Source organism: Salmo salar, chromosome 22 (genome assembly GCF_965601325.2).
Source record: "Salmo salar chromosome 22, fSalSal1, whole genome shotgun sequence".
NCBI lineage: Eukaryota > Metazoa > Chordata > Actinopteri > Salmoniformes > Salmonidae > Salmo > Salmo salar.
In genome coordinates, this window is record NC_138312.1 from 26,576,474 (window position 1) to 26,720,652 (window position 144,179).

Consider the following 144,179-nt stretch of genomic DNA (forward strand, 5'->3'; position numbering starts at 1 on the left):
CACCTTCATAGGATGCCACCTTTCCAACAAGTCAGTTTGTAAAATTTCTGCCCTGCTAGAGCTGCTCTGTTCAACTGTAAGTGGTATTATTTTTCAAGTGGAAACATATAGGAGCAACGATGGCTCAGCCACGAAGTGGTAGGCCACACAAGCTCACAGAATGGGCCCACTGAAGCGCACAGTGCAGAAAATATTCTGTCTTTGGCTGCAGCACTGACTCCCGAGTTCCAAACTGCCTCTGGAAGCAACATCAGCACAATAACTGTTCGTCAGGAGCTTCATGAAATGGGTTTCCATGGCCGAGCAGCCGCACACAAGCCTAAGATCACCATGCGCAATGCCAAGCGTCGGCTAGAGTGGTGTAAAGCTTGCTGCCATTGGACTCTGGAACAGTGGAAACGTGTTCTCTGGAGTGATGAATCACACTTCACCATCTGGCAGTCCGAGGAACAAATCTGGGTTTGGCTGATGCCAGGAGAACGCTACCTGCCCGAATGCATAGTGCCAACTATAAAGTTTGATGGAGGAGGAATATTGGTCTGCTCTGTTTTTCATGGTTTGGGCTAGGCCCCTTAGTTCCAGTGAAGGGAAATCTTAATGCTACAGCATACATTGACATTATAGACAATTCTGTGCTTCCAACTTTGTGGAAACAGTTTGGGGAAGGTCCTTTCCTGTTACAGCATGACAAAGCGTGGTCTATACAGAAATGGTTTGTCGAGATCGGTGTGGAAGAACTTGACTGGCCTGCACAGAGCCCTGACCTCAACCCCATTGAACACCTTTGGGATGAATTGAAACGCCGACTGCAAGCCAGGCCTAATTGCCCAACATCAGTGCCCGACCTCAGTATTGCTCTTGTGGCTGAATGGAAGCAAGTTCCCGCAGCAATGTTCCAACATCTAGTGGAAAGCCTTCGCAGAAGAGTGGAGGCTGTTATAGCAGCAAGGGGGGGATCAACTCCATATTAATGCCCGTGATTTTGGAATGAGATGTTTGACGTGCCGGTGTCCACATACTTTTGGTCGTGTGGTGTAGCTTTTAATGGCCAAGGTAAAAAAATAATGATATTAAGAACAACACAAAAATATTTACCCATGATTCAATTCAAATGTGTGACATAAGCTTTTAGTTAAGTGACAATTATGGTTTATTCCAATATATTGATAAAATTATGTTAAATGTAAAAGTATTGAAAAGGGGCACATACAACAGAATATTCTATACAGGTTTCTCAATTTCATTAACGTTTCATTGAATAAAACAAACACTCCAGACCTCTCGATCTACCTCTGAAATTAGACTTTATGTTTCATACAAACAGCATCTCAGTTCCACCAATAATCCTGCAAATGAAATCGATTTTCCCTCTCGCTCTTCCAATTCTGATCACAGCTGGGTTTCCCATATGTGGTATTAATGGGGCACCCAGCTCCTGATCTAAAGCCGGGGTATTCTGGGCACATCACAACATCAAATCCCACTGTAATTGCCTTCATGCAAACACAGGTCCCTCTCTAACACAATATGGGTTTGAATAAATTGAATTTGTGTCCATTCTCTTGATGGTAAAATATATTTTGACAATTGTTTGATGTAATTTCTAACATGCCTAAACAAAAGCACAGGGCACTGTGTACAAAGACATGTACTGTTGCAATGTGCAATTTTCACTTGGATTAAGGTGGACCACCAACCACGGTTTGTGCTGTAAAAGCATGCCTTGAGAAAGCTAAACAGCAAGCAGTAAAAAAGCAGTCCCATAAATTCCAATTATAAAAATGTAAATGCAATTGGGCAATCACCATTTCGTTTTTTGCTTGAAATGAAATTCATCAAATCAGAGGTGAAACTGATTTTCTCCATAAAGATGGGTTAGCAATGGGATTTTTCCAATTAGCTTTTGTTTGTTTTTTGAGCCCGATGTCGGCACAATAAATGAAATGATTTATTGTTGTTATATTGGTCAGTTAAATTAGATTAGGCTGGCTAGCATGCAGCTATTGTCTGAGTTGTCTCGGGCTCCAGGAGAGAAGAATCACTAAATAGGTAGCGCAGGCGAGACTATATCAGGTAGCCTAGTGGTTAGAGCGTCGGGCCAGTAACCGAAAGATTGCTGGATCGATCCCCGAGCTGACAAGGTAAAAATCTGTCATTCTGCCCCTGAACAAGGCAGTTAACCCACTGTTCCCCGATAGGCTGTCATTGTAAATAAGAATGTGTTCTTAACTGACTTACCTAGTTAAATTTAAAAAAACGAAATATCCTGTCTTACAGCCTTCCACATTTTATCCATAAACCCACCCCATCCATCCCCATTCCAATCCTCTCTGTCTCTCCAGCAGGTGGGGGTGGTCATGCACTATGCAACAGGACCTTTGTGGCTAATCTGCATCCTGAAATGACTTCCTGTGTCTGTCACACTAACTTACTGGAAGAGAGATGAGTTGGTTCATTTTGGGCAGTGTAATTTAAACAAACTGAATAGGCCAAATATTTAAGTCAGAATTATTCAAAAGTCTGAATTATTCAAAAGAATCCTGACCTGTTTTTCATCACTTCCATGGCCTGCGTGGAATTAACATATTTTTACTGCATGTGAGGGTAGAGGGGGGGGGGGGTGTGTGTGTGTGTGTGTGTGTGTGTGTGTGTGTGTGTGGTGTGTGTGTGTGTGTGTGTGTGTGTGTGTGTGTGTGTGTGTGTGTGTGTGTGTGTGTGTGTGTGTCTGTGTGCATCCTCTGCAGCCTTGTCCGTAGTGGAGTGTTTGGCCTGGTCGTCTGCTCCAGGGTCTCAGGTGTGTGTTATCTCTGTCTGAGCCCCTTGGAACAATCCTCAGATTTGCCTGCCAGTCAGCCCAGCCAGGTTTAAACTGTTCTTGTAAATGACACAGCCCTACCCTGGATTTTGCATTCGGAGGTAAATCTATTATTTGACCCCCCTTACATTTCACAGTCCATTTGGAACATGCAGTGCCCAATTACACCCTAGCAGAAAGACCAGTCTTTATACCATTCCCACGATGACCACCATCTAGCAGCGCCATACAGAGCACTGCTGCTATTGCTCACGTTACTAGCAGTTGTGCCAATGAGGAGCGTGCTAATGCCCTGGTTACCCACTCTTTAGCCACACCAAGGACACAGACACATCAGTGGAGAGAAGTGGACAGCACTGCCTCATGCAGCCCGCCTGTTGTAGTGTCTCGGGGCTGGGAGGTGATTTCCCCTTGTCCAGTGGTGGTGAGCAAATGGCGTTTGGCGCTTTGACAGGCCTAGTGAAAGCTGATTACCAGGAGGCATCTATTAATTTGTCCCTAATCACGACAAAGAGAGTAGCTGGCTAACAGCTGTGAAATGGCAGCCGCTGTGAGGAAATGAGGCTGGGGGAAAGGCCGGGAACGAGGGGTTAGGACCTGCACCGTCATTACCGCCTGCCATTGTGTGTGCTCGCTCAGAGCTTAGCTACAGGTAACTCAATAAGTGAACACGGAGGGGACTTTATACCAGGTCTTTGTGAAGGACTATATAGGAGGATCCTAGATGGCTGGGGAGAGAAAGAGAGGGGATTGGTTTGCATGGCCTGAGTGGGAGCTCTTATGATCCAGGTGAGAAGCTGACTGTAACAAGTTTATGCCCTCCTCCTTTATCTGCTGAGAGTAAGGGATTTGTCATGGGCTCCTTTCTCAACTAAATGTCCGGAGGAAGCCAGTCAGTGTGAGGTATAAGGCTGACCATTGGAGAAAAGGGTAGAGGGCTACTGCTACACTACCACATGCTGAGCCAAAGCTTCTTATGCACAATTCATTTATTTCAGAAGAAAATCGTTTTTTAAAACCTCTATGGGATCGGTGACCCCCCCATGGGACGGGTTTGAGCTAACGTGTGCTAATGTGATTAGCATGAGGTTGTAAGTAAGAAGAACATTTCCCAGGACATAGACATATCTAATATGGGCAGAAAGCTTAAATTCTTGTTAATCGAACTGCACTGTCCAATTTACAGTAGCTATGACAGTGAAAGAACACAATGCTATTGTTTGAGGAGAGTGCACAGTTATGTACTTGAAAATGTATCAATAAACCAATTAGGCACATTTGGGCAGACTTGACACAACATTTTGAACAGTAATCTAATGGTTCATTGGATCAGTCTAAAAGTTTGCACATACATTGCTGCCATCTAGTGGCCAACATTTTAATTGCGCCTAAACTGGAATAATACATTGTGGCCTTTCTCTTGCATTTGAAAGATGATGGAGAAAAAAAACGCATGTATTTTGCTTTGAATTATCTTTTACCAGATCTAATGTGTTACAGTTGAAGTCGGAAGCTTACATACACTTAGGTTGGAGTCATTAAATCTCGTTTTTCAACCACTCCACAAATTTCTTGTTAACAAACTATAGTTTTGGCAAGTCGGTTAGGACATCTACTTTGTGCATGACACAAGTAAGTTTTCCAACAATTGTTTACAGATAGATTATTTCACTTATAATTCACTGTATCACAATTCCAGTGGGTCAGAAGTTTACATACACTAATTTGACTGTGCCTTTAAACAGCTTGGAAAATTCCAGAAAATGATGTCATGGCTTTAGAAGCTTCTGATAGGCTAATTGACATCATTTGAGTCAATTGGAGGTGTACCTGTGGATGTATTTCAAGGCCTACCTTCAAACTCAGTACCTCTTTGCTTGACATCATGTGAAAATCAAAAGAAATCAGCCAAGACCTCAGAAAAAATTGTAGACCTCCACAAGTCTGGTTCATCCTTGGGAGCTATTTCCAAACACCTGAAGGTACCACGTTCATCTGTACAAACAATAGTACGCAAGTATAAACACCATGGGACCACGCAGCCATCATACCGCTCAGGAAAGAGACGCATTCTGTCTCCTAGAGATGAACGTACTTTGGTGCGAAAAGTACAAATCAATCCCAGAACAACAGCAAAGGACCTTGTGAACATGCTGGAGGAAACAGGCACAAAAGTATCTATAGCCACAGTAAAACGAGTCCTATATCGACATAACCTGAAAGGCCGCTCAGCAAGGAAGAAGCCACTGCTCCAAAACCGCAATAAAAATGCCAAACTACGGTTTGCAACTGCACATGGGGACAAAGATCGTACTTTTTCGAGAAATGTCCTCTGGTCTGATGAAACAAAAATAGAACTGTTTGGCCATAATGACCATCGTTATGTTTGGAGGAAAAAGGGGAAGGCTTGCAAGCCGAAGAACACCATCAGAACCGTGAAGCACGGGGGTGGCAGCATCATGTTGTGGGGTTGCTTTGCTGCAAGAGGGACTGGTGCACTTCACAAAATAGATGGCATCATGAGGCAGGACAATTACATCTCAAGACATCAGTCAGGAAGGTAAAGCTTGGTCGCAAATGGGTCTTCCAAATGGACAATGACTCCAAGCATACTTCCAAAGTTGTGGCAAAATGGCTTAAGGACAACAACAAAGTCAAGGTATTGTAGTGGCCATCACAAAGCCCTGACCTCAACCCTATAGAAAATTTGTGGGCAGAACTGAAAAAGCGTGTGTGAGCGAGGAGGCTTACAAACCTGACTCAGTTACACCAGCTCTGTCAGGAGGAATGGGCCAAAATTCACCCAACTTATTGTGGGAAGCTTGTGGAAGGCTACCCGAAATGTTTGACCCAAGTTAAACAATTTAAAGGCAATGCTACCAAATACTAATTGAGTGTATGTAAACTTCTGACCCACTAGGAACTTAATGAAAGCAATAAAAGCTGAAATAAATCATTCTCTCTACTAATATTCTGACATTTCACATTCTTAAAATAAAATGGTGATCCTTACTGACCTAAGACAGGGAAATCTTACTAGGATTAAATGTCAGGAATTGTGGAAAAACTCAGTTTAAATGCATTTGGCTAAGGTATATGTAAACTTCCGACTTCAACAAAATATTCTCCTACATTAATTTCACATTTTCACAAACAAATGGTATCAAGAATATGCATATCCTTGCTTCAGGTCCTGAGTTACAGGCAGATGGATTTGGGTATGTCATTTTAGGCGAAAATTGAAAAAAGGGTCAGAACCTTAAGAGGTTTTAAGGAGCCTCTTATATACAGAATTGAATAATGATGTGCAATAGTAACATGTTCAAAATTGTGATTCATCTATGTCTCCCTGTCTGTACTCCTCTCTCGTAGCAACCAGACCACTCATACAGAATATTTTGTCATCCCTCATTCACAGAAGGTGGAGCACAATTGGCACGGCGTCGTCCGGGTTAGGGTTTGGTCGGGGTAGGCCATCATTTTATATAAGAATTTGTTCTTAACTGAGTTGCCTAGTTAAATAAAGGTTAAATAAATAAAACGAATTAAACAGATGGACAGCAGTGTGTTCCAGGCATATCGCTGAAGAGTAACTTCGGAATTGGATGTCTATCTGTGTCCTGAGGATGTCAGGAAATGCCTTCAAAACCGGCCACTAGGGGCAACAGGGAGCACTATTACCATCAAGTAGGCTTGGGTTTTGCTAGGGCGCTGTGGACGGGGATGGCGGATGGACGCAATCCCATGACTCTGGGCGTAATCACGTGATGGGCGTAATCCTATGACACTGGAACTAATCCCATGATGCTAGAACAGAAGGTTGCGTGTTTGATCCCAGTGTGGACACAGATTGATCATTTAAAATTTTTAAGCCTATCCCAAACCTTAACATACACTACCGTTCAAAAGTTTGGTGTCACTTAGAAATGTCCTTGTTTTTGAAAGAAAATCAAATAAATTGTCCATTAAAACAACATCAAATTGATCAGAATACAGTGTAGACATTGTTAATGTTGTAAATAACTATTGTAGCTGGAAACAGCTGATTTGTTATGGAATATATACATAGGTGTGCAGAGGGCCATTATCAGCAACCATCACTCCTGTGTTCCAATGGCATGTTGTGTTAGCTAATCCAAGTTTATCATTTTAAAAGTCTAATTGATCATGAGAAAACCCTTTTGCAATTACATTAGCACAACTGAAAACTGTTGTCCTGATTACAGAAGCAATAAAACTGGTCTTCTTTAGACTAATTGATTATCTGGAGCATCCTGTCTTGGAGCTCTACGGACAATTCCTTCGGCCTCATGGCTTGGTTTTTGCTCTGACATGCACTGTCAACTGTTGGACATTATATAGACAAGTGTGAGCCTTTCCAAATCATGTTGACTTTCACATTAGCCAGTCCTGTCATGATCACCGGGTTGATACAGGCAAGCACATCAGCGGTGGAGCAGTGTATAGTTAGCAAACTAGTTGGTTGTTTTGTCTTGTTTCTACCAAAATAATTAATATGGAAATGACCCAATCTGCTTACTATAGCTAGCTAGCTAACTGTCAGGTTTACCTGTCAGGCTAGCTAGAAATGTTGTGTGACTGTAAATGTGTGCTGCACTCGTGAAACGTCAAGCTGTCACTTTCACTACCTAATGTTAGCTATACAGACAACCAGCTAACTAGCGACGACATAGAGATATTTGTTTATATAGCCAGCTAACAAGTCGTTTCTTTGTCCTGTTCTTACCGGTGCTATTCATTTGGAAACTGTCCCAGCTTCATAACTTATTAGTTATCAGTATCTAACTCTGTAGTTGTCTGTCAGGCAAGAAAATGAGAGTTGAGTGGAGGCTACAACATTGTGCTTTTCTCGCAACGCTGTCACTTGATCGTCTCATTTCCCCCCTACAAAGACAACCAGCTAACTAAGTCATCTGACCATGGGTCTTGAAGTGTGTTTCCTGAAGTCCACAATCAGCTATCTTTTTGCTAATGGTGAGGGAGAGGATATTTTTCTGACACCACTACACCAGGGTCCTCATCTCCTCCCTGTAGGCTGTCTCGTCGTTGTTAGTAATCAGGTCTACCGCTTTGCGTCATCTGCAAACCTGATGATTGAGTTGGAGACGTGCGTGGCCACGCAGTCATGTGTGAACAAGGAGTACAGGAGGGGGCTGAGCATGCACCCTTGTGGTGCTCTTGTGTTGAAGGTCAGCATAGTGGAGGTGTAGTTGCCTACCTTCACCACCTGGGGGCGGCTGTCAGAAAGTCCAGAAACCAAGTTGCACAGAGCAGGGTTCAGATCCATGGCCCCGAGCTTAATGATGAGCTTGGAGGATACTATGGTGTTGAAAGCTTGGCTGTAGTTGATGAACAGCATTATTACATAGGTACAGTGCATTCTGAAAGTTTTCAGACCCCTTTACCTTTTCCACATTTTGCTACATTTTGCCTTGTTTCTTTTTCTCATCAATCTACACCCAATACCCCATAAAAACCTTTTACTCAGTACTTTGTTGAAGCACCTTTTTCAGCGATTACAGCCTTGAGTCTTCTTGGGTATGACACTACAAGCTTGGCACACCTGTATTTGGGGGTTTCTCCTAGTCTTCTCTGCAGATCCTCTCAAGCTCTGTCAGATTGGATGGGGAGTGTCACTGCACAACTATTTTCAGGTCTCTCCAGAGATGTTTGGTCGGATTCAAGTCCGGGCTCTGGCTGGGCCGCTCAAGGACATTCAGAGACTCGAAGCCACTCCTTCATTGTCTTGGCTGTGTGCTTAGGGTTGTTGTCCTGTTGGAAGGACAACAACTGCCCCAGTGCCCCAGTCTGAGGTCCTGAGCACTCTGGAGCAGGTTTTCATCAAGGATCTCTGTACATTGCTCTGTTCATCTTTCCCTCGATCCTGACTAGTCTCCCAGTCCCTGCCGCTGAAAAACCTCCTCACAGCATGATGCTGCCACCACCATGCTACACCATAGGGATGGTGCCAGGTTTCCTCCAGATGTGATGCTTCACATTCAGGCCAAAGAGTTCAATCTTGGTCTGAGTCCTTTAGGTGACTTTTGGCAAACTCCCAGCGGGCTATCATGTGCCTTTTACCGAGGAGTGGCTTCCGTCTGGCCACTCGACCATAAAAGACTGATTGGTGGAGTGCTGCAGAGATGGTTGTCCTTCTGGAAGGTTCTCCCATCTCCACAAAGGAACTCTGGAGCTCTGCCAGAGTGACCATCGGGTTCTTGGTCCCCTCCCTGACCAAGGACCTTCTCCCCAGATTGCTCCGTTTAGCAAAGGGTCTGAATACTTATGTAAATAAGGTACTTCTGAAACCTGTTTTTTCTTTGTCATTATGGGGTGTGTGTAGATTGATGAGCATTTTTTTATTTAATCCATTTTAGGAAAAGACTAAAGAAAGTCAAGGGGTCTGAATTCTTTCCGAATGCACAGTATTCCTCTTTTCAAGATGGGATAGGGCAGTGGGCAGTGTGCAGTGCATTGGCGATTGCGTCATCTGTGGATTTATTCTGACGGTATGCAAATTGCAGTGGGTCTTGGGTGTCAGGTAAGGTGGAGGTGATATGATAACTACTGAAGCCTCTCAAATCACTTCATGATGACAGAAGTGAGTGCTATGGGGTGATTACCATTTGTGACCGATGCCTTGATCCGGTCTTATCTAGCAAAATTTGAAATTGAGTTTTTTACATTGGATAAAAGTAGAGACTCAGAGCTAGAATATGGTATATCATACACTGCAATTGAGGAACAATGGGAAAGTAACTCTACTTTGAAAGTTGATAAACTTGTAACCTCACTTTTGAGAAAATGGCCCTTTAATGTTTTGGTTCACCATTCAAGATTGTTCACACCCTCTTAAGCCAGCCCCACCCATCTCTTTAAGGATTCACATGTGACGTCATGTGCTAAACAGTGAGTGGTGTATTAAAGATTAAGACTAAAAGTGGTAAAAGTAGTAGCCTACAATAATTAAACAGAAAATATTTTATCAATATTAGATTACGCTTAGCCAGACACACTTGTCTAATGGATTATGTGAATGCCACATCTTGCTAAGTGAATGGGTCTCTACAGACTCTACAGGTTACTTGCATAGTAGCAATATCAAAAATAGATAGTGTCAATGTAAAGAAAAAAAGAACAAGTGTCAATGTCAGTAGAGAAAGAACAAAATAATATACAGTATGTACAAGAACAATATCAATAACAATATCAGTGATATTGGTGATAGATGAGGTAGTTATATGCATACATTCAGGGGTAAAGTGGCTGAGGAGCAGGATAGTTTTTTTATAGTAGCAGGAACGTATGGCCTGTGTGTTAGGAGAGAGTCATGTGAATAGAGGCACTGCAGATAGTGCTGATGACTAGTAACTCGCCCCCAGTGATGAACTGGTCCGTCCGAACCACGCATGAACAAAGAAATCTATATTTTCGGAGAGCCTGTTTCTGTCCTGCCCTTGACTTTGGTGCAGGGCATGTGATGTTCATAGCCTCTTCGTCGCGAGGAGTTAAAAAGTAGATGGGACCTGGCTGCATAGTGTCAGAAGGATAGTATGTCCGCATTTAAATTAATTGTCTCACCCCTGTCAGTCTGCTTTGAAAGGTGAAGGCATTTGACTGCTTCCCATATATACAGTACCAGTCAAAAGTTTGGACACAGCTACTCATTCAAGGGTTTTTCTTTATTTTTACTATTTTCTACATTGTAGAATAATAGTGAAGACATCAAAACTATGAAATGTCAAAAATGTTATAAATTGATTTGCATTTTAATGAGGGAAATAAGTATTTGACCCCCTCTCAATCAGAAAGATTTCTGGCTCCCAGGTGTCTTTTATACAGGTAACGAGCTGAGATTAGGAGCACACTCTTAAAGGGAGTGCTCCTAAACTCAGCTTGTTACCTGTATAAAAGACACCTGTCCACAGAAGCAATCAATCAGATTCCAAACTCTCCACCATGGCCAAGACCAAAGACCTCTCCAAGGATGTCAGGGACAAGATTGTAGACCTACACAAGGCTGGAATGGGCTACAAGACCATCGCCAAGCAGCTTGGTGAGAAGGTGACAACAGACTGATTATTCGCAAATGGAAGAAACACAAAATAACTGTCAATCTCCCTCGGCCTGGGGCTCCATGCAAGATATCACCTCGTGGAGTTGCAATGATCATGAGAACGGTGAGGAATCAGCCCAGAACTACACGGGAGGATCTTGTCAATGATCTCAAGGCAGCTGGGACCATAGTCACCAAGAACACAATTGGTAACACACTACGCCGTGAAGGACTGAAATCCTGCAGCGCCCGCAAGGTCCCCCTGCTCAAGAAAGCACATATACATGCCCGTCTGAAGTTTGCCAATGAACATCTGAATGATTCAGAGGACAACTGGGTGAAAGTGTTGTGGTCAGATGAGACCAAAATGGAGCTCTTTGGCATCAACTCAACTCGCCGTGTTTGGAGGAGGAGGAATGCTGCCTATGACCCCAAGAACACCATCCCCACTGTCAAACATGGAGGTGGAAACATTATGCTTTGGGGGTGTTTTTCTGCTAAGGGGACAGGACAACTTCACCGCATCAAAGGGACGATGGACGGGGCCATGTACCGTCAAATCTTGGGTGAGAACCTCCTTCCCTCAGCCAGGGCATTGAAAATGGGTCGTGGATGGGTATTCCAGCATGACAATGACCCAAAACACGTGGCCAAGGCAACAAAGGAGTGGCTCAAGAAGAAGCACATTAAGGTCCTGGAGTGGCCTAGCCAGTCTCCAGACCTTAATCCCATAGAAAATCTGTGGAGGGAGCTGGAGGTTCGAGTTGCCAAACGTCAGCGTTGAAACCTTAATGACTTTGAGAAGATCTGCAAAGAGGAGTGGGACAAAATCCGTCCTGAGATGTGTGCAAACCTGGTGGCCAACTACAAGAAACGTCTGACCTCTGTGATTGACAACAAGGGTTTTGCCACCAAGTACTAAGTCATGTTTTGCAGAGGGGTCAAATACTTATTTCCTTCATTAAAATGCAAATCATTTTATAACATTTTTGACATGTGTTTTTCTGGATTTTTTGTTGTTATTCTGTCTCTCACTGTTCAAATAAACCTACCGTTAAAATTGTAGACTGATCGTTTCTTTGTCAGTGGGCAAACGTACTAAATCAGCAGGGGATCAAATACTTTTTTCCCTCACTGTATATTGGGGTCTAAAGGGTTAACCATTTAGAATGAGTGTCTAAACATAAAGTTTTAACCCTATCCAAAACTTTTACCTCTAATCTTCTAAATTTGATGTTTGGAGCAACTTCAACTTTGGGCTTTTGGAGAAATGGAACGATACTGAACAGACTGTCTACTGGCTGTCTACATCTCTTCACAAGCCAACACCACTTTGGCACTCAACAAACTGTATGGGGCCATAAACAAACTTCAAACCACACACCCAGAGGTGACTTCCTGCTTACGAGCTCAATACGTGCTTCTGTGAAACAGACGTGTGGCTTCAAGACTGTTTTGATAGTACACATTGAGGATTTTATCACATCAGACATGGGCTTCATCAATAAGTGCATAGACGACATAGTCCCCACAGTGACAAACATATCCAAACCAAAAATCATGGATTAAAGGCAATATCCTTAGTGCAGGGCTAAAGACTAGAGCTACCGCTTAGAAAGAATGGGACATGGACATGGATGCATACAAGAAAGCCTGCTACGACCTCCAACAAGACATCAAACGATGAAAAGGACAATATAGGAGGAAGGTGGAATCCTATTACACCGGTTCCGATGCTCGTCGGATATGGGAAGCTTGCTGGCGATATCAGATTACAAAGGGAAACCCAGCCATGAGATGCCCAGTGACGCAGAACTCCCAAACGAGCTAAATTCCTTTTATGGTCGCTTCGAGGAAAGCAACACAGAGTCCAGCATGAAAGCCCCTGTTGTTCCGGATGACTGTGTGCTCTCTCTCTCCATGGCCGATGTGTGTAAAACTTAAACAGGTTAAGACCAGCTGGCAAGTGTCTTCAATTACATTTTCAGTCTTCCTTGTCCCAGTCAGTAATCCAAACATATTTCAAGCTGACCACCATTGTCCCTGTTCCCAATAACTCCAATGTAACCTGCCTAAATGACTATCACTCTGTTGCACTCACATCTGTAATTATGAAGTGCTTTGAAAGGCTGATCATGACACATCAACAGACACCCTGGAGCCACTCCAATTCGCATACCGCCCAATAGATCCACAGATGATGCAATCTCAATTGTATTTCACACTGCCCTCTCCCACCTGGACAAGAGGGGGAATTCTCTATGTGAGAATGCTGTTCATAGAATACAGCTCAGTGTTCAACACTATAGTCCCCTCCAAGCTGATCACCAAGCTCGGGACCCTGGGACTGAACACTTCCCTCTGCAACTGGATCCTGGACTTCCTGATGGGCTGGCACCATGCGATGAGGGTAGGCAACAACATCTCTGCCATGCTGACCCTCAACATGGGTGCCCCTCAAAGGCACGTGCTTAGACCCCTCCTGTACTCCCTGTTTACCCATGACTGTGTGGCCACACATGACTCCAATACCATCCACAAGTTTGCTGATGACACAAAGGTGGTAGGCCTGATCACAGATGGCAATGAGACAACCTATAGGGAGGAGGTCAGAGAGTTGGCAGTTTGGTGCCAGTACAACAACCTCTCCATCAATGTCAGTAAGACCAAGGAGCTGATCGTGGAATACAGGAGAAAAAGGGGAAAGCACCCCCCCATCCATATCGATGGGGCAGTAGTGGAGTGGGTCGAGAGTCACTCCACTACATCCATATCGACGGGGCAGTAGTGGAGTGGGTCGAGAGTCCCTTGGCATCCACATCAATAAGGACTTAACATGGTCCACACAAACCCACACAGTCATGAAGAGAGCACGACAGCATCTCTTCCCCTTCAGGAATCTGAAAAAACTTGGCAAGGGCTTCGGATCCTTAAAAGGTTCTACAGCTGCACCATCGAGAGCATCTTGACTGGCTGTCTCACCGCTTGGTATGGCAAATGCACCACCCTCAACTGCAAAGCACTACAGAGAATAGTGTGGACAGCACAGTATATCACTGGGGCCGAGTTCCCTGCCATCCATAACCTCTATATCAGGTGGTGTCAGAGGAATGCCGGAAAAATTACCCAAAACTTCAGCCACCCAAGCCGTTGACTGTTCACTCTGCTAATGTCTGTCTGGCAAACGATACCGGTGCATCAGCTCTCGGACCAACAGGCTCCGAGACAGCTTCTACCCCCAAGCCATAAGAATTCTAAATAGCACTATACACACACCCCTCCCTCCCTCCCTCACACACACTACACTGACACACAACACCCACACACATTCACATACACTACATATGCGCACACACGCACACACATAACACATACACGCATACCAGTGGTGGTCGGTGCCGTTTAAGATGAGGGAGGATTATTCTTTTTTTATGAGCATTTAAGCTACTACACATGATACTCAAATGTTCCCTGTACCCATCATGAGTTTGCTACAACCTAGCCTATGAATGAAAGTTTATAACGTAGGTGCACAGGTTGAGAGAACATTTTTAGTAATTGAGGTAGACAGGCAATGACATATTTAATACCGCCTTGCATACTCTTGCCGGCATGTAGCTGATCTAGGGTGTAATCATTAGTCCAACAGTTGTAAACGAGAGTTTTCTATTAAAAACATTTTTCAACAGAATCGGGGGAATGAATACCCCCCTGATCACAAGCAAAAACAGGTCCCTTTCATAGCAGCCACAAACAAACAGCATGATCACTTTGCTCATTCTATTTCTTCTTGCTTCTATTTGTTCTCCTCCTCTCACTTTTTCTCTTTGCTTGTGGTCTTCAGTGCACAATATCAGCTGTCTGTGACCAGCCAAACCTTCCTATCATAACCACTAACCGCTGCACACAGCCTACATCATTGTCACCATATTAGCTAACGTCATAGTCAATATAGCTACTAGAACTAACACATTAGTAAGCCCGCTACAATCATGCAGTACAGTGTACAGTCAGCAAGCAGTTAAGCAGTTACACTGGCGTGCCCCAGTGGCCAATATATTTATAAAACCAGAAGCTTACCTTGATTTGGAAGAGTTCCAGTGTTGGATAGCCATAGCCAGCTAGCTAACGTAGCATCCCTTTCTGTTTGAGTCGGGTGTTTGAGTAGGCTAAACTAGCTAGCTGCATTTACTAGCTAAGTAGGTGAATGTTAAAAAGATTACAACGCAAAATACAGCTAGCTCTCTCTCTCTTGCTTCTCCTTCATTTTTGAAAAATGTATTTGTTAAACAGTGTGTTTTAATAAATTATTATGTGAATATATTTAGTATAGTTTTATCAAAAATGTATTGAGGAGGATGGTCCTCTCCTTCCTACTCTTAGCAGCCTCCACTGACGCATACCGACACAACACACATACACACATTTTCACACATACACACATTCACACATACCGACACAACACACATACACACATACCGACACAACACACATACACACATACCGACACAACACACATACACACATACACACATACCGACACAACACACATACACACATACATACATACCGACACAACACACATACACACATACCGACACAACACACATACACACATACCGACACAACACACATACACACATACACACCGACACAACACACATACACACATACATACATACCGACACAACACACATACACACAACACACATTTTCACACAACATATACTGCTGCTACTCTTGTTATTATCTATTCTGTCTAGTCACTTTACCCTGCCTTTATGTACGTACATATCTTCCTCAAATACCTCGTACCCCTGCACATTGATCTGATACTATCTGTATATACCTTCATTCTTGTGTATTTTATGGTAACAAAAGTCTACACCTGTTGTATCCGTCTCATGTGAAAAATAACATTTGATTTGATTTGACGAGGAGTCAACCCTGGGTGTCACAAACACTTCGAAATTTGACATTTGGCGCAACTTAGAAATGTTATTTTTGAAGAAATGTGGATAAATGTCTAATTGTGCAGTTTGACTGTGAGATCTTGTTGCCGTGTTCAGTGGCGGTCCCCACATATAAGCCTAAATGAACTGCCTGGCTAGAGTGTATAATGTGGTTTATAGGACCCTAAGGAAGCACTTGGGGAAATGTTTTCCTTGGCTGTCATTTAAGTTCTGTGATCTTACAACACAGAGATTGTTTAACCAACACAGAGAGTGTTTAACCAACACTGAGAGTGTTTAACCAACACTGGGAGTGTTTAACCAACACTGAGAGTGTTTAACCAACACTCAGCATTTCTCATTCTCCTCTTAATATTGTGCCTGTTTGCCAAGGAGAGAAGAGTTGGCCAATATATGGGCTCTGCTCTGCTCTGTCTCTCTCTCTCTCTCGCTCTCTTTCTCTGTGCTCTCTCTTTCTCTCTGTCTCGCTCACTCTCTTTCTCTCTCTCTCTCTGTCTCTCTCTCACTCTCTCTCAATCACTCTCTCTCTCACACACACACTCGCACACACACACACCGCTAAATACACCCATAGTCCTCAGCAGAGCAGACGAGTGGAGGGAGGATATCCCCCTGGCAGAGATGCTGGCGGCCACAGCACAGAACATAGTTACCTTCCATTATGGGCATAATTAGGGACCTGCGGTGAAGTTGTCACCTCTTAGTGTAGTGATGAAGGGTGGGAATCCAAAACCAGGAGGAATTCACTCCCAAGTGCTACCAAATCTGAGAGTGGTGAAAACGTCCTCCTACATTTAGGTAGGAGCTATGCATAAATATCATTTTCCCTTGAGAGTTCTCTTACTGTATGTCTCCAGGTTTACAGTAACAAAATGGCAGAATGATTTTGAGCCAGCGGGTAATAATTGTATGACCAATCGGCAATCCTTCTATTACGCTACAGTTATCTCTTTCGCTTCGGACAGTTACTACAATGTAGCAACATGCCTGTAATGGTAACACACCTACAATAAATAATATCACTTTCTGTTTTGGTTTCAGTGTATTTTGTACCTTTATACTTTATATATCATCATACCTGTATCTTTTAGGTGCTTACATTAAGAAGGTGCTTACATTAATCTAATGGCCAGGACTGCCCTACAGCATTCTATAAATGTTGGTTAAGACAAGATATAAATATATTTTTTACCTTTATTTAACTAGGTAAGTCAGTTTAAGTTAAGAACAAATTCTTATTTTCAATGACGGCCTAGGAACAGTGGCTTAACTGCCTTGTTCAGGGGCAGAATGACTGATTTTTACCATGTCAGCTCTGGGATTCGATCTTGCAACCTTTCGGCTACTAGTCCAACGCTCTAACCACTAGGCTACCCGCTGCTGTTGATAATATTGTAAGTGGGTTATGTGAAAATCACATGTTCACGTTAACAACCTCATCTTAATCTCTCCCTGGCAGTATTTCAAATAATTGCAATTAACAGCTAATCTACTCTGAGAAATTAAGTTTGCTTTAGTGGTCTTATAACAATAATTAGAGCTTTCCAGAAATGCTTAATGTAGACAGGCTCAGAGCCAATACACATTAAATTGATAGGGAGGAGGAGAGTGTAGAGCTGGGTTGTAATATGACAAACAAGGCAGAACATTTAGTTTGGCGTGGTATGAGTTAATCAGTCAAAATGGCAGACATGTTGAGGAAACAGTTATTTGAGTCTCTGCTGAGATGCTGATGGGGCCACTGATTCAATTAGAGGGCCCTTAAGACTCCGCCAACAGGTCTTCTAGGCCGGGACGCCCGGGGAGGACAGCAACGTGCAGCTGGCTAGCAGGGGAACCCAATGCAGACTGACAGGCGAGGAGCACGACGCTGTACTGTATGTTCCAGACTGCACGTCACTTATTATTTCATTGTTGACAGGAGCAGCAGCTGCATATGGTTGACCGTTTGAAGTGAAATAACAGTGGACTTAATTATTAATTAATTGTTGGTTCTTTTCATGAAAATATAAATAGAACACAAAATGATGTATTGGTGAAAAAAACATAACAAATCATTGTTATGTTGTGGAAACATTTTCATGTTTAGGATAATGTGCAATTGATTTTGAATATATTGTTCCTTAGTTAATTTCTTTTTAGTGTCATTGATTATTTCCACAGGTCATGTCCACTTTCTTAGCATTTCTGCATAGAATACAATCATTATTTCACAGTTTGAATAAGAAAGCAATCATATAAAGCAACTCTGGACAGATAATTTGATCTGGTGCAACACATCCATTTTAATATTTGTTATCAGATTCTACAATATCTGCATAAAAAAGTATTGTCTATTTTCATAAAAATATATTAATGTTGTGTTAAACATCTGTGGAGCTGGCAAGTGTCTGTCAGAAGGTAATTTACCATGGCCTTATGCACCATTTCTCTCAAGTGCATGATAAAAGACTCTTAAGCCCTGTTACCATGGCAGCAACACAACTTTCTCCATGCAGCATTGCTTGTGTAACAACAATTGGAGTAGGCATTTAACTGTCTTAATGAGATAATTACAATAGCATACACCCTGGCTGCTGCTAAACACTGGGCTAGATGGCCTATTTACATAAGTTAATGACATAGAACTCTAAGGGTATCAAGTGCACCAGATTGACACATTTTTATAACCTGTGAAGAAAATATTTTGTGATTAAAATTTCACAATACATCTCTTGAATAAATCAAAAAAGTGCCTGATGAATCGTCAGTAATAAAGTATTTTTTAATAGATACAAAATGATGAAAACAGTTGTGTACCATTTGTAGGCTGTACATTACTGTGCATTGTGACATTAGATTGCCAAATGATGGAATGCTGCGTGATGAGGTGGGTTAGGGGGAGAGGGAGTATTCATTTCTCTTCTTAGAGAGGTGAGGTTGAATATCATATGATATGGCCCCAGCACCATGCTGGGTTCCCTGGTGCTGCCCCCTCTCATCTGAGAGAAGAGGCTCTCCTCCCCTGCTAAGTTTGCAAAGTCCAATTTCCAGCTAATATGTAGGTCGTGACAGCGGGTGCACAGGGCCTGGTAGGACATAATGGCTATGGGATTGTAAATATTGGTTTTAGAGAGTCACAAATGAGGGGCAGGCGCAGCGAAATTTCCATTGAGTATGCGGCGGCATCACTGGAGGCCCTAGTGCAGCCGAATAGATTTTCCATTCTAGTGTGTCACATTAGATTTTCTGAGGTGCTCGGTGGCAGGTACATGTCATTAGTAACACTTTAGCGTGGTAATGAACCTTTTATTTATCCGGTGCTCTTCTCATGAATGAATAAGGAGCTGCTCTCCAGCTGTGCCCAGTCGGGAGCAGTGAGGAGCAGGCAGGAAAGGTAGAGAGAGAGCCAGGGCCTGGAACACAGAGGAGAGGAGGGGACAGACACAGGGCTCTGGGGACTGGTGAGGTGGGATGAACTGTCATTATACACACACACGCACACACACACACACACACACACACACACACACACACACACACACACACACACACACACACACACACACACACACACACACACACACACACACACACACACACACACACACACTCCTCACCTCTGTTCCATGGGGTACTGATCTGACACTCTATTTACACACACATTTACACACTTCCACCCAACCTTAAGTAATACATTACTCAGAAGAGCTTTATCCCCAGAATCTGTGTCACCAAACTGTCAATTCAACCGATGTTCCTTCAGAAAACTGACACATACACCATATTCATACTGAAAATGAATTATAACATGCAAAGGCTCAACCAATTATAACATACAGATTCCTACATCTTGATTTCCTATTTTTGTTTTCCTATTATTGTTTATTTTCCCAACTATTAATTAATTCATAGAGAAATGCTCTTTCTTTGACACACAGGAGCCGTGACATTGAGAGGCTAAACCAACACATCCCGTGTAATTTCCCTGATACAGTGGGTCTTTACTGTAAAAACAATATGTCAGACTCACTCTCCATTAGGTTGTGTGTTGCCTCTGCTGTGCTGAGTAGGGCTGTAGTTTACCACCTTTGCAGTCCAATTGTCAGTAGCTGTGATTGTAGGTCAGTTTCTTGTTTCTCTAGTGTTTTTTGCATGGTCAGTGAGTTGTTAGGTGTCAGTTTCCCAGGGCTGTACTGCTGTAGCTCTCTCTCTCTCTCCAGACACCCTATCTGGCCCGGTGTAGCTGAGCCCTGGCGGCTGCCACAGTGAAGCGGTCAGAGTGGCGTCCACTGGCGTGGTCAGGGCCCCATGTCACCCCCAGTGTCCTCTCTGTTCATTTCCCTTTCATCCTGAGTGTGAAATCGCTGCCGGTGTGGCGCTGATCCAGCATTAAGAGGTCAAGTATTGAAATCTGATGTGCACCTCTGTGGGAGTCTAACAGATGGAGGGGAAAACGAGAAGAAGGGAGGGAAGGGGGTATGGAGGGTTTATAAGCCCCCTCTGGACTGCACCAGACCGGCCACAGGGCCAGGGAGGGTAAAGATACAATCTATTTTCGAGTGAACATTTCTAGGGCTGGGTTCCTTTACTGTTTCCTACCAATAGGGACCAATGTCCAGGTTTGATTGACTAGCATAGAGCCATCACTTGTTCTCATCATCTAAAAGATGTACCACTACGTGAATAAAACAAATTCTGACCAAATAACGGGAAAATGACTGACAACGGTCTGCATAAATTAAACCCTAGCGTTCAATAATTTTTAAATAATAACACTGCTACTGAAAATGTGAGTTGGATGAGGTACTTTTTCCAAATTAAAGTTGTTGAAAGTTCTTAATCTAGTCTCAATTGAATGCTCAATCTCTGTGTGAATCCTGATACAAACATAACAGTCTGAGGTATCACATTTCCCATGGGCTACACTTTTATCCCTCTCTCTCTCTCTGTCTCCCTCTTTCTTTTTCATTCCCTCACCAGACCACCTCCAACACCACTGCCCAAAGAAGTTCTCTCCATGCAACACACTCCTCTTTCAAGAATCTGTTGAGTTCAGAATCTACCGAAACTTTGGATCTGAAACACAAACATATTTTATTAAAGGGTGTTCGTAATCACAAATAAATAGCATTTGTGTTGATGAGTGCAGAACAGAGCAAAGCTGGGGGAGAGAGAGAGGTGCCTATCTCAGACAGGAGCAGATAGCTAGTAGATATGATTCCCCCGATTAGGAACCATAATTTGGCTTTTAGAGATAGCTCCGGGGGCCGCTGTGCAGAGCCCCACCGCTGATTTACTGTGTGTATGCATGTGAGTGTGTTTTTTTTTTTTGTAAATATGTTTTTATCTCTGGCATTGAAGAGCTTTTCATCTCTGATGATTTTCTCTCTTTTTTTATGTATTTTCCCCAGAAGGTGAGATCACAAACTCACAGAAAGCAGAGTGGCATGTTTTAAAGCGATGGACAAAATACAAATATTTGAAAATGTATTTCATGGTAATTATGTCAAGTTTCATGGCCCTGGCACAGTACTGAGGCACAGCCTGGATGCTTTAATTTGTATAGAAATTGTAATCATTTGTTCATTTCAAGGTGAAAATTGCATTTTTTAATTTAAATTGTATCCTGCGTGGTAGGCTATTATCTAGAAAAATTGTCTCTGTGTATGGTGGTCTATGCCCAGGCGTCACGCCTGTTAGGAGCCCACTTCTCCTGAGAAAGGACTTATGTACGTATCTCCTGACTGAATCCACCGAGTTTGTTCTTTACTTAGGGGCCGCCACTGTCTGCACTCATTTCCATTTTTGTTCTTAATATTAATTAGTCTGAGAGCACAGCACAGATTTTAAATGTAAATGAAGCTAGGCTTCACAGTGATTTTTTATCTCATTCCCATCTCTTAGATTTACAACTTCACTTGGCCTTTTTTCTCCCTCATCTCCTTTTCAAACTCCTTCATGGGAGGTTTGTGTGTGTGTGTGTGTGTGTGTGTGTGTGTGTGTGTGTGTGTGTGTGTGTGTGTGTGTGTGTGTGTGTGTGTGTGTGTGTGTGTGTGTGTGTGTGTGTGTGCGTGCGTGCGTGCGTGCGTGCGTGCGTGCGTGCGTGCGTGCGTGCGTGCGTGCGTGCGTGCGTGAATGTGAGATGTGAGATGTGAGGTGTTTGTGTGTGTCTGTGGGATGGATCCTAGAGGTGACGAGCAGAAAGCTGCGGCTCAGGTACACAGCCTATGCTGGAATAATTACAGGATTTGGGGGATTATTATACTGTAAGTGCTTTCATGGTGACAGCTGGGAGCTTTTTTAGTCCCTGTGACGCATAAGCTCAAAGAATAAAACCCAGTCTTCCTAAAGCCTGTCTTAATCATTCCTCAGCATGTACCTACACAAGGCTTTGAACCCCAGTTGAGAATACTATTAGAATACTGTTTTCATATTCCAGATTAATCATCTATCATTTTGGAATTTTGATTTCTTTGAATGTCTTATGACCATATATAGATGATGTTATGATGATTATTTGTATTTTTGTTCCATAAACTTTCTGGGAACGATTACAGGCAGGTTTCCTCATGAGGGAGACCTCTCACTGGTTGTTTCCTTCCTACCTTCCCTTCTCATTCTCCACGCCTCTCAACCGCTCGTTCTTCAATTGCAGGTTTTATATTACAGCATGGCTAAGGTCCTAAATGAGATCTAAATCACTGTCTCTATGACTCACTCGGGAAGTGTGTGGCTGGCTGGGCTGTACTGTTGCAGTGACTTCTCCATCCATCCCTGACTGCCTCCTGAGTGATAGGGCCCCTTGGTCCCCTCTCTCCACTCTGAGGCTCAGGAGTTTCATTTCCATCCCTGTGATCTAAACAAACCCATTACCTTCAGCAGCCACGTAGCTCTGCACAGGGCAGGACTCAAGCCCCAAACCCTGGGCCAAGGGACTGACTGACTGACAGACACAGCCCAGAGCTAAGCCACTGTGGCACACCGCACAGCCACCTTCAATGGCCATACGTCTGTATTGGAGAGCTGTATAGTCAAGCCCTCTGCACTTTATCTAAACCATTCCAGAGAGGCGAGGGGAATCGGCTCTTGTGGGCTCTGTTCATCCCCTGCTCCTGTAGTCAATCAATTAGGGGATCAAAGGAGGAGAAGAGTGAAGTGTCACAAAGCTTCTCCCACCCACAGCTGGCTGGGGCTGCCACCTCGGCCCTCGTCCCTGTCTGAGGGACAGTAGCCCAGAGGAAAACAGAAGTCCCAGGCTGGGACTTCTGGACCACATGTCAGACCAGAGGGAACAATCAGAACACATGCATGGGTTTGATCTGGACAACCACAACACAAACTTTAGAAGGATAGGGTTAACCATGACCTACACTGAGGAAAGATCCTGATAACAATACATATTGGAACAATGTCAGGACCTATCCATCAAGATTCAGTGGTATATTTACTGTTTTTTTAACTAGTCAAGTCAAGAACAAATTCTTATTTACAATGACAGCCTACTCCAGCCAAACCCCAATTGTGCACCACCCTATGGGACTCCCAATCACAGCCAGACGTGACACAGCCTGGATTCAAACCAGGTACTATACTGACACCTCTTGCACTGAGATGCAGTGCCTTAGACCACTGCGCCACATATGACAACTAGGTCTGGTATCAGTTCTTAAAAAATGTACTATAGTACAATTTCCTGTCCTCTTCTCTAACAATTTACTGAATTTATATTTCAACAAATGAAATACATTAAATTAAAATCTTAACATAAATTACCCAAATGACCAATTCCTTAAATTCTCTCATTCTCACACAACTCTTTTTATTTCTCCTATGAGATAGATTTTCAAATTGACCATTTTTCCTCAAATTATATACTGTTATTCACATATACAGTTCCTGTTAACTGTGCGGCAATCTTTAAGCTGATACACTGTTAGCATTCTTAAGAATATTTGGCTGTGTCAAAACCACTTTTTGGTTTCTTTGTTGTTTGATTCTAGCTAAAGGCTTGAGCCTCTAATTTTCAATTCATTCTTTGTTCTTCACCTTTAGGTTTAAATAACCACTGAACAAAACATTTTAGAATTACATGTATTATATATTAATGTGTGTTAATGTGTTTTAATTGCAAATTAATTAATTAAATGCACAATATTCCTGAGAAGAATAAATATGCATAGAACGCCATTCATTGTGTTTTCATAAAATACAGCATAATGAATTATAAAGAAGTAGGAAACCGTACTGTGTGCTGTATTTATTTTTTTTAACGAACAAAATGTCGTAATTCATGTATGAGAATTGATCTAAAGTAGTCCTAACCTGCTGGTGATTTGTCCTTAATAATGCATTTTGAAAAGGTATAATGGCTAGTTCAGTTTGGTCTAGTGATACTGTAGCATTACCAAATCCAGACTATGCATTGGCCCTCAGAGATAAGGGTTAAATCCTTGAGTTCCCCATTTCACTACCTACAATATGTAACTCTCATTTATCCTCTCATTCGTTTCCCATCAGTCTCTATCAATAAAACTGCATAATACATTAAGATAACGGACTGCTGAAATATGGAAGTGTTCCTAAATTATTGTATTTCATTTTAAACATACCTAAAGCGCTATCTACATGCCATTTAAAAGTGGTAATGGTAAGAGGACCTTCACTAGACGTTAATATACAGCACAGCTGGCAGTCCCAATGCCAAACTGGATGGATTCCTCAGCGCTCCTACCACACAACCACGATTTTCTGTGACTGTGTGCAATAATTTACAGACACCATTCCAGAGCATAGCACATGAGCCCCAGACAGACAGACAACAGGGGTGGAGAGGAGATCATAGCTGGAAAGTGTACAGAATGAATGACTTCCTACAGCTGTGTCTTGCAGCAGCCCTGACCAGCTCCCCCAGCTAGCAACACTCTCTCCCCTAGGATCTGGGACTGCTCAGCTCTCTCACACACACCGCTCACTGGGATGGAAGCAGAGGTGGTCCAGAGGCCCATAGAATGTAATACACACATGTGCATGTGCCATGCATGCACACGTGTGCACTACACACAGAGCAAGTGTGCATTGTAGGGAAAAGAGAGGTGAAAAGTTCAGATGAATCCCCACCGGGCTGAATACTCAACTTCAGAGGGCATGATTTTCCTTACAGAAAAAATGACCAATTTGAAATCTTTATTTGACACCTTCATACTGTATTCAAACTGATATGAAACCTCAAAAAAGGACAAAGCAATGAATCTTTTTTAGCTCTTTAATTGATAACAGTTACGCCAGTGTTACAGTAAACACACCAACAGGCTGAAGGTAGTAAATACCACTACTCTAATACTTCATACAGCAGAATAAATTATACCAAGGTAATATACACACATGTGGAACAGAAAGGGGATAAAGCAGAACACAGATTCCATAAAGCAAGTAAACAGGTCAGGAGTCAGGTGTTAGAAATGGATTTGATACACTAGAAGCGTAAACAAAAACCAAAAAGTAATATTTGTTTTCTTATATACACAATAATGGGGCATCATTAAACAGAGCTTTCAGACCAGCCTGGTTTCAGTGCTTCAGAGTCATTACTTTTAGTGAGGTGTTCTCCACTGGAGATGTGTGGTCTGGAGCCTGGCTGTACACACACACAGCCAGAGAACACACTGGCCGGCCAACTGTTCTATTCTGACTCCTTTCCCTGACAGGAGAGGTCCCCATCCTGCATGGCATCAAAGCTGTGCTGCTGAACCCCTGGACAATGTTTCACATTGAGGGAGGTCAGAGTTCAGACAGATGTGTAATGGTCCACAGTAAGGTTTGCACGCGGATCATGAGTCCATAAGATCAAGTGCTGGAATACACCTTCCAATGGTCCTGGCTGCACTTGTAGGTGGAATAATAGCTTTCCTCTGGTCACCATCAAAATGAATTGGTCTCTCTCTCTCTCTCAACTAACAACCTCTTTTATACAATTATTCCATTCAGGAAGTTTAATGGAATTTTCTCCTAATTTAATATACAGAATTCCCTACTTAGCTTGGCTCAAAACACTGCATTTTGGTTTAAAGAAATTCATATAATATAACACAACCAAAAACAACAGAAGGAAACCAGTAAAGAAAACTATAAAATACATTGACTTCCGCAGATCCCTTGCTTAACTACCACTGAACATTGTTGTTGTTTTAGTATAAAACATACTCTTTATAAACAAACAATACACAACCTGCTACTGTACAATTTCCATTTAAAGGCGACAAAGGGCTAAATCCTGACTTGGAATATGCATACGTAACTCACTCCAACTTTTGCAAAAAAAATAGCAAAAATCATACACGGATATAAATGAGAGATTGGTGTGAAGGTTCAAGTTAGAATTCAGCCCAACATAGTTTGTGTCAAAAATCAACTATGAGTGCTACACAAATGTTTAATATTAGCTATTCTTAAAAAAAAATGTTTTTGTACATTTCTGCGAGTGTGTCGGTCAAAGCAGGAGTTGAATGTCCAGGGGATTAGAAGGGGGTGGATCCGGTCGGAGCCAGAGAGGGGGCCAGCCAGGGCTGTTACCTGTGCCCTTTCACAATTGAAAGGATTATTTGATTTGACAAAGTGCATGTGAATGGCACAGTTTGCCTACTCTTAATCTCATCATGGGCAGAGGAATGTGACTGGCATCAGTCAGCCATGGTGGAGGAATATTCCAGAGGAATGTTTCAGAGGAATGCACACCTGGTCCAAACCAACATGTTAAACAGCTACATGTGCTTTCATGTCTTAATTAAACAAAGAAAATATAAAACCTGGCTGGTAATGAGAAGGGCCATTTATAATTAGCTTTGACACTATGTTGCTGTAGTTTAATCTCCTTCAATTGTTAAAGTCACATAGAGCTTTTGGGTAGGGGGTTTAGTCCTCCTTGGCAAGGTCCATATTTCTAAACAAAATACATTAATTTCCCCAATCCTGTTTTTACAAACAATGCCCTCCTCCCCATGGAGTACAGCTAAGGATGGATGTTGGGAGGGGGGAAGCCATTGGCTGCCAAACCGCTGCTAATTCCCAGTAGAATCCGCCCAGCCAGACTTCCCACTGAGTGGCCAAGTTCTTTAGGAATGTCAAGTTGAATATGAAAGTGGGAAGGTCAAATCGCTCACGAACATTAGAGCTCAGGGTACAGGCAGAGGAACCACAGCCTGGAAAACAATCAGCTTCTCTCTCTGACTGGACCAACACACAAACACACACACACCACTGAAACCCACCACATCACCTCAGACATCAGCTAGTATTTCACACGGAGAGAGAAAATAACTATGAAGGGAATAACAAACAAAAACAGAACCACATTAATCATAATCGTAACAGCAATAATAATATTAACAATATTGATATAAAAAAACAAGAGTGATAATCATTTGAATGATATTGGCTTAGTGAACTATTATAAACAACAAGGTCAAAGTACATTTGGAAGTGGCTCTGAGTGTTGTGCTGGACTGGACTGCAGTGTGCACCCAGTGTTCTCCATGCTGGCTGGGGCCATCATCTCTGGGTTGCCTGAGAGCCAATCAGGGAGGAGGGCACAGGGGAGTGGCAGAGCCACGGTTTAGGGGTCTTGGGGTAGAGGATCGGGCTGCCTGTTGGTTATCCATGGAAAGGCAGTTCTAATGACAAGTCCTCTCATAATCAAGAGGCAAAAAGACACTCTGACATACACAGAGACATCCTGACTGCCTGCAGGGTGGGGAGGGGGAGAGAGTGGTGCAGTGGTTAGGCTGCAGGGAGGAGGGGGGGGGGGGGGGCAGCAGGGTTGTATATGTTAAAGGGGTGTTGAGTTTAGACTGGGTGGAGCCAGGCAGAGGCTGAGTGTTTCAGTAGGCCTGTCCCGTCTCCACCTGCAGCAGTCCCAGGACAGCAGAGTGGTCTCCCAGCTTCATCCTCCTCTGGGTGGACAGACTCACATTCTTAGTCAGGTAGTCCACTGCAGCTAGAGAGAACAGACACACAGATAAACGTGAACATGTGAGGGATAAACACACATAAATATACATGCACAACACGCACAAAGAAACACACATACACACTGACAGGTGGCTAACTCCTCAAACACACCCCTTTCTGTCCTTTTTGTTCAATGTCATTTTCTTTTTCTTTCTATACTCCGTTCAAAATGAGTTGTGGCAGAACCAAGTAGAGTAAAATAAAAGAAATAATTAGAAAAAAATCATTCTCTCTCCCATGCCCTGTCTGAGGTTGACACAGACTTGGCACAGGGCATGTGCCACCTCATAGAGTCTCCATGCTATCAGTCAGCATGGTCCCAGTGTGTGTCGTGTGTGCCAGTCTTCATTACACTTAGCATCTCTGATTTCATGCCCTCCACACTCCCTATCCTGGATCATTTTCATCAGTGAGACAGCAGCTTTCTTTTCTCTCCTCCGTTCATTAGCCAGCCACTGTGCTCAATCACTGTCTTAATTAAGCACACATCAGATCACATCCACACCATCATCAGTCTCTCTGCTCTGCAAGCTGGCTGATAATAACGCTACTGGCATACACACACACGCACGCACGCACGCACACGCACGCATATGCGCACACACGCGCACACACACACACACACACACACACACACACACACACACACACACACACACACACACACACACACACACACACACACACACACACACACACACACACACACACACACACACACACACACACACACACAGGTATACAACAGGACCAAAGGGAGGCTGGCTGGGGAAGTGTGGTTCAGTTTACCCCTTATGAAGGGTTGTGACAGCATCAGTCAATAATTATGTTAATCTAATCAGCCTGTTTCCTGTCCCGAGGTGTGTGCGTGTGTGTGTGTGTGTGTGGTGTGTGTGTGTGTGTGTGTGTGTGTGTGTGTGTGTGTGTGTGTGTGTGTGTGTGTGTGTGTGTGTGTGTGTGTGTGTGTGTGTGTGTGAGAGAGAGAGGGGTGGCTAAGAGGACAGGGTGCCCCTCAGGGTGTGTTAGTGTCTTTGAAGTGGCCCTCTCCTTGTTCCCAGCTAAGCAGAGCAGAGTGGGGTGTGACTAAGCCAGGCAGCACCGGAGGGTGAATCATAGGCCTTTATCAGACAGACCAGGAGTCAAAGGTCAGGGGGCAGCTCGGCCCAGGAGGTGGGCACCATTTCCTCTAATTACAGTACCACTGGTTCCATTTCATATGAGGTGGAAGACATGCAGGAGACTTGTATTGGTAAGGAGGTCAGATGGGAAAGGCATACAAACACTCACTTCCTCACATTCACACATAAATGCAGATGCAGTACTTACTCTGTCCATACTGACTGTACTGGTATCCGGCAGTGACGGGGTCCACACTGTAGCTGGTGGCACTGTAGGTGGGGGGGCAGTAGGACTGGGAGGAGGCCAGGCTGTCCACCCCCTTGATGGAGTCAGAGCGCTGGCTGCAGCTGGCTGAGATGGAGTTGGAAGACTCCAGGCTGCCGTGGAGAGGGGAGATGGAGAAGTCATGCTGGGACTGGGAGGGCACGGCGTTGGGGTTACTCAGGATGCTCATCACCTAGGGAGGGCAGAGGGGAGACAGAGAGGGGGGGGGGGTTAGAGAGGCCTAGGTCCTAAACAACACATGGATGGGATTGAGTGAGCTATCACATTAGTGAGTTGTACAGAGGCAGCTTAAAAAACAACTATTTAACTTTGAAACACGGACCAACAAAAAAGTCTTGAAGTCACTAAAAAAGGACAGGGGTGAGAGAGAGAGATGGGGTGAGAGAGGGAAAGAAAGAGGTGCCAGTGAGTTCAGTGTTTAGCGTGGGGACAGCGAGGGGGACAGCGCGGGGACAGCACGGGGGACAGCGAGGGGGACAGCACGGGGACAGCGCGGGGGACAGCACGGGGACAGCGCGGGGACAGCACGGGGACAGCGCGGGGGACAGCGTGGGGACAGCGAGGGGGACAGCGCGGGGACAGCACGGGGGACAGCGAGGGGGACAGCACGGGGGACAGCGAGGGGGACAGCACGGGGGACAGCGAGGGGGACAGCGCGGGGACAGCGCGGGGGACAGCGAGGGGACAGCGCGGGGGACAGCGAGGGGAACAGCACGGGGGACAGCGAGGGGGACAGCGCGGGGACAGCGCGGGGGACAGCGAGGGGACAGCGAGGGGGACAGCGCGGGGGACAGCGCGGGGGACAGCGCGGGGGACAGCGCGGGGGACAGCGCGGGGGACAGCGAGGGGGACAGCGAGGGGGACAGCGCGGGGACAGCACGGGGGACAGCGAGGGGGACAGCGCGGGGGACAGCGTGGGGACAGCGAGGGGGACAGCGCGGGGACAGCACGGGGGACAGCGAGGGGGACAGCGCGGGGGACAGCGCGGGGGACAGCGAGGGGGACAGCGCGGGGACAGCACGGGGGACAGCGAGGGGGACAGCGCGGGGGACAGCACGGGGGACAGCGCGGGGGACAGCGAGGGGACGGCGGGGGACGGCGGGGGACAGCGCGGGGGACAGCGAGGGGAACAGCACGGGGACAGCGCGGGGACAGTGTGGGGACAGCGAGGGGGAGAGCGCGGGGACAGCGTGGGGGACAGCGCGGGGACAGCGCGGGGGACGGCGGGGGACAGCGCGAGGGACAGCGAGGGGAACAGCACGGGGACAGCGCGGGGACAGTGTGGGGACAGCGCGGGGGACAGCGAGGGGAACAGCGCGGGGACAGCGAGGGGAACAGCACGGGGACAGCGCGGGGACAGTGTGGGGACAGCGAGGGGGAGAGCGCGGGGACAGCGCGGGGGACAGCGCGGGGACAGAAGGGTCTCAGGGTGATTATAGAACCACCAGCAGTGCCAGACAGCCCCTGTATATCCCAGAGCCTGGGGGCTGGAGGAGGCCTGAGGCCTACACACCACAACAAGCACTGAGGGAGTCCCTAATCCCCAGCTCCTAGCCATCTCATGAATAGTAATGGAGTTGGAAGCAGTAAACGATCCCCTTAGATCAGATCCCCACACAAATAGGCTCTACTAGCCTCACCGAAGGGCCTACTGCCAGTATAAGTTACATTTACGGCTAGGGTAAGTATTAGGAGTGCTATTTATACAGCATGAGTGCATTTATTTAATACTCTGCAATATCATTTCATATTCCTCTACAGATGTAGGCATAGCAGGAAATGCAAACTTGCAGTGTATTTGAGGTTTAAACAACTTTTAAAGATTGTAATTTCCATTTAGAAATTTCAGACTTGTTTGCCCTATCAAATCCTACAAAAAATGTCCATAATTATAATCCACATAATCATTTACATTTCCTGTTGCTGTAGGATAATTTTCCTACTGTAGCAAACTGGTTCAAATTAAGATCCTACATCTGTACACAATCATGAGTTAACAAATAATAATCCAGTAGTGCTGTGAATGTTATTATCTCCATTAGACTAGAGGCACAGGCATCACCACAACGCAGTGCAGATGGATGTTTCTACTGAGCTTCTGCCCTACACTTAAAATGTTGAATTAGACTTATGTTTCCCTTTTAGGAAAGCAGAGGGGGAGACTCTTAATGGGGGAATTGGTCCCACATATGCTTCCCTTCTATTGCATGGAAGCATCCTCCTCAACATCAGGTTTACGTTGTGTCTCGCTACGCTGGGCTGGCCTTTGGCGCTTTGGCTGCTAAACCAATTAGCTCATCATGGAGGTGGTTACACACACACACACACACACACACACACACACAAAAGGTTTAAACACAGTTCACAGAGCTGGTGCTGTGGTGCAAAATATCCTAGAGAAGGACAGGGCTCCAGTCAATCTCCAGAGTGGACATCTAAGAAACCTTTATACTGTAGAACTTCTTCACTGCATACGTATGCAGTCATACTGCTCAGCAATGCATAGCCAGACACACACACCGCATAGGGAAAATGGATCTTATTCCACAAATTAATCATATTCTGAAAAAAAAAAGTATCTGAGGAAATATGAAGCACTTGAGGCACATCAGAGACATAAAGGCTGGTTAGCGATTTCCTCATGTTAGTTCTATCAGCATGGAAACTCCCAGCCTCCTCCAACGCCACCACTTATTTATACAGAACATGTGACATGTATCCATGAGAGGGAGAATCATGGCTCTCTGCATGCAGGACACATGGGATGCTCCCTCCCATATGGACCGGAGCTGCAGAACAGACTCAGTGTGGAACCTCCTGTCCCCTGCTGTGTTGTGCTGGGCTGTGATGTACTTACTATGCTGTGCTGGGCTAAGATGTGCTGGTCATGTGATGTGGGTGTGGGGAAGTGCTAGTCGGGGGTCCAGGGAGACAGCTGGAGGGGTGGGCCAGATATAGTAATCAGTTAATTGAAGCTTGATTACATCACTTCCTTATTTAAACATGAAATAATGAAGCGGCCAACAATCAGGTGCTGTGCTCGAATCAGCCTTATTACTATTCATAGGTTTAACTAGCTCCTCAAAAGAGAAGGCTACTTTCATGGACAATTTTATAATAGATTTTTTTTTTCTTCAAGATTGCAAAGAAGTTTGCCGTTTTAAAAAAAGAGAGGAAGGTGTATGTAACCATGTGTCTGGAAGGTTGTATCCTAGAGATGCCTCTCGTAAAATCACTCAGATGATTTTGGTCAACTTTTGCTGGAGGGGGGAAAGGTAAGCTCCTCGATTGAGCCTGGTTCATATTAGCTATCTGTAATGTCCTACTGCTTTCACACAGCTAAACAAAAATCAATGCCATTTCACCACTTCCCCTTATTATCTGATGTGGGTGGAGATATGGATGATGCTGAGTATCAGCTGCAGGGTGTAAAACATACCCTCAACAGGCCTTTAGACCGGCTCTGCTTCAGAACAACACCACTCAATACACACTTAACTAACACCCTCACTCTCTTTCAGAACAGCCCTCCACTACACCCCTGCCTCCCTCCTCCTCCCTCTGTCTCTCCGTACAGCGTCCTCAGTGTTCGTTTGTTGTTTGACTTTGTGCTAGGGCTGTTGGAGGAGATAATGTGAGACAGGAGCAGTTTAAAGGACACTGCTCCAGGGCGTTCCCTGCCTCGCTCTCTACAGATAGATTACTTTATAAATAATAATAAAAAACTAATTAATTCTCTCAACTTCTGAGCCCTCCAGCCCCGCGGCGGAGTGAATGGAGAACTGGAAGTTGATACAATGTGCATCCTTTCAGATAAACAAATAGAGCATTTGTGACACAAAAAGAGGTTCTTTCATACCCTGCTAATTTCCTTAACAGTCAAATTATATTTTTGTGTCTGCTTAAATGTTTGACGAGCCTTTGCTCTTTGTTGAATTTCCTTCCAGAATAAAATGTAACTTGTTGTGAGGAAGTTGACTGACTGAAAAAGCGAAAGGCAATATTTCCTTAGGCTACGACAAAAGAGGAAAAAATGTCATAATTTTCTTACACTAAATTCCCCACAGTGACATATTCAAACCACAGTTTCAAAGAGATGCCTTCGTCACATTGTTATTTAATACCCTTCATTATCACTACTTATGAAGCACCCAATGTAATATCCCTAAACAATATTTACATTATATCTTTACAGTCATGTAATGTGCTATGCTCATCTTAACCCTTGACTGACCACAGAGAGTTTCAAGTTCCTTGGTGTCCACTTTGCTAAGGACCTCATGGTCCAAACACACCAACACAGTCGTGAAGAGGGCACGACAACACCGCTTCCCCCTAAGGAGGCTGAAAAGATTTGGCATGGGCCCTCAGATCTTTAAAAAGTTCTACAACTGCACCATTGAGAGCATCTTGACTGGCTACATCACAGCTTGGTATGGCAACTACTCAGCATCCGACCGCAAGGCGCTACAGAGGGTAGTGTGTACGGACCAGTACATCAATGGGGTTGAACTCCCTGCCATCCATGACCTCTATACCAGGCGGTGTCAGAGGAAGGCCCTAAAATTGTTCAAAGATTCCAGCCACCCAAGTCATAGACTGTTCTCTCTGCTACCGCACGGGAAACGGTACCGGAGTGCTAAGTCTTGGACCAAAAGGCTCCTGAACAGCTTCTACTCTAAGCCATAAGACTGCTGAACAGCTTCTACTCTAAGCCATAAGACTGCTGAACAGCTTCTACTCTAAGCCATAAGACTGCTGAACAGCTTCTACTCTAAGCCATAAGACTGCTGAACAGCTTCTACTCTAAGCCATAAGACTCCTGAACAGCTTCTACTCTAAGCCATAAGACTCCTGAACAGCTTCTACTCTAAGCCATAAGACTGCTGAACAGCTTCTACTCTAAGCCATAAGACTGCTGAACAGCTTCTACTCTAAGCCATAAGACTCCTGAACAGCTTCTATTCTAAGCCATAAGACTCCTGAACAGCTTCTACTCTAAGCCATAAGACTCCTGAACAGCTTCTACTCTAAGCCATAAGACTCCTGAACAGCTTCTACTCTAAGCCATAAGACTCCTGAACAGCTTTTACTCTAAGCCATAAGACTCCTGAACAACTTCTACTCTAAGCCATAAGACTCCTGAACAGCTTTTACTCTAAGCCATAAGACTGCTGAACAATTTCTACTCTAAGCCATAAGACTCCTGAACAGCTTCTACTCTAAGCCATAAGGCTCCTGAACAGCTTGTACTCTAAGCCATAAGACTCCTGAACAGCTTCTACTCTAAGCCATAAGACTCCTGAACAGCTTCTACTCTAAGCCATAAGACTGCTGAACAGCTTCTACTCTAAGCCATAAGACTGCTGAACAGCTTCTACTCTAAGCCATAAGACTGCTGAACAGTTAATCAAAACTACCCGGACTATCTGCACTGATCCTTTTTGCACACACACTGGACTCTCCCCACACACTGGACTCTCCCCACACACTAGACTCTCCCCACACACTGGACTCTCCCCACACACTGGACTCTCCCCACACACTCACACATACTTACACTGACACTCCAACACATACACTCACTCACTCACTCACTCACTCACTCACTCACTCACTCACTCACTCACTCACTCACTCACTCACTCACTCACTCACTCACTCACTCACTCACTCACTCACTCACTCACTCACTCACTCACTCACTCACACATAATCACCACACACACACATACACACTCATCACATATGCTGCTGCTACTGTCTATTATCTATCCTGTTGCCTAGTCACTTTACCCCTACCTACAGTGATCGGAAAGTATTCAGACCCCTTGACTTTTTATACATTTTGTTACGTTACAGCCTTATTCTAAAATTGATTGAAAATATATATTTTTTATCAATCTACACACAATACCCCATAATAACAAAGCGAAAACAGGTTTTTAGAAATGTTTGCTGATTTATAAAACATAAAAAACATAAATGCCTTATTTACTTAAGTATTCAGACCCCTTGCAACGAGATTCGAAATTGAGTTCAGTTGCATCCTGTTTCCATTGATCATCCTTGAGATGTTTCTACAACTTGATTGGAGTCCACCTGTGGTAAATTCAATTGAATGGACATGATTTGGAAAGGCACACACCTGTCTATATAAGGTCCCACAGTTGACAGTGCATGTCAGAGCAAAAAACCAAGCCATGAGGTCGAAGGAATTGTCCATAGAGATCCGAGACAGGATTGTGTTGATGCACAGATCTGGGGAAGGGTACCAAAAAATGTCTGCAGCATTGAAGGTCCCCAAGATCACAGTGGCCTCCATCATTCTTAAATGGAAGAAGTTTGGAACCACCAAGACTCTTCCTAGAGCTGGCTGCCTGGCTGAACTAAACAATTGGGGGAGAAGGGCATTGGTCAGGGAGGTGACCAAGAACCCGATGGTCACTCTGACAGAGCTCTAGAGTTCCTCTGTGGAGATAGGAGAACCTTCCAGAAGGACAACCATCTCTGCAGCACTCCACCAATCAGGCCATTATGGTAGAGTGGCCAGACGGAAGCCACTCCTCAGTAAAAGGCACATGACAGCCTGCTTGGAGTTTGCCAAAAGGCACCTAAAGGACTCTCAGACCATGAGAAACAAGATTCTCTGGTCTGATGAAACAAAGATTGAACTCTTTGGCCTGAATGCCAAGCGTCACATCTGGAGGAAACCTGGCACCATCCCTACGGTGTAGCATGATGGTGGCAGCATCATGTTGTGGGGATGTTTTTCAGTGGTAGGGACTGGGAGACTAGTCAGGATCGAGGGAAAGATGAACGGAGCAGAGAGATCCTTGATGAAAACCTGCTCCAGAGTGCTCAGGACCCCAGACTGGGGTGAAGGTTCACCTTCCAACAGGACAACAACCCTAAGACTGTAACGTAACAAAATGTGGAAAAAGTCAAGGGGTCTGAATACTTTCCGAATGCACTGTATGTACATATCTACCTCAATTACCTCATAGCCCTGCACATCGACACAGTACTGGTACCCCATGTATATAGCATGGGGTACCAGTGCTATATATTCCTTGTGATACTATATATTTTTTTTCTGTTATTATTATTATTATTATTATTATTATTGTTTTTATTTTATTTGACTGGGTTCTGAATTGTTGGGAAGGGTCTGTAAGTAAGCATTTCACTGTTACTCTACAGCATGTGACAATAAACATGTCATTGAATTTGATCAGGTCAGAATGCACCTGTTAATCCAGTGACCTGCACTACCCACAGACAGATGAAAATGTTCACTATACCTGTACATTTTTTCATTTTCACTAAAATATTTCACAGACAAAGTTTTTGCATCTGAAAGAAATAGTGATACAGTATAAGCAAAAGAGAGAAAGAGATATAAAACGAGGGGAAAGAGGAGAGGAGACAGAAAGAGAGAGTGTGAGAGAGAGGATTTGGGAAGTACAAAGACTCCTCTAGGACTAAAGTTGGCCTGAGGGCCAGCCTGCCTGGAGAGCTGATAGGACAGCCCTGTGTTCCATTCCCGGCACCGGCGCCCGCGCCAATACACCCCACTCCACAAACTCTGCTCTTAATCTGCGCAAGACTGGATTAGCTCCCCTCTCACCGATAGCTCCCGTTCTGCCCAAATCGAATGCCCGCAAGATGTACCTTTAAGTTCGGCAGAGGTCACCGGGGCAGAGAGGAGAAAATAAGCACTCCAAATGTCTGGAAGTTATCCCGAGGGGCACAGAATAACATCTCCCACCTTGGCAGATCTGCCTGGCTGATACACGCCTCAGCTGGGAATGACTTAAGATCAGGGATGATGATGACACCAGATTTGGGTCGATTTTTCAAGGCCAGTCCTGTGGGTGTGATTACAGAGATTAAATATATGGTTGAATTCACTGACCTATAAGTCAAGTAAATTGAGTATACTGTGTGGTTAGTGTTGGGTTATTGAGGAACCAAATACATGTTAATAGAAAATAATTCAAACTTGTGCAATGACTAAAATGATTAGGAATATTCCATATCAAATACGGAATATTTGAAAATTATTTCTGAGAACTGGTCGAAAAAATACTTTGAATCCCATATTACTCCAAATCTAATTGAAACCTTATTTTACTGGTCAATTCAAGAATGCAGGGTAAAATGATTTTGCGATGAACAAAATGAAGTCAAACTTACAAATCAAATAAACAGCATAAATTCCTTCATTTTGAAAACAACTAGGAAAGAGAATAAAGTACTTAAAGATCAAGGATTCTTTCTAAAGAGTCAATAGAGCAGTGCAACCCCAAGTCCAGCCCCCCCTCCCCCTCATCCCTCCTCCTCACATGAGAGGGGCAGCTCAGCAGGCAGTAAGGCCCCTCATCTAGGCAGACAAAATGATTATTTAAAAATAACAGAGATTGCATAAATTGAATGAAAGCGTTTTGGTCACGGTGGAGGTGGTGGGAGCAGTGTGGGGCCAGGACGCAGACGGCAGCGTTGGTGGCAGACAGCAGATGACGGGCCCTGGCCTGCGTGTCAGCGCGTTAATTGGCCGCGGCACGTTAATCAAAAGTGAAAAGTGTCTTCCGCCGCCAATGCTAAGGAGAGACAGAGACAGGAGGAAGAGAGGGGGAGGATGGGGAGTAGAGAGAGTGGAGGGAAAGAGAGAGAGAGAAATAGGTATTTGAAGAGTGTGGGGTGTATGGCACGGAAGGGGGGTGTTAATTGTGTTCAATTAAGTGCCTGATTGGCATTGACAGATTCTGGGCATTGACATGCCGGGCACAGATGAGGATGATTAGCGGGCATTGGAACAAGCTGTCACTTCTCACAACATTAGCCATACTACCACAGTGTCCCCCAGACTCTCTACTCCGCTCTCTAACACTTCTCCCCACAAACACTGAGCTGCACCATTTTTCAAACAGCTAAACTGGAGACTTAAACAAACAGAATATCAAACGAAATTCCACAAGATACTAAAGCTAGAATCCTTCATTGAAACCATTACAAAGCATGCTCCCCACCCCCTGTTTTGCAATGGGATGGGGCTGGAGAAACGGAACCACTCTCAAATTCATAGAAAGAGCTATAGTTGCAAGGACTGACCATCTATGATATCAAATGTATAATTGTAACCATGTTTTGGGGCTATACGGTGTTTACCTTGTTTACAAACATTGTAGTAAAACAAGCTTATATTTTGGTCAACAAATGGATGTAGCAAGCAATATTTCATCAAATGTAAATGGAGAATAATAGCTTTGTAATAGATTTGATTAAATACATTTTCTTCTCTGACCCATTCCCCGCCCCCACGCGTCTTGTCTATCCTTGTGTTCAATGGAGCACAGCTGCTTGCTACTAGCCAGAGAAAGGACTCCCTCCTAAACGGCCCACTGTGCATGCAGGGCCCCTCACTAACCAGAGGTTACGTCTATTGGGCTGCAATTGGAGAACGTGTGGGGAGCAATCCTCTATTCTCTGCTAGTGATATGCTTGAGTTACTATGGGATGGATTCAGCCACCAGGAACAAGAGCAACCCACTCCAATACAAACACACACACAGACACACACGCACGCACACACACACTGCAACTCACCTCGCACCGGCGCTTCTGCCAAATTAAACGGCAGATTTTCTGATTCCAGCAGAGAGGTTTCAGTGAGGCAGGGCTGTGTGTGTGAGGGAGCAGCTCGGAGAGGAAAGCGAGGCGGATCGGGGAGCGCGCGGGGGGGGTTGTTTGCTAAAACCAGCAGGAGCCAGGCCTAGTGAAAAATGTCAGGTCAAATTGTTCTTGACAGTGTTAATATCTGCACCTCATAGTCATAATTACATGTAAATAAATAGTGAAATAGCTCTCAGCTGGATACTGAGAGGAGCGGGCTGCTACACCAGACAACCAGCTGGGGACCAAACCACCTCACATATTCTAATTTAACTGGCCCACGAGAAGGAGGAAGAGAAATACAGAGGGAGAGAGAAATACAGAGGGAGAGAGAGCGAGAGACAAGACAGAGAGACAGAGAGACAGAGAGACAGAGAGACAGAGAGAGAGAGCGAGAGAGAGAGAGAGAGAGAGAGAGAGAGAGAGAGAGAGAGAGTGAGATATGGCCAGAGACAGAGTATTAATCACGTCCATGCACCTGTCAGAGAGGCATCTGGAACTAACAGGAAACACATGCAGCCAGACAACATCCCCAACCTCCAGACGGCTAGCAAGGCAGGTTGACTGCAGCCCGGCCCTGCTGCGACCCTGCCACCCCCTGACCCCTTCCACAGAGGTCACAACAGTGTGCATACCTCATACACCAGACTTCACTTCACCTGCCTCAGCATTAACACTTCCCGCTCCAACAAGTGGAAGGTAAGAGACTGTGAATATTAATAATAATAATAGTAACACTTGGTTATAATAATATGAAATAGAGTAGAGAAAATAATGCCACAAATCTATGGAATAAAACTTCTTCGGTATGTTCCACAGTGTACGCCGGTGTGTAATTGGTATTCAAGATAGGATCGATGTGCCTACACTTTAATAAAGGCAATACCATTCTCCATCTTATAGTCATTTTGTCTGTGTGGGACACACGTGAATCCGTCTCAGTCATGTCCTACTTCAATCATCAACTTCTAGAATTTACTGAAATGTATATTGGCTGCCTCTGCAAGATAAATGTAAATCGCATTCCTTTATATTGACTATTTATCAGGATGCAACAGCTCACTTTCTGCAGGAAATATCTCTTACCCGCACACAACACCCTTGCATTTAAATAGCATTTTTATTGTCCGCCATAGCCTTTCATCTGGGTGTGGGGAGAAGAGCTGCCTCTCCAGGGGGAGAGCGAGAGCGACGGAGAGAGAAAGAGAGAGAGAAAGAGAGAGCGAGAGAGAGAGCGAGAGAGAGAGAGAGCGAAAGAGAGAGTAGACGTACTATTGGCAAGAGTTGTCAAAAAAAGAGAAGGGGAAAGGTTGGTAGATAATAAATAAATGAAACCACATCCAAAGATATTTCTTTGAAACGAGAAGCAAAGAGCGTATTGGTTTCACTTAGCTGCTCTAGGGGGGTTAGAGGTTGAGGTATAGAGAACGCAGGCATGGAACCAACCACAGATAGAGAGCCCATTAACTGGTAAGGAGAGTACAAGCCTGTTTGGGAAAAACATTTGACCTTTGCATCACATAAAATACCCACGCTAAAAGCACCTAAAACACCATTCCATCTGATACATAGCTAAACACAGACAAAGCCCCATATCGCCAATGTTTGTGCTTGTATATTTGTGATACCAGCAATCCTTTCCTCCGAGTTCAGACGTGTTAAACAAGCAGCAAGCCCTAATAATCTATGCTAAAACATATAGCCAGTGGATATGATTTACACTCTCATGATTCTCTTGGCAGCTGCCAACAGCAGATCTCTTTCTTTTTTTTAAGCCTCTTATATCTTTTTTTATACTTGCCAAATTGAAACAGTATTTGTTTTAATGGAAGTTCTAATTAACGTCTATGTATTCCCCCTCTTGCTCTGCGAGAGGCTGAGCTATGAATGCAGGCTATGTACTCATCCCCTTTGATTTCTTGTCAGTAGAGCTTGCCAGCTGACATGGTGCCTGGTGAGAGGCTTAATGCCCAACTTTTAATAATGTGGGGGACTACATGAGTCTCCCTCTCTCATTGGTATTCAGGTGCAGGATGTCTTGTTAGAAGTCAGAGAGGGGGAGGAATGGAGTCAGAGCCTCTAGATTGTTCCCTCCATCTCTCTCTCTCTCCCTCTTTCTGGCAATGACTAATGTTGGCGTCTTAAATAGAATTCATCCCATTTTTAAAGAAGCGTCAGTGCTCGCTAATGGAAGAGAAGAGCGGCAGCGGCAGTTTGGAGTCTCCCCTGGCTTATCTCTGTTAGACAGTTGGGGAAGTCGCTAGCGTTGCGAGCGTAGCGTGGTGTCAGCAGGCGTGGTGTCAGTGTGCATGGTGTCAGCGTGCGTTGTGTCAGCTTGGCGTGGTGTCAGCGTGCGTGGTGTCAGCGTAGCGTGGTGTCAGCGTAGCCTGGTGTCAGCGTGCGTGGTGTCAGCTTGGCGTGGTGTCAGCTTGGCGTGGTGTCAGCGTGCGTTGTGTCAGCGTGAGTGGTGTCAGCTTGGCGTGGTGTCAGCTTGGCGTGGTGTCAGCGTGCGTGGGGTCAGCGTGCGTGGTGTTAGCGTGCGTGGTGTCAGCGTGCGTGGTGTCAGCGTGCGTGGTGTCAGCGTGCGTGGTGCGGTGCAAAGCAGGCAGCCAGGCAGGCCTAGGGACACAGATCAAAGGGAGGCAGGGGTGAGAGCCGCTCTGCCTCTGATCCCCTGTGTGTGTGTGTGTGTGTGTGTGTGTGTGTGTGTGTGTGTGTGTGTGTTTTGTGTGTGTGTGTGTGTGTGTGTGTGTGTGTGTGTGTGTGTGTGTGTGTGTGTGTGTGTGTGTGTGTAGGCCCAGCCCACTCCCACAGCACCACAGGCCCTCCTCACACACATGGTCCCTCTAATTCCAAAACTCACATCCCTTCAAGAACAGGGTAAAACGGAACGCTAACTAACTAGCATGGTTTAATCCTAACACACATAACCCTTTACATTTGTGGAATATCTTATAGTTATACTTTTTGCCATTTGGGAAAAATAAATAAATACATAGAAAATAATCTATGCTGAATCCATAAGGATTGGTAGCCTTACTATGTACATACTGCATCACTTCACTTTGACCTAATCAGTCCTCTTGACCTGTTTGATCCATTCCAGGTTTGATCCAAAGGGTCAAATATGTTTAAAACTCCTTTATTTCACAGTAATAACTGGCAGGTATAGACGTGTTTTTCAGCTGTAGTATGATCAACAACCCACTACACCCTGTGTGTGGTTGATCAACTGACAGTATTTTCCTGTATGTTATTTCACTCAGAGAGAGACAATGTATCGTGTCCCGCTGTATGTTATCCTCAACTTCAACATCCCTGGGATTTGTCTAAACACTTTGCAATGTTTGTACTTCATTACAGAGGGCTTCTTCCTTTAGAAGTAGGTTAGAACACAAACTCTTGGTACTGTTGAAGCCTCATGAGGAGCAGTTGTTTTCTCTCCTCTCCCAGCAGGTGTCCCTGTCATGCAATAAAGAGGAACTCAGCCCAAACGGCTGCCAAAGAACACATCTCCCAAGAACAGCTAGTGCTTCAAAGGCTTATAAGGAGTTTCCTATGACCTGATATTGTTTCTGGAGAAGATGTAGACCACCTAAGCTATGGTTACACTTCCTTTTACAGTGATGGTTCACCATGCCATAACCAGGTACAGTAGGCTTTGTAAATAAAATATAGCTACCTGTGCTTAAAATGGATAACAGATAGACTGTCGGAACTTGGAACATTTAGAACAAATTCAAGGCTACATTTCATTAGAACAAATGTGAAATTGTATTTATTTTGCTGTAAGTTATTGGCCATGTCCGAATGACAATATTTATGTTCTAAATAGTAGCCTTTAAGGTATGCCAAAATGTTAAGTTTTACAGTATGTGAAAGTTTGAAACCTGAGTATGCTTTAATTGCCAGGATGCCGTACTCATTTAGGCTTTTCATTTCGTAGAATTTTGCTGCACACTATTGAGGAAGAGAATCGTCTTTTCACGACCAAGTGTGTTTGACAACAGCTGATAATCAGAATAGGGGACAAGAACTACAATATGAACGAAAGGTGGGGAACGCACAATTGCGCATTACATGACGCCTTCTCAGCAAGGATGAGTAATATGTTGTTATTTGTTGCTTAGTGCATATGTTTTTACTAAACAGTACATTCTAAATAGTCTATAGTACTATTAGTACACAGTATGTAGTTTTAGTAAGTAGTAGGCAAGAGCGCCATTATGCCTTTAAGGACCAGGAAATGCGTAGAGCTAAGTTGTCACGTCCTGACCAGTAAAGGGGTTATTTGTTATTGTAGTTTGGTCAGGACGTGGCAAGGGGTGTTTGTTTTATGTGTTTCGGGGTTTTAGGTTTAATGTTCTATGTTAGTATATTTCTATGTTCGTTCTAGTCTTTCTTTTCTATGTTTAGTTTATTGGGTTGACCTTCAATTGGAGGCAGCTGTTCCTCGTTGCCTCTAATTGAAGGTCCTATTTAGTAGGGGTGTTTTTTCATGGGTTTTTGTGGGTAGTTGTTCCGTATGTAAGCTGTGTGCCTTACAGGACAGTTTTTTCGTCGTTGTTTTTTGTTAAGTGTTTATTTTGGTTTTCTTCATAATAAAGAAGATGAGCATACACATTGCCGCTGCGTTTTGGTCCCATCCTTACGACGAACGTGACAGAACTACCCACCACCAATGGACCAAGCAGCGGAGGAAGGAGCAGCAGAGGGATTTGGAGTCATGGACATGGGAGGACATTTTGGACGGGGCAGGACCTTGGCACCAGGCTGGGGAGTAGCAGCGACCTAAGGAGGAGCTGGAGGCAGCCAAGGCGGAGCGGCGTCATTACGAGGCATTATACGCGCAGATTGGCAAGTGTGAGAGGCAGCCCCAATAAAAAAAGTTGGGGGGGCACACGGGAAGAGTGGCCAGGTCAGGTAATAGACCTAAGCCAACTCCCCGTGCTTATTATGGGGAGCAGCGGATCATGAGAGCGCCTCTATGCGGAAGTGCACACGATCTCGCCCATATGCACGCACAGTCCGGTGAGAGCGATCCCAGCCCCTCGCAAGTGCCGTGCTAGAGTGGGCATCCAGCCAGGTAGGAGTATGCCTGCGCAGCACATCTGGCCACCAGTGCGTCTCCTAGGCCCAGGCTACCCTGCGCCTGCTCTATGCACGGCAGCCATCAGGCCTCTGCACAGCCCAGTTCGCCCTGTGCCAGCACTCCACTCGTGCAGGGCTACTGTTACCACCCAGCCAGGACGGGTTGTGCAGGCTGTGCACTCCAGACCTCCAGTGCTTGTTCATGGCCCGGTGTATCCAGTTCCTGCTCCTCGCACTAGCCTTGAGGTGCGTGTCTCCAGTCTGGTGCCTCCAAAGCCAGCACCACGCACCAGGCCTCCAGTGCGTCAGCCCAGTCCAGTACGTCCTGCTCCTGCTCCTCGCACTAGCCCTGTGGTGCGTGTAAATAGTCTGGCGCCTCCAATGCCAGCCCCACGCATCAGGCCTTCAGTGTGCAGTCCCTGTCCAGAGCTTCCGGTGACAGTTCCCCGTCTAGTGCTTCCGGCGATGTCCTACAGTCCAGAGCCTGCAGAGACGGCCCACAGTCCAGAGCCTGCAAAGATGGCCCACAGTCCGGAGCCTGCAGAGACGGCCCACAGTCCGGAGCCTGCAGAGACGGCCCACAGTCTGGAGCCTGCAGCGACGGCCCACAGTCTGGAGCCTGCAGCGACGGCCCACAGTCTGGAGCCTGTAGAGACGGCCCACAGTCCGGAGCCTGTAGAGACGGCCCACAGTCCGGAGCCTGCAGAGACGGCCCACAGTCCGGAGCCTGCAGAGACGGCCTACAGTCCGTAACCTGCAGAGACGGCCTACAGTTCGGAGCCTGCAGAGTCGCCCTACAGTCCGGAGCCTGCGCAGCCAGAGTCGCCCTACAGTCCGGAACCGGCGCAGCCAGAGTCGCCCTCCAGTCCGGAACCGGCGCAGCCAGAGTCGCCCTCCAGTCCGGAACCGGCGCAGCCAGAGTCGCCCTCCAGTCCGGAACCGGCGCAGCCAGAGTCGCCCTCCAGTCCGGAACCGGCGCAGCCAGAGTCGCCCTCCAGTCCGGAACCGGCGCAGCCAGAGTCGCCCTACAGTCCGGAACCGGCGCAGCCAGAGTCGCCCTACAGTCCGGAACAGGCGCTCCCGGAGTCGCCCTACAGTCCGGAGCTCCCAGAGTCGCTCTCCAGTCCGGAGCTCCCAGAGTCGCCCTCCAGTCCGAGGTCTCCAGCGACGCGTATCAGCCCGAGGTCTCCAGCAACGCGCATCAGCCCGAGGTCTCCAGCGACGCGCCTCAGCCCTGAGCCTTCAGCGGGGGTGGACAGGTTAGGTTGGGGACTAAGGCCGGAGCCTGAGCCACCTCCATAGTGGAGGATTGGGGGGGGGGGGTGTAGCACAAGAACCGTCGGTGACAGTGCCCCCCCTCCCTCCCTTCCCTCCCTTTAGTTTGGGATTCTTTTTGTTTTGGGGTTTATTTTTGTGTTTTTTCGTTTGAGGTGCATCCGGGGTCTGCACCTTTTTGGGGGGGGGGGGGGTACTGTCACATCCTGACCAGTAAAGGGGTTATTTGCTATTGTAGTTTGGTCAGGACGTGGCAGGGGGTGTTTGTTTTATGTGTTTCGGGGTTTTTGGTTAATGTTCTATGTTAGTATATTTCTATATTCGTTCTAGTCTTTCTATTTCTATGTTTAGTTTATTGGGTTGACCTTCAATTGGAGGCAGCTGTTCCTCGTTGCCTCCAATTAGAGGTCCTATTTAGTAGGGGTGTTTTTTCATGGGTTTGTTTTTTGTTTAAGTGTTTATTTTGGTTTTCTTCATAATAAAGAAGATGAGCATACACATTCCCGCTCCTGACCAGTAAAGGGGTTATTTGCTATTGTAGTTTGGTCAGGACGTGGCAGGGGGTGTTTGTTTTATGTGTTTCGGGGTTTTTGGTTAATGTTCTATGTTAGTATATTTCTATATTCGTTCTAGTCTTTCTATTTCTATGTTTAGTTTATTGGGTTGACCTTCAATTGGAGGCAGCTGTTCCTCGTTGCCTCCAATTAGAGGTCCTATTTAGTAGGGGTGTTTTTTCATGGGTTTGTTTTTTGTTTAAGTGTTTATTTTGGTTTTCTTCATAATAAAGAAGATGAGCATACACATTCCCGCTCCTGACCAGTAAAGGGGTTATTTGCTATTGTAGTTTGGTCAGGACGTGGCAGGGGGTGTTTGTTTTATGTGTTTCGGGGTTTTTGGTTAATGTTCTATGTTAGTATATTTCTATATTCGTTCTAGTCTTTCTATTTCTATGTTTAGTTTATTGGGTTGACCTTCAATTGGAGGCAGCTGTTCCTCGTTGCCTCCAATTAGAGGTCCTATTTAGTAGGGGTGTTTTTTCATGGGTTTGTTTTTTGTTTTAGTGTTTATTTTGGTTTTCTTCATAATAAAGAAGATGAGCATACACATTCCCGCTGCGTTTTGGTCCCATCCTTACGACGAACGTGACATAAGTTGTTGTCAATGAGTTCTTCAGTCACGCCTTCATTATTTAACCAATTACTTTCTGCTTATTAAGGTACTGTAAAAGGAATCGGAACTGAAGCTTTCGCCACAGCATGGCATACTTGTTTATATAGCTCGTAACAACTTATTGTAACGCCCAACGCAGGAAATGAGAAGCAGGTACAGGGAGTGATCCATTTAATACTGACGGACATGCAACGGAACAAGAACAGCGTCTGGACATAAACACGACACGACAAACAGTGCTACTACAGGGAACAACACAGAGGAGCAGACATATATGCAGGGGTAATCAACAAACTGAGGGTGTCCAGGTTAGTCCAAAGAACACAGCTGCGTGTAATGATGGTAACAGGTGTGTATAATGACGGGTAGCCTGGCGCCCTGGAGCGTGGGTAGTGGGAGCAGGCGTGCCACTTATAGTTTGTATGTCATTGGGAGTATGTTATGAAGACTTCCAAAATATGTTTCACAAATGAAAAGTTTGGGAAATATTTGCTGTGAATGAAATCCTCTCAGGTCTTCAAAGCAAGAGAGTTCCAGGTGATTGACACAAAATTCCCTCCATCAAAAAAGCAATACTAATGTTTTCAGTCTCCACCTCATACTCCTGGCCTCTATCCAACGCCTGCTGTGACACCAAATGAAACAGGACCAACACAACAAATCTACTCTCATAACTCTGGACCAGCCAAGCACAGCTTAACCCCCCAACCCACCCCTGACATAGCTAGTGCCTCTCTCTCAAACCAGCCAAACTTATATCTCACATGACAACAACCCCTGTGCCGGTGTGGATGGCTTTTCCAGCGGCCGTAATGGGAAAACATGCACTGTCGGGAAATGTTACGGGATTGGGATGGGTGCAAGCACCTGTCGGCAATGCTGAACGCAGCAGGATTCCATTACAGACTTGGTAGTTGGCCAACACAGACCATTTACTGGGAATCACAGAATGTTGTCAATCTTTACCAGTAACGGGTCGCCCATCAGTACCAGACACTAGAGAAAATAGCTCACACATACCAACAAACAGGCATGTCTCCTCTGGACAGATGCTGTCTGAAAACCCACAATATAAAATTATAATTTCCATCATGATGGAGAGTCTGTTTGTATTGGTTTGGTATTTCATTACATCGAAGGAGGAAGACAGGAGAGTGAAAACACAGTATATAAACTATCTAACACAAAAAATCACAGTCCCAATCAATGTGAAACTAAATCAACGTCAATAACAACATTCAAGATGAGATGCATTTGAGAGAACTGAAAGCGACATGTGTTTAACTACAGACAGATAGTTAGACAGGCGGAGTTGTGTGACTGTGTGTGTGTGTGTGTGTGTGTGTGTGTGTGTGTGTGTGTGTGTGTGTGTGTGTGTGTGTGTGTGTGTGTGTGTGTGTGTGTGTGTGTGTGTGTGTGTGTGTGTGTGTGTGTGCGCATTGAGGCAGTGTGAACTCTGAATCCTCTGTCAGAGAACATCCATGAAAGAGTGAAAGGAATGTCACATGGCTATAGTGTGAGGGGTTAAATATGAAATATTATACCTCTGTGTTGGTATTAAAGCATACCTGTCAAATACCAGTCTTATTAACAACCCAAATATGTATTACAATAAACCACCTTTTGCTTTGAATTTTTTTTTTTTTTTAAACCAACTTAATATAATTACTGAATATTGAAAATGATTTTCTACAGTTATTCAAGGTTCTAATCCCCAGTGCTAAACAGGAAGTGTGTATTATCCAAACACATAATGGAATGCTTGGGAAGAGAGGGAGAGAGAGGGAGCTGCTGTATCGTCAGCCCGTATTCAGTACTGTAGAGCCATTAATGAAAAAAGCGTTCCTGGTGTTTTCTGCAGGTTTGCAGTGAGCGCATTAGCACTTAAAGCCCCTGTGCCACGATTAACAATCAAACACCCTGTGAGCCTCCATGTTATCCTCTGACGCTCCAGCAGGAGAGAAAATCTCATTTTTTGTCACCAAAATCCTTAATTCTTTCTTCCACGAAGAAAGAGGGGTAATACCAAGAATGTTTCCAATCTGCTTGAGAAATATTTGAAGAAAGAAAAAAACTCCCAATAAAACACGTGTGAATGACGGGGAATTGCGGACAAATGCAGTAATGAAATTCATTTTCAACTCTTTACACACCATTTCAATCTTATTTTCTGCTTGTTAACCACATCTTGTTGGTGAGGGTGGGCAAGACTGGCCAGTATTGATGGGTAATTGTGTATAATTAACTCCTTACACACGAATTGCCTCAATACAAATCATTTTACAGTCTGTGCTACCTACTTAAGGCTCGATCCCTTACAAAGAGTCACATTTAAACGCTCCTTAATGAGGTGCCCAAAGAAGATAGCATGTGGAATCTCCAGCTTTTCAGAAACACATCACACACACACACACACACACATGCTAACACATACAAGTGCACACAGGGGCAAAGCAATTGTATTTTCTCCGACAGAAGAGAATTGCTCGGTGAGAAGGCAATCCAATGCCTATTAATTCAAACTCCAATTTGGACAGCAACGCATCTAATTACTCTAATGCTCCACCGTATCACTGTGTGGAGGGCCGAGCAGACAGGAGAGGAGAGGGAAGCAGCATGACTGGGGGGTTAGGAGGCCATGGAGGGCAGCAGGGTAGCCCTACACAGCCCCCCACACATTTACAGTCCCTCCTCTACAAGCCTACCGTAGCCAGCCGTTTTCTCTACAGGCAGATACTGCACACAGCCCAGACTGAGAGCTGAAGACAACTGTCGTACAAGATTAATGGAATACCATATAATACTAAGGTCTAAAAACTTTGAACAATTACTTGAAGAAGATTAAGTGCCTTCATTTCTAAGCTTTAGCTAATTATTTCATTCACATGTGTTTCTCATGTTCGAAGTAGGATTTTGATGTCCCAGGAAAGAGGAAAACGCTGTTTTGGAGCAGATGTGCCTCTATCAAGATTAATTTTAATTTGTTGATGTTAATCCAATTGTTTTACAATTGTAGCAATTTAAATGAGCCAATGAAAACCCAGAGCTTTAGAAGCTAGAATAAAAGCTGATGAATCGACACACAGAAGCCTATTACTGTGTTGCTTTTTCGAATTGAGTGGTGGTTCAGCAAATATACACAATTTTAACCTTGGGTCATTGAATCATTAAAATGGTCAGATGTCTATATCAGAAGCATTTTTTGTAAAAATGTAACTTTATGTAGCTTACGGTACACATCCATATCAAAAGAGGCGAGACAGGGAGGAAATAGCAGAGACTTGTGCCCTTGGCCTTGAACTGACCTGTGGGGAGAGGCCATTGCTGACCGGGTTCATGTGGTTGCTGGCAGCTGATTGGCTCATGAACGTGTCTGAGTAGCTGGAGAAGCTGTGGCGATTGGACGAGAGGCCGTAGGGGGAGCTGCCGTCAGAGAGCCCGCCCTGGTGCATGGAGGACGGAGGCAGGGGTTGGGGCCGATGCAACGTACTGCTGCCATCTGAACCAATAACAACAACACGGAGCATGGGTAAGGAAGTGAGACAAGAGAACCACTACTAACTATACTGTTCTCAAACCTCAGCCTTGTAAACAACTTATTGCACCTTAATGGTCTCAAACCCCCAGACTCAGATCAAACACTAAAAGTAAGGAGATAAAATTATGTTTTAGCAGTGGCTTATGCCGGCTCAGACATAATGTGACCCCTTTTCATACTGAATGTAGCTTAGAAATATCCTGCTCTTGATTTGATTTGAAACTCCGTTAAACCCTTAGGCTGTTTCCCTGTCATCGTGTAACAAAGGCTAGTTGCTGTATAGATCCTATATTTAGCACATAACCGTTTTATGATAACATTCTGTTAACATGTTCTAAACGTGTAGCAGACATACCATAGCAGTGGCGGTTCTAGACCATTTCAACTGGGGGGGGCCAAGCTGGGGCCAGTTTTACTGTTAGAGGGGCCAGTTACATTAGACATTATTGTTGTCATATCGTTTTCTTCCCTGCATTGCATTGCAGGCAAAGACCATTTTCATAATCATAAGTGTTCCGCGTTGCCACTATCTAATAACGGATTCCCCTGTACCATAGATAACCGCCCCTGTACCATAGATATTTGTAACCCAAGTGATACCGAGAGTAGATTAGAACACGCCCTTATTACACAAATATTTGAGCCCAAAACTCTGGGATAAGCAGATGTGGAGGCGTGTGTGTGAGTGTGTGCGCATGTGTGTGTGTCTTACCCTGTGACAGTGTAGTGCCGGGGTATGAGGACTCAGGTAGCTGGTAGGTAGGTAGGCTGGGCATCCCCGTGGGCGGGAAGCCTCCAGGTAACAGGTGGTTGAAGGCAGCCAGCTGATTGGCTCCTGCCTGCTTGCGCCATCTGGCCCTTCTGTTGCTGAACCACACCTGGAGAGAAAGAACTGATGAGGAGGACGAAGTGGACAAACTACAAACAGAGAGAAGAGAGAGAGAGAGAAAGAGAGAATGTCTACCTTCCACTCAGTTTAGCTACTCTATGATAAGCCATCTGTAAGAGTGAAGCGCCCTTTAACTCTCAGCAAGCACAAGGTTGTGTATACCAGAATAGCCATCATTTTCTCTTCATGTTCTGTGCAAAGGAATAGGTGAATATATTAACACAATGTATATATTATCACATGGATCTATGATTCCAGAATGCTCCAGATGAATTGAGTGTGTAGTCCTACCACCTGTGATTCATCTGCCTGTTGCTGTGAGAGATGGTGGAGCCTGCATGGAGGTCCATGCAGGCCCTGTTGTTCTTAAGTGGCTGAAGCTGTGATCTGTGTCAACAGTCTGCCCTAAGAAGTCCTTAAGGGGTCAGAGGTAGGGGCCACAAGCTGCATATCAGACATCTCAAGTATGTTTGTGAACCTATTACAAACTTGGAGGCCATAAAGAATGTCATCAAGAATGTCTCTTGTCAATAGTATGTATCCTCCCTCCCTCCCTCCCTCCCTCCCTCCCTCCCTCCCTCCCTCCCTCCCTCCCTCCCTCCCTCCCTCCCTCCCTCCCTCCCTCTCATATAATCAGATATATGTAATTGCAAATACATACATAGTGAACTATTTCAATTATATTATACAAAGTGGATGGATTTAGCAGTTTATCTGTAATAAAAAAAACATGAACACATATTATTTTTCACAGTCTAACGGCACACTGTTTACATCTTGGTAGCCAAATAAAATGTAGAATTATATCAAAATGCACACACCATTATCAACGTTCAACTACGAATGCACAATGCACAATAAAGAAAGGCTTCTGCTTCAACAAAACATGAATATAATCAGGCCTTTTGAAAAGAGCAGCCATACAGCCAGCAACCTGTTCCATTTAACCAAGACAAGGCCTGGGCCCAATGTGGGCTAAAGGTTGAAGGACATTGATCTATGCCTCGCACTGGCAATTCATCAGAGTTTAATACACTGTCAGCGCAGTTCATCTACTGTTGTGTTTCAAACGGCCTGGCCTATTGTGAAGCCAGATGAAAGGAGTGGACAAAAGGGATTCCATACGCCAGTCAGAACACTGGGAACAAAGAAGGGGCGTCCCTTTTAAACAGCTCTTAAAGAGCCTAACTTTCAAGGGACTAACACAGGGACAGACTCACTGCTATTGAGGCCTCTCCTCCTGAACACAAATAAATGCTACACATAAATTCACATACACAGAGATCTCAATCACAAAGTAAAATCTCAGTTTTGATTGTTTGCCTCATCAAGAGCATCTCGTGATAAAAAGGGACTGAGATAATAATACCCCACTGTCCAAGCACTCGTGAGAAATAAGTCACTCAACTTCTAACCCCAACCAACAGGAAGCCTCTTCTGGAAGCAGATCATTTCCTCACACTTTCCATTCAACAAACAAACTCTTCTAGACCAAATAAAGGACTGCGATGGCTGAGGGCTCCCTGCTGCCCTCACTGATGTGGCTGCTATTGGGATGTAGTGGAGCGTGGTGTTGGTTCTGAGCTGGAGCTGGACAAACAGCTGCCTGCCATGGGGACACACCCCTTCCTTCCACACACGCCCAATCACCCGGCTCTGCAGTGCCACCCTCACCTCTGACCTCTGAACCTCACCCCACACCCCGCCCCTCTTTTATGTTCCATTACACTTCCTTATTTTTTTCAGTCAAGCCACAGGCAGGAGGTGTTCTATTATGGCAAACACAAAACACACAGAAATGCCTTGGCCACTTTTTATTTTTCCTTCACTTCACTTTTCTCTTTCTCTCTTCCTCTCTCTCTCACAAAACACATTATGAAACTGTACATTTCTGGTCCTTCTTAACACTGTTATGAAATCCTCCGAAACACAATTTACAACATTTTCTGATAGAATGTCCCTCCCCTCCTCATGTCAGTCTATAATGACATAATAGGATGTTCAGAGTGGTGCATGGTGATGTCTCAACATCTGCCTCCCATGCCCTGCGGCACCCATTGTCACCCATCCACTTTAATGAGAGGGGAGTCTGTGAAGCGCATCTGTCTAAGTGAATTTACTCCGAGGCTTTGAACGAGCCCGCTGCGACGCCTAGCTACTCAAGTCAACTAAAATGCCAAAGGCTGCACCGCTATCGAGTTAACGCTGGCAAACATTGGGCCCAATGTGACCAGGTCAATACTGTATTGTTGGGCGAGAGGGGGCCCTGCGTCACTGCTGATTCAGAGGAGATGGAATGTTTTCTCCAGCAGCCATGAGCTCTACAACAGCAGACACTGAGATAAACAGGCACACAAACACACACAGGCATGCACGCACATATGCACACGCACGAGTGCACACACACAGACAAACATGCGACACACAACACAAACAGGAGGAGGATTTGAAGCTGTACTCTGGAACTCACAAAGTCACCTTGGACCACATATTCTCCACTGCTCTCCCCAATCCGGTTGAATTCCTCTACACTACAGAGAGAGAGCTTCATCCCTCCTCCATTTCACCTCAAAGTATGCTACTACAGCATCCATCTCTGACCTGTTTTGCCAGTGAAAGAGGTTTGCTGGTTGCCTGGCTTCCTCTACACTTGGACTAACATGGACTATGTTCAGGGGGAAGTTGGAGGGTGGGGGATGGTAGAAAACCTGGGGCACAACCACATCTCTTAGGACTAGAGCTTAGTGGAGCCTGGGAGACAAAAAGAGACCCGCTTTGAGCTACTGGGCTGAGCTGAGCCCAGACATGGAGGGGGTGGCATGGGACTGTAGGGGGGGGTTGGGGGAAATGAAGGCTGGAACGAACGTCAGGCAAGTTAAAGGTCCTGGAAACATGTCCCCGAGTCTAGTGAAGTGAAGGTCTGGAGAGATATGTGTTAACAACAGTTGCTTTTCTGTATCTTTGATTTGGCAGTGGCACATATACAGTGTATCCTTTAATCCCACTGGGTAAAAACTGGTTAACCAACATTGTTTCCAATTCATTTCAACACAAATAATCAATGTGATGACATTGAATCAATGTGGAAAACTAATTGGGTAAAAAAAAAGGGCATTTAGCATTTTTTTCACCCAACCTAAATCCAATGACATGGTACATTTTCTTGTTGATTTCACGTTGAATTCATGTTAGTTGACAACTCAACCAAATTTAAATGAAAATTAGAAATTGAAGTGTCTTTGCCCAGTGGGATGGAATATCTTATCTGAGAGGGTGGCCTGGGTCTGTATTCCACGATTTCTCTAGACCTCACTCACTAACACAACACAATGGACTCTACAGAGCTGAGGATCCCATTCGCTTATCACTGATCTACGATAACACTAACACAATGGACTCTACAGAGCTGAGGATCCCATTCGCTTACCACTGATCTACGATAACACTAACACAACACAATGGACTCTACAGAGCTGAGGGTCCCATTCGCTTACCACTGATCTACGATAACACTAAGACAACACAATGGACTCTACAGAGCTGAGGGTCCCATTCGCTTACCACTGATCTACGATAACACTAACACAACACAATGGACTCTACAGAGCTGAGGATCCCATTCGCTTATCACTGATCTACGATAACACTAACACAACACAATGGACTCTACAGAGCTGAGGATCCCATTCGCTTATCACTGATCTACGATAACACTAACACAATGGACTCTACAGAGCTGAGGATCCCATTCGCTTACCACTGATCTACGATAACACTAACACAACACAATGGACTCTACAGAGCTGAGGATCCCATTCGCTTATCACTGATCTACGATAACACTAACACAATGGACTCTACAGAGCTGAGGATCCCACTCGCTTACCACTGATCTACGATAACACTAACACAACACAATGGACTCTACAGAGCTGAGGATCCCATTCGCTTATCACTGATCTACGATAACACTAACACAATGGACTCTACAGAGCTGAGGATCCCACTCGCTTACCACTGATCTACGATAACACTAACACAACACTGCAATGCATGACATTACTTTGCATTCAATCCCTTTGTCTCAAACAGGATCTAATTGTCTTTATTTAAAGTTATTGTAACAATTCTACGTTTCTTAAGACAACGGTGCCACGTGTACACATTTCACAAAGTGAACTATGCGCTACAAAAACAAGGATGAACCCTTCTTCTCATGTATTCTCAACGGTGCACTCCACAAACACAATGAACACAGTAGTGCAAAGAGGCAAAACAACATAGAAATCCTCATCGGTTTTATACCATGCACTACCCACCCTCACTGGCTCTGGCTGTTTCTCTCTCTGCCTGCCTGCCTGCCAGACTGACACTATGCTAATTAGAGAGGCTGGGAGTGTGAATTTGGGAGGAGAGTGGGATTAGCTCGATAAGTATCAGGAATACAGAGGGACTGAAGGAAAGTCATTTAAATTCTAATAATAAGAAACTGTTCAAACATTCACACGGATGCATTGCAACAATTTCTCCTCCACAATCTACATAAACGCTATCCATTCCTTTATGGAACCGACATAAAACCAGACTGGTGGGAACATGGATGCCTGTTGGCTTGGGTGGGCTCTGCTATTGTTACTACTGAATCCTACTATACCATTCTCTCCTGCCATTGGTAATCACCTAGCATAGAAACAACCTGGTAAATCTCTATTTCATGATACATCTCTATGACGTCATTGTGTTTATCCTAAAGTACATAAAATGAATATATCTGTCTTTGATGAATGTGTGACAATATGTCCCTTTCAGTTTTGGGGGATTGACAAGATGGGTCAAGATGGAACTCTGCAAGATTTGGTTGATCAACATGAAAATAAGACATTCAATAGATAGTCTATAATCTATCCTGTGACACTATGAGGTAGTGCTGGGATCTCTCCTCAGCCTCTCCATAGAGGCCTCAGAGATCAGAGACAGGGCACCACAGAGACAAACAAAGCAGGATCCTCTACTCTCTGTGTCGCGGCTAGCATCAGAAGCCTAGCGCACTCTCCAGATAGAGAGAAAAACGTCTCCCCAAATTGATTTCTACGCTTCATAAAAGGCTATGCTTATACCTTATTAGATCCCTCTAACTATAATAGCTACATGCAGAATGTTTATTGGTAATGAAAGGGGATCTATGTGACAGATTCGCTAAGCGAGCCAGCCAGCGCCGCCACCGCTCAGATGAGCCTCCTCAGAAGAGGAAGAGTCGGCCTCGTAAAAACTTCAGCCTAAATAGAAGAGAATGTAATTCACTTCATGTGTGAGGAGGAGAGGAGCACTGATTTACAGCGCTAAGGCCCAGGCTCTGGCCTCCCTCCCTCTGTTCTCTACCCTCCCTCCCTCACTCAACAGCAACCCCCCTCCACCTGGCCCAAACTTCTGAAGGATAGACACAAGTGATGCTCTTTTCTCTTCTTAATAGTCTTTGGAAGGACTCCACTGCCTGATCCAGTCAGGAATGAGTGTTTTATTTCAGATGCAGAATGGCAGCACAGAGAGTGGGGTGCTCAGAGCAGGAGACTGGTAGCTAGATTTATAGGGACCGGTAACCTGGAACTAATGGCTGTGAGATATGGATCAGATCCCGCAATTTGTCAGTTGGGGTGATAAAACAGTGGTGGGGCCAGGAAAGGGCTGCTGGTAGCTGCTGGGAGCTGTGTTTTAGGGGGTGGTGGGCCTGATGAAGATGGATGAGATAGTGTGACACAAGATGGCAGGCAGCGGCAGGGAGGAGAGGGCTTTTGGGTTGGCTGAGTTTATGGGGCAGTGAGTTTGGGCTGTGGAGTCACTGGTAAACCAAACACTTGTCACTTCTCGTTAAACCAGGAGTCCTCCTCAGCACCCTTCCACACAAGAGCTCTCCGCTTGGAGTGGGCCCATATACCCTTACAGATAATAGTACTTTTACTGACTGCAGTGTATACCACACACCCTGCTTTATATATGATCACCTAGAGATCAAAAACAACTAACAGGGTAAGCCGTAACCACCACCTCAAATCCTACTCAAATCTTTAAGACCCTACAACACCACCATTCTGCAGGGTTTCTCTCTCACCGCACTGCCCTCTCAGCCTCCCCACTCGTTGACATCTGGAAGATGCGTCATTGCAGCTGTGCTGGAGCAGGTCAGCTCTCAGGCCAAAGGTTCTTCAGTCCTGCCCAGAGATGGACCATTTGGGTACCTATGTGAAAACCCAGCTGGCTGACATCTTCAAAACGCACTGACACTAAAACTGTCAAGTTCACACACCAAAATCCAGCCTTTGGCTTTTTTAAATGTATTGATTCAATTTGGAGCAGTTTTAGAGAAGAGGCTTCACCAAGTTGTTCTTATATCAACATGTTTCCCGTGGTCAGTGTGGTTGTTTATTGAGGATGTGTCTGAGGACTTTAGCAGGTTGATGAGGAGCAGGGTAAGTCTTTGGTGTTCAGATGCAATGGGGCAGTGCTCTAGCAGAGCCAATGAAAAAAACACATATGACTCCTGAAAAAGAAACAATGCTACAATGGGCTCCATAGTCCGTCCTAAATCCTCCTACCAACTACCTTGCCAAACCGCTGAGCAACATTGAAGACCGATGGTCATTATTTACTTTGGATAACCAGAGTCAGTTTCTTGGGGTGACCTTCTCAGAAATTAAATTTGATTTGATCTTTGGAGACTTTCAAAGCGTTTCAAAATTAGATGATGAGGGAAACTGCATTAACAAATGATGTCCATGACTTAAATACCTCAGGTTTTCACATGACATCATTTAGCTCTATTATCTCGCAGGAGAGAAAAAGTTTCCTTTTAGTTTTCAACCTTGTTTGTTTTTTTTTATTTCATTTTTAGACTTCAAATTACCATCAATTTCCAGAAATATTCGAAAGAGTCAAATGCCTGAAGGGATTCTCTCTAAAATGTCAATGTAATTGACCTACAAATATGGTTGTGAAGTGCCTGGAACATGGACAAGACAGAGGACTCTCTATGCTCTGTAGCCCAAGGGTTCCCAGTGGGGTAGATCTAAATTATTAGTATTTTTATGTGTATTAAACAACAGATTAACTGAATTTTGGATCAGTGAAAAAAGTTTAGAGGCTGCGATACAATACAATGTGATATTATTCATCCAAAATGTATGTTCTTAACCCTTAGATGCACATGGGCCTGGGAGGCTCACAGGGATATTGGTATCCACAGTACTCCATCAATGATAAATATTTTCCCCTAAAAAGTATTCTTGTATTCCCTCCACCCATCTTTGTTGTTGACATAATGCACTGTAATTTAAGTTTTAAAACTGCAATATTTTCTCTCTGTCACATGTCAAAATGTGTAGAATTGCAGGAAATTAGCTTTAAAACTGCAGCATTTTCACTCTTATGCAAAGAGGGGGGCTTTTAAAAAAAACTATCCCAGAGCCCGAGACTGAATTAGTGCAGCCATGCACTGCAGAAGTCATAGTAAAAAAGTATATTTTTATCGCACTTTGAAGTAGGTGTTGTGTTCTGATATTATGAGGGGGTCCATAATACATTTGCTATTGCTAAAGTGGTCCCCTAAACAAAACAATTTGGGAACCCCTGCTCTAGCCTACATGGCACTCTGCTCAACCAATCTTACACAGCTTTGCTGGATCTTTTCATCTTCGAGACCAATCACAATGCGCTTCAGAAGCTCCCCTCTACAAGGTCTAAATTCAAAAATTTGACCAAATGACATTGTAAATAGAAGCATTGTAACCCATCTGTCATAACTCAAAATATATTAGACATGCATGTCTTTTCCAGATGTATTTCATGAGACATCCTTTACACTGTAATGGAGGAGAATCTTCAGAAAAAGAGATGAATCAAATAATAACTGAAAGACCTTCCCAATCTCATGTTCAATTTAGCCTCATAAGCATATTTGAAACATTCTGAAATGTAATATAGCACAAGAAAATATGCATGAGATAAATCTCTCAGCATCCTGAGTGCTGCAGTAAGCAGTCAGACATCTTTCTGTTTGGAGGGTTTGCTAGACAGACAAAGACATGTGTGGAATCAGTTACCCCTAACCGCATGTTAGGAGTGTGAGGAACAGTTAGCACGCGGGCTGGTTCAGAGTTTGGGAGGTTCAAGGGGAGTGAGCGAGGGGTTGTGGTAAGAAGAGAGGGTTGCCCTTTTTTACTAGCATCTGATTGATTAATGTTGTTGTCAGGGCATGGGGTCCCTGGAGAGGATGAGGGACCCTCCATGATATGCACATGGTTTTACAAGCGGCGGCAGGCTTGAAAGTGAGAGATGCTGGCCAAAGGCCGAAATGAGAAATCCATCAGGAATGCATTTCCTCTCTCTCTCCCTCGCTTTGTCTCGCTCTCTTTCTCTTCTCCTCTCTCTCTCCCTCCCTCCCTTCTGAACAGCTGCTGCTATAACTCTACTGTATTTTCCTTCAGTGTTACATAAAACCACATGGTACACAAGCTGTCAGGCAGGTCCTGAGTGGAGTCTTGGGTGTAAAGAAATGGAGCCTCCCCTGTCAAGGCCTTCTTAGAACAGATGAGGACTCACAGACATAGCTCCCAGGTGAGGTGAGGAGGTAAAATATGGGTAAAAAAGACCTGCACTTGGATGAATGAATATAGTCACTAGTAACTCTACATACCCCTTGCACAATCTTCAGATTTTGCTGCCTTAAAATTACATCTAGAAAGGAATTAAATGGGATTTGTTTTGCTTCCGATCTACACAACATACTCCACAGTTCCCGAAGTGAAAGAGAGGTTAAAGAAAATGTTCCAAGTGAATACAATGAAGATGTCTTGATTGCGTACGTCTTCACACCCCAGAGTTAATACTTGAAGGAAGAACCTTGGGCAGCCACTACAGCTGTTCATCATTTTGAATAAGATGATACCAATTTTGCGCAACATACCATATCCATTGTTTTTGTCAAAATTCTTCAAGCTCAGTACATTTGGATGGGAATCATTGATTGGAAGCTATATTCAAACTTTGTCTCCGATTTTAAAGCAGATTCAACACCTCTTGGAAAGCCATTCTGGTGTCTTTGGCAATAAAAGTTGTATAATTGTCCCCCCCAATAAAACTATGTCAGTGTTAGATTTTCTCTGGGGTGTGAAGACATACACAATCAAGATCTCTTCTTTTATTATTATTAGTTGTAGTAATTTTTTAAATACAAATTCTTTCACTTTGAAAATGTGGAGTAGGTTCTGTAGATGGGTAGATTTGTATTATTTCGTAAGACTATAGCAGGATATAAAAACTAATGTTTGTCATGTACAGAAAAACAGTTCTTTAGATTAGTATGATAAACACCTGGATAATGCTCAGCAGCCATGACAGAGTGTGTGTTGCATTGACTGTTTGTGTGTCTAAGTAACCTGTACGCGGGCCTCAGTGAGCTTGGTCCTCTGGGCCAGCTCTTCCCTTGTGTAGATGTCTGGGTAGTGTGTCCTCTCAAAGGCCTTCTCCAGCTCCTCCAGCTGCTCGGCTGTGAAGGTCGTGCGGCTGCGACGCTGCTTCCTCTTCAGGGGAAGGTCCGGCTCCGACTCCACGTCTGAACCCTCGTCTGTACGATTACCTGGGCCAATGGGGAAGAGGGAGAAGAGGGGAAGAGCCAGCTCAGTTAATACTAGGAAATACAATAAAATAATACAAGGGAATTTAGTAACAATGGAAAGGAAGTCAATTTTATTGGTTAGTTATTTATCTCTTCAGTTGTCTTTATTTAAGTATTTTTTTATTGAACCTTTATTTAAACAGGTAGGCCAGTTGAGAACAAGTTCTCATTAACAACTGCGAACTGGCCAAGATAAAGCAAAGCAGTGTGACAAAAACAACAACACAGAGTTACACATGGGATAAACAAACGTACAGTCAAAAACACAAAAGAAAAGTCTATGTACAGTGTGTGCAAATGTAGTAAGGTTAGTAAGGTTAGGGAGGTAAGGCAATAAATAGGCCATAGTGGCGAAATAATTACAATTTAGCATTAACACTGGAGTGATAGATGTGCAGATCATGATGTACAGGTAGAAATACTGGGTTGCAAAAGAACAAAACATTTTATAACAATATGGGGATGAGGTAGTTGGGTGTGCTATTTACAGATGGGCTGCTGTATCTGTGTTTACCCTCAAGCCTCTGTTCTGACAGCAATGAGTCACATTTTTTGTTGATTAGCCTATATCATTGAAAAAGGCAATAAAAGTAGGGCTGTGACGATACCAGTATCACAATATTTTTTCCATGGCGAAATAAATGTGACTCTGGATGACAACATATGATTTTTGTTTACAACATTAGGGCTGTTTTCCTAAAGAAGTGAAATCCGCTTTGCGTTTTGTTTCCTTGTTATGATACTGACGAGTATTGCGGTACTGGTATCATCCCGGCCCTAATAAAAAGGATGGATGAAACCCTGAAATGGTCAATACAAGCCCTAAAAGCCACTTTTTGTAGTTTAGGGGCACAACCCACATCAGAGGCTATGTCGCTTGAGGGGGAGAGGCTGCAAAGAAGCTTCAAATGACAGCTTTCCCTCTCTCCGAGCACAACAGAGCAAATATTATCTTAATCTGTGGATATTTATACAGTATATAAGAGGCCTGATACCCAAACCTGCCTGACAGAGAGAGAGAGCGGGGGAGAGAGGCGCCAGAGGCTGGAGGCAGAGGGCCGCAGGCGGTTGGGGGCAGGAGGGGAGGGGGCGCTGGGTGGAAGGGTTAATCTACCCAGGCCACCTTGCTGTTCCTCACCACACTATTCTCTCACAATGGCCCAGGGCACACTGCTGCTAAAAAAAAACTGTACAGCCAGAATATACAGAACACTACAACAATATCACACCAGAACCATTCAGTCCCATATTCTGTCTTTCTATGATAATGCTGTCAATAAATGAATTACAATATATCTTACAGTACTTTTATGCATTCAACTAAGCTGCTGCATTTTCGCTAGAGGAATATAGATACTGCACAAAGCCATCCAATCCTGGCCAAGAGGAATGTTTCTGACAGCGAATATGTATTACCACAGCACATTACCATTATAACTGAATTTAGGAAATTGCATCATTTTCACCTCCTCTGCATGTCTATTCAAACTACATGGCCCTTTTCATTTCCTGTTATAAAATGCATATTTTCACAAATGTGCTCATTGAGACATTGACAAGCCAGTGTTGCTCTAGGCCTAGCTGGATTGCATCATACATGTACAGTCCAGAAGGAGAGAAGGGTAAAGAACAAAAAACGAGAGATAGTCTATAGAACGAAAGAGTTTGTGGAGAACTCATTGTCCCTTACAGAAACGCTTTCTCCCCAACTATAATGACAACCATAATGGTCTTCTGAAAGTTAGCCCAGGTGAATCCCCTGTATTGGCTATGGGCATAACTAAGCTCAGTTCAACAAAGCCCTCTCAAATGTTTCAACATACCACATGGACAAACTGAAGCCAAATAGCCTTCAAATAACAACTGTGAGAATAAAAGAGCAACCAAATCTGGCTGGGTCTCAAGGCCGGCTCTGGAGTTTAATTAAACAAGGAATTATGGGATTATATGGAGACTATCATTACAGGCCACTCGATGAGTCTTCTGAGAACGTCTTTTTGTCCCCCTGAGCTCACGCTCAACGATTCTCTGCGGATTACATGCAGGACATGAGGCCGCATTCATTAAATCAATTCTTTCGTCTAACCCTTTTTAATAAAGATTGATTCTCCAACACTGGCTCCCACTTTTGCAGAGAACAGCCTTGAACATACAATGTTGAATATGTACATATATGGCATATCCCTTTGTTGGTTTTCATGAGGATGCGCACAGTAATTTGCCGCTAACTCGCCATGACAACACTTGAGACCAGCACAGCGGTCTATAGATCACTTTTCAAAGTCACCTCTGTGTCCTACGGGGCAGGGGGCAAGGGGGGCCATGCGGGCAGAGCAGAGGGCTGCTCAACGGTTTAAAATCAAACAAACACCACAGAATTCTACTTGAGTTATTCTATTTTGCTCATATTTCTCTTCCTTTGTTTATCTATGTGATCGGATGAAAAGGTGCGTGAGTGGATATAGGCTAGCCAGTACTTAAAACATTTCAAAACAGAATCCTCCCCCTATACTCCAACGTTAGCATTTTGCAAAGGATTTATAAACAAACTGCATGACAAACAAGACTGCCACCTGTCATTGAGCCCTGGTTATAGTGACATGTGTCATGGCACACGCAGCCAACACGCCTGTTTGTGTGCATGAACTACAGGCAGCAAGCAGCACGCTCTCGGTGAAGGTCAACAGCCCTATTAGCAGTGAGTTTGGGAAACAGGGATGTGAGAAGCAAACCTCATCTCTATCCAGACCACATTTTTCTGAACGGAATGCCAAGATTAATCCACACCACTGGGGCCCCCACATGTACCAAAATGGGTTGTGACAGAAACAGAACTTCAGTTAAACGCACTGTATGGTTCCTCTCATTGTTGGTGCAACACAGAGTTGCATGGCTGTCTGGTTAACATATTTAACTGGCCACCCTATTCTCAGGTTATATCCTTCAGCAGACAACATAAGACTATCTACATAAACAAACAAGTTGAAATGTAATGACACTGGGTGGATTACACAGTATCCACATCGTTTCATTTAAATATGTCTAACATGTTCTACTTCATTCAAACAGCTGGAAACAAAGAGGGAGACAGGCAAGCAGGAGAGCAGTAGGAAGGGTAGACATGGGGACTGAACCCCGGTCTTGTGACTGGCCGGGAGCATTACCGCTAGATCACGGGCTCTGCACCAAATCTTTTTATTTAATGGTTGTTTCATATTTATAGATGCAGTGCCTCTCGGCCTAAATTATGGAAGAATAAACACTTACTATCTGTTTCCCAGACAACAAAGCTTATGAATTTGAATAACACATGTCTCCTTGGTTTACAAATCTGTCAATGTTGACACAGGACAAAACGGTGGATGATTAGCCTACTACCTTGGAATAAACTCAATCCCTGTGGGCGTCGAGGTCAATTCTCTAACACTTCTCGCTGCTTTAAAACAATAAGGTACATCCTGATTAGACCTGGGTATAATGCCACAGCTGTAATTCCATTGGAAGGTTCTGGGGATATTGATAAAGCACTCGTGCCTTGCCTCATCAGTTATCATAGCAATTAGGGCCTAATTATGTATACCATCCAGTGGGCATGATTAGACAGCCATGTATCCTCCTTCAGGGCCCTCAGAGGGCCTGCTCAATATTGATTTAAAAATACAGCTTTGTTTAAACAGAAATTAACCAGATATTGACGAGGTCTTCTAAATCAGAAACATTTTTTTTTATGTTTCAAGTAAAAAGGGGAAACAAGTAAACATATTATACCGGAAGAGCAAATTGTTTTACTGACATAATTTAATTGACTATCTTTACTTATGAATGGAGCCATATGTTTCCCAAAGAGATTGTTTAAGCTCTCTGTTACCTCTCTCAAAATCACAGCTTTTTCACAAAGCACTACTATTTCTATCAATATCCATAGTCAGACAGAATGTCAACTCAGGTCAGAACACAACCAACAACAGGGGTCTTGTCTCTGAGAAGCTGAGCAGTTGGTTAATAGTTTAGTGTGAGGTTTAAAGACGGTCCTCCCTCTCTCCTGATGCTCCTCACTGCTGACCCCACTGTCTGCTCAGAGCTCAGACTGCAGGCAGATGGAATACTCATCACGCAAACCTCTCCAAACCCCCTCCCGGACAGCCCGCTAACCCTATGGACTCTGTTCTTCTCTTTCTCCCATCCTCCTTCTGAGGAGCCCCTACTCTCTCTCTTCCCCCTGGGAGAGAGGCTGAGGTAATATGGCTTAGATGGACCTTAGATGGATTGCTGTCCAAGGCTGTACAGTCAATAAAGACTGCTGGCTCCAATGCTCCACAAGAACATTATGCTATAATAAACAACAAGCCCTACAATAGCAATGTCTATTAGCACTGAAGGGGACAGAGAAAACATACAATGACAGTCTAGAAAATGATCACAAAAACCAGAATCTAGGCTACACTCCAACACCCACAGCTATAACTGATCCCCACAACACTACAACACAGGAGGCTAATAGTAACGCTTCAACATGACAACACAACATTCCTCAATGCCAAGATGTCTAATATGGTCAAATATTAACCAATATAATGACATCAACATTGTGTCAGTGAATATTTAGGTAAAATATTGAAAATATAGGTCAGAAATTGATACTTGGACTATGCATGTTAAACCTGTGAGGTATTTAATGAGAACAGGTGATTAAGGAGCCTCCCTGATGACACATGGGGTGGAAGCATCCTTCTTCGTCTCTCAGATTGCCTCTGAGTCAGTATTATCTCAACACTATGGTGTGTATCCTCCTCCCTATCCCATGCAAGGTGTTTCAGATACCAAAACCAATGGCCTTAATATCAGCTATACCTTTCCAAACTCCCCAACACAGAGGGACAAAAACAGACAGGGCTCTGGCAGTGCAGCATTAGCTCATAATGGCTCATTTTGAAAAGCATATTAGTTCCAGCATAATTACAATCAGGCCTCACGCTCAGTGTTCTGCAGGCATTCACAGGACCAGCCTCAGAGCACCCAGTCACACCAGTTGACTGTGACTGACAGCACATTTTGTTTATTGGTAGTCTTTTTTTCATTCATTCCCACAGGACGAAAATAACATCCCATTTTTTCTCTCTATTTATGTTTACTTGTTTATTTTGTGCATGCCTTTTGTCGTAGTTGATGTTGCAATTATACTATTTGTCAGTCGGAGGGGAGGAATATCAAAAGGCCTAATTATGCAAACAGGCCCTGTGATAAGTAGCAAATGTCTGAGATGGGATCTGCTATCTCTGACATCCATCTGTCTCTGTGCTGTCTCTCCCGCTCCAGGCCTGAATATAAACATCTCTTCCTGTCACCAAGACTGCATGGGATTCAACCCCACATACAGGAGAGGAGGGATGTTTTCGGGGGCGGGGATCATGCAGCAACATCAAATAGCTGACGACTTCTCCATTTCAATGTTTCAGAGAATAGGGCAGTATTTCTCCTGAATGCACTACCCTGTGTGTCCCTCAGTGTTGCCAAGTTAGGAGAGCCATGGGAGATGATTCAGTTGTGCTACTGGAGGATGGATTTAACATAGAAACAGTATAGTACTCTATGAAAACAAACCTTACAGTACTCCATGAAAACAAACCTTATAGCACTCCATGAATACAAACCTTATAGTACACCATGAAAACAAACCTTATAGTACACCATGAAAAAAACCTTAGAGTACTCCATGAAAACAAACCTTATAGTACTCCATGAATACAAACCTTATAGCACTCCATGAAAACAAACCTTATAGTATTCCATGAAAACAAACCGTATAGTACACCATGAAAACAAACCTTAGGGTACTCCATGAAAACAAACCTTATAGTACTCCATGAAAACAAGTACTCCATGAAAACAAACCTTATAGTACTCCATGAAAACAAACCTTATAGTATTCCATGAAAACAAACCTTATTGTACTCCATGAAAACAAACCTTATAGTACTCCATGAAAACAAACCTTATAGTACTCCATGAAAACAAGTACTCCATGAAAACAAACCTTATAGTACTCCATGAAAACAAACCTTATAGTACTCCATGAAAACAAACCTTATAGTATTCCATGAAAACAAACCTTATAGTACTCCATGAAAACAAACCTTATAGTACTCCATGAAAACAAACCTTATAATACTCCATGAAAACAAACCTTATAGTACTCCATGAAAACAAACCTTATAGTACTCCATGAAAACAAACCTTATAGTACTCCATGAAAACAAACCTTATAGTACTCCATGAAAACAAACCTTATAGTACTCCATGAATACAAACCTTATAGCACTCCATGAAAACAAACCTTAAAGTATTCCATGAAAACAAACCGTATAGTACACCATGAAAACAAACCTTAGGGTACTCCATGAAAACAAACCTTATAGTACTCCATGAAAACAAGTACTCCATGAAAACAAACCTTATAGTACTCCATGAAAACAAACCTTATAGTACTCCATGAAAACAAACCTTATAGTATTCCATGAAAACAAACCTTATAGTACTCCATGAAAACAAACCTTATAGTACTCCATGAAAACAAACCTTATAGTATTCCATGAAAACAAACCTTATTGTACTCCATGAAAACAAACCTTATAGTACTCCATGAAAACAAACCTTATAGTACTCCATGAAAACAAGTACTCCATGAAAACAAACCTTATAGTACTCCATGAAAACAAACCTTATAGTACTCCATGAAAACAAACCTTATAGTATTCCATGAAAACAAACCTTATAGTACTCCATGAAAACAAACCTTATAGTACTCCATGAAAACAAACCTTATAATACTCCATGAAAACAAACCTTATAGTACTCCATGAAAACAAACCTTATAGTACTCCATGAAAACAAACCTTATAGTACTCCATGAAAACAAACCTTATAGTACTCCATGAAAACAAACCTTATAGTACTCCATGAAAACAAACCTTATAATACTCCATGAAAACAAACTTTATAGTACTCCATGAAAACAAACCTTATAGTACTCCATGAAAACAAACCTTATAGTACTCCATGAATACTGGCGACAAGAGGAACTACACACTCAGCAAGACAATGAGCCAGAGACCGAAATAAAAAACTCAATGGTTAATTTAGCAGAATAATTCATAAAGAATCTTCTCTGTTAGTTACCTCAGTCGCCAACCAGAAAACCCCTCCAACATGAGAATATGGCAAGGATGTACCTACCTAATGTTAATATGCTGAAATCAACTTAAATTATCATCATCTCCCTGGGTACCAGTGACCTTTTCAGAGCCTGGCTTGGCATTTATCACAAATTGAATCTGGAGTTGATGATCAACAGCCACTAGTATGGCTACTGTTATCTGCTTGCAATAAACAAAAGTAACTACTCTAAATAAAAAAAGTACAGTTACAGTATTGCACAATTTAGATTATGAGTATGGTTGAGAGTCAACAATGGACGCTCAACCAAGCACTGACTGTATAAATATACTTAAATTACATCGCATTGATCTTCCCCTCTTCTCTCAAACCGTACAATCAGTTCTGTCCACTGCTTAACAGGTGGCTCAGGACAAAGGGCAGGTGTCTCCCGAGAGACTCAACAGTAAGTGGGAAAAGATCCTTCGCATCACTGTACATCTCATACCACAAGAGTACTATGATCTAGAGGCCCATAGCTTCAAACTATAACCCCCTCCCTCCTCATTCATTTAGGACTAAAGCTGAGCCTCACATCCAACCAAAAATTCGACCTTCGACTGTTTTCTTGTGTCTCATTGTCACTGTCAAAAATGTGTCTATTTTCCCTCCGATCTACATTCCAAAGGACAATTCCGATACTTTTATTTTCTCTGCTCTGGGATAGAATCACATTCTTTAGAAAGGAGAGAGCGCTTGCAAAACAGGAGAAAAGGGCAAGGGGATGAAGAAAGACATGAGGCTCTATAATCTTTGGCTCTCACAACAAACAATTAGCCCCATTTTCTTTTTTTGAGATCGGGCAAAAAATAACGAGGAGTGGAGAAAGGAGAGGAGAGGGAGAAGCAGCGAAAAGCTATGCTCTTTTATGGCTCTTGTCATATGGATGAAGGCGCGGCGCGTCCATGAGAGCACACGCTCACCTTCAACAACAGGGCGTCCACTGGGCCTCCCGGCCCTTTCAGCCCAGAGAGACAGACTCCTCAGGGGGCCATTAGAGCATGAATAGAGGCCTGACAGCCCTGTGCAGCTCTGCGGGGCATCCATAAACGCTGACATATTGACTCCCCAGGCCTCTGCTCTGCTCTTTCTGCCTGAGTGTGAAACCGTGAAGGGCTTGAAGGGTGGATTCTTCTTTTTTATACATACATTCTACCAGTTGGACGTGGGATATTACTAACAATATGATCGTAGTCCTTTTCAGAAAGGCCTTCTTATTGTGTGGGAGAAAATGCTGTTTCTCAGAAAGCGGGTAAACTAGTATGTTCATACTTTTATCAAAACTTAAGATTTCCCTTTTGTTACATTGTTGTTATTTGCACAAAGACCAAATTAACAAACAAAAGTTTCTGTAGTTGGAGTTTTTCAAAGCAAAAGTTTATATTACAATTCTGATGGATATTTTGGAAAGTTTTCACAAACAAGTCTGTTTGACATAATAGAACTTTAACTTGGAACTAAGTAACAACTAAAAACGTTATGTGACTATGATGCCAGGAGTAAAATGCACTCTCCCCTTAAAGCGGTGTCGCTCTCTGCTACTGAGCCCAGCTTCACACCAGGTATTCTGGAGTCCAATGGGAAGTCATTCCCTGGGATCCATGCTAATTGAGGTCACAGTAAAAGTAATGAAATGGCCCCTGCTAACTGGCACTGGAACTAGAGCCCCCGTCCTCCAACAAAGGCTCCTGAACCTACCCAGGAAATCAAACAGTAACTCAGGGCTATGAGTGGAGGCATCTGGGAGGAACAACTCATTTTCTCAACAAAGCCAAGGAGAGATTACTTTACACAGAATAGGAATGCACAGCAGACAATTTTCATGCCCCAGGAATGCTTCCTAATTTTATGGACAATCTTAGACCGTAAACATTTGTCATTGTGCAGGTTTTTATGGTGCAAGGGACAGCTGGAAGAGTAGTGATGGTGTCTGTGAAGTTAAGTCTTTTTTTATCACAGTCAAGGGAATATAAAAGTACAAAATCTCCAAACATAATATCCATAATCCATAAACACAGCAATTGTGTAGAATTGCCAACAACGTCCACCATTTTAAAACATGTTGTCAGTCTTGTTTAACGGACATACCACTACACAACACATCATAAATCTGACAATAACTACCTAATGGTCCCAGGAGGTTAACCCCTATACTAATGATGCCTCTATTACTACACACCTAATGGTCCCAGGAGGTTAACCCCTATACTAATGATGCCTCTATTACTACACACCTAATGGTCCCAGGAGGTTAACCCCTATACTAATGATGCCTCTATTACTACACACCTAATGGTCCCAGGAGGTTAACCCCTATACTAATGATGCCTCTATTACTACACACATGGGACACAGCAACCATAAGGCCTAAATAGAAAACCTAATGGATCATGATGCTAGGCATGAGTCTGACACTGAATTACTGAGGTAATAACCTACGTGCACAAACACTGTAAACAAATAAATAAATCAACAAACAATTGATTGTGCCGACAGGTGAAAGACAGACTATCTCAAGATAATATAGGCAAGAATTAAAGAAGTGAAACCGATAATTCACTCTTTCATTTTGCTTCATAAACTTGAATGAGATTCAGTAAATTCTAACTGAACAAACACTAGCGTATTTCCAAATAGTTCCTGAGGATCCAGAAATAATATTTCCTGTTTAGAGGGTTGGAGGGGGACATCAGTAAGTCGTCACATGCTGGCTTGGCTCATGATCTGTAAGGCCTGCATAGACATGCTATAAAAACAGAGAGCGAAAATAATAATGACCGTTTACAGATTCACGGGCCATTCATATAACAAAATGTATGTGGTCTACTTGTATGTCACTATGCATCAGCATTGAGCAACTATTATGTGGTTTAAGAGCAAGAACAATTCAAGTACATTATACATTTTTTTAAATCAAAAACATTATTTGAAATAATTTCATAAAACGACATGGTTCAATTTTGATCAAATAATGAAACGTGTCTGTCCCTTTAAGGAAAGGTCCCTTAGTCCTGACCCTGACCTCTTCTGCTGGATAGGGCAGGGGTACTAGGCCCCACCAGGGGCTACTCCCCACTAGTTTGTGATCTCTCAATATCCTGAACGACTAGGACCAGTTTATTGCTAGCCAACACTAATGATGGGTATTTCATGACAACAAAACCCATTGTTTCAGGAGGTCATTGGGTGGGTTGATGTGTGCTTGTTTATTGCTGCAAATGGTAAGGGCTTAGCCAAGGTTGTGTTATTGGCAGCTTCCAAAGAGATATTCTTCAGGGGCTGTTTGTGTTGGTTTATCATTACCGCAGGAACAATGAGCGGCACCCAACAAACACCACAACTACTTGCTCCTCCTCATGAGAGTTGCGGAGTAGGGAAACGGAAAGGGGGATACCTAGTCAGTTGTACCCCTGAATCAGTACATGCTACACACACCAAAAAGATCAAACATAAGCCCCCCTATTTTCTTTTTCAAGAGCCCTGGAAGAGGGTGTCAAGGGGATATATCAAACCAAACAATTAAATGAGATTGTTGTCTCCTCCAAAAACAAATACTACAGGTTTCCTACTACTGAAACCTTTCCAACTAATCTCCACCACTGAGGAGAACCCTTGTCTCTTCTGGTGGCTTGGCCTAGAATCAGCAGTGAGTGAGAAATAAATGGGCTTTAAAAAACATTGCTTTTCTTGTCAAGACAGATACCCACTCAAGAGCAGCAACAGTCCAAATGTCTACTCATTCCCTTTCCAATCCCTCTAGTGTGTTTAAAGTGACACCTCTGTCTCTGTCTAATGAGAGAGAAGGGCTGTGGTCCCCAAGGGCCAGTGGTCCTGTCATCACTGAATGTTGCTTTCCTCTGGACAGCCCAGTGATTGTCCACTATCAACGTTAATACCCTCCAACCAGAATTCATTACAGCTCTAAATCTATGAATGAACTAGCCACGAGCTGGAGCAAACCAACCATTAACAAATCACTGGCCACAAAAAGAAATGGGTCTCCAAGGACTCCAGACTAAATTGGATTGCCAATACGAACCAAACCACAGACGTTTGAGAAGTACAGAAAAACAACAGAAGAAGAGAGAAATACTCCAGAGCCCATCATGACTCCACTTGGTAAACTAACACAGTATTGATCGTCTCGTTTTTTGTTTGTTTAGAAAAGGCTCATCCCTGCTAATAGCTGTCTGAGAGTGTAATCTCTCCCTTGTCCTCCCCCTCTCCTCTCCTCCCCTCCCCACTCCCTTTATGTGTTTCTTTTCACTGGGCCTCACATAGTTTGGGTTCAATGTGGCGCTGGGGCTAGGGTAAGGGGCACTGGACTGGGGTGCGATTGTGTTGCTAATGTTGACACCTGCCAGATCAGGCCGGGACTGTTTGGGGCTCTGCGCTCTACGAGCTGGATGCTCCAGGGGTCACAAATCACAGGACTCCCTCTGATTAGGGGAGGCAGAGATCCAGCGACTGACTGGGCTAAGGTGAAGGGCTGGACAGAGAAAGACAGTGAAAGAGAGGTCATGATGTCAAGGATTGTTCACATGGTGTTTGTTCTATAATGTATATTTGAACTTTTTGAACTTGCTAAACAAAGATGTGTAAAAAAAAAAAAAATCAACCTAGAGGTAGTAAGAGAGAGAGAGAGGGGGATAGAGAGTGACACACCTTTATCAAATAAAAGGAAGGGGACTAATGTGTTTTGATGTATACAACAACATTATTGTGATATTTCTCAAAATCCCGCAGTAAATCAATGCATCAGGTTATTCAAAGAAAAATAAAAAGCCACTCAGTAATCTGTTATCTCCTTGTTAAGAACATTAACAGTAATCTCAGTAATCTGTTATCTCCTTGTTAAGAACATTAACAGTGTTCCAGACAGAATATGAACTAAAGATTGCTTTCCACCAGAGCAAAAACTGAAAAGAATGATTTAAAAAGAATTCCATTATATTAAAACACAGCTAACCACAGCACATCAATTTGAAGAATATTCAACCGTCTGGCTATTATGTGTAGTATATCTAAGTATGCAGGGAGAAAATCACCCTGGCCATGACAGTCAGTGCCTGTCTAGATCCTTCTCTCCCTCCCTCTCTTCTGCAATGTATGTTAATGCAGGAAAGGCGAGATCTGAGCTGCAGCAGAAGAACCCTCTCCTTTTAAACTGCTGCTGTCCAGCCGGATCGTGTCAGTTTGAAGGCCCCATTCAAAAGTGTTCATGCATCTGCCTTTGAGACACAATAGCAGCTAGTTTATAAACTGTCTGCCTGGGTGCCTAAAGGATTTAGTTCTTATTGTTTTCAGCCCCTTAATAAACTTTTTGGAGGAGTTCATCAACTTGCCTGAATAGCCTATACAGCGAGTCTCAAGACAGAAAATAACAGAAGGTTCTTTTCTCCTCCCTCTTCTTTCTCTCCTCCTTTTCTAGTGGCCATTCGGCTGATAATGGAGAGACTAGGCTGTCAGACATCAGAAGGGGTTCAGTCCCAATACAAGAAAAAAGGTATTCAATTAGAAGATAAATGCTTTCAAAAAGGGAACGGAGACAATTGAATTTCCACTTCTTCTAAACCAGAGAGAGGATGATTCATTATGCAATGGAAAACACAAAACTATATTCAAAAGACAGACACAGACAAACTCAGATAATATATTTGTTTCATGGGGATGCCTGACCAGTCAGCAAATTATAGCCTACACTTGAGTTTTGAAATAACAATGTTGTTAACACTCTATCAAAAAACTATTGAAAAAGCCTATCAAGATGTTAATAAATATTTGGGGGGTTTAAGATGTCTAGGACATCCATTAGACAGGCAGCACAAATCATGGGGATGCAATAAAATGTAACATTGGCTGTAAGCCATTAATCCACTGTTACACCTTTTAAACTGTGTTAATTTTTGCAAACTTTAAAGACTTTAATAGATGTCTATTCTAATTAATTTCATACCTAATTAGAAAGCACCGCCACAGTCCATGCGCGGACTGCCCTGTTTAGCCCGCTTGATGGCCATAATTGACGCAGTAGCAGAAACTTTTGAAGAAAAAAAGCTCATCCATCGAGCAGTCCAATTCGAAGCGCTCTCATAATCATCCCTTTCCAGGCCTCCCCAAAAAGACTTGAAAGCCGCATTGGCTGGCCCTGACCAATCGCCTACTGTTTCCCACCGATGCACTTTTCCCACCGATGCACTTGAGCATTTAAACGCCCTAATTAGATCTGACAAGTTAAACGAGTTAGTATTAGAAAAGGAAAAGCTGGTCAAGTTATAATTTCCGAGTCAAACTCTTGATCCCTAGCTTACCCCTGTCATCCTCAGTAGGCTCAGTCTCCACATAATGGAGTGTTTCGTTGAATGCCACAGAAGGAAACATCCATCAATCTTATTGCTAATTAATAATAGATACCTTTATTAATAAGAAGAAGAAGAAGAAGAAGAAAATAAGAATCATATAATTTTAAAAGCATTATAGGCATAATGTAAACTTATGCATAGCCATGCTCAACATTAGCAGCAACAAACTAATAACCAAATCTAAAAGACCAAATAATATTATATGTGCCGAATTATATTATTTTGGGTGAAAAGGATATGGTAGGCCGACAATATAAACGCCCCAGGTGCATTGCAATGTAAGAATCGCTGGATTATGTTGATGAGAATCTCGTTATTTCGTTTTTGTTCAATAATAGGTGAATAGTAATAACAGTATCCTACATTGTGTCATTACTATCAGAATTGTATTATCATTATTCGTTGAGTCTATCTTTTCGACTGAAAACAGTGCTTTCTTGCAGTGGTGCCGTCATGCAGCATTATTTGAGACATGTTTTGGAAGAGTTGTCTGAAAGCATTAAGATAGCCTACCTTGGGTAAGCCTACATGGGGACCTCTCTATGGGATACCAAGATGAATTACAGGGGGAACTGCAACGAGCTGGAATTGTAGGCAGTAGCGTTTTATGGGTAGAATCACTGGGAAGCCAGAAAAAAAGCCATATTACAACCTATGTGTTGTAATAATTGCGTTGTTTGCTCCATAACCTGTTAGTTCATATGCCTTGTGACCATGTAATATAGACCTAAGGCCGAGACAATAAGAAGACACAGTGGCAGAATAAACCACACCTTTGTTTCATCACAAAACTGCAGCAACCTCTGTCTGGTGAATTCCACAAAGCATATTGCATGTAGAAAACAGTTACATGACCTACAGCATGGTCAAGCAAGTTAATGATTCCGACATTTTCCGACCACTAAACAACTATTGATTTAGAAACACGGAGAGTTACCGCAAGTCACAAAGAAAACAGGAGCTGCCTCCACTATTCCAGCACCATTTCAACTTCAACATCATCAAATCACCTCTGCTTAGTCTAAAAGATACCAACAACGATTCTGTCCATTCAACATATACTAAATGTGATGTGGCTGTCGGTGGTTCTGATATCTGTGTGTGTGCGTGTGGGTGTGCGTGCGCATTCGTGCAAGTAGAAAAACATGTTGACTCACCCTACTTGTAGAGAAGGGCCAATGACCTCCTCTTCTCTTTCATGTTAACAAAGTGGTCTATCACTCTGTCATGCAGTACATACTTGTTTTGTTGTTCTAGGCTACCTGGCTAAAATGATTGCTCGCTAGCCTAACTTCCTTTCATGGGCAACGTTAGCTAGTTAACATTAGCCTTCTACTAGCTACATATTTAATTTCCATCTTCTCAGGCCAGGGGAACAATGTATGAATTAATGGTTGGATCAGAATCACCATTATAATCATTGGCCAGAACAGAGAACTAAATAAAACCACAAGTCCAAATCCCCATCCCCATCTATGGCTAATATAGGAAAGGGCCAATGTTAGCTAGCTCTAGTCACCGGAGGATAACTACACAACGAGATGCAACAATTCAAGTTGTTTCTGACCAACGCTCTCAATGCGATTTGATAGGAGTGACGCCAAATCCAAACTGGCTTCCCTTGACACTTTTTTTAGTGCGCCAGGACCAGCTCACTCAGTTTAGTTCAAAGCTGATTGGCTATTATTTTATTTTTTATTAAGGGAGTCCAAATGTTTGCTGGCTTCCCTTGCATTTAATGCTACTGGCGGCAACAATGTCATACTCTTTTGGACCAGACAACATCAGATAGATGGCCTACACATACAGAGACAGAAGGGTGCTGTTTCGCTCGCTCAGATGCTCTCTCCGGTGAGATACATTCAACCTCTTGCAAATTGCAGGGCACAGAGGTGTCTATACCAGCCATGCTCAAGTTAAACAAAAAAAAATGAAACTGAAATATGTCATGCAATAGCTTTAAACTAGCGACTCGTTTGGGAAAATGTGGCATTCTATACTGACCAAAAATATAAAGTCAACACCCACTGGGGGGGAAGAGTCGTGCCCTCTTCATGACTGTGTTGGTGTATGTGGACCATGATAGTTCCTTAATGGTGGACACTGAGGAACTTGAAGCTTTCAACCCACTCCACTACAGCCCTGTCGATGTGAATGGGGGAGTCCTTGGCCCTCTGTTTCCTGTAGTCCACAATCAGCTTTTTGTCTTGCTGACATTGAGAGAGAGCTTGTTGTTCTGGCACCACACTTCTAGGTTTCTGACCTCCTCCCTGTAGGTGTCTCATCGTCATTGGTGATCAAACCTACCACCGTCGTTGATGCTGGAGCAGTGCGCGGCCACGCGATTGTGGGTGAACAGGGAGTATAGGAGGGGACTAAGCATGCAACCCTGAGGGCCCCGTGTTGAGGGACATCGTGGCGGATGTGTTGTTGCCTACTCTCACCACCTGGGGGCGGCCCATCAGGAAGTCCAGAATCCAGTTGCAGAAGGAAGTGTTTAATCCCAGGGTCCTTATTGGAGGGCACTATGGTGTTTAATGCTGAGCTGTAGTCAATGAACAGGATTCTCACAAAGGTGTTCCTTTTGTCCAGGACTTTCAGTCCAGGCCTGTGTACCTGCATCCAGCCAATGATGCCTTATATACATAATTGCATGCAGCCCACCTGTTGCAAGTAACTGAATAAATACAGGAAAGGCAATACGCACCAGAATAACATTTTGATAAAAACAACCATTTCTATTTTAATTATGACATAATTACGTTGGAACAAGGGTATTGACAAAGCATTCCACCAAATATAACTTGACTCAAGTGTCTGGAGCACCCATCACCATTATGCACGGAACATCATATATCTCTGGATACCTGCTTTTCAAGCATGATATATTCCTGAAGTACGTGTGTGGACGCACATAAGAGGCACACATAACCAAAGTGTCAAGCCAGACCATATAATTATATCATTATTGAAAAACTATACTATGATATTCTCATTAAAAGAAATGTGCGATAGGGTCAACACAAGTTCTAGTGAAAATAGGTTAAATGACAGGAACATCCTGCACACTATTGCTATAACCGGGGCCTTGAGGGCAATTCTTCATCATATGATTTTTGTCAGAAAATCTGTTCTGCAACCCCCATGCACACTAAATACCGTGGTGCTAACAAAACGGCTGCAAAAGTATCGACCACATGAAGGAAATGTGAAGTGAGTAGTCTAGTCTAGAATAAAAAGATCACCATCATCAACAACATCATCATCATCAACAACGAGGACGACGAAAACATGCACGGATTAAAATGTCCTAAAGTGATGATGTATCTTCATTTATTTTTAAAAAAAACTTATGAATCACACAGTATAGGACAATATTTGTATATTTTTCAAGCATGAAATGTTAACCTTGGAATGCTATATCGCATCCAATAGCAATGTACAGTAAATGAGCTGGGGAATGAAATCCTTTTAAGTTATTAAGCAGGAAAGGATTCTGAACTCGTCTTTATAAATGAGGTAGAAATTCCCATGTCTTATTCTACACTTCCCAATGTCCCTTAAATAGCTGTAGAGGGAAGATTGTCCATTTTGGAGAATCCCACAAGAGTTCGAAAAACCATTCTCCTAAGTAGTGTGCACATGATAGGACTTGTCCCACGTGGCAAACATTGCTTTAATTAAAACGAGCAGACCAGCCAAAAGACGTGCAGGCTTTTAAACACTGTCTTTCGGTTTGTAATAGGATGAACCACCATTGTGTTTGTGCCGCAACAATAATGTTTCTGATAAGCATAAGGATCGAGTTGTCCTCATCTACTTTCTATATATTTCCTTGGCTTGCTCTCTATTTTTATTTATTATTTTTAAAAAATTTAACAAGACTGCGGAGAACGAAAATCCTGCACATGACAAATTCGGGGTCCCCCTCAAACTCTCAGGTCACCCAAAACAGTGGGTATAATTGCGCGTTAACGCTCCTCCGGAGGAGAGAACGAATCGAGACCTAATCGTTCAAATGTTTTCTGTATCCGTTTAACGTGTCATTACCATCGGTTGACGTGTTATTTAGAAATCAGCCCCGTGACATAGGCTATAAATCACCGTGTGTTCAGATAGCAACTCGAGGTGTGAAAATATTGTTCCTTTATCACAGTGGCGGGTAACGATTAAAGGGGTCCATACTGTTAATTGTATAAAAGCTTGTAAACCATGACCCCTGCTAAATATTGTTCACTGTCGAAGAAATCGGCTTCGGTGCAAACGATTTAGCATAAATTACCAATGATTGTGTTAGTTTTGGAGAGCGTGGAGTCTTCAGCCTATGTCAATGACTGATTTATGCGTTTTGAGTCTCAAAATTCAGTGTCCTGTCAAACTCAAGACAAAGCTTTCCTAACAAACCTATTTGAAATCTAATTATGACCGGCTTGGGTAATTTGATTGGTTCCAGGATTACACCATGGTCATTATCGTGATTTTGACTGTCCGTTTCCATAAAATAACCCTGCATGCTTACAGTAGTCTCTAATTTACATTATTTGACAGAACTTTGTAGCCTATTGTCTTTGGTGGGCTATAATTGATTTAAAATGTTTACAAACGTTTTTAAATAGTTCAATGTGATTTCTTAATTACAATTAAAATATTGTTTTGAACCAGAACATATTATTATAATTAATATATAATAATATCATTATTGGGCTATTCGTATTATTCATATTATTATATTCTATTATTATTGTCAATAATATCGTAATCGATTATATAATTAGCTGTTGCGAGGGTTTTCAGCTTTTGCCCTCTGTGTGTAAGAAATCTACCAATGTACATTCCAGTGAAATGTGGCGAAAGCGGGCTGCGGGGAGGTTAATCCGAGTTTAATGCAGTGAAGCACAGCGCAGGGTCTGGGCTATGATGGGTGTGTTATCTCTGCCCAACATTTGGGTCTCCCTCAATTTCAACCCAACCAAATAGCTGCAAGAAAGTGCAGATGGAGTTACTCTCAATGCCTGAGGATTTTTTTTATTAATAGCTAAATAACTTCCCCATACTTTCATTAAATCTCTCTCACACACTATTCCAGATGGATTTGTTTGAAGTTGTCTCTTACTTCATTCCCCTGTCCTTCTCATTCAGCACGGCTTTAGACCCCGAAATATAGCTACATTATATTTCCGGAGATGTGTGTGCGTGCGCGTGTGTGTTTGTGCATGTGCGTGCATGCGTCGAACACACTCATTTCAAAGCTTTCTTTATTTTTGGTCTTTATACATTTTAAATTGTTTTGCCCGTTTCTGTCGTTTCATACAGTCTGCAACTTCTCAGTTCTCAGAGATGACGTGATTCTTTACTAACCCTTTGCATAAAACATCCTTGTTCTTAATCGACACCCATGATCATTTAATTGAATATGCACACAGAGAAAGCGAGCCTGAAGCCTCGGATTGCCTGACACCACAGTGGCTCTCCATTGCTCTCTCTCGTGATCCCTTCCCAACGCCCAGAAAGCCCGGCTGACCTCTGTTTGATTAGATTGAGAACCACAGGTAATCCGACGATTTGCTGAAGTGTCCCTTGCCTCCACCTCGCCAATTCATCCAGGGTACAGAGGACAGTTTGTTGGTTTTAATATTATAGATGGTCCCTTTAAAATGGGCGGATTCATTTTTGCCCTGGCAAACAATATACCTTCTCCAGGATTGAGAACATGCACGTGTGGCGTTTTGTCTAACCCCTTTACCCCGTTGGTCGCCTAATTCAACTTGTCAGGGTCATCGCAGCACCTCACTATCACTATCACGTTATTGAGGATGGCAGGTGGAAAGCGTATATATATGAATATTCTTATCAAAATGACATAGGCTAAGGCTGCGTTCCTTTTATAAACACGTGTGTAGGGATACCAAGACTGTGGAAGTACAGCTTTCTATAAACTCTTGTATATAATCTTATATATCATCTCCATACATCATGGTGATCTATCTCCATTAAACTACGCCAAGTGGCAGCGGTGAAAGGCACTACATCTCAGTGCTAGAGGCGTCACTACAGACCCTGGTTCGATTCCAGGCTGTATCACAACCAGCCGTGAAAGGGAGTCCCATAGGGCGGTGCACAATTTTCCCACCGTCGTCCGGGTTAGGGTTTGGCCGGGGTAGGCCGTCATCTTAAATAAGAATTTGTTCATAACTGACTTGCCTAGTTAAATAAAGGTTAAATATAAATAAAATAGCCTATTGCAACTTGCTTGAAATTATACATTGAAAATAGCCTACTTGTTTTATCATTTCGGATTACACAGAAGATAAATCTGTGATGCAACACTCAAATATAGCCTATGAAAAAAATAAATAAACACATTTAATACATCTAGAGAGCTCTGAAGCAAACCACAAATCTCGTAAATGTGTCACCAGGGCGAGCCACTGTGAGCTCCGCTCAGAGATGAAAGTGAAAAGAAATAAAAGGCTCAATTTAATCTGCTTTAAAACCCTTCAACATAACGTTTGTGCTTCCAACTCAGAGAGTGAGGGGCTGATTGGGGATAAATACATTTCTTACCATGCCTGCAAGCTATTACACCCCACTCCAACACAGACACCTATTCAACAGACACGTTTCCATTACTTACGCTAATAAGTCTCAACGTTATTAAATGCCATCCGGATGGTAAACTGTATAAGGACAAATACGAATCTTCTTAAGAATTAAAAAGCAAATTTGGTACGTTCTGAGTTCACGACCTCAGATCTACGTGAGGTTTCCAACATTCTGATGTGACACTGTTGCAAGTAAATTAATATTTCATAATGCAGGGCATGGGCCGACCAAATCTTCGATGTAAACATGGTCATGACGGACATCTGTTTCCTATTCGTGTGTTGAGCATCGAATAAGAACAATCATCATCAGAAAAAATAGCAAAGCAATTAGGAAAAATTGCAGTTAAACATTCGGCAACAACTTCACCTTGGAATGGAACAAGATAAAATCCCTTTGAAATCAGAAACCGAAATGTTACTGTCTCTACCAATGGCTAATTTTGCCTGAAGTGTTTATAGCCAAAGGCTATTTGTTTACAAACTGAAACGCCAACATTACACCATGCAGCTAAGAAACACAATGATCCGACCTCTAAATGGATAAATGGACACAAACCATTTAAAAAAAGAAAGAACCGTTTTGCACCATGAAATGCGTTGGCTATTCTCCTCCAACAGATTATTCCGTAATATTACAAAACTATCTACCAGCGGGGTATACTGAATAATTCATTTCCCTTTATATGTACCCTTGCCCTTTGTCCAAACTATTTTCTTTCTCTGGTTGCGGGTTTTTGAATGAGAATGGAACGGACAATTCCCCTTTTTGCTGCCCTGCTTTCTAAGATTTGCCTTTGTAGACCTACCTCGGAATCTTCCCTTTAGAAAAGCGTCATTGGACAGAGGTTTTGCGAGTGAAGTTCATCTTCAAGTTCGAATAAGTTTGGCTGTGTATTTTATGGGGAAAAGCTTTTTGTGAACTCGTATATAAACCCTATTCAATGATGTTTGATCTTCTTAAATGGCGACCTTTGTCTCTTTCAGGACAGGTTTGTATAAGCACTATGATTTTCTCTCTCCCTCTATATTCAATGACATAGTGCACTGACAAGTGGCACAATAACACGAACTAACTAACTGAATTACATTTTTCATATAGACTTAGGCTATACAAAAATATGAGTTATCTTAAAATACTAGCTAAATAAATAATGTCGTGTATTCCGATTAGGTATAATGTTAAAAATTGTAATATTCACAATAAGCGTTGTTATTTTTAAATATGAATCATTTGTTTCAAAAACGTTTGTTACCAACTAGTTAATGTGTGCAAGCATTAACATAATTGCCATGAGTATTACGGGGATATGGCTGCAGAGAAGGTGCCCTCCTCGTCTCAGTTTAACTGACAAGTGATGTAGTGTCTCTAAACCGACATTGATTGTCAAACCGGTCAACTGTCAGCTGTCGTTTAGGAAGATCGTTAAAGGAGCGGGAGAGGAATTTGTAAAACAAATACATTTTCTGGAGCTAAATAGGCTACCTTCCGTCAGGGCTCACATAAATAATTGAGTAATTGAGTAAAGACTGACTGGGATTTCAAAGCAGGAATGAATGAGCCAATCTGCGAGAGGATTTTCCGATTTACCATAAAAGTATAAGAATTTCCCAAGAGATATAGACCATAGAAAAATACATTTAAATCAATTGTTGACCTAATTGAAAATTCTAAGATGATTAAAAAAACAACTGTAGCTTCACCTCTAAATAATAATAAATAAAATAAGTATTAATTATATAGGCCTACTAAAATGTAATAATAACAACAATAGCGCTAATAATAAAACTAATGGTTGATGATGATGACGATGTTGATGATGTTGCTATTGGAATAAGCATGAGCCTAACACAGCATTATCGTGGAAGTGTGTGTATAGGATAAAAGTACGCCTAACATTTTATTGTTTAATAAGACAAATAAGAATGACACAATTTATTCACAATTTATAGCAAAGTAAACCATGTTTTTCTTTGCTGGCCTACCTTTATCACCGAGAATGCCATCGATGCTATGCTTTGTTTTCTTTTCCCCGTCTTCATCCTTCTTATCACTGTCGTCGTCGTCGTCTTTCTTGCCGAATCGAGCCCTCAGAACTCGGCTGATGGAGCTCACTGAGAGAAAACCAAATAGGCCTTGGATTACAACAACAAAAAGTCCGACGGTATTTTGTGTATAAATGAATGGTATATTTCCTCATATGTATATGCTCATCAGCTCATGTCAAGACAAGGTGAAAAATAATAAAGTTACAAAAATAGAAGTACAATACATAAAAACGGGCACATAACATACCAGACTGTAGAGGGGTTCATGTCTCATCCCCTTACAGTAATCACCATAAGAAGGAAAAGTTGCTTACCAGAAGCCTCACCTGAAGGAACAGTGCTTCTGTCGCACACCCCGTCCTTCAGCAGCTTGTCCCGGATCTCCCAACTGAACATCCCGGGGTTTTCTCGCTTGTACTCCTCAATCCGCTTCTCTACATCCGGAGTTGATACCTGCTGTGGGTTTTATAATGTGCAACGACCAGACACAGAGAGAGGAAAGTCGAAACAACTTTTAATTCACATGAAGAACATGATATTGTAATGTATATGGATACAAATACACATAGCCTCCCTGATGGGGAGTTTGAAATGTTGATGCATGCCTTCTTACAACATTTCAAGGCCTATAGCCCAGTCATTTCGTTAAATTAAGGTCAAAAGTAGATTTATTTTGTGCATTTTAGCTAACCCTAACCCATTTCCTAACCTTAACTCCAATTATCCTAACCTTCTGCGTCAATTATCCTAACCTGCTGCGTACATTTTCTAACCTGCTACGAAAAGCCAAATCTGACGTTTAATTCGACAAAGACTGGATACCTTCTAGCCATGAACGTATAGCCTAGGCTACTCCACTTCCTGATTGAAGGCCTAGTTTCGAGATGTATGGTTCATGTCTTCATAGGCTACCTCACAAATCAATCACACACAAAACTGCATGTATTTCACTCCATGCAATAGTAATAACTATTAATAACTCGTAATGTTTGTATGTGGAAATGGTTGCATCTTGCAGGCATGCAGGTGTGTAAAATGCACGTGACATGATAACTGACGAAGAAGAAGAAGAATTGATCGTCTTACACGGATTGCAGGTCAAGGTGTCGGCTAGCTGAAGTCGATTGTGAAATAATGTAGAAACTATAGTCCTCCACTCACCCTAGGCTTGCTGCCTCCTATTGCCCCGGGACGAATCGAACCGGTCTCCTGGTACCGACAGAGGATTTTGGAGACACAACCATGGGAAACTCGTAGCTGTCGCGAGATTACGCAGGGTCGGATGCCATGGTGGGCCATCTCTACTATCTTGTGTCTGATATGATTTGGCAGCGGCCTCCCGTTGATGAACACTCCACCGAGCTGGTTCACCCGACCTTGGCCCAGGGGGGTTGATACTGTTCCACAATAAACATATTCAGGTCCTGTATATTGTCCTGATGATATTGTAATTGTTAAAGTTTAATGCGCAAGAGATCAAGTTAGACAACAATGCAATGACAAAGAGGGCAATGTGAAATTAGGTTAAGGATAAACAATTAAATATGTTGATGTGAAACTGGTTTGGTACTATATAGGCCAACTTTAAATTAATTGATTTGTTGAGAGTTATTTCACATAGACAATAATTCAATACAAAATGAGTAGGCCTAGGCCTGTAGTTCTTGACTATCAATTTTCGGCCCAAATTCCATTATCATGCGCCTATAATAATCATCGTAATAATATGAATTTTCATTATCGTCATCACAACCGTGATAATAATACAGTAATACTAATTGTATGGATGAACGTCTAACTCTGACATTAGACTGTGAGAGCTGGTAGCAGCAAAGGTTTATTATACTAAACTATAAGATAGACACATTCCAAACATATCCCACAGCCCATCCATTCTTAGTAGAGAACCCTGCCACACTCATTCCCAGTCAGCCTGGCCGGCAGGACGCATCATTAGTGCCATAGAGCACTTGAGGATCTAATTTCGTATTCAAGAGGCACTGAAGAGTGTGGCACTTTCCACCTTGATTATTCCTAGTCATGCTGTACAAATATTGATGTGATCCTTTGAGCTATCTCTTTGCTGTGCATTTTGTTTCCATTTGCAGCAACAGGATACTTCAACAAATCCAGGAGCTTTTGGTTTTGTGCATTTTCGTTAAAAGCTCTTGAGCACGAACAGGCTGTGATTGGGACCGATTCCCATTAATAGGCCTACCTGCAAATACAAATTGGTATTTTTCCGCGCATTTGCTTACAACTTTTTTTTATTTCCTCGCATAGTTTATAATTTGACTCATGAAGTTATCTTAGCAACCATGTCACCATTGGTTTAGTACGTTTTTAATTGCATAAAAATATCACTAAACAATAAGTAGGATAGATCTATTACGCATTCAAAATTCTATGAAGTAACATTTTGATCATCCATATTGTCAGTGACATAGGTAAACATAACAAACACTAGAAAGAATCAATTTAAAGTAGGCCTATACTTCTACAATCAACATCTAGGCCTGTCAAGCAATGTTAGTCTGTCTATTCTGTAACACAACAATTTCATTTTCCCTGTATGGTAGCCTAGACCTCAATTAATAGACAAATAGAAAACACAATTGTCTAATATTTAACAAAGATGAGCTACAACAAATCAAAAACACAATTGTCTAATATTTCTTAATCTTCACGAAGATGAGCTATAACCTCCCTCTAAGATGACGAGTTAGTTTTTGTTGCAACTCTCGATAAATATTTTCCAAGTTAAAAAGATGCCGTACCTTCCAGAGGGAATCCGGTGCGGGGGTAGTTCTGGCCTGGCGCAGGGCGCATCATTCGAGGCACTGTTCCTGGTAAAGTAGCCATTCTAGCTACTGAAGCAACACCGACTGGGCACTGGTACCAAATTCTTACTCGTGCAAAGTCCAGACAAGAAAATGTAGGTCTAAGCCGACAGGATGTGACGAAATGTCTCCTCTCAAAATGATAAAAAGCAGACAATAAAATCGTAGTCCCAGTCAGAGAAACTCCTAAATACTAAAACCCCTCCAACAGAAAAAGTGATGTTCGTCACCTGGTTGGTGAGTTGGTGGGGTAAAAGAAGACCCCTTTAGTAAAGGGTTTTGTGCAGTGTTAAGGGAGGGGATGCACCTTGAACTGAAATGTGTAAATGGGCTAAGTTTATTTAATTCTTTACCTTGATATACGTTGTCAGCTAGTTTTAATAACGTCTGCTTGCTGGTTGAAAGTAGTATAAGTGGCCAACTTTGGCGCGCGTTGTAGGAGGAGACACTGGAGCGCGCCGATAGGCTCGATGGCTATTATTTTATTCATGACCGGGAGAGTGGGTATAGCCGCAGACTTGTCGACCAATCAGACAACGGCATGGGAAGCAACGCACTCATGCAGTTTTGAGTTCATTGCATCACTCCTTCCACATTACAAAACCGAGAAACAAAACCAAACAGATGTGATGGTAATCATTATACCTGAATAAAACACGTCTCCTTTGCTCTGTCCATACACGTGAATCATTCTAAACAAGATGTATTAATGTATATCTATATTTGTGTAAGTACAATATTCACAAATCCACATTGTATGTATGTATGTATGTATGTATGTATGTATGTATGTATGTATGTATGTATGTATGTATGTATGTATGTATGTATGTATGTATGTATGTATGTATGTATGTATGTATGTATGTATGTATGTATGTATGTATGTATGTATGTATGTGTGTGAATGCTTACGTGCGTGTATAAGACAGACGTTAGTAGCCTAAATTCCTTGTTAAAACTTGGAGATAATTATTTGCTATGGTCAATCTGGCTTAAACTTTTTATGATATCAGATAGTAATTTGAGGTTCAACACTATAGGAAAAAGACTACACGAAAAGTGCAAGAAAGGTTAAAGAAGTTAACTGAATATTAGGACTACTCCAAGAGCAACTCTCTTCCCCCGCTCATCGTCACCCGCATTTCCATGGGGATAGATTCGACCTTTACGTTGAGGGACTGACTGACTGACTGACCATTGAGGTGATTCAGCAAGCTATTGCCTTACCTCCCTTATCATACCTCATTTGTACACACTGTATAATATAGACTTTTTCTATTGTATTATTGACTGTATGTTTGTTTATTCCATGTGTAACTCTGTGTTGTTTGTGTCACACTGCTTTGCTTTATCTTGGCCAGGTCGCAGTTGTAAATGAGAACTTGTTCTCAACTAGCCTACCTGGCTAAATAAAGGTGAAAAAAAAAAAAAATGAAAAAGATATCTGGCATAACTTTTCAACATAAATTGTAGAAAGAGGCCCAACAAGCGCCTAACTGTGAGTTGCAGCTCATGCAATGACCAATAATCAACATTAGTAAAGCCCTTATCTGGTTTATATCTGTTTTTACGACTTTTCAATTGCAGAATGAAGTCATTGTAATAAGACTATAATGATCAAAGCAGAATTTAAACATTTAGGCCTATCTGACGGAAAATGTTCAGCTAACTAAAACAATACAAATATAAATATAATATAAATATAATATTTTAAAAAAAAGTTAGCTTGGATGTATTAGAGGTGATTGTTTTTGAAAGTATAGCTCACAGGAATGTATTAGAAAAAATCACGCGGAATACTTTTTTTAAGACATATTTTTACAGGTTGTTCACAGACTGGATTGAGCAGAGTAAGCTAATTCAGCAAATGTCTAGGGAATAAGAGGGGGTTTCCTTAACGATCTCAGCAGCGTTATTGATTTGATAACAATATAATAGACTAGTTAGCCTGTCACCCGCGTTCTCTTCTGCAGAAAACACCTGTAGGATAGGCCTGTATGAGTTTGCGGTAGCATATTTCATACAGACAAGGTTCCTATTGCTATTTCATCCGTGGAATTCAATACCACAATATAGGTGAAGACATTCTATTTTGGATATTAACATTTGAACTTCAATTAGGCCGAAAATTGCGTGTTGAGAACATCAAATCATTTCCAGTTAAACGTGCAAGCTTCTGATTATTACAGTAATTACACCAATCTATGGTGGTAGTAGGCCGATAGCCTAACAGGTAGGCGTAGAGAACGTTTACAAGAGGGACCTTTCAAATAGCAATAGATTAAGCCAATTCAAATTGAAGTAATAGGTTAAAACTATTAGCCCACATTCTTAAGTAGCCTAAGAAAGAAGACTAAGTTGAAAGTCGCGTGTCAACTCTGTGGGCCTACCGTGCATATACAATTGCTGTGGAAAACACTACTGGTGGAAGGCAATTTCACAAATAATTTTTGCAACAATTAGGGAGTGTGGAGGGGTGAAATGGCGATTTCACATGCAGATGCGCCGATGGGGAGGACCTGGTACCCTGCCGAATAGCTATGACCCTAACCCTGCCGCTTTGGTTTGCTTCACATGGAATAGAAGGCACAAAGACCCCGCCTCACCCTCCTTGGAAGACACCGAGCATTGGATTAAGTCAAGCATCAATCACGTGAAAACCAAACAAAAGCGTTTTCTAGAGAAACATTCTTTAGATGGAAACATCAGCTGTCTTTCTACTGCGAGGAGGTGTGTTGTATTTAAAACAATGTTACACATAATATAGTATTAAGCCTAACAATGTCAATATCAACCTATCAGGCAATATCTTTATAAAGGTGTGTTTAGTCTGGTCCACTTGCTTTTAGGTTTCCAATAAGGGGTATGTAAAAATAAAGGAAATAGCCATGCATTATTTACTCAATGCATTAATTTGCAATCCACAGCCATAATTAACTTTTGTGATCAAATTACAAATTCAGCGCCCCATTACCCTTTACTATTAAATTAAGTTGATATAACTCTAGATTTTATAGGTTTATTTTGTACATTTTAATTTAAGGACAAACCGATTGCAAGAAACGCATCCCAGCCCCTGTTCACTAACTGAGATTCTGAACTCTTGGCAAACCATGACACCAAAATACATTTTTTTTAGGTGAGTCAACATTAAGCATGGTGGGCTATATCATTTACACAATCATTGTGTTGCCATTTTGGCTGCATGATCAGCTTAATACTTTTAGGCGCGTTTCTCATGATGGCGCAATGATGTACGCGAATGTCCACTAGTGGGCAACGATCTTTACTTTACACGCCCTCTCTATGTCCCCTATACTCACGAGGTAAACCAGTGGCTGATGAAAGTACAGCAAACGACATGAAGGAGAATGTCAGGTGATATTGGGTATATTTGTCCAGAGAAAGCTGTCCCCCCCCCCCTCCTCCCCCAGTGACACACGTCTCTGCATCTGATTCCAATAAGGGACTGTCACTTGTTTATTTTATCAAATTCACAAGACAGAAAACACTTCCCCTTTTAACATATTGTCTCCAGTCTTATCTTGATCTGGGTTGTTCTTCAAACACTTTGCTACAAAGCCTCATTATTTGTGACATGGCAATTACCCAAGTTTCTTTTTAGCTTGTAGGTGAATACTGCTGTTTCTCTGCAAGGCATCCTATCTCCATCCTGCATCAACTCATAGTGCCTTGTACACTTTTTAGCTATTCATGTTGGAAGTACACAAAGAAAGCCTACCTTTGATAAGAGGCATTGCTTATTTAACAATCATAGTTTGAACAAAGTAAAGTATTGCGTTAATATAGTTTTAATGACATCTTGTATGTGGTGTTACCATCTTGAAGCATTACTTGAACATTTTCCTAGCATCATTTAAAGTTCCCTAACACAATACTATTTTCCCATTGCTATTCTCTTCTCTTTGATATTAAAGAGTATCTTCAGCAAAAAAATGGAATGCTTATCCTTTTGTTGATGTGTAAATGTGTACATTACAGAGGTGAAACAAATTGCACACTGTACAGAAGTACTCACTGGAAAGGAGAACAAGCTATTTACAACATACAACTAAATTGGATACAGACAACCAGTGCAAATATTTTCCACTAAGTAAAATAGCAAATCTTGGGTTCTTTATTAATGTCCAACACTTGAAAAACACAAATCATAGAGCTTCTTGTTATTTTACTTTACTATAAGATAAGACTCCTTCATAATACAAAGCACTTTTTTCCTCTGGAGTCTCTGCCTTCACACACAGCTTGTGAGTTCCACTTGGTGTGCATTGTCTTTCAATTTGAGCCATATTTGGATAAATTATTATCTTGATCAAAAACACATCAACATTTCTTCTAAAGTATTTCATGTCCATATAGAGGTGATAGAGTGGCATAATGGTCTCTATCTCTCCTCTGTGGCCTTGAATGTGTTCAGACAGGTGCAACTGCTGCAGAGCAGAGCAGACTACTGCCAGGACCATGCTACTTATGTGCCAGGTCCTCCCACTTAGAGTGTACCGTGGCTCTGCAGCTCAGACACTAACACCTTCTACTTTGCTCTGCTCTGCAAATCCAGCAGAATCGTGTTAACTTGCTGGGGCATGTTCACATCTGCTTGGAATTATCAAAATGTGTTATTGCTTCCTTATGGGAATAATTTTTATCAGGATGCAGAGAGAGATACTGTAGAAAACGGTCTTGTAAGAGGGAAGGAGAGCTGCTTTCTTTACTTAATTAGAGGGTGCTGCTCAGAGATCTCATTAATACAAACAGACATATGCTTAAGGGAGACACTGGACAGACAGACAGACACAGCTAGGGCTCTGGTAGGCTGATGTTGTGCCCACCAGATAGAGATGACCATGACAGAGTGAAGTAGAGAGGAGGGCAGGTGATCTCCCTCACAGCCAGATCAGCAGCATCAGTAAGTAACCCCTGAGAGGAAAGGAGAGGGGAGCGGGGGAGTGGAGGTGACATCAGGTTGGCAGCAGGTGTCCCCAGCTGGATGGGTGGGTGGGGGGTGAGGGGGGGTAGAGGGTGATCCATGGCAGCGTGGGTGACATCCTGTCACTGCTCATTATTGCATGAATCCTGTTGTATCCTAAAACCCCTAGCTCACTAGATTGGTATACAGTAGACATGTCATTGACAGTATGGAGGCTTGGGAGATGAAGAGCCTGTCCAACTAGTTTGTTTTTGGACATTTAAACTTTGGGTACATGAAAGTGTTGGCTGCTCATGTGTTTACGTGCAAGGTGCGGGATGCTAAAGCCCTGCCACTGAGATAGAGAGAGCAATAGCTGTCCTTCTCTCTAAACAACCCACAGAGGGACAAACAAACGGATTCTGGCATAACCGAAGGCCCTTATTGCCTTGTGGCACAGCTCACCTGTCTCCTCAGTTAACAGCCCAACACTACCCTAGTTTCCCTCTACAGTGAAATGTCACTGCACTTCAAATATAAATCTACTTCAAATACCCCTCCAGTTTGAGTCTGTCTGTTTTGTTTGTGTATGTAAGTGTTGTGGTGGTATCATGCCTGTTCCCCATAGATCTGTAAAGAAAGATATTATACTATAGCCTCTGTGTTTAATTGCATACATCCAAGTCTTTGATGATTTGCATCCCACCATCACACAAGATAATAGTGAACAGTAGATGGTGTAAAACAAGTCATGACTGTTCCTGCTGTGTTGAGTAGGAGAAACGTATGCAGAGCCACTCAGATAACAACCCTGTTGATTGTCTGTCAGGGCCCTCAGATGACGCAAACCTGACCAGAGGAGGACCATGTCGGTCAAAACGTTTTATTTGTTGTATCACTGAAAGCCTAATCGAAGATAATTTATGGGGGAATCAAACATTGAGCAGATATTACGTAGTAATGCAGTTTGTATGTGATTAAACACTCTCTATTTATGATTGCAAACACATCCCGGAATCTTGACCTAGACCGTGTGACCATATTGTATATACATTTTATTCCATTATCACCATTTAATTTTCTCTGAAGAGGCCATCAATTATTTATAATTGCTAAGTAAGAGTTAGTTTATAAAAGTTATATTACTACTAAAACGCAAAGTGAAGATCAGAGCGAGCATGATATTTCATTTCAAGAGCATGAATATTTCAAACAATATTTCTGTGACTAATTTAAGTGGAAGTATTTGATGAATGTGTCTTCGTTGATGTCTGATAAATTCTACAAAATCCCTATGAATATTAATACAAGAGATCCTGAATGTTTTTTGTATTAGCTAATTAATGTATAATCTAAAAATCAAATCAAACTCCACTTTCCCTTGCGACATTGTGTAACCTGCTGTAGTGGTGAAGTAGACAAATTGTCCACACTGTCAATACCTGAGAGGCATCAGAGCTCCAGTAAGAAACAACAGTAATAAACAAGCAACAAACTATAAACCAAAATGATGTGCTCTATGTACCACACTGTAAATTGTATGGTTTAACAAATAGACTTGAGGAGTTGTGCCCCATATTCACGTGGGTGCGTGTGCTTGTATGTGTGTGTGACCTGTGTGTACAACGTGATAGAACCCCATGCTGTGGCATCACGGTCTGATGTGCATGCCAAATCCTCTTGCCCTTTCACCCAACCAACCATCCTGGCTCTGCAGCATCACCCCGTGCAGCAGCCATCAGTGGATCCTAGGATGGTGAGCAGGTCATGACCCCTGACACCTAAGGAGAAGTCACAGTGAGTGGACTGTGTTCCCCAAACATCTTCCCTTTAACAAGCTGTGACTATCCTGACCATTTACTGCCTGCACCACTCCAGACTACAGGCACATCTCAGACTGAAGGAACAACACATCTCAGAGTAAAACTAAAGGGACCATTCAAAAACACGTGCATGTTCTTCATAGCCTTCACAAACCAATGAAGTTCCTATTCACCTCCAGGATAATTCCTGTTTCAGTTCGGCCAATGCTTTACAACATTGTCAGTCCTTTTCAAGCCATTGTAATAAAGCATGTTCATTTTCTTTTGTCTCAAGGTTGTGCTGTACGTACACCAGAAGACAACAGAAGACCATTTACGAATTGTCTAACAACGATATCTGTTTGTTTTAGAGACAGATCCATCCATTTAGCAACAAAACTCTTCAATTCTTCAACTCCTAGCAGCATGTGATAGACTAGTCGTGTTTTGCTCTTAATCAGTTAAAAGCATCTCTTTGAAAAAGCCGAAGGAAGAAAGCAAGTCCTTTGTTTAATGAAGATGAAAGTAACAGCCTCCATTTTGCATGCTGCCATAATTAGTCTCACTGAATCCATCTGAGAGATCAATCAGTGGAAAAAGACAGAATTTGATCCCCAACATGAGAGACAAAATGTCCCTCTGTCTGTCTCTGTTGGATCCATGGGTTCATAGAGGATGGATGGCACCACTATAGCTGGACAGAGACAGCAGGCAAGGGACTAAGTCAGACTCAAGACCTCACAGTGGACTGAGGAGATCAGACATTTCTTTATGTGGGTAGTTGATTAAACGTGTTCAAAACTGTACGCGTTCTCTAAGGCTGCGAAGCTTGTCGGTAATGACATGGGATTATTTCTAATGAGACTAATTTAAACTGCAGGTATGGTGCATCTAGAGACAACATGTGGATTGGCATCTGAATACATCTCAGGTGAAGTTAGTCAAATGTGAGGTTCCATATTTTCCTATGTTCCAAAGGAATAAGTATCTATTCATGTCCATTTCTATAAAACAAGATTTGCTTTACTGTTTCAGTTCAAGCTCCGGTAGTGCACACATGGAAGAAATCTGATTGAAAAATGTCTTGCAAATCACACTGAAGAAAATGTGGAGGTTTCAGTCAAGATGTGAAACACAAATGTTAGCAGAACAGATAATCTAATTGAGAATGGGTAATCATGTTGGTTATCATGTTAGGGTGGGTGTCATGGGAGAGTCTGTGAAGCTTCATCTGGCCTCCTTGGCCTCCCCTCGCCTCAATAATCTGCTTGATAAAATGAATATTTGGGACAGAAATGCTGGTTAAAATGTTTTCCCAATGAATGTGTGAAACTGGCTTACTGGTCCTACACGGAGTCAGTTCATCTCACCCACCTCTGTTTTCTGAGTGGGTATGGGCTGTTCAATCTTTCTGAGAGCTCATTGACTCATGTCTTTTCATCAAGCCCAGTGTCTGGTTCAAACGACCGGAGGGGACCTGTAAGGCTTAGCTGTATCTTAGCTTGAGTATATCACTTATGTGCATTTGTGTGTTATTTGCGGCCATTATTAGCTTTTTAAACATAATCATAATTTCTGAAGGTGGCTAACTTCTATCACAATATATTAGTTCATTTAATTTAAAGCCATGTCTTAAAGGGGTTCATTCTGCCTCTTTCCTTGTACACTATCTGGTCATCTGAGCATCTCTAACTGAACTGTCACAGACGATTACGGCAGGAACAACTCCTCTTGCTGTCCCAAAGAGCATGTGGCCCTCACGAGAGAATCAGCTACCACTGGACTCAACGTCAGTGTTCAGTTAATCATGCACTGCAGATTCACCATGTTAGATGCATTTTGCTTGCTGTCTAGCTGTGTGAAGTGTCTATTCATTTTCCGATTTTACACAGAAAAGTGGTCAGCATAATAATGACGTTGTTTCCCTGTATATCATCTCTAGTTCTTTCATGGAACTTTATATGTGTTGGATGTCTGGGCAGTCTACAACTCCACATGACTGGGCCTGTTGGATTGCAAATTAACTGGTTAACCCAATGATCTAACCTGCATCATTTTTGGGATATGTGCTCTAGAAGTAGACAGTTATTGAATAATATTCTAACCATTATGCATGTGTGGTTGTGTATCTGTAACGGCCTTCTGAAGAAGAGAGAGTAGACCAAGGTGCAGCGGAGTTAGTATTCATCATGATTTTAATTGAACAACGTGAACACTATACAAAAAACAAGAAAACTGACAGCCAAAACAGTCCTGTCAGGTGCAAAACACTAACAGAAACAATTACCCACAAAACCCAAAGGAAAAACATGCTCCTTATGTGTGACTCCCAATCAGCAACAACGAGCTTCAGCTGTGCCTGATTGGGAGCCACACACGGCCCAAAACAAAGAAATACAAAAACATAGAAAAAGGAACATAACACCCTGGCCTAACCAAAATAAAGAACAAAAACCCCTCTCTATGGCCAGGGCGTTACAGTATCACACAATAAATAACCAAAATATAACATGTCCTATCCAGTCACTAGGCGTACGATTATTATAGTCATATGATGGAAATGTACAATAAATTGGGGACATTAATAACATTATAACTAAATACAGAATAATCTCTTCCACCAAAATATAATTTACATTACAAAAGCTAATTCAATGGACGACAATGGGTGATTTTGTACTGTGTGATGATGATACATGTAGATTTAAAAATGATCATGCATGTAGACCTCTCTGTCTTTTTTTGTATAAATTGTGTATTAAGGATGAGAAAATTGTAAACTTGTTCACATAAGCAGAACAGTTTGCTGTCAAGTTCCTGCAGATAGGACTCACAGTCATAAGAGAACATGTAACAGTACAGGACTCCCTGTTCTGTGTTATAGACTTATGTGCTGTGAGAACATATGCTCTATCTGTTATCAAATATAACTATGTGTTCATTCATAGACAAAGGGCTATCAGAGTCTGACCCCTCCTCAGAGAAACCATGTGTTTGTCACACACACAGGAACAGCATCTCTCCACAACAGGAGTGTGAAATCACCATGTTCCAACAGCGAGGGAGTGGAGCTCCCAAAGGGAACAAATATCAGTGCACAGGGTTTACGTCATGCAAACCACTGAACCCTCGATTCATGGGTCACTCTCAGGAAATCAATGTTTCTACTCCGCATTTGCAGTGGCTGGAGCGAGAGCTGAACTTGTGTAATCAACTAAAGACATCTAGAGTAAGGAGAGGATCACATTGGTCTGACTTTTAACTAATGCTTTTGCGGTGGCTAATACATTCCAAATACCAAATGAATGTCTGAAAAATACCTGAACATGTCACCTCAATTAGATAGCCAATACAAATATTTCAATCAAGATTATGCATTGATTTTGATACACATTGTGGGCCATGATGATTATTTTTCATTTATTATTAGATGTGTGTGACTGTATGACGGTCTATTTAAACAATCATAAGTGTTGCTAAAGTGTATAACAACTTACATGCAAAATTGTCCTCTTTTGTTGGAGATGATCATTCCACTTAGGAGCTCTGACAGTGCAATACAGTCCACTGGCGCCATCGAGTGGACAGTTACAAAAATTAAAGGAAACGCTTCAAGGATCATCACTTCCATTGGGGTGGTGGGTTTTTGGGGATTGTTGCCTTGTTCATGTGCTTGTCTGAACTAGGAAACTCTGAAATGTACGACTTGCTAACTGGTTGAACACAGCACGTGTATAGAGCCCCACAGTGGAGTTGTCATAATACCCATAATAAAAAAACAGCTAAATGGTTCCAATCGTTTTTCCACCATTCATTTTCCCATAGAAACACAAAAAATAAGGGCTGTATTTTGTGTAGGCTTACCCTGGTGTGACGTTTTGATAACCACGATAAAGTACATTTAGCTAACATTAGATAGTTAATCCAGAGATTCTTACCTTTGCCTCGATTCGGCAGTCTCATCCAGATCATCATGGCATTTGTAGTTCTTTATGATAGCCACATTAGCAGCTAATTAGAATTTCATTTGTTGGGGGTAAATACAGATGAATATATTGATAAGGGTCCCCTTGTCTGAGAAAGATTTACACGGTTATCGAAATATCACGCAAGAGTAAGCCTACACGAAACACAGCCCTTATTTAAAGGGTTTCTAAAATCCACTATAAAAAAAATGAATGGTGGAAAAATTATTGGAACCATTTCCCTGTTTGACCGCTAGGATTTATGGGTATTATGACTTATACTGTGGTACTCTATAACTACAAACGGTTAGCAATTCATAAACTTTCCTAGTTCCAACTTGCACTTGAACGTGGCATATGTATAGCTGGGTGGGTTAGCTGAGAACGTCACGAAAGCGATGTGTGTGCTTCCATGGGACAGAAGTCAGCATGCTGTTGTGATTCTGGGTGGACCGTTTGCCATGTGATGAATCGTAAGTGGCTCGTTTCATCAAAAATGTGCAATCCGCACTCCGACCTGCGAAAGGCAGCAAGACACAGCGTCAAGTGACAATAAACTACACGAAGAAGAACATCACTTCCTGTTTAAAAATGGCTGCAACCTTACTAATGTCACATTAGACAATAGAAGTGCTATTTTCTATAATGTTGATAACGTTGTCGATCTTTTACGTATTCGTTTGACCTCTTTTGCAGGGTATACCTAAACATGGTCCATCTATGTAAGTATGATCAGGTTGCTATTTAACTAACGCTGTCAACATGGGCTAACTAGCAAGTTGGGGCACGCTTATTAGCTAGCCGGAAATGTCTGTAACGTTACCGTTGACGAGCCTAGCCATGATTATGGTGTCTAGCTAGCTAGTAGTTATACCAATGATGTTTCTGATAAGTAATGTTTATTTCATGGAATACACAACAGATACAGCTACACAATAGCTAGACATTGAGTGTTATTTGTATTATGGGATGGCTACTTTCTAATGAGTTATTGTCCAGACATGAAATACTGTTGGGTGTGTGGTGTTCCCATTTATTGCAGATTATGTTAAAAGAGAGCTCCACCATGTTAAATTACCGTTGCAGTGGATGGCGATCCAGATTCAAGTATTTTGCAGATAGCATAGTGTTTTAGAGTGGTTGTGTTGTGTAAGCTGTAAAAACAGTGTGAATCCCTAATTTACCTTGCTAAACACCTGATAACCTTTGACCTAGCTATGTACCTGACAAAACACACCACCTGAACTGTGATCACAACTAATTGCTTACTCTTTGACCGAAAACATCCTACTTCAAATGCTGTTCTTTTTTTCAGACAATTTAATTGCATATGGATTTCACTTTTTAACGAAACAATACAATGCTGATTTTGTTGTATTGTCCTTACAGCATCCTTCCTACTGAAGACGTACCATGGAGGACACATTGTCATCAGATTGGCAATGGCTGGCCACAAACAGTCTAACAGACCTTTCTACCGCATTGTGGCAGCTTACAACAAGCGAGCACGAGACAGTAAATACATAGAACAGCTAGGCTCTTATGACCCCCTGCCAAACATCTACAATGAGAAACTGGTCAGCATCAACTCTGACAGGATCAAGTACTGGATGGGCTGTGGTGCACATCCAACGAAGCCTGTGGCCAAACTTCTAGGTGTGTTCCCTCTACCCTCACCATGACAACACACACTTTACAGGTTTATTGAAATGGCCAGTGTAAGGCCTACATCATGGAAAAGACACTAAATCACAGGTTCCTAAATTAACTATACTAAACCAAAATATATAAACAATAATTTTTACGATTTCACTGAGTTACAGTATATGTAAGGAAATCAATCAATTGAAATAAATTCATTAGGCCCAAATCTATTGATTTCACGTGACTGGGAAACATGAGGTAATGGTGGCAGATGAAGGGCATGACAATTTTTTATTTTTATTATTTTACTCGGCAAGTCAGTTAAGAACACATTTTTATTTTCAATGACGGCCTAGGAACAGTGGGTTAACTGCCTTGTTCAGGGACAGAACGACAGATTTATACCTTGTCAGCTCGGGGATTCAATCTTGCGACGTTTCGGTTACTAGTCCAACGCTTTAACCACTAGGCTACCTGCCGCCCCAATTGGGCCTCAGGATCTCGTCACAGTACATTCAGTACATTCAAATTGCCATTGATAAAATGCAATTTTGTTTGTTGTCCGTAGCTTATGCCTGCCCATACCATACCACCCCACCGCCCACCATTGGTCACTCTGTTCACAATGTTGACAACAATAAAACACTCACTCACTTTTATTGCCCCCCCCCAGCACAAGGTGCACCTGTGTAATGATGATGATGCTGTTAAGCAACATTTAAGAGAGAGAAGGATTTTGTGCATATGCAACATTTCTGGGAACTTTGATTTTAGCTCATGATACATGGAACCAACACTGTTCAGTGTAGTGTACTTTTAAATGTAATCAATACTTCCAATTAAGTCTCAATGCTACCTGGGAATCTATGTGGTCTAAGATACTGTCAATCCTCCCATGTCTGTTCCTGTAGGACTGGCTGGGTTCTTCCCCCTGCATCCCATGACGGTGACAGAAACAGAGCGTCACAGGGCCCTGGCAGAACTAGCAGAGGAAGCGGCTCCGGAGGATGGAGTTAAGCAGCAGGAACTATGATAGCTGGAGCGTGGGGGACTGTCAAGCATAGCAGGATGTGGTTACTGTACACGAAGGACAGCTATAAATGCCATTCTCCTGCCAAAAGGTTAACTGTTTCCAGTGAAAGCCTTTGTTCTATGTGAACTATGAATATTCATAAGTAGTGCTTTTCCTACAAGTTCTTTTTTTATTTCACCATTATAAGCGCTACATATTCACATCTCAATAGCAAAGACATTTGTTTGAACAGTTTTTTTGTGGTCAATTAAAGTTATAAATTAGCATTGTGTTTGGGATACTTTCAATGTTTTCAAATCATACGTTTTTAACATTGGCTAAATGCCAAATTGCTCAGTTAAGGCTTTTAATACAATTTTCAGGAAGTATTTTTATATTAGCACAGTCGCTTATCAAATGCTGATAAAAGCAAGGAACAATTTGTTTAAGTTGGTTTACATTTGGGCTTAACCCTGTCAGCTGTAGTTACAGATATTCCGCTACTGACGTGCTGCCAAGATGAAACTAATATGGATGTATTTTGCATAGAGGCCCCTGTAGGACAATAATTTAACCTTTTGAGGTCCCATTTTAAATGAAAGAACAACGTATGTTGTACATAAAGTCTTCATAAGCACTACATGAAGTCTTCACATATAATCTAAGCGTATGTCATACTCTATAAATTATGTATAAAGGATGTCATAACCAGGGTGAATTGCCAAATGTCACATACCTCATTGTGTATGTTTATGCACCATTTATAGAGCATGACATATGCATGTAGAGGATTTGTGAAACATTTATGTCGTGCATATGAAATATTTATGTATGCTATATAAGTTGTACTTCATTTAAAATGTGACCCTGTTGGATGGTAGACACAATATTTAAGTCCGCCAAACAGGAGAGTAATGACATACACTGCCTTAAAGTATTCATACCCATTGACTTATTCAACATTGTGTTAGTCTGAATAAAAAATGGATCAAATAGAAGTTTCTCACCTATCTACACACAATACCCCATAATGACAAAGTGGAAACATGTTTTTAGATTATTTATTTTACAAATTACACTGAACAAAAATATAAATGCAACTATTTTAAAGATTTTAAAAGTTACAGTTTATTTAAAAGGAAATCAGTCAATTGAAATAAATGCATTAGGCCCAAGCCTATGGATTTCACATGACTTAGAATAGAGATATTAATCTGTTGGTCCTTTGTATTGAGTTGATCAGAGGCTGTTGATTGTGGCTTGTGGAATGTTGTCCCTCTCCTCTTCAATGGCTGTGCGAAATTGCTGGATATTGGTGGGAACTGGGACACGCTGTCACACGTCAATCCAGAGCATCCCAAACATGCTCAATGGGTGACATGTCAGGTGAGTATGCAGGCCATGGAGGAACTGGGACATTTTCAGCTTCCAGGAATTGTGTACAGATCCTTGTGACATGGGGCTGTGCATTATCATGCTGAAATGTGATGGCGGCGATGAAGGGCACAACAATGGGCCTCAGCTCTCAGGATCTCGTCATGGTATCTGTGCATTCAAATTTCCATCAATAAAATGTCCATAGCTTATGCCTGCCCATACCATAACCCCACCACCACCATGGGGCACTCTGTTCACAACGTTGACCGCAGCAAACTGCTCTCCCACACGACTCCATACACATTGTCTGCAATCTGCCCAGTACAGGTGAAACCGGGATTCATCCGTGAAACTGGGATTCATCCGTTCTTCTCCAGCGTTTGTGCTACATTAAGGCTTAATCATTCAGTCAATTGAACATTTCTTGCTTTTCTCATATCTCCATTGTGTCAGTTAATGCAAGATATTTAGGAAATGGAGCGAGATATTCAGGGGTATTGGGAGGGTTTTAGTGATAGACACCGCTGGGTTCAGTCACGGGTATAACATTGAGTGGAGAGGGAGGACTGTTGTGTCCTAACTTGTCAGGGAGTGGAGGGATTCTTTACATTTTGCAGGGTTATTGTGGAATGGAAATCTGAAGGGTTTTGTAATTTTATATATAATTTTATCCAGCAATGGATATGTTTACTGTTTGTTTCTGAAATATCTGGTTTACAACTATTTAGTTGGCAGCTGAATAGTCATTTTATCCCCTTTTATCCATCAAACTGGTATTCACATCACCACAGATGGATCATGGCTAATTTAGTGATAATTTCCTCTAATCTGAGGGGTTCTAATGAGCCAAATAAGTTAATTAAATGTCTTGATTTATTACATAGGAATAAAGTTGACATTGCTCTATTGCAAGAGACACATATTTTAGAGGGTGATGTCTGGAGACTTCAGAACAAATACTACAAACTGGTAGCTGCTTCCTGCTTTACATCGAAATCTAAAGGGGTGCTTATTCTTATTTCTTATTATTTTGTTTTGTATTTTTCTTAAAACTACATTGCTGGTTAAGGGTTTGTCAGTAAGCCTTTCACTGTAAGGTCTACACCTGTTGTATTTGGTGCATGTGACAAATACAATTTGATTAGATTTTTATTCTACATAAAAGCAGTCTACCCCTTACAATTGAAAAAAAGTGGAAATGATAAACAGGGCAGATTTACTTACATATGTTTCACTCTGTATGGAAAGAAAATAGCATTTGTAACTATTTAGGCTCCTAACTCATATGACAAATATTTGTATCCCTTCTGCTCAATTTATCAGATTATAAACTTATTATTTGAACTGACAAATGCCATTATTGATTCTAAGCTAGGTGGATGTGGACCTTCTCATAGTTCATCACAAGTGAATGTTTCCAATGCACTTAAACAATTTCTTAAAGATCTCCAGTTTAATGACTGTTGGAGAAGTTATAATCCCACAATTAAGGACTATACATGCTTTTCTGCTAGATTGAAACTTTCTCGAGAATTTACTACTTTTTAATATCTACTGATATTACAGGTAACATGGGACTTATAAAAACATTACCGGCCGTTCTATCTGATCATAATCCAATTCTTTGTAAATTTCAAATCTTCCCAATGAAAAAGCATGCACTGAGATAGAGGTTTAATAATAATTTCCTACACAACTCTGACTTCATCTTTCAGTTAAAATCCAATTTAAAATATTTTTTTGAAAATAATGACTACTCAGTGGAGGACTCAACTATGGTATGGTTAGCTATAAAATGTTTAATAAGAGGAAACACTACACATTTTTCTTCTAATTTACATAACTTAAGACTTCAGAAGATCAGTGAATTGTAAAATCATTGTAAAATGATGGAAGACTCTTAAAAACAACTATTCAACAAAGAGAGAAATTGAGCTTAATACGAGTAGACTGGAACTTAATGACTTGTGACGTAGAGCAGAATTCATTATGCAGAGGGTGTAACAAAAATACTGTTTTCAAGGGAGTAGGCCTAGCAACTTACTGGAGCTGCAGCTTAAACATGCTGAAACAGCATCAATACAGCTGATCAGATCCCCTACTAAAGGACAGATATCTGATCCCACAGAAATAAATACACTTTTAGAGCATATTATTCAGATTTATACAGTTCCTCACATCGCTTTGATACTTCTGCTTGTCGGCAGTTCCTGGAGAACCTTACGTTGCCCAAACTCTCTCAAGAAGAAACAGATTTATTAGAGGAACCTGCCACTTTATCTGAAATGAAAGCTGCTCTTTTAAATATGAAGAAAGACAAAGCGCCTGTTATTGATGGAATACCTCCTGAACTTATTCTCAACTTTTGGGTTGAGCTCGGAGCAGTTATTCTTGAATCGCTTAACATTGCTATTGAAAAAGGACACAGAGACATCGATACAGCTATTATATCCCTAATCTGCCTGTTTCATGTGGTTGCTGAGGCTTCCAATCTGGATACCCTGTGTACTGTGTTATCATTAGATGCAGAGAAAGCCTTTGCCTGCTTAGAGTGAGAATATTTGTGGCTTCTTCTTGAACACTTTGGTTTTGGGGCTAGATTTATACATATGATTCGCACCATGAATGTGAATCCTTCTTCTATTATATCTACAGGCACTACCCATTCTAATCCATTTACCACACAACAAGGATGTAAACAAGGTTGTCCCGCCTCCCCTATGCTATTTGCTCTCTCTCTTGAACCACTGGCACAAAGCATATGTCAAAATTAGGCTTCCTCACATATCAAAATCAAACAAACTGAACAAGCAATTTCTCTGTATGCAGATGACATTCTGCTCTATGTCGCACATGCTCAGAAATCCCTCCAGCCAATAATGTCTATGTTCACAGCATTTAGCTCATGATCTGGTTACAAGATCAACTGGTCCAAATCAGCTCTACTACCTCTGAACTCAACTAAGGGAAGTGTACAACTACCACCCATGATCCCAGTGAAGAAACAAATCACCTACTTAGGCCTTACCATATCCCCCTCTATTCACACTACCTGCAGGAAGACTACTTAGAAACCTATCAAAAGATCCAAAAATACATAAACATATGGTCAGCTATGGCCACTTCTTTGCATGCTAGAATCTCAATTATTAAAAGGAATGCCCTCCCTCCTATCAGTTTTATGACTTCCATGTTACCACGGCATTGACTCTGTCATAAGAAGTTAATATGGGGGAGAAAGAAACCACAGATTAAATATGCAACCCTACAGAGAACAAAAGCATCAAGTGGACCTGCAGTTCCAAATCTAAAATTGCATCATTCCAAATCAATCTCCTGAAGACCTGGTTAAACCCAGAGGCTTCTGTTCCTTGGCGTGCTATAGAATAGTCAATAGTTTCACCAATTAGATAACAATATGTATTCTTTTCTGTATTGACTCCTAAAAAATGTGCTATATTGTTTGGACCCATTATAGCATAGTCAGTAAATGTGTGGAAAGCTACAGAGAAGCATATGAGATCTAATCTTAAATGGCATTCATACTCTCCAATATGGCGTGATAAAGAATTCTTAGTGTGTAAGAAACCATTTATATCAGATTCTTGGTCTAAGAAGGCTATTCATACTTTCAAAGGCATATTCCATTTGAATGGACTCCTCAGTTTCTAGGAATTCTGTCAATGTTTTAATGTCCCAGGTTCATCATTTCGTCTTTACATTAAACTATGCCTATCCATGCGAGCCTATGGGGTCCCCTGGGGAGCAGAACTAGCAGTAATCCCATTGGTCAAACTTCTAATGGACAGATGCCCCTCAAAAGGAGTTGTTTCTAATATCTATAGTCAATTAATTCTAGCAGCACAAAAACCATTAACTCTATCCACTGTATGGGAAAATTATTTTACACTTGCTGACAGACAAATAAAGTGGGGGACATTATGGAAAAATATATTTTGATCGTCTAGAAAGTCACCAATTAATTATAATTAACAATTACCAATTACCGTAATTTCCGGACTATTAAGCGCACCTGAATATAAGCCGCACCCACTGAATAAAAAAAAAAATATTATTTTGAACATAAATAAGCTGCACATGTCTATAAGCCGCAGGTGCCTACCGGTACATTGAAACAAATTACCTTTACACAGGCTTTAACGAAACATGGCTTGTAACAAAAATAAATAGGCTTTAACGAAACATGGCTTGTAACAAAACAAAAAAAATTTGCAGTAAGCTTTAGTTGTCTTTTTGCACTGAGTCAATTCCTCATGCTGCTGTTTCCAACGTCTTATCGACTCATTAAGACCAAGCTCCCATGCAGCAGCTCTATTTCCTTTTCCAACAGCCAAATCAATCGCCTTCAACTTGAAAGCTGCATCATATGCATTTCTCCGTGTCTTTTCCATGATGAGGGTGACAAAATGACTACCGTAATCAGAATGATGGGAAGTTTGAGAGCGCTCGATTTAATCTAAACAGTAAACTAAAAAGTTGTTTGACCTTAACCCGTTAGGCAATTTCATTGGTCTAATGAAAGCTTCATGCCGCCAAAAAACTGAGCATGTCACAGAATGTGTTTTTTTGGAAATAAAAAATTGAAAGCGGGAAAAATCCATATATTAGCCGCGTCATTGTTTAAGCCGCGAGGTTCAAAGCGTGAGAAAAAAGTTGCGGCTTATAGTCCGGAATTTACGGTAATATATTTTTAAAATTGCCTTTGAACCCATCTAACACCTCAAAAAAGACATCACATGGTATTAGTCCATCACCATTATGTGAGTTCTGCACCACAGGGGACCTTGGTACTTTTCAGCATGTGCTGTGCAAATGCCCGTGGGTGGTTGAATTCTGGAGGGAAGTCAACGATGTCATCTCTGAACTTATTTTTTACATTTACATTTACGTCATTTAGCAGACGCTCTTATCCAGAGCGACTTACAAACTTATATTTAAAATACTGCCATTAGAGCCAATAATGATGTTGCTTTGTGGTGACTCTGATTTGCACTTGTCAGAATGCCAACGGAGAGTGTGGTTGACAGGAACCACAGCTGCTAAGAAAATGATTGTACAAAGGTGGATTCCACCTCATCAGTTACCATTGCAACGATGGCTGCTCACATTTAAGGAAATTGTTCTTACGGAGCTCTCCACCGCCAGGATCCACAGGGTCAAGGTCTCCACTCTTGACACATGGAAAAAGCAGCAATGGACATTTCTGAACCCTTAACCAACGGGCCTTTACACTCATGAATGTGTATCGATAATTTGTCATTATTTCTGAGACTGTATGATGTATTGTTCAGCAGTTTTACTATGTAATATTAATTTATTTGTTTTTATCTCATGATTTATTTGACATGCTGTCAGACTGCTGGGGGGAGGAATAAAAAAAAAAGAAATCTATAAATGTATTGTATGAATCGAAATAATTAAAACTTGATGTAAAAAAATAAAATTAAAATAAATTATATTTAGGCCTACATAGAATGAATAGAATACTCACATGCTGTACTACATGCAAGGTAATTCAATAGTCCCACCAACTTCAGTAGTCTCCCTTTTGTGTTACATAGTCATATAGCCATTGGCAACTCAAAGATTATATTTATTTAAATACTGATACGTGACTATATAGTTCCCTAACCACCTGGCACTGCAATACAGGTGCACTTTACTTGTGACATTTACTTCTGGTTTCAGGTGGAACAAGACAAATAAATTCAGATTTTCCATCAACATTCATCAACATTATTGAGCCACTATCAGAGTAGTTGTTTTGGTTGTGTAGGCCTAAATGAAGCTTTATATATTTCTTTCTCCAAAGGCACACAATTGGGACTTTTGTTGGTAATTACATGGTAATCCAGTTGGCATAATAATTTGGTGTATTATTTATACACAAATAATACAAACTTTTCAAAGGTTTTACTTCAGAACTACTCAGACTTCAAACAATTAACTGGACTGTGGATTACATTTTCTAAATATCTCTGGACTAAGAGACTATTACAATATAGGAAATATATGGGGCATCCTGAGACACATACAGAGGAAAAGACTAGCATCCATAATCCTTACCATCATGATAATTATATTTGTCACAATAGGTCAATTCATGAATTTCTTAACTGAAGTAATAACTTATTAAACAAAAGATTGACATTGAAAATGCTAACTTGGAGATAAAAAGAAGAGTAATTTAAACATTGAAAACATGAAATATTATAAATATGGAAAGAATCTTACTGAACCATGCCTGCAGATTTTCTGTGGCTACTGAGAGAGGTGGAATGTTTATCCTTTGTCAGATTAAAGTCTGTTTTATTAGATCATTTCACAAATAAAAGCATGAGCTGGCGCACACCCAGTGAAATTGTTTTGTGTAGAGGTGCTGACTAATGGCGAAAAACCTGTAAGCTATAAAAATACTATAAATATTTAAACCAGTAATTTATTGGGTAAACCACCAACGTTTCAGCATCACTGTGCCTTCTTCAGGGTGATGTCATGTATGCTTGAACTAGGTTATGTAGACAAACAGTGCAATTAGTGCAACCAATGACAATAGTGAGGGGTGTGTCATAATTATTAAGTTGATGAGAATGAATTGAGTGAAACTGTTAAAAGACAATAGTTTACAGCATGTTGAATATACACTGCTCAAAAAAATAAAGGGAACACTAAAATAACACATCCTAGATCTGAATGAATGAAATAATCTTATTAAATACTTTTTTGTTTACATGGTTGAATGTGCTGACAACAAAATCACACAAAAATAATCAATGGAAATCCAATTTATCAACCCATGGAGGTCTGGATTTGGAGTCACACTCAAAATTAAAGTGGAAAACCACACTACAGGCTGATCCAACTTTTATGTAATGTCCTTAAAACAAGTCAAAATGAGGCTCAGTAGTGTGTGTGGCCTCCACGTGCCTGTATGACCTCCCTACAACACCTGGGCATGCTCCTGATGAGGTGGCGGATGGTCTCCTGAGGGATCTCCTCCCAGAGCTGGACTAAAGCATCCGCCAACTCCCGGACAGTCTGTGGTGCAACGTGGCGTTGGTGGATGGAGCGAGACATGATGTCCCAGATGTGCTCAATTGGATTCAGGTCTGGGGAACGGGCGGGCCAGTCCATAGCATCAATGCCTTCCTCTTGCAGGAACTGCTGACACACTCCAGCCACATGAGGTCTAGCATTGTCTTGCATTAGGAGGAACCCAGGGCCAACCGCACCAGCATATGGTCTCACAAGGGGTCTGAGGATCTCATCTCGGTACCTAATGGCAGTCAGGCTTCCTCTGGCGAGCACATGGAGGGCTGTGCGGCCCCCCAAAGAAATGCAACCCCACACCATGACTGACCCACCGCCAAACCGGTCATGCTGGAGGATGTTGCAGGCAGCAGAACGTTCTCCACGGCGTCTCCAGACTGTCACATGTGCTCAGTGTGAACCTGCTTTCATCTGTGAAGAGCACAGGGCGCCAGTGGCGAATTTGCCAATCTTGGTGTTCTCTGGCAAATGCCAAACGTCCTGCACGGTGTTGGGCTATAAGCACAACCCCCACCTGTGGACGTCGGGCCCTCATACCACCCTCATGGAGTCTGTTTCTGACCGTTTGAGCAGACACATGCACATTTGTGGCCTGCTGGAGGTCATTTTGCAGGGCTCTGGCAGTGCTCCTCCTGCTCCTCCTTGCACAAAGGCGAAGGTAGCGGTCCTGCTGCTGGGTTGTTGCCCTCCTACGGCCTTCTCCACATCACCTGATGTACTGGCCTGTCTCCTGGTAGCGCCTCCATGCTCTGGACACTACGCTGACAGACACAGCAAACCTTCTTGCCACAGCTCGCATTGATGTGCCATCCTGGATGAGCTGCACTACCTGAGCCACTTGTGTGGGTTGTAGACTCCGTCTCATGCTACCACTAGAGTGAAAGCACCGCCAGCATTCAAAAGTGACCAAAACATCAGCCAGGAAGCATTGGAACTGAGAAGTGGTCTGTGGTTACCACCTGCAGAACCACTCCTTTATTGGGGGTGTCTTGCTAATTGCGTATAATTTCCACCTGTTGTCTATTCCATTTGCACAACAGCATGTGAAATGTATTGTCAATCAGTGTTGCTTCCTAAGTGGACAGTTTGATTTCACAGAAGTGTGATTGACTTGGAGTTACATTGTGTTGTTTAAGTGTTCCCTTTATTTTTTTGAGCAGTATATTAGGCTATTGTCATCATATGGCAACATAATTAGATATTGTACATAATATTAGCATCAACACACATTATTATTTAATTAATATGGACTTGGAATTTTACCAAATAGAGCAATCTTATGTTTACCACCTCTACCTTGTGACAACACAACTGATTGGCTCAAACGCATTAAGAAGGAAAGAAATTCCACAAATTAACTTTTAACAAGGCACACCTGTCCAAGTGACTACCTAATGAAGCTGGTTGACAGAATGCCAAGAGTGCAAAGCTGTCATCAAGGCAAAGGGTGGCTACTTGGAAGAATCTAAAATCAAAAATATATTTAGATTTGTTTAACACTTTTTTGGTTACTACATGATTCCATATGTGTTATTTCATAGTTTTGATGTCTTCACTATTATTCTACAATGTAGAAAATAGTAAAAATTTAAAAAAAACCTTGAATGAGTAGGTGTGTCCAAACATTTCACTGGTACTGTGTATATAATTTATAAGTCCAAAAATGGATGTAGCATCTACAGATTGCCCCTTTAAGTCCATCCAAAGAGTGCGAGTTTGAGCATGTGTTCATTAGGCCTATGGACTAGTCCCTTACATGTAATCCGTTAGTCCCCAACCCTGATATTGTGTCCTGACTTTATTTGTCTGATATTTTGTTTACTAGGCCTACTAATTGGTACCTCTGTTTTGTTCTGTTCACATTCATTTGTTCGCATTCACAGTAGTCATTATTCTAAGCCAAACTGCTATTCAGAATTTTAGTTTGCATTCATGAATAACTAGGCTACATTTAGTTTGCATTATTTTGTTAAGGCTGCATTCACATAGGGCAATTCATCTACCACAAACAGCCTATCAATCTTGTGGCCTATATTCATTACCAAAACGGCCTTGCTGAATGGGGCGGCAGGTAGCCTAGTGGTTAGAGTGTTGGACTAGTAACCGAAAGGTTGCAAGATTGAATCCCCGAGCTGATAAGGTAAAATCTGTCATTCTGCCCCTGAACAAGGCAGTTAAGTCACCGTTCCTAGGCCATCATTGAAAATAAGAATTTGTTCTTAACTGACTAGTTAAATTGAAATACAATTGTGCTGTTACATTGCTCCAGAGAGAGGCTACAAATTTCAAAATCATTGAATGATCCTGAGTTTCCTGCATTTGAACTTTATGTTTATTGTGGTATAGTGTGATAATATAAGCAGAATTCAATATAATTCCAATGCAAGTACCCCCGCAGATTTCAACTGCCCCCCTAGTCACCAAAAAATGCATCTATCTATAAAATTCGGTACAGTAACATCGCACAAACATATATTTCTCAGTGAGATACTGGTGGAGACTGATTTCAAGGAACCTGAGGCTGTGTAATGGCCGTCAAAGGGAGTAGACCAAGGCGCAGCGGGTTGAGTGCTCATTTAAACGTTTATTTTAATAAACTTGAACACGTAACAAAAACAAGAACACGAATGACAGCTAAACAGTTTTGCAGGGTAACCCTAGCAGTGCAAAAACAACTTCCCACAAAGGACAGGTGAATACAGGGCTACCTAAGTATGACTCCCAATCAGCAACAACGATGTACAGCTGTTCCTGATTGAGAGCCATACCAGGCCAACACAAAGAAATACACAACATAGATAGAGCATAGAAATACAAACATAGAACATAACCAAAAACCCCGGAATACTCTAAACAAACACCCCTCTACATAAACACATATACCAACAAACCCCGAACCACATAAAACAAACACCCCCCTGCCACGTCCTGACCAAACTACAATAACAAATAACCCCTTTACTGGTCAGGACGTGACAGGCTGTATAAGTTGTGGTAGTGCAAACCCAAACACTGAAAGACGTTAGAAAAGCTATATGTATTTTTTGTTATGCTTTGTGATTCAATAATTATTTGGTTGGTGATCGACCAAAATAGTTAGCTATGTTTGCCTGTTCCGCACATTGCCTGCCTATATACAGCATTGATTCCTACCTGGTGTGAACAAACCCACCAGAACTACTGAATGAATATCCAGTGTGGTCAGTCAAGTAAACAATGGCTCATCTGCATGACATATTTGTGGACTATGGGCCATCAAGTAAAAGGATGGTTACATTAGCATGACATGTTATACTGGTTACAGCACAACACCACATCCTATGTATGTAAAGGACACTGTTGCGACACTGACTTATTTGGTGGTAATGTCTTCACACCCTGAATTCATATGTTCACACTATAATCTACTCATATTCCATCAATATGTTATCAAATCAAAATCAATGCTTATTTGCCATATGCACAGGATACAGTAGGGTTTAAACAGTGCATTGATGGATGAATTCATAAATGGTGCGTATGTTCTCACTATAATTTACTCATATTCCATCAATATTATGTTATCTAACTCAACGTTTATTTGGCATATGGACAAGATACAGTGTACTATTGAAGAAACAATTTGTTTGTTTTCCCAAACAGTGACAACAACCCCTACAGACTGAGACTCGTCCCTCCTGTCCCACTACCAACCAAGCAAGAGTATCTCCAGGAACAACAGTTCAAAGGGCTTGCTAGGAAACCTTTGTTCATACAGAATGCAGACATTACCCTCATAACAAGTATTTTCCCTTTTCCTGATGAAACTTCAGAAATTAATATACAATTACATTGAGTTAGATTCAATACAATGAAAACATGGTTTGAAAAGGCCATTGACAGTGGCACTAATAAGTTATTTCAATACATTTCAGTGTCAACACTGCCATAGTAACAGAACCATGGATGATTTGGACTAGTTGCTGCATGATAAAAAACTGACCACATAAATCTCTGTCATGTAAAAATCCACGTTTCTATTTTAATTCACAATTAGAAACTTTACAACGTAAATGGAACAATTACAATGACAAATGAACACTTGTAGAACTTAAATAAAACACAAATACAAGGCAGGACCTATGCAGCTAGCTACCAGCTCCCAGGAAAAAAGCCTACATGGTGCCGCAGCGGATCACAGGAGGCCAGTACTTGCCACACGCAGCAGCTTGGTATGACGACCCTGTTGCCAGGCCCCACACCTCCAGGCATCAAACTGTTATGTGCTGCTCCCACATTTCACCCCCTACTAGGTGGTCGTCAGAGCCGGTATGACCGCAATGCATCCTTACAGCCCAGCTAAAGAGGAGATTTTCTCAATGGCTGACTCGCACGTTCATTCTATCTTGTCAATTGAAATAATGAGAAGTAAAGTTGTTTTGGTTGGTCTCTGGTGTAGCGGGTAGAACATCACATTGACACAATGCTAATTTCGACACATGTAGCGACACATCTCTGGCTGACTTTGTTTCCTCCATCCAACAGGTTGAAGCTATCCTGTGCATTATAGGTAGAGTTATGATTGAAGGAGTGCTACAGAGATGGTTATCCTTCTGGAAGGGTCTCCCATCTCCACAGAGGAACTCTGGAGCTCTGTCAGAGTGACCATTGGATTCTTGGTCACCTCCCTGACCAAGGCCCTTCTCCACCGATTGCTCAGTTTGGCCGGGCGGCTAGCTCTAGGAAGAGTCTTGGTAGTTCCAAACTTCTTCCATTTAAGAATGATGGAGGCCACTGTGTTCTTGGCGATCTTTAATGCTGCAGACATTATTTGGTAAAAAACTGATTCATGTCCAATACCCTTCCCCAGATCTGTGCCTCGACACAATCCTGTCTCGGAGCACAATGGACAATTCCTTCGACCTCATGGCTTGGTTTTTGCTCTGACATGCACTGTCAACTGTGCGACCTTATGTAGATAGGTGTGTGCCTTTCCATGTCCAATCAATTGAATTTACCACAGGTGGACTCCAATCAAGTTGTAAAAACATCACAAGGATGATCAATGGAAACAGGATGCACCTGAGTTCAATTTCGAGTCTCATAGCAAAGGGTCTGAATACTTATTTACATAAGGTATTTCTGTTTTTTTATTTTGAATACATCTGCAAAAATGTCTAAAAACCTGTTTTCGCTTTGTCATTATGGGGTGTTGTGTGTAGTTTGATGACAAATAAAAGTAATTGAATCAATTTTAGAATAAGGCTATAACGCAACAAAATGTGGAAAAAGTGAAGGGGTCTGAATAACGAATGCACTGTACTTCAAACATATTTCTGATTTGCTAGGTCAAGCCATGAGGTAACTCACATCATAGTTAGTATTTTTCTCAGATGGGGATGGTTGTCACTATCAACTCCATTAGAAAAATGTTTGGGGCTGGTTGTCACAATCTAACCCAGGGATTCCCAAAGTGGGGTCCGCTGACCCCTGGAGTGTGCAAAGCTGTCATCAAGGCAAAGGGTGGCTACTTTGAAGAATCTCAAATATAAAATATATTTTGAATTATTTAAAACTTTTTTGGTTACTACATGATTCCATATGTGTTATTTCATAGTTTTGATGTCTTCACTATTATTCTACAATGTAAAAAATAGTAAAAATAAAGAAAAACCCTTGAATGAGTAGCTGTGTCCAAACTTTTGACTGGTACTGTATATATATATATACACACACACAATTAAATGCTTTCATGAATATTGTTAGCAACAACAGATTAAACACAATTTATGTTCTTAGATGCACAACATGGGCCAGGGAGGCTCGCACAGTAATCCATCAATGATACATTTTTTCAACTAAATAATCTTTGTTTTCCCAAAAATTTTGTTTTGAACATAAATGCACTGTAATTTCAGCTTTAAAACTGCAAATGACACACCCTGACTCATTGCAAAATCTTTAGAATTGCAATACATTTGCTTTAAATCTGTAAAATCTTCAGAAGATTTAAAGTTCATTTCTTGCAATTCTAAACATGTGAGCCTCCCAGGCCCATGTTGTGCATCTAAGACCATAAATTGTGGATAAATAATACTACATTGTGTTGTACTGCACCTTCTAGAGATAGGATTTCCTGTGTAGATTTGCAGGAAATTAGCTTTAAAACTGCAAAATTGTCTTTCTGATGCTAAGGGCGGAGCCTTTCAAAATGTTCTTCATTAGTCCGGCCATGAACTGCAGAAGTCGTAGTAAAAGAGCTTGTTTAGTATTTTTATCACACTCTAAACTATGAGTTGTGTTCAGATATGAGGGGGTCCCTGATTAATTTGCGTTAAAAAAGGGATCCAAGATGGAATAAAGTTTGGGAAACCCTGAGCTGTGACGTGATGAGGTTGGACCCAGGTGCAGAGAAGATACCAGACGAGGAATCAGTGGTTAAGGATAAACATAATACTTTACTGAGAAGCGGTAGTCGCAGGATCACAGTACAATTGAAAAACAACAAACACTAAGTCTCGAAAACTCACTCAGGAAACGACCGCACACGGTAAACAATTCAAGCTTCTGCAAAGGACAACAGAAAACACCTATTTTAACAGGGAAATCATAACGAGTAAATAGGACACACCCGAGTGTCGTTAATGTCTCTAGGACGGTCTCTGCCTCCCTCTGATGACAGGTGGAATCATGACATGAGCTAGATGGTTCAGCTACTAAGCTAGGCTACGCTGTCAAAACAAGCTAGCTAACAAGTCTTTACTTGATTTGAATTTGTTCTGCTACTGACAAACAGTTGAACTGCAGTTGCCCCCTTCTCTGTCCCTGACCGTGAGACAACACGTGCTATTAACTCCAAAGTTGTCATGCCTGTGTGTAGGAACGGACCAAGGCGCAGCGTGAATATCGTTCCACATCTTTTATTTGAAAGTGAAACTTAGCCAAATAAACAACAAACCGTGATGACAGAGGTGCAACATGCACTAACTCAAAATAATCTCCCACAAACACATGTGGGAAAAACAACTACTTAAATATGATCCCCAATTAGAGACAACGATGACCAGCTGCCTCTAATTGGGAATCATACAAAAACCCCAACATAGAAAAAAGAAACTAGAACACAACATAGAAAAAAGAAACTAGATAAACCCCCCAGTCACACCCTGACCTACTCTACCATAGAAAATAAGAGCACTCAATGGTCAGGACGTGACAAAAGTAACCTGGTGATATTAATTTCAAACTCACTGCCTGGTACCGGTGGGAACCTAGTTTGTGCATGCGACGAGGACAAGTGCAGCAACGCACTGCCACGCTCGTGGGGGAGGGGATATTTTGTCTTTTTTAAAGATTTATGAAATGTTGTAGGTTGATAGGCAATTAGTTGCATTTAAAGTTACAAGAGAATAAAGAGACAACAAATAAAATAAAAGTAATTTGTTTTAAAAACATCACTAGTCAAAAGGGCACTTTTGTTTCATCAGAGAGCAAAAGGGCACCCCTGTGGCTCTATCTGTGCACATGCTTGCCTCTGAACATATTTGCAAACTGAGCGCAAACCAATTCTACATTTAGAATCGGGTGAAAATGTTGGCAGTCCACCAGCAGGGTGGTCCCTAAAACACACCACGCCAAACAAACGGCATATCAACGGCAGATAAACATTTTTGGAGGTGTGTGTGGTCCCTCAGGAATATTGTTTGAAAGGCTTTGCTATTTCTAAGACTTTGTATGTTATATTGTTTCATTTCTTGTTACAAAAGGAAGAAGCTACTACCCCATACTGTGTGACATCCAACCTCACAATGGGGCTGTTTGTCACAAGTGGACAGAGTGTGTTTGATGGCTAATAACTCCATGTTGGAATAAGATATGAGGATAAAAATGATCCCCATTTCAACCCAAGACTTTGGTCTTTCTATTCATGTTTAAAATAGTCTTGTACTGGTGCTGAGACATACACACGAGAGTAGAAAGTGTGGCAACCAACCCCGGTCTCAAATCAAATCAAACTTTATTTATCACCTGTGCCAAATACAACAATACCTTAACGTGAAATGCTTACTTACAAGCCGTTAACCAAAAGTGTGGTTCAAGAAAGAGTTATGAAAATATTTACCAAATAAATGTAAGTAAAAAATTATAAAAAGTAACACATAAAATAACAATAACGAGGCTACTGTATATACAGGGGGTCTCGGTACCGAGTCAATGTGCGGGGGTACAGGGTAGTCGAGGTAATTTGTACATGTACAGTAGGTAGGGGTGGAGTGACTATGCATAGATAATAAACAGCGAGTAGCAGCAGTGTAAAAAACAAACAAATGGAGGGGTGTGGGGGGTGTCAATGTAAATAATCCGGTGGCCATTTTGATGAATTGTTCAGCAGTCTTATGGCTTGGGGGTAGAAGCTGTTATGGAGCCTTTTGGTCATAGACTTGGCGCTCCGGTACCTTTTTCCATGCGGTAGCAGAGAAAACAGTCTATGAACTGGGTGACTGGAGTCTTTGACAATTTTTGGGGCTTTCCTCTGACACCGCCTAGTATATAGGTCCTGGATGGCAGGAAGCTTGGCCCCAGTGTTATACTGGGCTGTACGCACTACCCTCTGTAGCGCCTTACGGTCAGATGCCGAGCAGTTACCATACCAGGCGGTGATACAACCGGTTAGGATACTCTCGATGGTGCAGCTGTAGAACTTTCTGAGGATCTGGGGACCCATGCCAAATCTTTTCAGTCTGCTGACGGGGAAAAGGTGTTGTCGTGCCCTCTTCACGACTATCTTGGTGTGCTTGGACCATGATAGTTCGCTGGTGATGTGGACACCAAGGAACTTGAAACTCTCGGGCCCGCTCCACTACAGCCCCGTCGATGTTAATGGGGGCCTGTTCGGCCCGCCTTTTCCTGTAGTCCATGATCAGCTCCTTTGTCTTGCTCACATTGAGGAAGAGGTTGTTGTCCTGGCACCACACTGCCAGGTCTCTGACTTCCTCCCTATAGGCTGTCTCATCATTGTCGGTGATCAGGCCTACCACTGTTGTGTCATCAGCAAACGTAATGAGGATGTTGGAGTCATGTTTGGCCACGCAGTCGTGGGTGAACAGGGAGTACAGGAGGGGACTAAACACACACCTCTGAGGGGCCCCAGTGTTGAGAATCAGCATAGCAGACGTGTTGTTGCCTACCCTTACCACCTGGGGGTGACCCGTCAGGAAGTCCAGGATCCAGTTGCAGAGGGAGGTGTTTAGTCCCAGGGTCCTTAGCTTAGTGATGAGTTTTTGTGGGAACTATGGTGTTGAATGCTGAGCTGCAGTCAATGAACAGCATTCTCACATAGGTTTTCCTTTTGTCCAGGTGGGAAAGGGCAGTGTGGAGTGTGATTGAGATTGCATCATCTGTGGATCTGTTGGGGTGGTATGCAAATTGGAGTGGGTTTAGGGTGTCTGGGAGGATGCTGTTGACCAGCCATGACCAGCCTTTCAAAGCACTTCATGGCTACCGATGTAAGTGCTACAAGGCGGTAATCATTTAGGCAGGTTACCTTTGCTTCCTTGGGCACAGGGATTATGGTGGTCTGCTTGAAACATGTTGGTATTACAGAGTCGGTCAGGGAGAGGTTGAAAATGTCAGTGAAGACACTTGTCAGTTGGTCCACGCATGCTTTGAGTACACGTCCTGGTAATTCGTCTGGCCCCGCGGTTTTGTGAATGTTGTACTGTTTAAAGGTCTTGCTCACATTGGCTATCGAGAGCGTTATCGTACAGTCATCTAGAACAGCTGGTGCTCTCACGCATGTCTCAGTGTTGCTTGCCTCGAAGCAAGCATAAATGCATTTAGCTCACTGAGCAGCTCACGGCTGGGTTTTCCTTTGTAGTCCATAATAGTTTTCAAGCCCTGCCACATCCGACGAGCGCCAGAGCCGGTGTAGGTGGATTCAATCTACATCCTGTATTGACGCTTTGCTTGTTTGATGGTTCGTCTGAGGGTATAGCAGGGTTTCTTATAAGCGTCCGGATTAGTGTCCCGCTCCTTGAAAGCGGCATCTCTAGCCTTTAGCTAGATGCGGATTTTGCCTGTAATCCATGGCTTCTGGTTGAGATATGTACTGTGGGGACGACGTCGTCAATGCCCTTATTGATGAAGCCGATGACTGAGGTGGTATACTCCTCAATGCCATTTGATGAATCCCGAAACATATTCCATTAGGTGCTCGCAAAACAGTCCCCCCTTTAAGTTGTAATTGTGTTTTAAAAATCTAATACAATTATCTCTAATTGTCTTTTTTCTTTTACATATTTATTCATACAGAAAATGCTCTCAGTAATTATTTTCACATCAATAATGGGTTTTATTATTAAGGTTAGGAACAATGCAGACTTTGCATGTAAACTATGATATTACCTATTTTGTATGATATGATTTTATATATCTTCTCTCCCATTTCTTGAGTTATCCAAAATTCAAATGAACTTGTGAGTCAGTACTTCAGCATACTGTACCTGAGTCCAGTAGCGGTGTGTGGGTAAAATCACTGGGATAACCAAGCCTTGCAACCATGATATGTAGGCCTAAAGGCCAAGACAATAAGAAGACACCTTTGTTTTTTCACAAAACCGGATAGCAACCTCTGTCCGGTTTAGTCCACAAAACATATTGCATGTAACAAACAGTTACATGACCTACAGCATGGTCAAGAAAGTTAATGTTTCTGAAATTTTCAGACCAGTAAAGAACTATTGATTTAGAACTACAGAGAGTTACCGCAAGTTGCAGAGAAAACAGGAGCTGCCTCCACTATTCCAGCACCATTTCAACATCAACATTTCAAAAATCATCTAATCACCTTTGCTTAGTTTATTTAATACAGTGACAACTAAAAGATACCAAAAACAAATTAGTCGTAAGCTAAATATGATGTGGCTGTCCATGGTTCTGATGTCTGTGTGCATGCAGAAAAAGTAGAAAAACATGTTCACTCACCCTACTTGTAGAGAAACACCAATGCCATCCTCCACGCTTTCATGTTGACAAAACAGTCTCTTACTCTATCATACAGTACACACTTTTATTTCTTGTTGTTCTAGACTACCTGACTAAAATGCTTGCTCACTAGCCTAACTTCCTTTCATGGTTAACGTTAGCTAGTTAACGTTAGCTTTCTACATCTAGCTACATTTGATTTTCCATCTTCTCAGTCCAGTTGCAAAACAATGCATGAATTAATGGTTGGATCAGAATCGCCATTATAATCATTGGCCAGTACGGATAATTAAGTAATTAAATAAAAAAGTCCAAATCCCTAACTCCAGCCATGGCTAATTTAAGAAAGGGCCAATTTTAGCTAGCTGGCTAGCTAGCCACCAAAGAACAACAAAACAACAATATGCAACAATTCTAGTTTTTCTGTAAGTGACGTATACTCTCAATGGGATTTGATATGAGTGATGCCAAATCCAGGCTGGCTTCCTGTGACACTTTTTTTTTGATGCGCCAGGACTATTCACAGTTGAGCTTGGTAAGTTTAGCTCAAAACTGATTGGCTAATTTTTAATAATTTTTTTGTCAAGGGAGGCCAGATGCTAGCTGGCTTCCCTTGCCATCAATGTTACGGGCGGCAACAATGTCATACTCATTTGGACCAGACAGCATCAGGTAGATGGCCTACACGTAAAGAGACAGAGGGGCGTTGTTTCGTTTGCTCGGTTGCTTTCTCCTGTGAGATACATTCAGCCTCTTGCGAATTGAAGGACAATTATGAAACACAGAGACAGAAGACAAATTATTTTATGTTTATAAATGTTTTCTTGGTCAACTTCCCTTGGTAGCCATGAATACACGCCACTGCCTGAGTCAGTTTAACAACTTAACAATCATAAGGAAACCGGAGAAGTACACCATGACTATAATAAGGAAACTGGATATATAAACCAGCTAATTTGTTAATATGTAACCATATTTATTGTTATAGGATCATAGACACCGGGGCTGTCAAGGAAGTTTTTCATGTTGCCATGTTCAGATGCAGTATAGTTTATGACTGTAATGTCAACATAGATGCAGATACAATTCAAGGCTGTTCTTTTTCATATACCACAAGTTAGAAAATGGCTGGGTGCAACACAGACTGTGTTGAGAAGTCTATGGCTAGGGGATTTGAAATGGGCACTTGTTGGGAAAAACCCCTGGTGGCTTTTAATTCTTCCCATGTTAATCTCTGCGGGTCTTGGCGGAGGATTTTATTCCTTGCAGAGAGAGAAGCAAACGACATTGAAGAGATGTTTACTCCTATGGATGGACCTGCCAAAACTGAATGACTAGTAGTTAAAGAATACTTTTCACAGAATGATAGCGACTTCTCTCGTTTGAGACTATACGGAAGGGACCTTTGCATCTCTCATAATTACTGTAGACAATTGTCATAGGCATCGTAAGGATAGGACCAAGGCGCAGCGGGTAAAGTGCTCATACTTCATTTATTCGATGAAAACAAACACTTAAACAAAATAAACAAACGACGAACAACAGTTCCATAAGGCATCCAGGCAATACAGAAAATAACCACCCACAAAACACAAGTGAAACAACATCAACTAAATATGGCCTCCAATTAGAGAAAACTACAACCAGCTGCCTCTAATTGGAGGTCATGCCCAAAAACCAACATAGAAATAGAAAACTAGAATTTAACCATAGATATAGAAAACATAGAACAAAACTCAAAAACACCAAAACACACAAAACAAACACCCCCTGCCACGCCCTGACCATACTATAATGACAAATAACCCCTTTTACTGGTCAGGACGTGACAACAATGTCCTCATGGATTCTGCTTTTACAAAAATAGTTAAAATGGATGTTGATGTGAGGAAGATTGAAGTGGAAACATTTAATTTGACAAAACTTTGTGTTAAGAAAAGTGGTGTGTGCGTGTCAAATTCAATCTTTGATATTTTAAAACTCCTAGTGATGTTGCCAAAACAACTATTAATTACCCATATCATGACAACATTTTCATTGAATCTCAAATTGGTGGCGTGGAACTGAAAACTGGATCAACTGAAGCAATTGGAAGCGCAAAGGCAATTAGACAGTTTTACTTCATAAAAGAAGACAACCAGACCAGAAATACCATGTGGCTGCAGAAGTTTATAGACGGCTTCCAAGATGCAAAAAGAAGGCTTGAGTACACAGTTTTTTGTCATATTTTTTGTATGATGGGTGTCTTTTCACCAAGTGTACTGCCTAATTGGTCAAACTATACATTAAGCTCCATAGAAACCATGTAGTGTCAATATTTGATTATTGGAACATCTTGAGTTGTTTGGTAACACTTTACACAGTAATAACTGTTGGTAATAGGGTTTAGCGGTGTCAGTTATTACACTATTTGAACAAGGCCTGTGTAAGTTTATTCAACATGTGTGATTACTAATGTTAATACATATTTTCTTGTTCCACTATGGAACTAATGTTTTGTAATTCCATGTTTGAAAAGCGTTTTCTGCATCTCTGTGAATTACCATGTTAATAACTCAAACCAAAATGTGACCTTGCTACATGTAAGGGCCAGTATAACCAAAAACCTAGGTAGTCCCAGGCTTGATATGGCCTTGAGATGTGGATCTTAATAGACTAGGACCTGGTAACAACACGTGTAGTTAGGGGCAGCATGTAGCCTAGTGGTTAGAGCGTTGGACTAGTAACCGAAAGGTTGCAAGATTGAATCCCTGAGCTGACATGGTAAAATTCTGTCGTTCTGCTCTTGAACAAGGCAGTTAACCCATTGAAAATAAGAATTAGTTCTTAACTGACTTGCCTAGTTAAATAAAGGTAACAAGTTACTAAACATTAGTTACATAGTGGAATAACAAATATGTAATAACATCAGTAATTACACATGTGGAATAAACTTCAGCAAGTGGATGTGTAATTACTCTACGGCTAGCCATGCTTTCCTCCTGGCTCCCCAAACTCCGGCCAACAGCTCTGCACCCCCCTCAGCTACTTGCCCAAGCCTTCCCAGCTTCTCCTTCACCCAAATCCAGATAGCAGATGTTCTGAAAGAGCTGCAAAACCTGTATCCGCACAAATCAGCTGGGCTAGACAATCTGGACCCTCTCTTTCTAAAATTATCCGCCACCACTGTTGCAACCCCTACTACTAGTCTGTTCAACCTCTCTTTCGCATCGTCCGAGATTCCTGAAGATTGGAAAGCTGCCGTGGTCAACCTGCCGCGGAAAGCTGCCGCGGTGACACTCTAGACCCAAACTGTTACTGACCTATATCCATCCTGCCCTGCCTTTCTAAAGTCTTCGAAAGCCAAGTTAACAAACAGATCACTGACCATTTCGAATCCCACAGTACCTTCTCCGCTGTGCAACCCGGTTTGCGAGCTGGTCACGGGTGCACCTCAGCCAAGCTCATGGTACTAAACGATATCATAACCGCCATCGATAAAAGACAGTACTGTGCAGCCGTCTTCATTGACCTGGCCAAGGCTTTCGACTCTGTCAATCACCGTATTCTTATCGGCAGGCTCAACATCCTTGGTTTCTCAAATGACTGCCTGGCCTGGTTCACCAACTACTTCTCAGATAGAGTTCAGTGTGTCAAATCGGAGGGCCTGTTGTCCGGACCTCTGGCAGTCTCTATGGGGGTACCACAGGGATCAATTCTTGGTGCTGACTCTTTTCTCTGTATATATCAATGATGTCACTCTTGCTGCGGGTGATTCTTTGATCCACCTCTACGCAGACAACACCATTCTGTATACATCTGGCCCTTCTTTGGACACTGTGTTAACAAACCTCCAAACAAGGTTAAATGCCATACAACACTCCTTCCGTGGCCTCCAACTGCTCTTAAACGCTAGTAAAACTAAATGCATGCTCTTCAACCGATTGCAGCCCGCACCCGCCCGCCCGACTAGCATCACTACTCTGGACGGTTCCGACCTAGAATATGTGGACAACAACAAATACCTAGGCGTCTGGCTAGACTGTAAACTCTCCTTCCAGATTCATATTAAGAATCTCCAATCCAAAATTAAATCTAGAATAGGCTTCCTATTTCGCAACAAAGCCTCCTTCACTCATGCTGCCAAACATACCCTCGTAAAACCGACTATCCTACCAATCCTCGACTTTGGCGATGTCATTTACAAAATAGCTTCCAATACTCTACTCAGCAAACTGGATGCAGTCTATCACAGTGCCATCCGTTTTGTCACCAAAGCCCCATATACCACCCACCAGTATGCTCTCGTCGGCTGGCCCTCGCTACATATTCGTCGCCAGACCCATTGGCTCCAGGTCATCTATAAGTCTTTGCTAGGTAAAGTTCCGCCTTATCTCAGCTCACTGGTCACCATAACAACACACACCCGTAGCACGCGCTCTAGCAGGTATATGTCACTGGTCATCCCCAAAGCCAACACCCCCTTTGGCTGCCTTTCCTTCCAGTTCTCTGCTGCCAATGACTGGAACGAATTGCAAAAATCGCTGAAGCTGGAGACTTATATCTCCCACACTAACTTTAAGCATCAGCTATCTGAGCAGCTTACTGATCGCTGCAGCTGTACACAGCCCATCTGTAAATAGCTCATTCAACTACCTACCTCATCCCTACCTACCTCATCCATATTGTTTTATTTACTTTTTTTGCTCTTTTGCACATCAGTATTTCTACTTGCACATCATCATCTGCACATCTATCACTCCAGTGTTAATTTGCTAAATTGTAATTACTTCGCTACAATTGGCCTATTTATTGCCTTACCTCCTTACTCCATTTGCACACACTGTATATAGATTTTTCTATTGCGTTATTGACTGTACTTTTGTCTATCCCGTGTGTAACTCTGTGTTGTTGTTTATTGTCGTACTGCTTTGCTTTATCTTGGCCAGGTCACAGTTGTAAATTAGAACTTGTTAAATAAAGGTTAAATATACTGCTCAAAAAAATAAAGGGAACACTAAAATAACACATCCTAGATCTGAATGAATGAAATAATCTTATTAAATACTTTTTTCTTTACATAGTTGAATGTGCTGACAACAAAATCACACAAAAATAATCAATGGAAATCCAATTTATCAACCCATGGAGGTCTGGATTTGGAGTCACACTCAAAATTAAAGTGGAAAACCACACTACAGGCTGATCCAACTTTGATGTAATGTCCTTAAAACAAGTCAAAATGTGGCTCAGTAGTGTGTGTGGCCTCCACGTGCCTGTATGACCTCCCTACAACGCCTGGGCATGCTCCTGATGAGGTGGCGGATAGTCTCCTGAGGGATCTCCTCCCAGACCTGGACTAAAGCATCCGCCAACTCCTGGACAGTCTGTTGTGCAACGTGGCGTTGGTGGATGGAGTGAGACATGATGTCCCAGATGTGCTCAATTGGATTCAGGTCTGGGGAACGGGCGGGCCAGTCCATAGCATCAATGCCTTCCTCTTGCAGGAACTGCTGACACACTCCAGCCACATGAGGTCTAGCATTGTCTTGCATTAGGAGGAACCCAGGGTCAACCGCAGCAGCATATGGTCTCACAAGGGGTCTGAGGATCTCATCTCGGTACCTAATGGCAGTCAGGCTACCTCTGGCGAGCACATGGAGGGCTGTGCGGCCCCCCAAAGAAATGCCACCCCACACCATGACTGACCCACCGCCAAACCGGTCATGCTGGAGGATGTTGCAGGCAGCAGAACGTTCTCCACGGCGTCTCCAGACTCTGTCACGTCTGTCACGTGCTCAGTGTGAACCTGCTTTCATCTGTGAAGAGCACAGGGCGCCAGTGGCGAATTTGCCAATCTTGATGTTCTCTGGCAAATGCCAAACGTCCTGCACGGTGTCGGGCTGTAAGCACAACCCCCACCTGTGGACGTCGGGCCCTCATACCACCCTCATGGAGTCTGTTTCTGACCATTTGAGCAGACACATGCACATTTGTGGCCTGCTGGAGGTCATTTTGCAGGGCTCTGGCAGTGCTCCTCCTGCTCCTCCTTGCACAAAGGCGGAGGTAGCGGTCCTGCTGCTGGGTTGTTGCCCTCCTACGGCCTCCTCCACGTCTCCTGATGTACTGGCCTGTCTCCTGGTAGCGCCTCCATGCTCTGGACACTACGCTGACAGACACAGCAAACCTTCTTGCCACAGCTCGCATTGATGTGCCATCCTGGATGAGCTGCACTACCTGAGCCACTTGTGTGGGTTGTAGACTCCGTCTCATGCTACCACTAGAGTGAAAGCACCGCCAGCATTCAAAAGTGACCAAAACATCAGCCAGGAAGCATAGGAACTGAGAAGTGGTCTGTGGTTACCACCTGCAGAACCACTCCTTTATTGGGGGTGTCTTGCTAATTGCCTATAATTTCCACCTGTTGTCTATTCCATTTGCACAACAGCATGTGAAATTGATTGTCAATCAGTGTTGCTTCCTAAGTGGACAGTTTGATTTCACAGAAGTGTGATTGACTTGGAGTTACATTGTGTTGTTTAAGTGTTCCCTTTATTTTTTTGAGCAGTGTACATTGGTTTTTTAAAAACATATTAATAAGGGCAATTTAATGCAGTGTTGCCAGTTGTTTTACTAAAATGTTGACTGGATACCTTACATTTGTTAAAGTTCATTTCTTACTTGTCTTTGCAGTTGACATTATCTTTCTTTACATCATTATCAAGGGATGAAGAGTTTGAGAAGAGTTCTGATTCTTTCACTCTTCTCTTCTCAATGACATATGCCCTGGCCATCACTTTTTAAATCACATCTTGTATGAGGTATCTATATAATCAATGAATACAGGACAGCGTGATGGAAAATCACAATGACTGTGTTTACCGTTATAGCTAGATGTGGGGATATATTCAGTCGAAACCCCATTGTGACCAACATTACTTTTTTAAAGGCATATCAGAAAGCATTATTACAAAAAAAACGATTTCATTAAAAACTCATTCTCAGCATTTACCTACATGCTGAGTATGTTGTGTTGTGTTCTTGTGCTTTTGCTTTTGATCTCTAGATTTGACTGTGTGAGGAACAAGGTGTGGGGGGCGACCTTTGGTGTCCTCTCAGCTGGTATGGCAGTGCTCTCCAGTTTTGGATTGCTGCTGTACTGTGGGATGCCCTTCGCTATGACTGTGGCTGTCACGACTTCCACTGAAGTCGGGCCCTCTCCTTTTTCGGGCGTAGTTCTGCGGTCTACATCACCGGTCTTCTAGCCATCGCCGCTCCATCTTTCATTTTCCATTTGTTTTATCTTGTTTTCCTGCACACCTGGTTCACATTCCCTCATCAGACTAAATGTATATTACCCTCTGTTTCCCCCATGTCTGTGTGGCGAATTGTTCTTTGTGTAGGGTGTTACGCTACAGGCTGGCTTGCGCTAGGTTTGATTCTAACCTAGATTTGATTGTTTGGTTTAATCCAGTTCATGTTACCGTGGTTGTGCTTTGTGCTGCCTCGCCTGTGCCTTTGGGCCAGGGTGTATATTAAAGTTCTCCTGTTATCACCCATCTCGGCTCTCCTGCACCTGACTTCCTGGCAACCAGTCACTCACCCCGTTACAGTGGCAACAGCTCCATCCCTCATTCTGGGTAAACTTGTAAACTCTCATTATGATACAATAAATCAATGTGACATCCTGTTTAGACCTGATATGCAAAGATCTCAGATCTGGTTGAGATTATAACATACAGTATCACAGCACAGGTATAAACTAAATCTGACATTTCCTAACAAAATGTCTGAAAATGTTATACACAGGAATTGGCGTAGATGACATGTTCATCATGATTTCTTGCTGGCAGCAGACTCAAGTTCATGACGAGGTAGAATAACGTATGGCAGCCACCTACAAAGTTGTTAAATTATATCAAATAGCAAGGATGACTCAAAATTCTATAAAAAAAATCGCAAGGGCTGTAACAGCTAGTTCAAATGTATGGTCAACCAGTTCCATCCAAAGCTCACATTATTCTCGACGTAACGACGATGGGAACACTAATAATTATAACAAAAACTTTGAGGACTGCCCCAAAAACTGTTGTCTTGAGGCCAGATTTACAAAGCAATTATATGGATAGATGTTTTATTGTCACATACACCACATAGGTACACCAGAAGCACAACATAACCTAAAGTATGTGGACACCTGCTTGTCAAACATCTCATTGCAAAATCATGAGCATTAATATGGAGTTGGTCCCCCCTTTGCTGCTATAACAGCCTCCACTCTTCTGGGAAGGCTTTCCACTAGATGTTGGAACATTGCTGCGGGGACTTGCTTCCATTCAGCCAAAAGAGCATTAGTGAGGTTGGGCACTGATATTGGGCAATTAGGCCTGACTCGCAGTCAGTGTTCCAATTCATCCCAAAGGTGTTCGATGGGGTTGAGGTCAGGGCTCTATGCAGGTCAGTCAAGTTCTTCCACACCGGTCTTGACAAACCATTTCTGGATGGATCTCGCTTTGTGCACGGGGGCATTGTTATGCTGAAACAGGAAAGGGCCTTCCCCAAACTGTTGCCACAAAATTGGAAGCACAGGATCATCTAGAATGTCATTGTATGCTGTAGCATTAAGAACTCCCTTCACTGGAACTAAGGGGCCTAGCTTGAACAATGAATAACAGCCCCGGACCGTTATTCCTCCTCCACCAAACTTTACAGTTGGCACTATGCATTGGGGCAGATAGCGTTCTCCTGGCATTCCCCAAACCCAGATTTGTCCATCGGACTGCCAGATGGTGAAGCATGATTCATCACTCCAGAGAACGCGTTTCCACTTCTCCAAAGTCCAATGGCGGCGAGCTTTACACCACTCCAGCCGACGCTTGGCATTGCACATGGTGATCTTAGGCTTGTGTGCAACTGCTTCGCCATGGAAATCCATTTCATTAAGCTCCTGACTAAAAGTTATTGTGCTGACATTGCTTCCAGATGCAGTTTGGAACTTGGTAGTGAGTGTTGCAATTGAGGACAGACGATTTTTATGTGCTACGCACTTCAGCACTCGGTGGTCAAATTCTGTGAGCTTGCGTGGCCTACTACTTCGCGGCTGAGCCGTTTTTGCTCCTAGACGTTTCCACTTGACAATAACAGCACTTACAATTGACTGGGGAAGCTCTAGTAGGGCAGAAATTTGACGAACTGATTTGTTGGAAAGGTGGCATTGTATGACGGTGCCAGATTGAAAGTAACTGAGCATTCTATTGCCAATGGAGCATTCTATTGCCAATGGAGATTGCATGGCTGTGTGTTCGATTTGATACACCTGTCAGCAACGAGTGTGGCTGAAATAGCCGAATCCACTAATTTGAAGGGGTGTCTACATACTTTTGTATATACAGTGTAGGTGCAGCGTTTTTACGGAATAAATTAAATATAAAAGATAGAACAAAATGGTAAAATACTGTAGAAATATCGTTAATGAAAGGGAATAAGCCACTATGATAAATTAACACACATTCATGTTTTACTTATTTACTTAGGCCCATCACTCTGTTGTTAGTATAGGCCATTGACGACTCACACTCTGTTATGGGCAGTCTTCTCCAGCTCATTCCAACTCATGCAGGATCTTCTGGTATCTGCATCACATTCATGTTTTAGCTTGGTTTTATTTTATTTGGCTATATATGAAATAATGCTGTTAGAGCCATACAGTAGTTGCAATAGGATGGGAATGAATCTACAAAATAGCCAATTTGTCACATCCTGACCAGTAAGGGGTCATTTTGTTATGATAGTTTGGTTAGGGCGTGGCAGGGGGTGTTTGTTTTGTCTGTTTTTTTTGGGGGGGGGGTTTATCTATGTTATTCCATTTCTATGTTTAAATATCTAGTTTTTCTGTTTCTATGTTGGAATTGTTTGGGGTTGGTCTCTAATTGGAGGCAGCTGAATCTCATTGCCTCTGATTAGAGACCATATTTATGTAGGGGTTTTCTCATTGTGTTTTGTGGGTGGTTAATTTCTGTTTTGTATTACTTTCCTGACAGAACTGTTTGGCTGTCGTTTTTGGTTTCTTTGTTTCAGTGTTCAGATCAAAATAAATACATGATGAGCACTAACCACGCTGCACCTTGGTCTACTCCTTCAGACGGCCGTTACACAATTACAAATTACATATCAATTGTTGATGATTTATTTTATTTCAGACCCCTAAATAATTGCACAAAATGTTCACATACAGTAAACATAAGATAAATATTTAGGTACTATTGTCACTGTTTCTGTCACGTCCTGACCAGTATAAGGTTAATTGCTATTGTAGTTTGGTCAGGACGTGGCAGAGGGTATTCGTTTTATGTGGTTCGGGGTGGTGTGTTTTGTTGAAGGGGCATTTGGTTTAAGTATTCCGGGGTTTTTGGGCACTGTTTGGTTTTCAGGTATTCTATGATTTGTCTAGTATGTCTGTTTCTATGTTTGGTTAATTGGGGTTGGGACTCTCAGTTGAAGGCAGGTGTTGTCTATCTGCCTTTGATTGAGAGTCCCATATATGAGGGTGTGTTTGTTTGTTATTTGTGGGTGATTGTTCTGTGTTTCGCCTTGTCCCTTACCAGACTGTTTTTGTTGATCGTTCGTGTTTTGTTATTTTTGTACGTTCATTTTGAAAGTAAATAAACATCAAGATGAGCCTGTACATACCTGCTGCGTTTTGGTCCTCCTTCACCGACGACAACCGTGACAGTTTCAGTCATTAATTTTGTGTCATGTAGAAGTAACATAAAATAAAATGTTAATTTGGACATTTTTATTATTATTTAGTTTACTCTAATTGTGAAATCTTGTCATTATTGTAACACGTTTAAGTTTGAAGATGTTTCTGTTGTGTCTTTAATAAAGAACTGAAAGAATTCCTCATTCTGTTTTTTATTGTCCTACATTACAAATAGGTAGACTTTTATGACAGATTTAGGTAGCAAGCATGAATTGTTTTTCAATGACAGATTTTTGCCAACATCCACACCATATGGCCAATACATTTGTTCAATTGTTAGTTGCAAATTCAGAATAATTGCATACATTTAAAAAAAAATTGTGGCGAGTGGCACAGCGGTCTAAGCCACTGCATTGCAGTGCTAGAGGCGTTACTACAGACCCAGGTACATTCCTGGGCTGTGCCACAATTGGCCGTGGCCGGGAGTCCCATTGGACAGCACACAATTGGCTCAGCGTCGTTAGGGGAGGGCTGGCCGGAGGGGCTTTACTTGGCTCATCGCGCTCTAGAGACTCCTTGTGACGGGCCGGGTGCCTGCAGGCTGACCCCGGTCGCCAGTTGAACGGCTTTTCCTGTGACACATTGGTGCGGCTGGCTTCAAGGTTAAGGGTGTTAAGGAGCACGGTTAGGTGGGTCATGTTTTGGAGGACACAGTAGATGTGACAAGGTAGATGATTATAAAAATGCACATACAATGTTGTACATGTAAGTGTAGCCTACACATCTACGTAATATAGCCTGTAGTTGTAACAATTATTTATGCCGCAGTGCCTGTAGCACAGATATGGCAGGCAAATATTTATAGCCCTAATAACTAATGAATGGTCTAATATTTAGCTAATGATTAGCTTCGTACTTCAGAAACACATCTCTAGCCGCTCTCTTCCAGCTGTTCTCATGCGCAACAGGCTATGCCTCTTCTGGTGAAATCACAGGAAATGCTACAAGCTACAAAGGCTACACAACATTTTATTGAAAAAATTATACTAGGCCTAATAGCCTGTTTGAAGAAAGAAGCAGGCTTGTGCTTGCTAATTGCTCTATGTAAAGCAGGCATACTTAATTGGCCAAATTAACTGTCGGGGAAAGTTGAGGACAGAAAGTGCATTGGTTTAATCACTTTGGCCAGTTATGATAACTGCCATGTATGTACAGTTGAAGTCGGAAGTTTACATACACCTTAGTCAAATACATTTAAACTCAGTTTTTCACAATTCCTGACATTTAATCCTAGTAAAAATTCCCCGTCTTAGGTCAGTTAGGATCACCACTTTATTTTAAGAATGTCAGAGTAATAGTAGAAAGAATGATATATTTCAGCTTTTATTTCTTTCATCACATTCCCAGAGGGTCATAAGTTTACATACATTCAATTAGTATTTGGTAGCATTGCCTTTAAATTGTTTAACTTGGGTCAAATGTTTTCGGGTAGCCTTCCACAAGCTTCCCACAATAAGTTTAGTTGGAGTAACTGAGTCAGGTTTGTAGGCCTCCTTGCTCACACACGCTTTTTCAGTTCTGCCCACAAATTTTCTATGGGATTAAGGTCAGGGCTTTGTGATGGCCACTCCAATACCTTGACTTTGTTGTCCTTAAGCCATTTTGCCACAACTTTGGAAGTATGCTTGGGGTCATTGTCCATTTGGAAGACCCATTTGCGTCCAAGCTTTCACTTCCTGACTGATGTCTTGAGATGTTGCTTCAATATAGCCCATGATGCCATCTATTTTGTGAAGTGCACCAGACCCTCCTGCAGCAAAGGACCCCCACAACATGATGCTGCCACCCCGTGCTTCACGGTTGGAAGGGTGTTCTTCAGCTTGCAAGCTTCCCCCTTTTTCCTCCAAACATAATGATGGTCATAATGGCCAGGCAGTTCTATTTTTGTTTCATCAGACCAGAGGACAAAAAGTACGATCTTTGTCCCCATGTGCAGTTGCAAACCGTAGTCTGGCTTTTTTATGGCGGTTTTAGAGCAGTGGCTTCTTCCTTGCTGAGCAGCCTTTCAGGTTATGTCGATATAGGACTCATTTTACTGTGGATATAGATACTTTTGTACCTGTTTCCTCCAGCATCTTCACAAGGTCCTTTGCTGTTGTTCTGGGGTTGATTTGCGCTTTTCGCACCAAAGTACGTTCATCTCTAGGAGACAGAAGGCGTCTCCTTCCTGAGTGGTATGATGGCTGCGTGGTCCCATGGTGTTTATACTTGCGTACTATTGTTTGTACAGATGAACGTGGTACCTTCAGGTGTTTGGAAATTGCTTCCAAGGATGAACCAGACTTGTGGAGGTCTACAATTTTTTTCTGAGGTCTTGGCTGATTTCTTTTGATTTTCCCATGATGTCAAGCAAAGAAGTACTGGGTTTGAAGGTAGGCCTTGAAATACATCCACAGGTACACCTCCAATTGACTGAAATGATGTCAATTAGCCTATCAGAAGCTTCTAAAGCCATGACATAATTTTCTGGAATTTTCCAAGCTGTTTAAAGGCACAGTCAACTTAGTGTAAACTTCTGACCCACTGGAATTGTGATACAGTGAATTATAAGTGAAATAATCTGTCTGTAAACAATTGTTGGAAAAATGACTTGTGTCATGCACAAAGTAGATGTCCTAACCGACTAGCCAAAACTATAGTTTGTTAACAAGAAATGTGTGGAGTGGTTGAAAAACGAGTTTTAATGACTCCAACCTAAGTGTATGTAAACTTCTGACTTCAACTGTACATGTACTTACCTAGAGTGCCTGAGGGTGGGGCTGTTACTAATTACTACATAAAATCAAATCAAATTTTATTTGTCAGATGCGCTGAATTCACCTTAACGTGAAATGCTTACTTGTGATCATCTGTACGTATACTTGACCCATGACATGTGGTTCTTCTACCCGCATCCCTGCTTCAGTGTGCTGTATGCCACATGGTGTCATACATGGAAAAGAAATAAAAAAGGAAAGTTCCACCAACTACTCTGAGCCAAGAGTGGAAATGTAGCCAGATATTAAACATTTATATCATTGCCAGTTGCATTTCATAGAAATCAGAAAAAGTGAAATGTGCCACTTTATGGCACATTGCCAGAGATGATGCAATCAAGAGGTATTGAACAAATTTGATTTTGAAGAGCTTTTCCGAACCTACTGTGAGCCAAGAAAAAAATCTGACATACATGAGGCGTCTCTTTTTTTAAGAGAGTGCAAGGTCAAACAGAGTCAATTGATGCTTATGTGGTGGATCTAAAAAATAAAGCAGATGACTGAGTTTTAACAGTGTACCGAGTTGCTAGGCAGGTTTCCATTGACCCAGGTTTATTCGACAAAACGCAATGTTGCATAAATAACTTGTGTGCAACATGTGTAATGGAGACGGAAGATATTGGAGAACTTTTCTAAAGACCGACAGCATTTGGTATCAATTTGACAGAGGTGGATTTTTCTTCTATCTATAACTTTCTTTATTGTGACAAACGATGATGGAAACGTGTTTTTCAAAGAAATTATGATTGCTTAATCATTTCTAAGATACGCAGGCCATGTGATGTCACCGTGTAAGTATAAAGCTCCACTCCACAATTCATTATAAACACCGAAAAGTCTTTCAAAATCGATTTTTTTTAAAACAGTGAATATAGCGTTTCTTTGCAGGACAATATTCCTGACTTTCAAGAATGGCTGAATTTCTTCGCCATGTTTTTCTATTTCACCATACAATTATCTACAGGATTGCAAGTTTCACCATGGCACCGATCGTAGCGATAAATTGGCACATGATAATTATTAGAATATGGCAAATACTAGTCAATTATTGCATTCTATTCATGCTGGCTTTCGCGGACTACCTGATACATGACACAGATAGGTGGGAGGGCATACAGGCGTCTTCAATTTATTAATGCGTAATTTGCCTTAATGGGTAATCAACATTTTTTTATTTGATACTGTAGGTTTTTAGTAAAACGTTTGTTTTGATGGTGTGACGCCATTACGTCCAGCTGTTTTCGTCGACGCAAGCTAATTATGATGGGCATTCCGTCTCTTTTCAGTGCGGCTCAGCTTACCAAAAAGAGCCAGCTCTTTTGGCTCCCAAACGGCTCTTTAAAAAAATATGTTTTGTATTTTTTCAAGTCAAACTGTTTTTTTATTTTATTATTTTACCTTTGTTTAACTAGGCAAGTCAGTTCAGAACAAATTCTTATTTTCAATGACGGCCTAGGAACAGTTTGAGATAGTTTGATTATGATTGGTGTTAAAACAATTCTAATTAAATTATTAAATGAAATCATACTCTACCTAACCACAATGTATTTAAATGCATTGCCTTGTTATGAAAAATAATGCTATTAAACATTTGCATTTATAGTATATGTTTTTAATGTCCTCACTGTCAACTGCGTTTATTTTCAGCAAACTTAACATGTGTAAATATTTGTATAAACATAGCAAGATTCAACAACTGAGACATAAACTGAACAAGTTCCACAGACATGTAACTAACAGAAATGGAATAATTTGTCCCTGAACAAAGGGGGGGGGGGGGGGGGGGGGGGGTCAAAATCAAAAGTAACAGTCAGTATCTGGTGTGGCCACCAGCTGCATTAAGTACTGCAGTGCATCTTCTCCTCATGGACTGCACCAGATTTGTCAGTTCTTGCTGTGAGATGTTACCACACTCTTCCACCAAGGCACCTGCAAGTTCCCAGACATTTCTGGGGGGAATGGACCTAGTCCTCACCCTTCGATCCAACAGGTCACAGACGTGCTCAATGGGATTGAGATCCGGGCTCTTCGCTGGCCGTGGCAGAACACTTACATTCCTGTCTTGCAGGAAATCCCGCACAGAACGAGCAGTATGGCTGGTGGCATTGTCATACTGGAGGGTCATGTTAGGATGAGCCTGCAGGAAGGGTACCACATGAGGGAGGAGGATGTCTTCCCTGTAACGCACAGCGTTGAGATTGCCTGCAATGACAACAAGCGCAGTCCGATGATTCTGTGACACACCGACCCAGACCATGACGGAGCTCCACCTCCAAATCGATTCCGCTCCAGAGTATAGGCCTCGGTGTAACGCTATTTCCTTCAACGATAAACGCGAATCCGACCATCACCCCTGGTGAGACAAAACCGCGACTCGTCAGTGAAGAGCACTATTGCCAGTCCTGTCTTGTCCAGCGACGGTGGGTTTGTGCCCATAGGCGACGTTGTTGTCGGTGATGTCTGGTGAGGACCTGCCTTACAACAGGCCTACAAGCCCTCAGTCCAGCCTCTCTCAGTCTATTGCGGACAGTCTGAGCACAGATGGAGGGATTGTGCGTTCCTGGTGTAACTCGGGCAGTTGTTGTTGCCATACTGTAACTGTCCCGCAGGTGTGATGTCGGATGTACCGATCCTGTGCAGGTGTTGTTACGCGTGATCTGCCACCGCGAGGACGATAGTGTCTTAACGACCGTTCCACAGGTGCATGTTCATTAATTGTTTATGGTTCATTGAACAAGCATGGGAAGGAGTGTTTGAACCCTTTACAATGAAGATCTGTGAAGTTATTTGGATTTTTACGAATTATCTTTGATAGACAGGGTCCTGATAAAGGGACGTTTATATAAACGAAGTGCATATACTAAATCTAACCATTCAAAACGAATACGATCTGAACAGCGTAATAGAATAATGCACCATATCAAAGAAAAATAAATAACATTTTGCAAAACTGCAGCATCCCACAAATTGAAATAAATGTAAAAAAGAACGATGCTATTACACATGTGCATTTAAAGTTGAACTTTTTAATGTATATAAACAAAGTGCATATAAATGTAACAATTCAAAACGAATACAATCTGAACAGCATAATAATAGAATATTGCTCCATATCAAAGAAAAATAAGTAATGTGCAAAACTGCAACATCCCCCTGAAAACATTCAACTGGTCCCTCTCTTCTCTCTTCTTTATTGCCATGTTATAACCAGCAGCACACAGCAATGCTGACCATATTTTGCTTTTATGAGAGATTTGTATTCAGAAATACAAGCTGCCTCACTTTCGAGGGGCTGATGCGGTTTCTTCTCTCAGTGATTATTTGTCCGTTTTCGAGAAGATCCTCTGCACAGTAGCAACACACAAACAATCCCGCACAAAGAGCAGGCGGGCCTACTGGCTAAAATAACCCGACTAATCAGCCTAACACAAAACAGGTGAAACCAATAAACAGAAAGGGGGAAAAAGGGAATCAGTGGCAGCTAGTAGGCCGGTGACGACGACCGCCGAGCACCACCCGAGCAGGAAGGGGAGCTACCTTCGGTAGGAGTCCTGACAGTTTCTCTCTGACGGCTGGCTGTGATTCGCTGTTACAGCTGTCACATAGCTGAAAAGAGAGAACAGTAACTTATTAGTTCAGATTCACATTTTGCCTACTGATACTACATTCTCATCTACTGCTCATATACATATATAATACTGGATTATTTAATGATGTAGTAATAACTGCTTACTGTACCGCTCTCCACTGATCTCCACAGTAACCTGCTCAAAGGGTTCCAGGACTCTGCAGACCTCCTCCACCACCTCCCATTCCTCTTGGTTCAGAGCATCAACAGGTGCATTGCCAATGGCCAGGGTAGAGATGATGGCATCCTTTAAGTCAATAAATTGCTTCAACATATAAAATGTTGAATTCCACCTTGTAGTGCAGTCTTGTTTAGGCCTCAGCTCAGGCATCCCCATCTGGTATTGTGTAGACTTTAGTTTTTCAGCACCTACTGTGCTCCTGTGGAAGTATTCCACAGCTGTTTTCACTTTGCCCTCAGTGGGCTTCATCACCTTCAGAGCATCTCTAACAATCAGGTTGATTGTGTGGGCAAGAAATGGATGATGGGTCCATTTAAAAATGTTCATGGCTTTGGTTATGTTAGCTGCATTGTCGCTAACACAACAGACCACTTTTCCATCTACTTGCCATTCTCTGGCCACTCTCAACAGTTCCTCTGCCAAGTTCTCTGAGGTGTGTCTGTCGCTGAATTCAAAGCAGTCCAAAAGACAGCTAGACATCGAAAAATATTCAATGAAGTGACATGTAACTGACATGTAAGAAGTGGTTAACCTTGATGTGGTAAGGCAAACTGCAGAAGCTTTTAGGAATCTTTTCCACACTGAAGCCTGTGTCCTCTCGTACAGTTGTGTAGTAAGTGATTTTGAAAGGGTTTTCCGGCTTGGAATTGTGTACATTGGATTTAGACTATTGCTATAATTTCTAAAACCTCCTTTATATGAGATTTTGTTTTGGCAAATTCTACACTGCTCTAACATTGTCTACATTATTAAAATGCATCCAAATGCTACTGTGCTTCCGACTCATTTTCCAGCTGTTGTTTTCACAGCTGTCCTTCCTCTCTCACCTCGGCTACTAACTGCGCGACTGTGAGGGAGTTGGCTCGGCCCTCCCTCACGCATCTTTGGTTCATTGGTTGACACTGTGTGTCTGATTGACAGGAACAACAGGTGAGGCTGTTAGTCTGAGCAGACAGTCAGAACGAATGTGTGTGCGCTTGAGCATTTAGGTCTATATTATTTTATTTATTTTTTCGTTCTTTGAATTCGTTAATTATATTCATTTAAATATTTTGATTATTCATATCTTAATTTTTAAAATATTTTTATAAATAGATTTGGCTCTTCTGATATGCGAGCCGGCTCCCAACGTTCAACCTACGAACGAGTCGGCTCTTCGACTCGTTTGCGAACAACCCATCACTATAAGCTAGGGAACGCACCCTAGCAGGCAATTGTCACATCTGTTTTCTATGCAAACTTTCTAAATGTCGACCAAAAAAAATCACCGTACAACTTAATCAGGGGCGGAAATCCCGGGGGGGATGGGGGGGACACGACCCCCCCATCCTGGGAAAAATATGATTTGTCCCCCCCAATATATCACTGAAACATAACTATGTAATTTAAATAATATTAATAATACGCAATGAAAGCAATTGTGCTGATTATAGACACTTAATAGCGCGTTTTTAAGTTTCAAAAGATTGCGACCCCCCACCCTTTGCCTCACAATGGTTTGATCCACTGCCAGTTCCTTAGTTGGCAAGGTAACAGAGGGGTGGTATCCACTGTCTGAAAGGCACTCAATGAACGTAACTGACGTGAGGTTAATCCATTCAATCGCGCACACACACTAGCTGAATATGCAGAGCTAGCGGGCAAATATTAACTATTAAGCTAGCTAGTAATTATTCCATTTATGTGGCCTCGTCAAAGATGGAATCTTTGCTATCGTCAATTTATTCCAAGATCAGCATGCAGATGATGTAAGTTAGTGCTTCAAAGTCCCTGTGATAAGGTTAGCGATAAACTGAAGTCCAAACTGAACAGAACTACACTCTCTAATACCATTGTCTTAAATATATTTAATGGTCTCATTGCAAAAGCTAAATTGTCGCAAGGGAACTTTTATTTATTTATTTTATTTCACCTTTATTTAATCCGGGTAGCAAAGATTATAGCAAACACCACTGAAACGGAATTGGTGCTCGCTAGCTTTGCAAATTCAGCTATTGTTGGAAGCCAGCTAATATGAAACAAACTATTAAAATTACAAAAGGTTGCAGCATATGTTGTGTAAATGGTAAACTCATACAGCTGTCAACTCTTGTCATTTTAATCCGTTTCACATTTGCTAGCTACCTTTTAGATCGAAGCCCAAATAGAATGATAAAAGATAAGATGATAGAAGCCCATCTCCTACTGTAAATAACCTACACACTGTGTGTGTGTGTAGCCAGCCAGCCAGCCAGCCAGGTAGAAAAATGGCAGAAAAATAAAAGACGGACATCAGAGTATTTTTCAGTACACCAAAACGCAAAGTAAGAACCCTAGTAGCCTAATATCTCAAAGACTAGTTGATCAAATGTTCATAAGAAAGAAATGAAATTCTAATGGAAATGTTTCACAATGATGTCATTAGGCAGAGCAGGCAACAGATGGCACACAGACAGCAGAGTTGGGGACAGATATGCAGGGACAGACTGGCAGAGACAGGGAGTCAGGTAAGTTTGGTGATTCTTTGTTTGGCAACATTGTGAAAGGTTCTCAATTTTTTTGACTTGTAAAATAGGAACATAATTGGAAAATGCCATGGATACCCCCACTCTCAACTTAAACTGGTGACTGAACTAAGATTTGTTAAAGGCAATGGTATTGCTGTTGTGATTAGTTGTGTAGTTTTGGGTACCGGTAGTTAGGAGTACGGCAAACACCTTATTTCTTTGGTTCCTCAATATACATTTACCATATTACAATGTAGGCTATGTGTTACAGCACTACTTTTGGTGTCCCCCTCAGGAATTGCTCTTGAGAAAATTTCATGTAATTGTCCCCTCCAAAGTTGATATCAGATTTTCGCCCCTGAACTTAATGGAAACATATTTACTGATACTGGGCATAATTGTTTGTGGAATCACAAATGACCAAGTGCGAGGCAGATTACTGAGAAACCTGATCTGTTAGCTAGAGTAATAGACATTTGCCGTGCTAGTGAAGTGAGCCAGAGCCAGCTGTCTCGACTTCATGATGCAGTCGAGTCGAAGTACGCGTTCACAAAGTGCATATGCAAAACAAAACACAGAAATTGACAAAAGAGAAAGACAGTGCACAGCCAGTAAAATAGGGAAAATGTTCACGTTGTGGGTACAAACATGAACCAAAAAAGGGTCCTGCATAAGGTCAGATATGCAAAGCGTGTCACAGAAAAAAATCATTAAGCAAAAATGTGCTCCTCACGAGCATACAGAAAACCGGAGGACAAATGGCATTGAGATCGAAATGATGATGGATACAGTAGGTAATTGGTAGATTGCTGTCTCTACCTTGCTCTTTGTGCTGTTGTCTGTGCCCAATAATGTTTGTACCATGTTTTGTGCTGCTACCATGTGTTGTTACCATGCTGTGTTGCTATGTTGTTGTCTTAGGTCTCTCTTTATGTAGTGTTGTGGTGTCTTTCTTGTCGTGATGTGTATTTTGTCCTATATTATTATTAATTTTAATCCCAGCCCCCGTCCCCGCAGGAGGCCTTTTGCCTTTTGGTAGGCCGTCATTGTAAATAAGAATGTGTTCTTAACTGACTTGTATAGTTAAATAAAGGTTTAATAAATAAAATAAAAAGTAAGTGTAAAGTGAGTGGCGATTCCCTGCAAAAATCCAACTGCAAGCTGGTGACGTATTCTGGCCACTAAATGGCGCCAAAGGGCAAGAGAACGCTCAGATGCCAATACAAAGAGAAAGTGTTTGAACTGGAATTTCAAGTGATCGAACAAGATGCACCTGCAATATATGGAAGATCAGCTTGTCTGGAAATGGGCTTAATACAGAGGATAGTCAAGCTTGAACAAAAGACAGAGACCAACATTTTGAGTGAATATGAAGATTTATTTACAGGACTTGGATGTGTTCTAGAAGTTCATCACATACAAGTAGATCCAGAAGTCACACCAGTGGTATCCTCACATAGAAAAGTGTCTGTAGCGCTAAAAGAAAAACTTGAAAAGGAACTGAACCGCATGAAAAAGATGGATGTCGTCGTCAAGCACACTGAGCCTCCGGAATGGGTAAACAGCTTGGTGACAATCGTAAAGCCAAACAAAATACAGGTATGCATGGATTTAAACAAAACCATTGAGAGAACATTACCCTTCACATACCATTGAAGAGGTAGTTGCTGAAATTCCTAACGCTAAGGTATTTTCAATTGTTGATGCAAACCAAGGATTCTGGCAAATCCAACTGGATGAAGAGAGCTCCCGACTCTACACATTCAATACGCCGTTTGGGAGGTATTCATTCAAGAGACTGCCGTTTGGAATTGTGTCCACTCCACAGGTGTTCCAGAGGTGCCTCGCCCAGCATTTGAAAGGTCTGGAAGGTGTCGTGAACATCATGGATTACATTCTTGTCTGGGGTGATGACAGAGCAGCACGACCAGAGACTGAGACAACTACTAGACAGACTGCGAAGCATCAACTTGAAACTGAATAAGGACAAGTGCAAAATGACAGAAATCCGCTACATTGGACATGTGTTAAGAAAAGAAGGCCTGAAACCAGACTCCAAAAAGGTCAGAGCAATACAAGAAATGCCAGAGCCAGAGAACAAAGAAGAGCTTCAGAGGTTTATGGGAATGTTGCAGTATCTAGCAAAGTTCATCCTAAATCTCTCAGATGTCAGCGCACCACTGAGACAAATGCTGGAAGAAGACGTTCAGTGGCCCTGGGAGTCTGTACAGAAACAGAGATTCAAAAGCTTGAAAACACTTCAATGCAATGCACCAGTGTTAAAGTACTACGATGTGAAAAAAACACTGAGACTATCTGTGGATGCAAACTCAGAAGGCTTGGGAGGTGTGATCCTGCTAGATGGTCAGCCAATCGCATATGGGTCAAGGTCCCTCACAGACTGTCAAAAGAGATACGCTCAAATTGAAAAAGAGCTACTGGCGATAGTGTATGGCTGTGAGAAGATTCGTCAATACTGTTATGGAAACAGATCCAGCTGCAGTCAGACCACAAGCCCTTGGAAGTTGCTCCAGAAAGCACCAGACAGACTGCAGAGAAACAGTCTACACGTGACATACAAACCAGGAAAGGAGATGCACATCGCTGATGCATTGAGTCGAACATACCTGGAGGAACAGAGAGAAATTGCTGGATGGTGAGCTGGATGTAAACTTCATCGGTCATCACCTTCCTTTTTCAGAAGAGAAACTGCAGCAATTCAAAACAGCAACAACAGAAGATGAAGACTATCTAATATGTGTTGATTACTACTCAAAATACCCAGAAATAACCTAGCTCAGTGGGACAACAAACAAACATCATTACAGCGCTCAAGTCAATCTTCGCAACACATGGGGTGACCAACGTTTTGTGCTCTGACAATGGAAGACAGCTAGTGAGTCAAGAAATGTCAGACTTTGCTACCAGCTGGGAGTTCAAACATGTCACGTTGAGCACTGGATTTCCACAGTCAGACGGCCAAGTTGAGAAAGCAGTTCAGACTGAAGCACCTGTTGAAAAGAATCACAAGACAGCAACGGAGATCCTTACATAGCTCTCCTTGAGTACAGAAACACACCCCTGGATGGAGCAGGTCTCTCTCCTGCACAGCTACTAATGGGCTAGGAGACTGAAGACAAAGATTCCCAAATCAAAGAGACTGTTAAAACCAGGACTCTATCAGCATGTTAGGAGCCATTTCACAAGCAGACAATAGAGACAAAAACACTACCTCAACCAAGGCACACGTAAAGTTTTGTTCATGAAGGAAGGAGAACGAGTCTGGATCAGACAAGACAACTAATGGCAACCACCAATTGTACTTGGAAAACATGGCCAGCGAAGGTCATACATAGTGTCGTGTCTGTTACTATCATTAAATGTGAAGACTGTTATTTTATCAAATCAATTCTCTATCTGTAATTATTATTATTATTATTACATGATTAAACTAATCATGTAAACTTTAATTAACTAGGAAGTTGGGGCACCACAGGAAAATATTTATAGAGTCTCTATTTCCTGAATCGACTCTTCAGATATTTTCATATCTTATCAAAACAGTTGCTTATTAATGAATTATACCTCATCAGTTCTCATTACTGAACGTCACAAACCTTTGTAAATCTGCACGAACCCTAGCATAAATTATGAATCAGTGATATACAAATTGGCTTAATAATTTATTTACTATCTAACTAACCAAATCACAGAAATAAATGAAACCCCATGTTTGAACTAATTGTGTGTGTTATTACATGATACAAAGAAAAAGTCCCTAGTGGACGAACCCGAAATGACGGCTTGGTAGACAAAGGAAAGGGGGTGTGGACCGCTCCAGAATGGGAAACTCATAGCTGATAACTACACTCATAGAAATTGCTAATACCTTACATGAACGACCGCTCATTTGAAAGGAAATTGCAATTTACATATTTATGAGTGTATGTCTTGTTGTCTCTCTCTGTGGTCGCCGCTCCATCTGCTGAAGTGTCAATCAACAGAAAGTCTCTGGTTGTGTTCATAATGGATACGTCAGGCATGGTTGTCGCATAGAATAGATATTTTGGTGGTTGTCTGTATTTTTGTCTTAGGCTTCTGAAGGGGTTAAACGAAGGCCTCATACCTTTTAAAGGGTTAATAAATTGTGTTATGATAAACTGTTAGGTCTCCTCTTTAGGAGACCTCTGTGTGTGTGTTAACACACAGAGTGTCTGATGTGCCCTACAGACACTGTCAGAAGGCGGAAACCGCCTACGCTCATACTCCTCCTGTCTGGGCCCCATCGTGGCTGTCTGAGGTTCTGAGAATACGAAGGGTTTTCTGAGAACGCAAGGCTGCCGCAGGCCTGATGAAAACAGCACCCTGTCAGAAGATGCTTAGACTTATTCACCTTGTTATGACCCTATACTTGTGATGAAAGGTCAAGTTCCGGTCAAACCTACTTCTGAGCTTTTAATTGCTGACAAGACGGTTGCTGCTATCAAGGGGAGGTTAGATTCATTAAAATGTTGTTGCCAGGGAAAGTCACGCAAGGGGAACTGGGGAGGCTATATTAGTTACAGGACGTCTTAGACACTTTGCAGAACCTGGGGAGAGCTATCATATACTGTACTCTGTCCCAACTTCTGCCTACAATTGTATTACTAAAGGAGAATTTTAATACTTAAACAAAGAGTCTGTGTTTCCTTTCTACTACCAATATATATACGTTTGCAAATTATATAGACCTGATCATCTGTTGAAGAAATTGACCAACACTTCATACATTTCTGCTGCAGACTGGTAGTTCGACACCCTAGGATTTTCTACTTCTGTTGTGAATCGATAGTCTCAGAGTTTAACCATTTAAACCCATTTGGCCAATGCTCCACGCTGTATGGTCTTGTTCTTTGCTGGAGCTGTAGTGCCAACCTTCGGTTACATGTAGCTACCACTTCATATTTTCTGGTCTTAGAAGTTCAACCATTTGCAACCTTAGCTTACACCGTGGTTTGCGTGGTCTGGTATGAATTGCATCACGGGGGCTTTTATACTTTTGAGAAAAGGGGCCATCTCATCATGTTTGTGCCCACATGGGCGTGGCAACTGACTGTGCATAAGTTACCATAAAATAACAAATTGTAATTTAGAAGACTAAATCACATTGTTATCTTTTCAAAAGTATTTTTATACTTATTCATCCATCTTATACAACATTCAGAAGTAAACCTGACAGCTGGGAAATGTACACTTTAAGAGATATAGTTATGTGTGTTTTCTGTCCTTCATGAGATCACCAAATGAAACACTCGACATGACTGTCCCTTAACTGTCCACGGACCATTCCCACGTTCTCAAAAATAGAAATATTGTTTAATTCCCCAATTTTTGGGATTAGGAGTTTCTAAAGAGAAGCTCTTTGTTCTCCATAGGCTCTCTCCCGCCATGTTCCATGGCAGCGAAGAGAGAGATTCTAGCAGGAATTTATGACCGTTGTAAAACCTGATGTGAGAGAGGGAGGGGGGCCACGATATACACCCCAAAAGGGCCACAAACACAAAATGAGAGAATCTGCAGAAGGAACTGGACACCTGTTAAAAACACATGAAACAACACACCGAGACGCACTCAGAAACCATAAAAGACTTGCCTTTTCCTGTGGAAAGAGAACCTGAAACAACTGTCATTCTGGACAAAAACTACTCCCCTGTGTGTTCTCCAGCTCCAACAACATCAAAACAAACAGTGGGAAGCAACAAAGTAACCACTGACACACCAGTGAAATCAACTCGTTATAGAAGACATTTACATTTTTACATTTACGTCATTTAGCAGACGCTCTTATCCAGAGCGACTTACAGAAGACCTACCAGAATGCCAAAACTCGACCAGTGTTCAAAAGACTATACTGAAAAACTGAAAACAAGAGCCTGAAAAAAATAATGTCATAGTGTTTATAATTCAAAAACATCTGTTAATAGTTCACTAAAGTTTATTGCATTGTACTGGCCGCCTACT

General features: G+C 42.3%; 2 protein-coding genes across 9 annotated transcripts; one reads left to right on the forward strand and one right to left on the reverse strand.

Moving 5' to 3' along the window:
- Nucleotides 1-25,095: 25,095 nt before the first annotated feature.
- LOC106583049 (paired box protein Pax-7) lies at nucleotides 25,096-86,075 on the reverse strand. 8 transcript variants are annotated; one of them, XM_014166817.3, is made up of 9 exons: nucleotides 85,562-86,075; nucleotides 83,946-84,181; nucleotides 83,111-83,240; nucleotides 82,722-82,850; nucleotides 60,321-60,508; nucleotides 50,716-50,881; nucleotides 49,771-49,964; nucleotides 29,177-29,426; nucleotides 25,096-27,836 (listed from the first exon to the last, which is right to left on the reverse strand). In XM_014166817.3, exons 1-9 carry the CDS (start codon nucleotides 85,644-85,646, stop codon nucleotides 27,721-27,723), a joined length of 1,494 nt encoding a protein of 497 aa, XP_014022292.1. In that variant the 5' UTR covers nucleotides 85,647-86,075; the 3' UTR covers nucleotides 25,096-27,720. The 8 variants fall into 8 exon arrangements, with proteins under 8 accessions (XP_014022292.1, XP_014022291.1, XP_014022288.1 ...); XM_014166816.3 differs by having other exon boundaries at nucleotides 60,321-60,520; XM_014166813.3 differs by having other exon boundaries at nucleotides 83,946-84,220.
- A 10,797-nt stretch (nucleotides 86,076-96,872) lies between these two features.
- Nucleotides 96,873-99,264, forward strand: LOC106583050 (small ribosomal subunit protein bS16m). Its single transcript, XM_014166818.3, has 3 exons — nucleotides 96,873-97,043; nucleotides 97,711-97,977; nucleotides 98,877-99,264. The coding sequence occupies exons 1-3, from the start codon at nucleotides 97,031-97,033 to the stop codon at nucleotides 98,996-98,998; spliced, it is 402 nt and encodes a 133-aa protein (XP_014022293.1). The 5' UTR covers nucleotides 96,873-97,030; the 3' UTR covers nucleotides 98,999-99,264.
- The last annotated feature ends 44,915 nt before the right edge of the window (nucleotides 99,265-144,179 follow it).

Excerpts from the sequence above, each read along its gene's own strand:
- LOC106583049 (XM_014166809.3), bottom strand. The coding sequence starts at position 85,646 with ATGGCTACTTTACCAGGAACAGTGCCTCGAATGATGCGCCCTGCGCCA. Across the intron at positions 82,851-83,098 it reads TCCTTCAGGTGAGGCTTCTG|TGAGCTCCATCAGCCGAGTT; the intron begins GTAAGCAACTTT and ends GTTTTCTCTCAG. Across the intron at positions 49,965-50,715 it reads CGGCACTACACTGTCACAGG|ATGGCAGCAGTACGTTGCAT; the intron begins GTAAGACACACA and ends TTATTGGTTCAG.
- LOC106583050 (XM_014166818.3), top strand. Across the intron at positions 97,978-98,876 it reads GCCTGTGGCCAAACTTCTAG|GACTGGCTGGGTTCTTCCCC; the intron begins GTGTGTTCCCTC and ends CTGTTCCTGTAG.